The 144,179-nt window shown below is 37.8% G+C and overlaps 6 protein-coding genes across 7 annotated transcripts; 4 read left to right on the top strand and 2 right to left on the bottom strand.

The window, feature by feature from the left end:
* The first annotated feature begins 4,718 nt into the window (after positions 1-4,718).
* Positions 4,719-10,276, top strand: LOC136263853 (probable outer membrane protein pmp20). The gene is made up of 2 exons (XM_066058478.1): positions 4,719-10,196; positions 10,259-10,276. The coding sequence occupies exons 1-2, from the start codon at positions 4,719-4,721 to the stop codon at positions 10,274-10,276; spliced, it is 5,496 nt and encodes a 1,831-aa protein (XP_065914550.1).
* Positions 10,277-14,094: 3,818 nt separating this feature from the next.
* LOC136263274 (ubiquitin conjugation factor E4 B-like) lies at positions 14,095-24,717 on the top strand. 2 transcript variants are annotated; one of them, XM_066057784.1, is made up of 19 exons: positions 14,095-14,222; positions 14,290-14,424; positions 14,483-14,593; positions 14,716-14,846; positions 16,645-16,674; positions 18,005-18,154; positions 18,898-18,988; positions 19,131-19,230; positions 19,805-19,899; positions 20,343-20,441; positions 20,966-21,184; positions 21,301-21,513; positions 21,564-21,610; positions 22,428-22,518; positions 22,816-22,973; positions 23,907-24,018; positions 24,079-24,171; positions 24,225-24,309; positions 24,364-24,717. In XM_066057784.1, exons 1-19 carry the CDS (start codon positions 14,220-14,222, stop codon positions 24,519-24,521), a joined length of 2,121 nt encoding a protein of 706 aa, XP_065913856.1. In that variant the 5' UTR covers positions 14,095-14,219; the 3' UTR covers positions 24,522-24,717. The 2 variants fall into 2 exon arrangements, with proteins under 2 accessions (XP_065913856.1, XP_065913855.1); XM_066057783.1 differs by having other exon boundaries at positions 20,966-21,256.
* A 3,486-nt stretch (positions 24,718-28,203) lies between these two features.
* Positions 28,204-29,802, bottom strand: LOC136263852 (uncharacterized). Its single transcript, XM_066058477.1, has one exon. It carries the CDS (start codon positions 29,800-29,802, stop codon positions 28,204-28,206), a length of 1,599 nt encoding a protein of 532 aa, XP_065914549.1.
* LOC136263914 (uncharacterized) lies at positions 29,367-70,100 on the bottom strand. Its single transcript, XM_066058537.1, has 4 exons — positions 69,943-70,100; positions 67,890-68,833; positions 55,353-55,586; positions 29,367-29,778 (listed from the first exon to the last, which is right to left on the bottom strand). Exons 1-2 carry the CDS (start codon positions 70,088-70,090, stop codon positions 68,055-68,057), a joined length of 927 nt encoding a protein of 308 aa, XP_065914609.1. The 5' UTR covers positions 70,091-70,100; the 3' UTR covers positions 29,367-29,778; positions 55,353-55,586; positions 67,890-68,054.
* Positions 70,101-71,323: 1,223 nt separating this feature from the next.
* Positions 71,324-141,219, top strand: LOC136263913 (uncharacterized). Its single transcript, XM_066058536.1, has 13 exons — positions 71,324-71,406; positions 86,456-86,579; positions 86,625-86,700; positions 86,750-86,859; positions 88,829-88,888; positions 88,940-89,143; positions 100,815-100,865; positions 100,915-100,968; positions 103,576-103,624; positions 131,734-133,432; positions 139,204-139,550; positions 140,392-140,448; positions 140,698-141,219. Exons 2-13 carry the CDS (start codon positions 86,478-86,480, stop codon positions 140,979-140,981), a joined length of 3,093 nt encoding a protein of 1,030 aa, XP_065914608.1. The 5' UTR covers positions 71,324-71,406; positions 86,456-86,477; the 3' UTR covers positions 140,982-141,219.
* LOC136263849 (cytochrome c oxidase subunit 3-like) lies at positions 74,384-75,084 on the top strand (the record flags this gene model as incomplete). The annotated part of the gene is given in 3 exon segments (XM_066058474.1): positions 74,384-74,592; positions 74,594-74,993; positions 74,995-75,084. Coding segments are annotated over 3 exon segments (699 nt in total), but the record flags the coding sequence as incomplete, so codon positions are not given.
* Positions 141,220-144,179: the final 2,960 nt, after the last annotated feature.

Raw genomic sequence — 144,179 nt, 5'->3', positions numbered from 1 at the left:
TCCAATAGAGCAGTCATCGTAATATACTCTAATTAAGCATTCACTGTAAATTATAGTGCTGTGCAATTGCTCCGCTTGGTCTAAATCATTTAATTGTCTTTAAATTACTTTTCAAAACTGTTCCAATGAATCAACTACATGGCATTGCATTGAGCCGATTGATCATGTATATCATGGAATAGCCTCCACATGCCATTTCAAAGCATATATTTTTGAAACTTTTCTTGAGGGAGCATGCCCCCAGACTCCCTAGCTTGACATACTTAGCACATGAAGTTGAGTATTTCATGAAAGAGGGACTTACATATCACATCAGATCAATAAAAAGTATAGTGTGCATGACTATGACCTCTGTTGCAGTCCATGGATGGCTTGACCACTCAAAATATCTCCTCTAAAAGAATTTGTCTGGTAAAGAGTGGAACACTAATTAGGTAAAGATTGTAGTTTATTTGTATTTTTTCCTTGCCATGCCCACATTGGTTCCATTCGTGGTCCTATTTGTGGTCACATGTTACCCGAGGACTCACATGCTTATACTGTTGTTTGTTGTACATATTTTCATCATTCATGATAGTTTCTCTCTGGCCAGAGTAAGTCAATTTTTTTGGGGTTGAATACAATTAAACTAGTCTAATAATTGAAGCTTGGTATACTGTAGCATTAACTAAGCTGGAAGCTACTTATGAAAATGGCATGTAGAAAAATGCTCAGAGTCTTCTAAAACAGTTTCTTCCATCCAACCAGAGAATCAACCTGCAAATGCTGGTGTGTGTGTGTAGTCATACATGGATGCAGCTATGCCTGAAAAATAGGGCATGTGGGCACCTATATATAGCTACATTTTCAAAATTATCATGATTCTCAACTTTTTATGGCATTCAGTGTGGCCATGCAATTTTTAGTCTACATTAGCCATTAAAGTGCAATTCGCTTTTTAATAGAATGCAAATAATCCATTCTGGCACTGAGATATGATCTGTCATGTGATAGGATGCAGTTTGTGCCCATGCACATGTCCTGTTATCGCAGGTCTGGTCACATAATTACACCTTGTAAAGAGTATCCATGTAGAGTGAATGGAGCATACAACAATTCCTTGAAGCTGAAGCTGAAGCTGATCAAAGAGTACCTGATATAACACCATTACAAATTGCACAGCTGCTCATCAATTTCAAACTAATGGCAGATATCACTTCTTCATCATTGGCATACAAACAATTACAAGTAGTGCAAAGAAAAAAAGACAAAAGATTGTTTTTGGTACCTCACCTTTGTTGGTTCATCGCTTGCTCTACACAGTTAATTGTATATAAGTATCACACAGTATGGTAGTACTGTATATTAGGGATCATGGAGATTTGGGTTTTCCTTGTTCCATGCAATTTTCTACTGCCTGCCTGCCTGCCTGCCTGCCTGCCTGCCTGCCTACCTGCCTGCCTGCCTGCCTGCCTGCCTGCCTGCCTGCCTGCCTGCCTGCCTGCAGGCAAGCGTAACTTGATAACGGCTAAGGTTATGGGCTCAAATTTTTCACTGTTTAACGTAGCTTCGTCCCGAGACGTGTCTTTTGGTACGTACAATGCATGCATCATGGACTCACCTTTGTCCTCATTTGTGTCCCATTTCTTTTTGCTGACAGCCAATTCGCGGTAGTGCGATGCATGGCTTCCCTACAGTGCATTTGTAAACGCATAGATATTATATACTACGTATGGGTACGTAATATATACTACTGAGGATTTCATGTCCGTTTGAGAAATTCCGTACTGCGATCGCGTATTGCGTAAAGAATAATTTTAGGCAGTAATTGATAGCTAGTTGAGGGCGCGAGAATCGTCGTATTTTTGTGGTGACTGGATTGTAGAGGCACTTCTACTGTTTTTTGTCTGTAGCGCTATGTAACGGGCTGAGCATAGCTGAAAGCGAAGCGTAATGACCACTGCACTTTCAAAGTAGTTTTTGATAGCTGGGGCGCACGTTCAGATGAAAACATTAATTCTGGCGCCATCCTTTCTTTTGATGCAGTATGTGTGGGTTCACCAGTCACAAAAAAGTAAACAAACAAGTTCAAGGAAAAATTCTAGAAATTTTAAGTTTGATTAGGGATCATAAAAAAAGTAGGGAAACAAGGAAGGTCACCTACACCTGCAGATATACTAGTGAACATTTAATCCCTAATTCAGTCTTGGTCTTGGGTATAGAGATTAAATGTTTACTAGTATATCTGCAGGTGTAGGCGACCTCCCTTGTTTCCCTACATTTTTTTCTATGATCCCTAATCAAACATAAAATTTCTAATTTTTCCTTAAACTTGTATAATATGTATGTAGCTATATTGACCGGATTTTGTCACATTTTACGAGTAGAATATTTATAATTAAAATAAGGAATTACAAACTTCTGCTCACCTTTACAAGATTAGTAGTCAGTACCCTGAATTGCAAGAAATTCTGTGAAATATTTTAACAGGTGCATAAGTGCTTAAGTGTACGTGGTGACACATAAGTATAGAAATTTCTATGTATTTCATGTGTGACATTAAGACAGATTTTTGAAAATCTAGTCACAATTATACACTTTAAAATCATAACAGTTAAAAAGCTGAAAAGAAACCTGTCTGTTCATCTACACTCCTTTAGAGTCTCACCAACCAATGCATGTACTGAAGCAGGCTTTATGAAGCACTCATCATAGGTTGTGATAAACACATATGCCATACGTGCGTGCCTTTATAAGTGAGACAATTCGACCAAAATAATTACAACTTTTTATATCATGAACTCTTGGTTCTACTGATCATGATTGTGTTGATGATTGAAACATGATCATTATATACAAGCTGCAAGGATAAGATTCAATTAATTCCTGCTTTTTTGTCACTGTGCTTTGCAGCATTATTTTTTAATTCACTCTGTACTTTTCATTGAACCCTGTAGGCCAATAAAATTTAATTAACAGAGTCTCACATAGATGCTAATAAAAAATCCTAGACACAAAAAGCATAATAGACTGGCATGTATATATGCCAGTACATTAGGTGGATGTCTAGATAGAGTTTATAAATGATTATACGTATAGGAAGTGAAGACAACTGGATATATATATATATATGTGTGTGTGTGTAGCTGGGATGGACAGACCAAGAGACATTTACAAAAAATATATAAAGTTCTCAAGACTGTAGCCTTAACCTCTATAAAGATTACAACAGCCATAATTATTGGTTGTCTCTAAGTTAACTGCATGGAAAGCAGGAAAAATGGTGTGGTGACTGATGCAACATTAACTAACTGTTTACTACTAACAAACATACATCAACATCCTTGTTTAGTTCAGAGGATGTGAACACCCATAAATATTGTGTTAGCAGTATACATATGGTGTGTTGTAGTCCATATACACTTTACTCAATAGTCTACAGTGTATTATAGTCAACTCCCACAAAAGTCATGATCAGGACTATTAAAGAATGAGGTGAGCATTCATGTGTTTCTGTCCAATGGTTTGTATTGAAACAACCACTTATCCTCATGTTCCATACATTCCCACCCAAATTTGCCTATTCTAATTGTATGGGATATTTCAAAAGCCTCACAACTCAGCTACTCGTGTCAGAAATATTTTTGTTCTGTCGCATTCAGTTACTTCATAAATCTTTTTCGACAAGTGATACATTTAACTAGGAGTACATTGAATCCTGTAGACAATTCTTGAATAGAAGATTTGATGTGTTCCTGGTGTAACAAAATTATTAAGAAATTTATGGACTATTGTAATGTTAATAAATTTCCTCTTATATTTCCCTGCAGATTGCAATAGTATAGTAAGGGTTAATTTATCAACTTTCAATTAAGGAATCATCCTGTCTATCTTCAATCATGTTGAATATTAGTTTGGACTACCTGCTGAACTGCAATTAATAGGTTATAAACTTATCCACAGCTTATAAATGTGTTCAAATTATGTATCCAGTGTTGTTTTATATATGATTTGAACTCTAAATTTGCTGTGCCTAGAATTGTCTTCTCAGGATAAAATATACTACATTGCACAACAAAAAACTATCTGAGTTGCATGTATATACAACTTCTGCTTTTAGAACTCTGATTCCACCAATCAAACTTCATGATCCTTTATCAAGTTGAAGTGTTGAGCAATTATTGTGCTTGAGGTGGTGATGATACAATAAAACTAAAAAGTATGTCAATCACAACAGCAGTAACCACTTTAAAATTATGAATAGCAAATTAAGATTTTTATGCATTGCTATCACACTGGAACTATGTATTATAGAGGAAAGTAACCTTGGGCCTGCAAATCAGTGTGAAATGTTCTGTAGTTGGCCAACTACAAAAATGGGACATAAAAGTTTATGGTTCTGTACTGTGAAAGTTTACTACTGTTAACACTGAAGAACAGATGTAGAATCATTCCATTTGTTGTGATATGCAAACCTTGAATGGTGTGGCATATAAGTGTACTGGCTTGAAAAATCAAAATATAGCAAGCATTATGATATGAAGTCCTTACGTATAACATGGCTGTTAATACATACGTATGGCATCTGAAAGATGTATGGGTTCTGATAGTATAAATAGTTGTATCAATTCAAACATCAGTTGTCCTGAAAATTATCATTCACATCTGCTACTGTGGTATCCACTGTTGTTATGCTGACAGCCAGCATTGTAAGTGTTTTTCTACTGTCTGTGGTCTTCATGAAGGCTGAGGAAATAACCAATGAAATCTATTCTCAAAAAGTTGCTCTACCTGGTTCACAGACAGGATATGATCAGGTAGAATGTTGCTGTGTAATTAGAGATCGCTCTTTTCACTCATTTGATAGTGCAGTCCGTAGTCTTACTAATAATATGACGATCAAAATTATTGGATCAAATGTTGTGTTGAATTCAAAAATTACTGTAGAAAATCTTAAGAATATTGCAATAATTGGACGCAGAAATTCCACTATAAGCTGTGGTACTGGAGCAATAAACTTCATCTCCTGCAACAATGTTACTATTAAAAGCGTTGACTGGGAGAGGTGTGGGTCGGCTAGCAATGGATCATCATATCCAGGAATAAGATTTTATAAATCATCCAACCTTATCATTCAAAGTTGCTCCTTTAATTCCTCAACAGGACAAGCTGTAGTATTCTCAAAAGTGTCAGGAAATATACACATCAACAATTCTGTGTTTACACATAATAATCAACATAGAGGTCATGGTGCAGCAGTGCAGTATGCACCTGATGGTTCAACTTGTACCCAAACAAAGTTGGTGATTAACAGCTGTAATTTCTCTTACAATGGGGTTGCCAAGAGTGTTATCTTTATTGATGGTTCAGGAAATAGACAGCTACAAGTTTCATACTTGCAAAATTCATTATTTGTTAGCAATGAAGGAGTACCTATTTATCTTTCACAACATAAACTACATATTAAAGGTGATGTGGTTTTCAGGCAAAACACAGTGGTTGCTGGTGGAGGAATTTTTAGCAGCAGATCAATTGTTGAATTTAAAGACAGCTCTAATGTCACATTCTACAATAATTCAGCAAATACTAGCGGTGGAGCAATCTTTCTTAATAATTCTACATTATACTTTGGAGAAATTTCAGTTGTAAATTTTGTAAACAATATTGCTACTTCATATGGTGGTGCAGTGTTTTCCATAAGTAAGTCTGCAACATTATTTGATGGAAACACAGTGGTAATATTTCAAAGCAATGCAGTAAGCAGAAGTGGTGGAGCTCTGTGTTTTGAAAATTCCAACATGTTATTTGCTGTAAACTCAACAGTGACCTTTAACAATAACACTGCTACATTTGGAGGAGGAGCAGTTTTCTCTAGAAGATATTCAGAAATATTATTTGATGGAAACACAACTGTGTCTTTTATAGATAATGATGCTAGTGAAGGAGGAGCTGTTGAGTCTTATAATAACTGTAGGATCACATTTAAAGGAAACTCAAACGTGACATTTAGTCGTAACAGCGCTACTTATGGAGGGGCAGTATACTATGTAAGTTATTCAGAGATATTATTCGATGGAAACACAACAGTGGAATATAAAGGGAATCATGCTGATAAAAATGGAGGAGCGCTTAATTGTTTTGAAAATTGCAGCATAACATTTGATGGAAACTCAAAAGTGACATTTAGTGACAATGAAGCAAGATTTGGAGGAGCAGTGTGCTCCAGAAGTCAATCTGAAATATTATTTGATGGAAACAAATCAATGACATATAAAATTAATGAAGCCGGTGTAACTGGAGGTGCCATTTATTCACAGGAGAGATGTATCAACATCTTTAATGATAATGCAGCAGTAGCATTTGTTGACAATTTTACCTCTAATGGAGGAGCTGTATACTTAGAAACAAATTCTGGTATATCATTTGATGGCAACTCAGAAGTGACATTTAGTGACAATGAAGCTAAATATGGTGGAGCAGTGCACTCCAGAACACATTCTCACATATCATTTGATGGAAACACATCGGTGACATATAACGCAAACAAAGCCAGCATGAGTGGAGCAGCTGTTTATTCTCATAAGAGGTGTATCATTATGTTTGATGGTAATTCAACTGTAGAATTTATTGGTAACAGTGCTACTGTGAATGGAGGAGCTGTGTACTCAACAACATATTCTGATGTGTCGTTTGATGGAAACTCTAAAGTGACATTTAGCAACAATGAAGCAAGATTTGGAGGGGCAGTGTACTCTAGAAGTTACTCAGTGATATTATTTGATGCAAACACAACAGTTATATATAAAGGTAATCGTGCTGATAAAAATGGAGGAGCTCTTTATTCTTATGTGAACTGCAGCATCACATTTGATGAAAACTCAAAAGTGACATTTAGTGACAATGAAGCTCTATATGGGGGGGCAGTGTACTCCAGAAATCATTCAAAAATGTTAGTTGATGGAATAACAACAGTGAAATACAATGGTAATTATGCTGGTAAAAATGGGGGAGCTATTGGGTCTCATGTAAACTGCAGTATTACATTTGATGGACACTCGAATGTGACATTTAGTGACAATGGAGCTAAGCATGGTGGAGCAATGTACTTCAGAAGCTATTCTCAAGTATCATTTCATGGAAGCACTACAGTAATATATACAGGTAACGATGCCAGTAATAATGGAGGAGCACTTCGTTCTTATGGGAATTGCAACATCACATTTGATGGGAACTCAAAAGTGACATTTAGTGACAATGAAGCTAAATTTGGTGGAGCAGTGAACTCTGGGTATTATTCCCAAATATCATTTGACGGAAACACTTCAGTGACATATCAATTTAACAAAGCCAGCATAAGTGGAGCAGGCATTCATTCTCATTTGAGATGCAGCATCTTAGCTGTTCAAAACTCGGTAGTGACATTTATTGACAATAGAGCTAAAGATGGAGGAGCAGTGTTCTCTACAAGTTATTCCCAAATATCATTTGATGAAAACACAACAGTGAACTACAAAGGTAATAATGCCATTGATAATGGGGGAGCTATTAATTTTTTTGGGAACTGTAACATCACATTTGATGGAAATTCAAAAGTGAAATTTAGTGACAATCAAGCAGGAGTTGGAGGAGTTATGTACTCTGAGAGTTATTCTCACATATCATTTAATGGAAACACATCAGTGACATATGATGCCAACAAAGCCAGCATAAGTGGAGCAGCCATTTATTCTCATAAGAGGTGTATCATCGTGTTTGATAATAATTCAAAAGTGGAATTTATTGGTAACAGTGCTACTGTGAATGGAGGAGCTGTGTACTCAACAACATATTCTGATGTGTCGTTTGATGGAAACTCCACAGTGACATTTAGCAACAATGAAGCAAGATATGGAGGAGCAGTGTATTCTAGAAGTTATTCAGAAGTATTGTTTCATGGAAACACATCAGTGACATATAAAATTAACAAAGCCGGTGTTAGTGGAGGTGCTATATATTCACAGGAGAGATGTATCAACATCTTTAATGATAATGCAGCAGTAGCATTTGTTGACAATTATGCCACTAATGGAGGAGCTGTATACTTAGAAACAAATTCTGGTATATCATTTGATGGCAACTCAGAAGTGACATTTAGTGACAATGAAGCTAAATATGGTGGAGTGGTGTACTCCAAAAGACATTCTAACATATCATTTGATGGAAACACATCGGTGACATATGATGCTAACAAAGCCAACATAAGTGGAGCAGCCATTTATTCTGATGAGAGATGTATCATCATGTTTGATGATAATTCAACTGTGACATTTATTGATAACCACGCGACTGATGGTGGAGCAGTATACTCAACAACATATTCTAATGTGTCATTTGATGGTAACTCAAAAGTGACATTTAGTAACAATGAAGCTAGTTTACATGGAGGTGCTGCTTATATACATCAAACAAGTAATATGGTATTTGTTGAAAACTCATCAGTAACATATGTTAACAATGTTGCAGTTACAGGTGGTGCAATGTATTGCAAAGAGCATTCATGGATATTATTTGAAGGAAATGCCAAAGTAAATTTTAGAAGTAATACAGCGACAAATGGTGGAGCTGTTAATATCCAAAAGTCTAACATAAAATTTGCAAAGAGGTCATCCACAAGATTTAATCATAATTTGGCTGATAAGAATGGTGGAGCAATATACTTTGGTAATAACTTTACTATGACATTTGAAAGTGAATCTGATGTTATGTTTAATCAGAACAATGCTACTGTTTATGGTGGTGCCATTTATGGTGAACTTAAGCAAATTAATCAGAGCAGTATCTTATCTAATACCACAAGGGTCGAGTTTAGCAGCAATACTGCTCTTGTGGGTGATGATGTTTATATGCACATACAAGCATCATGTGATGAAATTTGTTTGAATAGCAGCATTGTGGGGTTAGACGTGACACACAATAATCCTCCCCGTCATCTAGTTCTGTATAACCCAGCTACCTGTATCAATACTACCAATACAATAAATAATTGTGACACTTACTTTGTGGATAATATAATGCTTGGCCAAAACATCAAAATCAATGCCTGTGTACTAAGCTTTCATGACCGACCTGCTGTTGGAGTGGACTTTGTGGTAAGTGGTGAAAATCATGATCATAATCTTGATGGGACAAAATATGTGTCAATAGCTTGTAATTTATTTGAAGGGATCAGTGTAACAGGCAAGGAGATTTCTGACACTACCAATTTCTCAATCATGATTGCATCATATACAAATAGTGATTTAGAAATTTCTGTCCAGCTTATAGCAGAATTATCACCATGTCACCTTGGTTACCACTATGATAATACTACTCAAAAGTGTGTATGCTATGATGGCAGTGACATTGTGTCTTGTTCTGGTAGCACATCAACCATCAAAAGAGGTCACTGGTTTGGTGTAGTTGATGGCAAATCAACAGTGACAGTTTGTCCTAACAATTATTGCAATTTTACTTGTTGTGAAACTACTAATGGATTTTATCAGCTCTCACCTGTGAGAATGAATCAGTGTAGTTCACACCGATCTGGTACTGCTTGTGGTAGTTGTGAGGAAGGATATACTCTCTCATTTGATTCTGTAGAATGTGTTAGCATTGGCAAGTGTACAAATGGACAGACAATACTGGTTATCATATTGTCAGTGATATACTGGATAGTTCTGGTTATAGCAGTGTTTATTATGACATACTATCATGTTGAGATTGGTTACTTGTATGTTATTACATACTATTACAGTATGCTGGAAATTTTACTGGATCAACATTTGTATGCATCACAAACACTGTATACTGCTGTTAGCATTATGTCTAGCATTGCTAAAGTGTCTCCACAATTTCTAGGAGAGTTCTGCTTGGTAAAATCTATGACTGGAATTGACCAAGAGTTCATTCATTATGTACATCCACTAGCTGTTATCATCATTGTAGGAATAATATGCCGGTCAGCAAGAATGTCTTACAAGTTGTCAGCATTTCTAAGTAGAGGAATTATTCGTGTAATATGTTTTCTTCTGCTATTATCGTACACTTCTGTGGCCACAACTTCATTACTGTTGTTGAGATCACTGACATTTAATAATGTGGATAAGGTTTACACATACCTGTCACCTGACATAGAGTATTTTCATGGTCGTCATCTACCATATGTTATTGTAGCAGCATTATTTACGCTAATGATTGTCGTTGGTCTACCACTTCTACTTCTACTTGAACCATTCCTTAATCACAAGATCAACTTCACTAGGTTCAAACCATTGCTTGACCAGTTTCAAGGATGTTACAGAGACAAGTACAGAAGTTTTGCTGCTTACTACATGATTTGTCGAATGGGGATAATTTTACTACTCACAATTAATTCATCCAATGACAACACTTCACAAGTTTTGTTACTCATAGCAAACATACTAGTAGCTTTGATACACATAATAGCCAAACCTTATGGAGGTAAAATTCTTAATATCTTTGATGGAGTTGTTTTACAAATAATGTTGTTCATTTCAGTAATATCAATGTACGACAGTTTTGGTTCAGGAGTGTTGTCGGCAATTATCATTCTTTTTGTGATCTTACCATTAATAGCATTTGTTACAATGGAACTGATCATATATAAAGAGATCATTAAGAAAATTGTCACATACTGCAAACCCAAACCTAATACAACCATTGAAGTACCTGTGAGGGATACTGGTATTACTATGTATATTGACGATAATGTAAGGAAGAATGCTACCGTAGTTGATATGTAAGTGTTGTTTTCCACTGTGCATTTGTATAAATTACAAATCAAATAAAGTGGTTGTGAAATTATATAACTACATTCATATCCCAGTGCGTGGGAGAGTCAAACCGCCGCGCTAGGTGATAACTAACTTACTATCATTGGGTGATAACTAACTTATCATCCAGTGCATGGGTTTTCAATTAGTGTGTGGGGGCAAGCTTCGAAACCAGCCATGTTACATGAGTAGGGAATCTGAGGCAGACCGGTAAGATTGATACTTTAGAGTGGCCGTGATGTATGTAAATTAATTAGAATACAGGCACTAAAATCAGCTTAATGGTGGCTTTTTGGCTATGATTCTCACTGGGATATAAACTAGTTAGCTATATCCCAGTACACTTGGGCAATATCTTAATATCACCCTCATACTGGGATATAACTATAATGTATGTGTATTTGTGTATCATGTATTCTTAAGTCTGGACTTTTGGGTTTGTGTTAATGACCTTCTTTAAGTTTTATATATATTTGCCAAATTCTGTTGTAACTATTTGTAAAAGTACATTTAATTTTGTGCCTTAAAAAGTTGCATAAAATGCTGTTTTCTAACAGCATTCGACTAAAATACACATACAAGTGTCTTTCATCCATTCATTTGATTCAACATAAATGACATAGTTTAAAAGTAAAGATGCATGTAATAATATTAATACGCTGCAAATATTAATGCTCTACCAACAACAACGTCAATAAAAATGAATTCAGATATCAAGATATAGTCTCCAAATATGTAACTATTAATACTGTACAATGTAAATCTTGCACATAGAAAATTTATGTGGTGTAGTTTTTGTAGGGGATGCAGTGATTATGCTGGAATAATAGATGTGTGCAGGATTCAACATTTAAGCTGGCATTTAATACTATATAAGAAAATATTCAATTTGCACAATTCCATTTAAAAATTGAAATACGTTTTCTATTAATAAAGCAGTCAGTAACTCTAATAGAACAGTCACGCTTATATGACTTTAGTAAAGAATGATAGGGTACGGTTGTGAGATGAAGTATTCTAACATAGCAACCAGTTAGAAAGAGAAGAAGACCATGAGATCAAATACAACAACAAACTAACATTATATTGACTACAAATGGTGCCATAATTTTGGGAACAATGGCATATCTCATAAGTGATTTTTAACACTGCTGAAAAGTGTTATAATAATAGCCTTATGCCTAGTTATTTATTTTGTCTTCCGCTGTAAATGTATTACTGAATAGCTATTAGTGCATCGAGTGAGTGGGCGGCTGGGGACGAGACTAGTAAAACGACAAGTTCAGCAAAAAATCAAAGCCATACACAACTGACATGCTTGTCTAGCCTTATTGACACATTGTTTGTAACTTGACTACTCCAAAAGTGTGAGATAGAAGCCAGTTAAATCCCACCTACACTCATAGGATATCTAGTTATCAACACCATGGCCTTGGCTTCGCCTAGGCCTCGGGTTGATAACTATGATATCCTACTCATGGTGGGATTTAACTGTAACATAACTTGCATTTTAGCTATGTACAGTATTTGATAGTGTTACTTTCAATGTACAAATGTTATCACATATTAAATAACTATAGCTAGCTATTCACATGTATTCTATGATAACTTATAATATCATATTGTATTGATCTACAGATTTAACCAAAACTCTAACAACGATAACAATGATAACGGTGGTGATGATTTTACTCACTATCGTGAGTCCTTTTTAGAAGTAATGAATGAAATTGAAGACTGATTTTCTAATCTGAATTGTACCTGTTTCTAATTTTGACTATTGAGTGTCACTCATACAATTTAGTGCATGAAATCACATCATGTATTATACTATACACTACACACAAGAATTCATTATACATATCACATCACTCTCCAGTAAATTATACGTTATCAGGGCACATGTTAACATGCTTAATTGATGTTTATAGGTGTTTTAATTGGTGTCATCTGTGGAAGCAGCCCACCCATCTGTAGCATCAATGGGTACCTGGTGCTTACTGGGGAAGAAAATTCCCAATTGTCCTAGCTTGTCTCACTTAGTGGTGTTGGGGTTGTTGTGGAACTTCAGGTTCCATGACCTCTCTTCGTGAGCCCTTTCCAGTCCTCCTGTGGGTTACTAGCACTACCCCTGAAGGATTTGCCTGCACCATACTCAAGTGCTTGAGTTGTGCACAGGGCTGGGCAGCGGTATCCATGTTTCACACAGCTGCCATAGCCTTTGCTTTTTTGTGCATGTGTGTGCAGACGTACGTATAGTACAGGTGTATGTGATAGCATTCATGTGCATGTATCGTATGTATAGACTGTATCTGTTTTAAACAAGTTCAGTGAAAAGTATTTAAGTACAAACAATGTTGTTTGTGTATGTACTTGTATGACTGAAGTCTTGTCCCTGGGTTGGTTGTTAGTAGGCGTGAATTCCTCAATGAATTTTTTTGCAGTGAATTTGGTTTGCTAAGAATAGTTACAGCTGGTTCAGAATTATGTAACCATACGCCATTATTCTCAGAATAACTATGTAACCTTATACATTCCTACATTCCATTGTTTTCCTGTATTTGATGACATTCACAAAGAAAATTAGAATTGTTTGGTGTGCTTATTGTATTAGGGCTTAATTACTAGAAATAGTCAAGTACTCAACTACTGTGTGCAAATGTCGTACTCATGTACCCACTGAGAATTTTTGGTGTTCGGGTAGTAAACGTTTGTGACTCAGGTGCTCAAAGGATCACATGAGCTGTGTTTTCAGAGTATGTACTGAACTGGCAGCCTATAACTTAGTTTGTTATGCTTTATTTGTTAGAAATGTTAGCGTGACTATTTTACACATGTCCGTAGCTAGGTATGCATATAATGTGTATGTAGTATCAGGAGTGGTACCTCACGACACTCCTAACAGTATTCATATCCACCTGGTTGTTAACAGGGAAAGTACTCGAGTACTGTTTAAATCTTCATGGTTGTTTCATTACATCTTTGTAAGTTAATGCCAAAAGAGATATGTTATTACAACTCAGCACATTAGACAGGGCCTTTCTTTCATATGAGTGTGTACATCATACTAACAAAAATACAGTAGCAACAGTTCCTACAGGGGTGTAAGTCATGCCCTTTAGTATTAATATAGATATCTTCATGGTATTTGTATGAATCTCAATAGTTAAAACTTGGTTTTGCCAACGAATCCAGGGGCTCTTACAAAACAAACTATAGAGATAACTTGAAGCTTATGTGAAGCACTATCTGGTTCTCCTTGTCGTTTGTTCATTTTGTATGGTGACTATATGAGACTCATGTGAAGGAAATGCAACACACCTCACACTTCTTAGTTATTATATTGTTGCATTGCGTAGTGACTTGAATAGATCAATTGACAACGATACGATAGGAGAAGACAGGAAGAGTGTACTGAAGTCATTTCGGATGGTAAGCCATACTAAATGATAGCACCATTATTTGATCATGAGAGTGTCCCATCTTCTTCTCTATGTAGTTGTACGTACTCACATGGGATTGCTGTCTAACGGATCCACACTTCGTCCGTACATGCTCAGAGTTCTACATCACTCTGGCTGTCTGGTTGATGATGCAACTACAAAAGGAAGACCAGCAATCATCATCAGCAAACGTATGGAGCCATTAAAATTTTGTTTTCTTGCTGTACACTGCCGTCTTGTTATTTGTAGCCTGAAGCTAAACACGTTATGGCTTGTATTCCAGAATACAGTATAAAGGATATGGTTGGATGGTTTAGGTTTGTTGCAGGGAATCATCCACGCCTACTTTCTGGCCTGGAGGTAAACGTTGTAACTTTCACAGTTGTCATGTAAATACTTGCTGCTTGCTTGGAATTGTTTGTATTTTAGTAATTGTGTAGAATTATAAATACATGTGATGTAAATACTTGTGTACTACATAGCTGACACCTTTTGTCGACTGCTGTGTGACACTGTTACAAAGACAAGACATCTTGACAGGACCAGTAGCTCAGAGCAAGGTTGTGTCAGTTCTTCTTTCCTTTACGGAGGGCAGCAATCAAGCCAGTAACAAGTGAGACACCACAACACATACATACTTAACACAAGTGTTGGTAGCATGTAAGATACATGGTGTAATGACCCTGAGGGGTTCCATGACATGTGATGCACATGTAGAATCATGTGCATGTCACATGTAGGATAGCAAGTACATACAGTCATGTCACTGGGGGGTTATGCATGTTAAGTAAACAAGAGTCCTTAAGGCTATGCAGTATTGCAAAACAACTCTCTTCTCCAGTAAAGAAGATGCCTTGGTCCTATTATTGAATATACATTACCCATTGCCATTGGTACATAGTGTGATTAAGACTAATGAGGAAAGACTCAACTGCCCTTGATGTCGTACCCCACTGCCCATGTGTTCAATCACACGAAGTCATCTAGTGACATTAGTCAAAATTTCTTGGGCTAGGAAGTGCACAATATACCTGAAATCAGCCAATACATGGAGCTGTTGTTTATATCTATCCTTTGCAGTTTTCTAATTAGGTTTTCGTACATAGTCTTGTGAATTGGCATTCATTAATCATGCCGGTAAGATTTTTAAAGCAACGCTTCTAATTCATTTGATTTTAAGTATGTAATAAGTAAGAGTATAAGAATTAAGCACACATATTTGTGCCATCAGAGGATAAATGGAAGTGTGCAGCAGCTCACAATGAAAATCCCAGAGTAGAAGGATGATAAGCACTTCACTTTGAGCATTATCTGTGTTGATATTGAAGGAGCTTATAAGCGCCAAAGGCACAAAACTTTGGTGCTTATTATAAGCTCCTGGTGCTATACACAATTTCACAAGGGCCGAGAATGTGGACCAATGTCATGAGACGTTTGTCACGTGATTGGGTACATGGGTGGTTGGGGATAAGATTAAGTTGCATTCACTATGAACATCATATGATAAATACATACGAACATACATGTGTGTGTTGACATCATGCATGTTCAAACATTTAGAAGGTAGGTAAGTTCATAACACATCGATAATTTGTGACACCCTCTATAACATCTTGGTTGCATGCTACACATTTGGAGTTACACACTTTCCATTTTCTACATACTGTAAATTTCTTGCTGAGGTGTTCTCTTCTATACTGTAGTGTATGTCACACACATGGTAGGATTATGGTGTGTATGATGTAACTGGCATGTGTACTGTACACTGTAATGTTACATTGTGTAGCATGCATGGAAGGTTTATCCCAAGTGTTACAATGCACTTAGCACACATGTTATGTACATATGCATGCTCAATATATGTGCTTGTGGTTTATTCTTTTCTTGTTACCTTGTACTGGAGGGCATGTCACATCTCATGTTGTGATGTCAGTGTAGTATAGGATGTGTTATGTAGTGTGCATGCAAAGTACGTATGTAGTCTGTAGCATTGTGTGTGTAGAAACTTAATACAGTAATTTAATGAGTTGCCACTTTTCCTAAATGGCTGAGGTGCATGTAACTCACTTAAGGAGCAGGCAGGATAAGTAATAGTCATGATAGATGTGTGCAAGTGACCACAGAACATAACATACGTGGTACTTGTGTGTGAAACTGAATACCATACTTCTTACTTGGGTGTATTTATGTCATACATATTGAATACTATGAGGAAAAAAGTTACAGCAAATCCTTACATAGCAGTCACCTTATTAATAAGACCACCTTGTTGTTTAGACCTCCCAGGAGTCACTATAGTTCCTATATAGAATATAGCAAATAGGAGTTAAGTTTCAAATATGTATATACGTATGTATACTTGGTAGTGTTGTGTTTTATTGAGATAATTCAATGACATATATTGTGTGTAGATCAATATTGTCTGGATCTGGCTGGGGAAGGTGAGCAAGTCAACACGTGATACATGCTGTAAACATGTTTGTTGCTTTGGTCATAATCCATTCACAATCACTTCTTGTGTGTTTGCAGTCAATTGATTCCAGCTTCAATGGTGGGCAAAATGGACTGATTGTGTCCTCGTAATAGCCATTTGCTTGTTAGTGTATTTTAAGGTGTTTATGATGTATGGAGGCTGAGACCAGAAACTTTATTCCTAATATGGGAGGTTTATAGTGTATCCAGTCCCAGTTAAATATTATGGCATTGTGTGTCACCATCTGTTTTTAGATTGATGTTAGGGTTGACTACATAGAATGGAACCCCTAGCACAAGTCTGTAGACCCATGCGTGTACAAGTGTCCTGATAAGTGTTGTGGTTTTTGAGAGGAATTAATGCACAGTGTTGACAGATAAATTTATGTGTATTTTTGGAACCACTTCAAAAAATTAACGGTACCAAAAACCTGTTTGCATATGGACAGCATTAAACAGGTAATAAATAACACATTTGGGAAGTTTAATGTTGGCTGGCTTAGACATGTAGAGCAGGTCCCTGAACTCAGGATGTCTTGATGGTCCCAACAAGGAATAGGGGAAATCCACAATGCTGCATTAAGATGATGCAAGAAGTGATTACATAACACAGTGTAATATAATGATGCATTGTCAGCAAATTGTAATGGCTTCATCACACTCAATAGTTGGAGACGAGTTTCTACTGGAGGTAGTCTATAGTGACACCTGTTGGAGCTGTAACCACAGTGACTGCAGTATTGCCTTATTTGAGCTGTTGGGCCGTTTGCCACTGCTAACGCACATTCCAAAGCAACCTCTCGACTTTCTGTCTGCAAGATATTATCACCTTCATGTAATCTGTTCTGTGTAAAGGCAACCTTTATGCTGCAGTAAAATTGCGGCATGAGTTGAAAAGTTCTACATTGTGTGTACCACTTCTTATAGCAATGGGTCCATGTAAATGACTCGTACGTATGTTAGTATTGTGAGCACTGTTTAGTTGACAATGTCACTACCATATAAAGAACACCCTCAAAATGTAGACACCAGTACACTTGAGCTTCTACAATCAGGATGTCTGTCTGACACGCTGATCACTAGGACCGTCACACTTGTTAGTGGCCCCATTTGTATTAGTGTACTTAAACCCTATATTATTAATAAGAGAACACTTAAGGACATTCCCAGAATAGACAGACAGGACTCCATTGTACAATTAATGAGATGGACACTGCTATAAGGATTCAGTGGCTAACTGATGATTGTTATTCTTGTGATTATTCTTGTGGTTATTCACTTGTTATTTTCCTTCTCCAGTGGTGTTCATGGTCACCTTGCCTCTCTGGTGCACACTAATCCGATGGTGCAAGAGCACTTGGGACCAGCTCTGATGTCAACATACATCGCCGTTGACCAGATTGAAGGGCTGGATGTTGACAAGGAAGATTTTGACAAGTATCAAGCTCGGTGAGTGGGGGGTAGAGGAGGAATGACAAGGATGAGAAGTATTGAATGTTGTGGCCCAAAAATATGACACAGTTGAGCTTTGGGTGTACATTGTACATACGTATGTCAGGTTTTTGTGAGGATGAATAGAAGACTTTCTCTTGCTTAATATTTAATAAACATTTGGTTTGTGACAAAATATTTTCATCCAAACACTGCACACATATTAATTATACATATACATACATACATAAACAACCAGATTTTGCTAATCATAAATTGACAAAAAGGTAACGCCAGAATGAAGTTGCTGCACTCTCAAGCAAATGATTTTCACACTAAACTCACCTTCAACATGTTTGGTTCTGCTCTTTGGAAACTATTTTTGGTGGATCTGTAAATCTCTAGATCTGTTTATAACTCTGTGAAGGCCAGGAGCCCCATGGCTACAGAACTATGTTGTAATACCATCGTTCGTTCATATTGCTTATAGTAATTCACTACTTTTTGTTGTTTGTACCCTACAAGTGTACTTCATTTTTAAAAACGTTTTACTATACTAACAACATACACAACACATTGATGTAAATAGGATTAATTTGTATTAGTGCTGTACCATAGTCTGAAATACACCCTGCTGTATCAAGATATGGCTACAGCTTACCATTATTGCATTGTCCCAGCACTGGTGGGTTGGGTGTCATACTGATGAGTGATGATGTGTGTAATTGTTAACATGTGTAGCTATGTGTCTTTTAAAACAGATATGGCATCACCCGACTAGTGGAACAATTATGGAGAAGAGCTGACTGTAGAGCATCCATCTTGAAACAGTGTAGATCAAAGAGATTCCAGGTGTGTGTGTGTGTGTGTGTGTGTGTGTGTGTGTATGTGTGTGTGTGTGTGTGTGTGTGTGTGTGTGTGTGTATTGTGCATAGTGCACAGCACATCATGTTGTGTCTCTGTGTTAAACATCCTTCATAGTTTTTGTTTCTAGTCTTTCTTAGGAGCAGTGTTTGACACGTTGCTATACCAACTCACAGACAGTTTACACAGGCTGGGAAATGTGAAGAAAATTGAAGTTGCCCAGGAAGACAGTAAGTCTGTCAACTAGCTGTAGTGCTTATCAAATAACCACAGACTGCTATATTAAAGAGTTTTACCTTTCATTGGTCAAGTGGCAGTATAAACTATACATCTAGTTGTACAATACCAAAATTGATCTCATTAAATAATAGACAACACTTCACACACAGAGCCAGTCAAGTATGCCTTGTTAATAGTATCAGACACTTTGGTAACAATTATATCTTTGTGCATTTTTTTTTGCTGTAATATAAAGGTTCAGCTGTATTCTATACTTGTTGGGATATTATGATAAGCTTTAATATGAAGGTGTTAGTGAAGGTCTTTGTGTCCATAATATGGAAGTGTTTGTGTTCCTTATATGGAGATTTTTTATCCTTAATTTGGAAATGTTTGTGTTCTTAATATGGAGGTGTTTTGTATGTGTCCCTAATATGGAGGTGTTTGTGTCCTTAATATGGAGGTGTTTACTCTATTTAAACAATCGACTACTCTATTAGAGGAATCATATTGGTGTCTAGTTAAAAACATGATGATCAGTCCTAAGCTAGTAAGCTTATTATCAATGTCATTTTTTTAATGCAGAGGAGCATTGGAATCAGCTTAGCCCAAGACAGCGGGCTGAAAAAGAGAGATTTGTTGCTGGAGAGAAGAGAGTTACCAAAGGTTTCATGAGCATGGTAAGCACGTACGGCTCTGCTTATACCATGCATGACGGGAAAACTTGATGGGGGTAACAGTTTGGGTTTCATCAGCTTCTAAAGTTTCTTTTATACACCTCAGCTCTCCTTTTGTCTTAGTAACTTAGTTATACAGGCAGCCTACCAACTATGCTGTGAAACCATTGTTAATGAATTTTGGGTTGGAAAGTGTAACCTAACATAACACAAGATGGAGTGGCTGTTACAGTACAAAACTGTTGGAAAGAGGACACATGTTTGTTTCTTTGATTTTTTTTGTCACTGAAATTCAGTTGAAAACGAACCAACTATAATCTACGTAAGTTAGTCTTCTCCAATCTTCTTCATCCTTGCCATTGTTATGATGTATCCAAATCTTAATGCTTTATGTAGCAGGAATATTACTTGTTCTATCACACTTATCCCGTCATTGTACTGTGTAGGGTACTACTCTACTGGACCTGCTCAATCAGATGGTAGAGTGTGGTGAAGTGGCTGCTTGTTTTTGTATTGTACCACTGTCTTCTAGAGTGGCTGCTGCTGTAAGTGTGTGTGTGTGTGTGTGTCTGTACATATGTAAGATCACCGTAAAATGATGAAATTTTTACTACTCTAATAGAACACTCATTACTGTAATAGAACAATAACTTTTATAGTTTAGTTCCACTGTAGTGTGTATACACACATTAAATGGGTACCTGGGAAAGGAATTGTCCATAGTAGTTGAGGTTGAGGTGACCACACCTTCACCCGTGAGACATGGTACAGCTTACTGTGGTGTACCTAGTCCTGGCCCTCCACAACTGACTCCATGGTAAGAGTGCACAGATTTCTCCACCTTTTCAACCATACTTTCTGTAACAACTTTAAACAGACTGTAGGACCAGGAGTCCTACAGACCTTCAGCACTTGTGCTGTAAAGTCTTAATAACTAAATAAAAACTAAGTAAAGATGGCTCAGTACTGGCAGTGTATGTGCAGCCAAACGCTTTGCTTTGTGTGTGATGTAGTGTGTATGTCTTACAACTTGTGTGCACTGTATTGTTACTCATCTTACCCCTTCCAGATATTTGGATTCCTCAACCTTCTGTGTGGCCCCAAAGCATCAGAATTAAAGGTGAAAGACATGGACAAGTACTCATTCCAACCTTATGCTCTACTTACTCAACTTGTCAACATTTTACTGATGATCTGCCGCCAAGAACCTCAACCACGAGCTCGTGACGGCTTTGTATCCAGTCTAGCATTACACCCTGATTATGATCGTGTAACCATGGATAAAGTGGTGAGCATTATTCAGAGAAAAGGATCGTTATCTGATGATGTAGTGACACAATTAACTTCCCTCATTGAAGAGGTTGGTGCCTTCATCCCATATAACTTTGACTTGTCTTTATGTAGGTTGAAACTATACAAGCTAAAGAAAGAGAGAATGATGAAGCTGCCTTAGAATCTGCTGAACCTCTGCAGGCATCATCAGGAGGTGGGGCTAAATTTGGAGGCTTGCCACCATGGCAACAGGAAGCAGAATCATGTGTAATAAGCAAAGACGACCTCAACAGCATATATGTGGAAGCTCTTAAAGAGAGCCAGTATGACTGTTCTGAGATATCTGTAAGTGTGATGTGTTCTGTGTTTGTGACTGGTACATGTGTGCTGTGTAGGAATCTCATGCATTGGAGTCACATGCTGTCCAGACACTGGACCCACGGTAAGACTGTTGTTGTTGTGGCCTGGATACATACAAGCAAATTACTTGTTGGCCAATTTATTCTCATTGTTGTTTGTAAAATGGTAATGAACTTCTGGAATTTGTAGTTCTAACTGTAAATTAATTGTTTAAAACTTTCATAGCAATACCACTTAATTTTGAACATTCAAAGCTTCCTTGTTGTAGTTGAAGCCTGTGTACGTACAGCAGTTGTCTTTTTGGTACTCTTCACTATAGTGTATGTAACTCTGCAGGCCCACAACCAGAGGAGGTTGGTTACATGTCATAACCCTATGACATACTACTACGTGTGATTACATGGCACCTGAAATTAGCATTGTTATCATGAAGTCCTCTGTCACTTTCACGAGAAGTATGCATAATGTAACATTTGTTTCAAGCCACACAAAGTGTTGGGAAGCTGAAAGGAGGGCTCTGGGAACCGTACAAGATGTTTGATGATGCATCACCAACCTCCTCTGGTCCACAACTAGCATTTTAATGGGGGCGCTCCCTTTGGAAGAATGTTAGACTTGTTCAGGTTTAATTCAGAGCAAAGCATGCATGCTAGGACTCAGGAAATACATTTCAGATCCAAAATACTATAATTTGGTGGTAAAAACTAACCATTGATATTAGTGTAATATTGACTGCTCTATTAGAGTATCTTTCTATCGAGAGTGGTACACTAGCTAACCAAGCATTTCTATTAAGGAGGGTGGTTTAGCCAAACCAACTTCACCTTTTTGTTGCTCTGTTGTGCTCCTTTGCTGTTCTCACACAATTTGTTGACTCTCTGTGTTTGGTGTTTATACAGATCAAGCAAGACAAAGGCATTGATGAAAGAGATGGAAAGTCTACCAGAAATATTACCACTTCATATTGACTCCTCTGTCTTCATACTACAGGTAGTGTGTAACTCTTGTATGAGTAAACTTGTGACTGGTGTTTGTGTAGGATACATGTTTGTCTCTTTCAACTACCTCACACTATAACATACATTGCTACATTGCTATACGTTTTGAGTAAATCCTATTATGCATATGGTTAGATTTCTTTGAACTGCTACATAACCTGTTGGTACATGTACCATATCCTTGGCCTAGGTATCTTAGTGTGAAGTTGTGTATTAAATGTGTTGTGACTAGTCTATTGTAGAACTACAGTAAGTGGTATACAGCTGTACTTGTCATCATTATTCTCAGGATGAGGATCGGATGGATTTGGTTAGAGCAATAGTGACTGGTCCAGCTGATACTCCATACAGTAAAGGATGTTTTGTGTTTGACATCTACTTCCCAGCAACTTACCCTGCTGTGCCTCCACTAGTGAAACTGATCACTACTGGAAATGGAACCATCAGGTAAAGTGATTGGGAAATGTTTGCTCCTGATATTTAGAGTTGCACTGATATTAATATCGGTATCGGTACTGATATCGGTATTGGTGAAAAGTTGACTTTTTAGCAGATATTACACATAAGTACTATAATTGTCCAAAGTATTCAGTATATGACTTGTAGCGCAATGGTTAAAACATTTGTTTCGAGTTGTACAGGTTTTCATGATGGCTAGAGTTCAAATCCTCAGTTTGTCACATTGTTTTTTCGTTTTTTTACATACCTTTTCACAATTCTTTGTTTTATTCTTTACACAGGGTTTAATGACCACCTTTTAAGCTTTTTTGCCACATTTTTTAACACTTATTGTAGTGTCCATACTGAAAACATTTTATGTTCAGATATCAGTATCGGAATCAGTAACTTTTGTAGCCAACATATTGGAAAATTTCCATATCGGTACAACTCTGCTGATATTGCCGTTTGACACATTTTAGTTTAAAATGACACATAGAAATTACCATTCACATTGGGGTTTGAATAACCAAGGGTTCACTGTACTTAATACAAAGATAATTTAGGCCATTTTGGTCCTTTTCGGTCTTTTTTATAGTGGAGCAGTTAAGCTGCAAATCAAGTAAATGTTGTACCAAGTTTGGTACATGTATCGAAAAAGTGAATTTAGCTGCTCCACTATTATATTTAATAAATAACAATACTGTGCCATAGCCTAGAAGTATTGAGGACTTAACACATTAAAAATGTCATACAACGGTATTACGTTGGAATGTCGGTTTCAATTTGTCTTAGTTATGTGTTTGTTGTTAGTAGCATTGAAAACTTAATGTCATATCTTGCTAGTTGTTAGTGTTCCATAAAATTATAAATGGGTTTTTTGAAATAAAATATTTCTACACCTTAGTAGAACATTCTATACTTCTTGTGTGCATTTCATAGGTTCAATCCTAACCTATATGCTGATGGTAAAGTGTGTCTGAGTTTGCTGGGCACCTGGCATGGAGGTGATGCCACTGAGAAATGGAACCCTCAAAATTCTACCCTCTTCCAGGTCAATATCATGTACTGTACACATAGGGGATGTTATGGATTATATTTTGATATTGTACAGGTGTTAGTATCAATACAAGGACTAATTCTAATTAAAGACCCAATGTTTAATGAGCCAAGTTATGAGAGAATCCAAGGGACTGAGGAAGGAAACGTAAGCTCCTTCTGGGTCTGTATATGCTGTTGACAGATTGTCTCTTACCAAAGGCTAAAAGTGCTGAATATAATTCCGATCTTCATGTCCATACTGTAAGGTACGCCATGTTGGAACAGCTTCGTAATCCTCCAGCAGGTGAGCATGATGTTTAAGATATAACACGTTTGAGTTGACAACATTTCTTCTAAGGTTGTGAGGATATTATTAAAGTTCACTTCACCATTCAGAGAGACGCTGTGTTGAAACAGTGTTCAGAGTGGCTTAGACAAGCTGTCTCAACAGATCAAGAACGTCGATTGAGGAAGGCTGTGGATGAACTGAGAGTACAACTGGACAAAATACAATGAAATGTCATTTTTGTATGAATTATAGGAGAAAGTTAAAGTGTCATCAGTGCTCAAAGTTTCAAAGTTAAAATTAACCCATTAGAGATGCAACAATAATAATTATATCAATCGTATGTTGAGGCCATGATACGTATCAATATGCAATTAGGCTATGTTGATATATTGTGTATTGATGTATCAAGGTGTACAGTCATAAGAAATGAAAATGTACTACATTTTAATGAGGTTAGTGTGAGCTCTAGTTTGAAGTTATGGCCTCTAATTGATGAGTAGGTGGAGGGTAGAAGCATCAACATCAAACATACCATGAAGTATTTGGTAGACTAGGATCATATCCCCTCATTTTATTCTGTAGTATATACAAAGATGGTATGGGAAAGAGTATGGCAGATTTCTCAAAAAAGGTATTAATCAAATAGCATGTTTTTGTACTTTTCTGATCACCAATGTACAAATTGAATTAACAGTAGGGGTGTGTATCACCAAGCAAAGCTAACTATCACCTGAAGATATCATGATATAAACAAGCATTTATTTTTTTGGTTAATGCATTGAAGCCGAGCAAGATCCAAATTGGTGGAAATACTGATACAACTTGGTGTCAAAGAGGGCAATTAAACTTTCAACTACTTGTGGGAGATTGTTTACATATATATTGCAAACAACAGAAGTCCTATATAGGACAGAGCCCTGGGGAATGCCACTATTCACATCACTCCAGTCAGAGGAATCAATATCTTTTGTTTTCTATTTGTAGTCAACCATAGAAGTAGATCACCCTGAATCCCATAAGCACAAAGTTTTAGCAAGAGCTTCTTGTGTGGCACTAAGTCAAAAGCGTTGTGGAAATCAAAGTACACAACACCCACGGAGAATTTTTTGGGCACACTTAACTTAAAACTCAGTAAAAAAATTCCGTGATCTCACTACTTTTCAAGTCATCAGAGTGCTACTGCTGCGCTAGCTGCCAATTTTTGACTATTTTAAATGCAAGACAATAATAATGATTTAGAGAAGAAGCTAAATCCAAACTCTAATAACCGTAACTTTGGACTACTAGAATCATGAGAATTGGTTGATTTGGTTCCACAGATAGTAGAGGGCCACCCTCTACTATCCGTGGAACCAATTCCCTTTAATTTTATATAACATTGAAAGTGTGCCCCAAAAAATTAGCACCCACAGGATCACTGGAGTCTAGAGACTTGGTTCAGTGTTCAACTACTGAGAGAAATTGATCTCTTAGGAAGGAATCCATACTGATTAGGATATAGTTACTGTAACAAGTCAAATATTATAATATTATTACAAGTAATGAAGTCACTAATCTCATTAGTAATCCACTGAGTAACACCTGGCCACTACGGAGTAATCAAGCCTACTGAATGAAGCTTATTCACCAACTTCTTGTTTTTAATCAGATTTGTACATTGTCCAACAATGTAATTATGTCATGTGATAAGGCGGTAGTTTCACATGTGACAGCTTAAGGCTGTGGATACAAAGTAATATAATATGTAATATTATTATAGTTACTTTATTTTATGGGTAATATGTAACTGTAACTTAATAGTTCTGTTGCAAGTAATATGTAACTAGTTACTTATAAAAAGTAACTGTCCCAACACTGCTTATATAACAGTTGGCCAACAACAGAAGTCAAAAGTTATTGGATGGCATGCATGCACAGTTGCCTACAAGGTTACAATCACAACAGGTACAGGTATCACATGATTTCTTTTCCAAGCATCAGATAGTGAAAGCTTCCTGGTTCATGTATTTATGTGGTTGTACAACAGGGACACAGGTTTTTATGATCTCATCAAATCAGGGGCGAATCCAGGGGGGGGGCTTTGGGGGTTGAAGCCCCCCCCTTCATATTTAGGTTTTACTTGATCAATATGCTGAGTATTATAATGAAATTTTGTCTTAGCATAATTATATGATCACTAGTAATACAAATACTCATAAAACCACCTTATAAACATCTTTCCAAGGTATTATCAGTGGATTTATGCTAAAGTTTATGCAACAAGGACCCGGATCAGCATTGGAGGTGTACAAGATCGAGATACTCTAATAGAGCAGTCAGCTAACTACTCTAATAGAACATTCACTGGAAACATGTAGTTGGTTCTGTTATGGAATTTTTCCAAATCTACCTGCACCTATACACACAATGAAGTGAATTGGTCTGTTTAAAGGGCTTCATTCATCTACTTGTGTAGTTAATATGTATGGCAATACTTAATTCAGGTACACAATTTCCATTGAAAATGCTCTCAGATTTAATCTTGTATTGCTCAAATTTCAAAATTTTACACTTTAAACATTATTATTCTAACATGCACCTATTCAGTGTTGTGCAATTGTGAGAGGGTGCATCATGTACTTGGTTGTCTGTACCTACCCAAACTTTCCATTAACAAAATGCTTCAGAGAGCCATACCTATAATCTAAAGGCAGTATATAAAATACCTACAGGCAGAAAATATTATGAATTTTATGTGGAAATGTTTCCAAATTGCAGTGTTTTAGCATCTATTTTTCAAAATTTTCCTGGGGGGGGCATGCCCCCAGACCCCCCTAGTTCCAGCATGCTTTGCATGCTGGGAAGTGTGCTTCGCACACCTCTACCCAAGAGATTAGTACCTTGAATTAGCCCCCCCCTTTTATAAATCCTAGATCCGCCCCTGCAAATGTTCTCAAAAAGAAAATCTCTACAGATGAGTTTTCCGTGACACATTCCCATCAGTGGTACTTAATAGAGCTCCCATTCAGTACACAGTAGACATTATACTTGTGGGCAATATCTGCATTTGTGTGAAGAACAAAATATGAACTTGAAAGAGGCAGCATAATTATCTTTGAAACGGCTGGCAGATTTGTCAACTGAAAGTTGGTCCACCTCAAAAACATTATGTTTTTGTTTCAGCAATTGAGCTCCTGAATGCAAAAAATTCATGGATATTCGTCAGTTTATATGCTTATTGTAAATTTTGCAACCTTCTAGTTAGCTATATACGTGAAGAGAAGATACAAGTATCTGTTAAACTACACTCTAAATATAATTTAACTGCTTCAAGCAATCACAATAACTGCATAGCTAGCTACATGTTTGAATAATTGTATTCTGCTACTTGTGCCAGGAAACACTTCACTTCATGTCACTCATATACAAGATAGCTTTAGCTCCTGGGTGAAGGTTTCATGCTTCTAACTCTATGCACACCATTATATGTATCCACTTAACTGAGGCAAGTACTGGCCTTTTGAGCTACAACAAGCACATTGTTACAACATTAAGTAAACATGTTATGTATTAGACTTGTAGTCACTCTAGACATAACTCACCTTTTAACCAATACTGACTTGTCTTTGGAAATATGAGCTATAATTTACTCAGTATGCCATTTTTCTGTACACATCATGCTGCATCAGCTATTTAGACAAGTAAATTTATTTTTCACACATTAAGTCAACAAACAAATTACAATAGTTCACACTGAAAACTTCTAGTAGAAATAATTGTCACCCCAGGGGTGAAATTTACACTTCTAACAGCATAAGTAGTCAACATTTGTCACCAAAATACCAGTAGTTTACACAAACATATTACAATTGTGAAGTGTGTGCATTTATAAATTAGCTATGCCAGATACCTCTGCAATACGGTAAGAAGCTAAACTACAGTGTGCAGCATGTCTTTACACAGTGGACAGACAATACGAGGACTCATCCTTTCTTCAGATATATAAACTAGCAAGTTGCAAAGTTTACAATAGGCATGTGAAACTGACAGGGCTCCACAAGCCATCATACATCTCTTGCAGTTAGCACGCTTAGCTCCATTAACAATTTCACAACAAGCACACACCCAATATTCATATTTCTGTCCTAATGGAGTAACACAATCTTTGATAGATCGTGGAGTAGTCGTTGGTCGTCTATTTGTTGGATTATCTATCTGAGCTGCAGCTCTGGCAGACTGAGAGTAGCCAAAAATATTTCCATAATTACTCGATGGTGGTTTTGCTTTCAAGTCCTCCACTTGAGCTCTTGTTTTATGCTTTTTATCTAGATGTTTTTTAATAGTACTCAAATCTTGCTTTTTATACTGAGACACTTCTATGTTAAGGCTTGCTGTGGCTTGCATTGACTTCCTTCTGAGATCTTCCAAGTCCAGTTTTCCATGCTTAGGAGCTGCTGGTGTGGTAGTGGTTGTTGACTGACTAACAGCAGTAGTAGTAGTAGTAGTAGTAGTTAACACTGGTTTGCAAACTGGTACATTACCATATAGTACAGGATCAGTAGTGTTAGTTGTACTAGTTGATGTATACTGATTGTCAAAAGCAGTGGAAACATGGTCACCAGGTGCACTAGCGTATGCTGTAGATACAGTTGTGCTAGATATCATGGCAGCCATTGTACTAACAGTAATGGTAGAGGATGTGGTAAAGGTAACAGTTGTACATGTCTCACCACTATCAGGCATGGAGTTCTGTTTAGTAAACATCCCTGAAGATGATTTTACAGATAGCTGATTATCAAAGGACTGAAAGTCTTCTCCTGTTCTGGTATTGCCAGTAGTTGGTCTGACGCTACTAGTGGGCAATGAATGTAGTGCACCACTACTACCTTGTAACGAGTTCCTGATGTGATCTTGCTGAGTAACATCTCGCGGAAAGTTGTCAAATGCTGGTTGATTTTGGCCAAATCTATACCTTTCATGGGATAATTCAACTGTTGGTAAAGGAGGATATTTTGTATAAGATGGAGCAACAGTAGTAACTGAAGATAGATAAGTCAGCATATATACACCAGCAGACATCTGAGGATCACCAATCGGACCATGACCAGCTAGTGGGTTATGTTTAATCTCAGGAGGATTACGGTAACCAAGGTGGGTACTTTCAGGGATCAAACCATCATCATCAAACTCTGATGAAGGATTGGTGTGATGTACTGATGTAAAATTAACACTAGGATCATCAATATCAGGTGGTGGTAGATCTTTTAAATCAACATAAAAATTGGATTTACAATCGGCATTTGGTATTATATTGGCTGATCCAGGAGGCGTGCTATAATCTCCACTTGCAGTAGTGATGTTACTGGAAGATGTACTACTGTTGGGATGAGCCATTGTTGCTTTAGTTAGCTTCCTTGATAGCTGGCTTGCTTGAAGATCTGTTGCATTATTAGGTAAATTCCGTGATGGTGCATCATTAACGGTAGATCCAGTTGCTGAAGAAATCTGTTTAGATGTAGAAATAAACATTAAAAATGATTTGTCAAGACCATGTAAAGCATATGATACTTAAGAGCAATGATGTTTCAAACCCCACCTTGTGGTAATTGTAAATGTGACACTAACAAACACTATAATGGTAGAACTGTTTAGTAGGGGATCGGCCCAATAATGAAAGGTGCCTACCAAAATGCCACCTCTAAAAACCACCCTAGAATATTCTTAGTGGCAAAAGTGCCTTAACTGAATAGTCTTAGTGTATCTAATAAGCTTTAGGCAAAATAGGGTTTTGGCAATTTAAAGGGTGTATATAAAAGATTTTGTTTAGTATAGATGCATCATAAAGCCACCACTTTTTAACAAAAATACTTAAATCAAGTGTGGCATGTGCCTTTGGGGTCATGATGAGCGTCTTTCTTTGAACATTGATCTCCAATTGCACTGATCATTTTTACTATGAAATGAAACCATATATATATATAGTCCAGGTGAAAACTTCAAAATGCGCTTTATTTTTAGGTAGGTAGCATCCCCAGGCTACTGTAATAATATACTATTTTAACGGTATTGAATAATGTTCCAAATGTATAACAGAGTTTCGCATGTTGCTCATCTGGACTGACTGCAGAAGTATAAAAACTGGTTACTACACAGTTCTGTTCCATAAAAATTCAACTCGATTATTGTTAAAAAATTATATTCATCCTTAGGCTTTCACTCAAACTATAAGCAATTTTCAAGATCAAGACACACGCGCCACACCGTGAGTATATTTACAGGAAGAAAGTAAACGCGATTTTCACACCTTTGTAGCTCCGTGATTCCTTATCCGATTGAAACCAAAGTTGCTACAGAGGTGCCGGCTAGGTAGGGGAGTCCACATTCCAAATTTGAAGAAAATCGCTCCGGCCATTTCCGAGATACGAGCGGCCAAAATTTGGGGTTTTTTTTCTTCGTTTTTTTTTTCTTCTTCTACTTCTTCTTTTCGCACACTTTGCAAAATCCGAAATAAAACACGAATGCGTGCTCCAATTAGCCTGAAATTTGGCACACTTAAAGGGCTCATTAAGGCAAATCTCAGTACCAAGTTTGGTAGGAATCTGATGAACATTCACGGAGTTATGACCAATTATTTGCGTAAAATAAGGTCGAAGGTCTGTCACGCCCACAGGGTAAACCGCTTGAAGGAATGAGCTGAAAATTGCTATGTAGACGGAGTAACTATCGTAGGAGTGCCTTTTTGTGGTTTGAAAGGAATCCAGTTAAAGGCCATCGAGATATAACACTGTAAAGATATCCAGTTAAAGGCCATCGAGATATAACACTGTAGGTATATGTACACTGTAAAGTTTATTATTATTATATTATTATTATTATAACACAAAACCCAACCTGTGTCACAATTATGCGATCGATTTTTATGAATAAAAAACTAAAAGTTTTCACGCCTACCAGGCAAACCGCTTAGAGTAGTGAGCTGAAAATTGGTGTGTGGCTGGAATAATTATCATAGAAAGTCCGTGCAGTAGTACAGAAGAATCGGATTACAAACCACTGAGTTATGATTCCAAAGCCAACTACGTGTAGCATATGTGAGATCGAGATACTCTAATAGAACAGTCACCCTAATAAAGCATTCAGCTACGTTTATAACTTACTCCATTATAGAATTATATTACATTACAAGTTATTCTGTAGGGAATTCAGCTACATACAGTTAATCTTATAGACAATTCAACTACAAGCAAGTCACCCTGTAGAGAATTCAGCTACAAATATGTTGCTGTAGAGATTCAGAACATTATAAGTCACACTGAAGAGAATTCAGCGATAAACAAGTCACCTTGTAGAGAGTTCAGCTACAACAAGTCACTCTGTAGAGAATTCAGCTACAAACAAATCACTGCGTAAAGGGTTCAGCTACAAAAAAAAGCTACCCAGTAGAGAGTTCATCTAGATCAGCTACAAACAAGTCACTTTAAGCAATGTTCAGCTACAAGTAACTCACTCTTTAGAGAGTTCAGCTACAAACAAGTCATTCTGTAGTACAAACAAGTCACCGTGTAGCTGGAGAGTTCAGCAACCAATCAAAAAACCACTCTGTAAAGAGTTCAGCTATACAAACATGTTATAATTCTATAGAGAAAGTTTTAACTCTATATTGAGATCAGCTAGAAACAATTAGTCATCCAGTAGAGAGATCAGCTACAAGACATCACCTTATAGAGAGTTTAGTTACAAAGGAACCACCATGTAGAGAGTTCAGCTGCAAACATATCACCCTGTAGACAGTGCAGCTATGAACTGATCACCCTGTAGAGAATTCAGCTAGAAAAAGTCATCCTGTAGAGAGATCAGCTAGAAGGATCACCTTGTAGAGAGTTCAACTACAAACAAATCACCCTGCAGATAGTTCAGCTACAAACAAGTCACCCTATAGAGAGATCAGCTAGAAGAAGTTACCTTGTACATACAAAGAAACCATCATATAAAGAGTTCAGCTGCAAACAAATCACCCTGTAGAAAGTTCAGCTACAGATCACCCTGTAGAGAGATCAGCTAGAAGAAATCACCTTGTAGAGAGTTCAGCTACAAAGAAACCACCATGTAGAGAGTTCAGCTGCAAACAAATCATCTGTAGAGGAAACAAGTTCACCCTGTAGAGAGATCAGCTAGAAACAAGTCACCCTGTAGAGAGAGCAGCTACAAAGAAACCATCCTGTAGAGAGTTCAATTACAAACAGATAACTCTACAGAGAGTTCAGCTAGAAACAAGTCACCGTGTAGAGAGATCAGCTAGAAACAAGTCATCCAGAGATCAGCTAGAAACAAGTCACCCTGTAGAGAGATCAGTTACAAAGAAACCATCCTGTAGAGAGTTCAATTGCAAACAGAAAACCCTATAGAGAGTTCAGCTAGAATCAAGTCACCGTGTAGAGAGATCAGCTAGAAACAAGTCATCCTGTAGAGAGATCAGCTAGAAACAAGTCAGAAGAATCGGATTACAAACCACTGAGTTATGATTCCAAAGCCAACTACGTGTAGCATATGCGAGATCGAGATACTCTAATAGAACAGTCACCCTAATAAAGCATTCAGCTACGTTTATAACTTACTCCATTATAGAATTATATTACATTGCAAGTTATTCTGTAGGGAGTTCAGCTACATACAGTTAATCTTATAGACAATTCAACTACAAGCAAGTCACCCTGTAGAGAATTCAGCTACAAATATGTTGCTGTAGAGATTCAGAACATTATAAGTCACACTGAAGAGAATTCAACTATAAACAAGTCACCTTGTAGAGAGTTCAGCTACAACAAGTCACTCTGTAGAGAATTCAGCTACAAACAAGTCACTGCGTAAAGGGTTCAGCTACAAAAAAGCTACCTAGTAGAGAGTTCATCTAGATCAGCTACAAACAAGTTACTTTATGCAATGTTCAGCTACAAGCAAGTCACTCTGTAGAGAGTTCAGCCACAAACAAGTCACTCTGTAGTACAAACAAGTCACCGTGGAGAGAGTTCAGCAACCAATCAAAAAACCACTCTGTAAAGAGTTCAGCTATACAAACAAGATATAACTCTATAGAGAGATCAGGTAGAAACTTAACAGATCACACTGTAGAGAGTTCAGCTAGAAACAAGTCATCCAGACTGACTGAGTAGAGAGATCAACTAGAAAACATCACCTTGTAGAGAGTTCAAATCACCCTGCAGATAGTTCAGCTACAAACAAATCACCCTATAGAGAGATCAGCTAGAAGAAGTCACCTTGTAAAGAGTTTAGCTACAAAGAAACTACCATGTAGAGAATTCAGCTATGAACAGATCATCCTCTCAAGAGTTCAGCTAGAAACAAGTCATCCTGTAGAGAGATCAACTAGAAGAAGTTACCTTGTAGAGAGTTCAGCTACAAAGAAACAACCATGTAGAAAGTTCAACTGCAAACAAATCAAACTGTACAGAGTTCAGCTACAAACAAATCACCCTGTAGAGAGATCAGCTAGAAGAAGTTACTTGTAGATTGTTCAGCTACAAACAATGCACCCTGTAGAGAGAGCAGCAAGAGGAAGTCATTTTGTAGAGTGTTCAGTTACAAAGAAACCACCATGGAGAGTTCTGTAATAAATATATGTATTATATATATAATTTGTACATTAAATGATAAAATCAGAAATATTTAAAGTACATCTGCTTCCTCTTTTCTTCTTCCTGTGGAAAAGAAAAAAAGACAGGTTAAAAAAGTCCCAAAGCCGGCCATATTGAGGTATACAAATACAAAAAGAAGTGAAATCTAATCCAAAACAGCCAGCTGTAAAAAAAGTGTGCGGCCCTCACAAAGGTTATGGTGAAAAAAGATGTGAAATCCAAGGTGGCGGCCAAGAAATGGCTGTGATGGTAGGTTAATGGTAAAAATTTTAATAACGGCAATTTAGGTGAATTTTTTGCCACAAGCGGCACAAAAATTCACCTGAATTGTCGTTATTAAATTTTTTACCATTAACCTACCATCACAGCCATTTCTTGGCCGCCACCTTGGATTTCACATCTTTTTTCACCATAACCTTTTTGAGGGCCGCACACTTTTTTTACAGCTGGCTGTTTTGGATTAGATAGTTTATACCAAGAGTTCTTTTGTATTATGAACTCTTGTTTATACTGTCATATAGCAGAACATGAAACTATTTAAACAGTGCATACACTTTATAACTGTACAACAAGGTTGGTATCCACCAAACACCAAAGTCAAGTTGCTTGGCAGATGGTACTAGCCACTTATACTAGCAATGGCTATGTAATTCGCAAGAACTGCTGTGATGGAAAACCGGCTCTGAAACAGAAGGTTTGTGTACTGAAACAAGCATAAAACATTGAAGAAATAACAAATAATCAGCACTGCCAACACAGTGACTCAACTAATTCATTTATTATGTTGGGAATCACAGTACGTTGTATTAGAGAATTGTATGGGAATAGGTTATTAGTCCTGGGTCAGACTACACTAGTGTTATTGTACTTTGTTTTATTTTACTGTTATACTTATAATAGTAACTGAAATGTGAGTGTTCCATTAATGGAATAGCTATACATAGCTATACTGCTAGGGGTAGCCTATGATTAGATACACACTCTGCATGTCACTAGTGTATATAGACCAGCATTGAAACCGAGTCAGGTCACCTGGGTCATCCGGTTCACATTTTGTCTAGGTCATCCGGGTCTTACCTGGTTTACAGATTATCCGGGTCTGACCTGGATTGGGTCACGTGAGAAACGAAATCATTAGTTCGACGACGTGGAAACTTATTGACACTAGTCGTGCAGCTCTTTCATGAGCCACGCCCACTTATTGCATTGCAAGCATATGTTCAGCCACGCCAATTTATTAGTAGTTACAGTTTGTAGCACGAAACTGTGTCCGTTGCTGTCCGCAAGCTTAGTTGGAGCTATGCTCACTAATCGATTGTTGTACGAGTTGTATATAGTCTAGTCTTGCAGCAGAATAAGTATTTTGTGAGCTACACCCACTTTAAATATATCGGGAAAGCATAATACTAGGTATACACGAAGCCACACCCAATTGCTGTCTGTAGCTCTGTAGCTACATGGAACCATTACGCACCTATACTATCTATGGTGGAATGAAACCTAGTCACTGACTGATTTTAAATTATAAACTTACCGGTTTAGTTTTCACATAACTACTCGTTTACTCAATACGTTAATCGAACGTTAAAAACGTAGTATCTCTCGCTCAAGACTAGCCAAAACATAGCTATTAGCGCATGCCTCGACTTCAAATAATCCGGGTCAATCCGAGTCACATCTGGGTCAGTGGGTCATCCGGGTCAGTAGTAGTGACCCAGTTTCAACGCTGATGTAGACTATTCAGTAGAGGTTTTAGTTCAGTAGTAGCTATTTCCCCCAAAAACACCTTTGCTATAAAAAAAGGTGCGTCCAAGAAACTACAAGTATCTGAACCTTATGTAAAACAGATAAGCTGTAGAAAAACACTCCAAGAAATTAATGGGTAACTGAAAGAGCTGATATCTAGAGCAGCCAAGAATCAATAATGTTACTACAACTGACTATGATTACCAAAGAATACCTTGGCTGTAAAACAGGTAAATGAAAGTAACTGGCAACTAAAACAGCTGATATTTGAAGCGGCCAGGACTAAAAGTTAAGTTGATTTTGGCGGCCAAATTACCAGCCAATTAGAGTTACAAAGAATTAATTTAGGATGTACCAAGGATGAATGTATAAAACACAGTTGAATGATTAGGATTCAATGTTGCAAGTTTATAATTGTAGTAAGTTGTATCAACTTAACTTTTAGTCTTGGCCGCTTCAGATATCAGCTGTTTTAGTTGCCAGTTACTTTTATTTACCTGTTCTACAGCCAAGGTATTCTTTGGTAATCATAGTCAGTTGTAGTAACATTATTGATTCTTGGCCGCTCTAGATATCAGCTCTTTCAGTTACCCATTAATTTCTTGGAGTGTTTTTCTACAGCTTATCTGTTTTACATGGGGTTACAGATACTTGTAGTTTCTTGGATGCGCCTTTTTTTACAGCAAAGGTGTTTTTGGGAGGGGATATCACTAATTTTTGTCAGTTATATAATTTACAGACCCAATGTTCAAGCTGTGTAAAGCACTTATTTGCAAAGCATGCTTTTCTAGGTGATCTTGGGGAATGCTACCATCTTGAACTAGCAACTCTGAGATTGCATCTGGGATCTGGGAGTGTTTTCAGACAGAGATGTAAATATTTAGCTATATTGTTCAATGACTGTTCTATTGCCTGACTGTTTTATTAGAGTATTTATTGCTTGACTGTTCTATTGGAGTATATCAATCATTCTGTACTTGTCAATGAATAAAACCTGCTATGACCACTGCCATAGTGCCCTGAGGACGACCTATCAACTTGGTTTGCCACTTGTAGAGCTAGATGCTTTGCTAAGGGTTATGAAAGAGATCACAAACATCATACTATTATTTTCATTTCACTACATACAAACACACACTTACATCATATACAAGCACAAGACGTACACAAAATGTACAAACACTATACACACATGTTCACAAACATACACCACATATTGGTTGTACTCAAGTTAACATCACATCTCTTGTGAAATGCTCTTGTAGGAGAGATGGTAGTGCCTTTACTAGGTGCTAAAAAGTTCTTGCAGAAAAGAAAATTGTGTTGTAGATACTGTTTAGTGCCGGTTAATTACACATGTCACTCCATTCACTCCATAGTTAAGCCATGAGGATATCCAAGTAAGTGCCTTTGGTGTTGCGACTGATGTTCCAGGTTAGTTGTATGTGTGTTTAATTTAAGGTTAAGTTCAGTGCCTGCTTGTTCTTTTACAGGTCTCACTTAACCTTGTGTCGTCATGCAGACATCTGAATATTGTGCAAGCTGTGTAGAACAACCCCAACTCATATACACAATCATTGGAAACCACAAAACACATACATTCAAGCAATCTGTTACAAAAGTTGAAAGCCATAACACAAGCTCATACCAGCAAACCACGAACCACATTCCAGCAATTGGTTACAAACTTTGTTGCACCATGGTATGTGCATATATAATGATCAATTAATGAAAGCCACAACACAAGCTCCATAGTGCATTAATGGAAATAAATAAGTTCCACCTGACTGACAATTATCACGTGACCTATTTAGGGGATATCCCTTGGAAAGACCCTGCACAGTAACACTTCAAGTGAAAAGTGAATGACACTTGATACGCGATTTATATTATTATTGAAGGCAGTCCATGCCTTGAGAGAGAAGTATAATATTATTAAACACTAAAATACATTAAAGTACGAGTACTGCATTGTAGAGCCATAACCAAGAACAAGTTCCACTTGACTGACAATGATCATGTAGCCTATTTAGGGGAAATCTCTTGGAAAGTCCCTGTAACACCTCAAGTAAATACACGTGATACGCGGTTTACATTAATTATTGATGGCAGTCCATGTCTTGAGAGGACTGAATACTGCTAAATATTTGTTATATTGTAACTGGATTTCAATGGAGCAGCGAAGCGTACTTAACTGATTTGAAACTAAGATACGTAGAGTCTACACCACTTGAAGAACGTTGAGTGGATATTAAAGAGTTGCCAGCAAGAATACTGATCTACTCAGCCCTTTGTGGAGGTTCAGTGACGAAAAGAGGAGTGGAGGTTAATTCAGTAACGAAACGAGGAGTGGAGGTTCAGTAACGAAAGGAGGAGTGAAAAAAATGAGGCTAGTATATAAAGTGCCACATCTATTCACACTGATTAACCGCTTCGCGGTATGCGATTGGCTTTTAGACTGTCAGACGTCTGCATTGACTAGTGCAAGTTCACTGAGACCAAGCTGAAAACTTCTGTGATGGTACCAAGTTGAGTAGCAGCAAGTACCAATATTTTCCCGCTTGAAATTATATCTCCTGGATGGATTGTCAACAAGGTGTACTCGTACAGACCAAACAGCTTTCAGTATTGTCACTGTAGTGCCAATTTAGAAGTCCTGGAACTAGGTGGAAGAAGTAAGATAATCTACATGATGCTTGTACAAAAAATACTCTTTTCATATTGCATACTGGTCTTTATGTACAATGAAACCTGTCTAATCAGGACACTGTGTAGTAAGGTCACTGCTGGGCCAACTTGTGAATCCTCAAACGTATTACCTCAAGGGTGTGATGAACTTTCAGGTCCTCAAATTTTGCATTACCTCAAGATGTGATGAATTTTCAGTTCCCCAAATTTGTCATTTACGTAAAAAGTGACAGATTTTTTAGCTGTATTGTATTTAATGCCTGCCTGTCGATTTTACAGGTACAGGGTACTTGATCATAGCATGCGGTTCTCTTACTAGCAGTGGTACATATATAACTTGGATAGAGCTGCTCTAAACTTGGCAACTAAGATCAAGGTTCGGGGGTAAGTAGACAAAGGAATTTTATAATGTCATGTGTGTTCTTTAGTTCTCAATTGTCAAGTGTACGTGGACTGTACACCAAGTGTGCGTGGACTGTAGTAACATCGTGGATCTTCAGGTCAGTCTATGTGTATACTAAGAAATTTTTGTATTACCTCAAGGGTGTGATGAATTCCCCAAATCTGTCATTTGCGTAAAAAGTGACAGATTTTTAGCTGTATTGTATTTAATGCCCTGTCAATTTTACAGGTACAGGGTACTTGGTCATAACATGTGGTTCTCTCACTAGCAGTGGTACATACGTAAAGATCAAGGTTCGGGGGAGTAAGTTTATAGACTCCGGTAAGTGTATTTGTACAAGCTAGCGTACGAGTGGGAAGGGCTACGTAGTCACGAGACGTACCAGCCAGGCTGTATCGTAACCGCTATGACCCATCATTAAGTAAACACACTTAGTGAGTCTTGGTATATTTTAAGAAAGTAAGAATATTAACTAGACATTTTACTGCCGGAATGGGGTAACTATATCATATGCGTAGCTATAGCCATGCAGGCCAACCTATAGCTCAGCCGGCTGGTATACTGGCTCAGAACTGGCTTTGGTAAGCCAGGAGAGTGACATGGTTGATGAAATATTGTTATTGCAACATTGAAGCAAGTACAGTTTTATAAAAGAATATGTTAGTTGACCGGCTGCATATCACAAAGTGCCAGCTGCAGAAGTTGATTATACTATACGTATATTTAGTATACTCTGATTTTCTGGTTATTTATGCAGCAGATACAGCTATCACACAATAATGATATGCAGGGGCGGGGTTTCTGAGGTTTCCAGAAACTGGTCAAGTGTATTCAGGTAATCAAAATTATATATTACAGTGATTTGCAATGGTACAAAAGTACAGATTGAAATACTCTAATAAAGCAGTTAACCACTCTAAAAGAACAGCTACATTTTGTATTTCTCTTAAGAACTTTAAGTAACTAGCTAGCTACTTTCTTTAGTCTGCACCTGATACTGTACCAGAAGCAAGTACAATTAAGCAGCCTACATTATATCTAACATAATTATATTTTTAAACTGTTAATATTGCTATCAGATTCAATTTCAAATTACACAATTTTCTGGAAAATCTTGCCCCCATACCCCCCTAGATTTAAATTTGCATATAGCAAAAGTTTGGAAACCAGTCACCAAAATCCCTGGGGCCATCCTTGATATAAGTAGCTATGTGCATACACCAGTGTATATAGGGGCTAAATGTGCCTTAGTTTCTTCACATGTATGCTTAAATAATACCGTATATTTCCCAATAGCAATCGGCTAAAGGTATCATAATGATGTAGTTCCATCAGTATGACTGACAGTAATTATGACCTTGAGTGCGATTTAAGTCTGAAAGCAACTGCTCCATTGTCACTGTACAGTTGTACACCTCACTACAATCTGAGGAAACTCCATGAATACCTTAAGTTACAGCCACTGGAGAAAAACTGGCATGATGTTTCTGTTGGCAATGAAGAGATCACATATTGCAGTATCATGCACAATACATTACCGTATATCAGTTTTACATTAAAAATGTTTGAGGGCACTTTATTTCCAAAGCAAAAAACTTGACGCAGCGAGTTGTCCTGCACTTTCCCCAACACAGGATGAGCTGAAAACACCTCATGATGTTTTGAACTTGATGCAACTTCTTAGTTACTGCAAGATATGCTCAGGAAAGCCTGATGAAAAGTATTTTGTGCTAATAATGAACGTGAAGGAGTTTTAAGGTAAGTACATGTATATATTTTATGTTGAATGTATGCATCATATATTTACTGCATAAATGATAATATTTTTGATTATATGCAGTGTGCAAAATAACGTCTGGATACTGGACAATTTCCAGACAATTACATCATTTGACAGGGCATAATTAACTTTGTCTGGAAAAAGTCCGACCATGGCAGAAAATAGAAGTGTTATAAGGAAGACGGTGGAAAAATGGATTTGTGAGAGAACGATAAAACGTTAAGACACCACCCTATGGCTGAAATTTGATGTTGTTGCTGGGGACCGTGAGCATGTGTCGAAGCTAAAGTGCAGTATCTGTGGTCAGTTCCAAGAGTACTTAATATCAATGCGGAACTATAACTCTGCCTTTGTGGAAGGAACAACTAATACCTGTGCTTCATCATTCAAGGAGCACGCCAGCACGGAAATGCATAAGTGCACAATGATTTTATATAAGAAGGAGCAGTCAACTAATGTTTGTGACTACGCTCCAATAGCAAGGGCCTTACTTCTACCATCAATGGATGAATTGACTAGAGCTAGATCGAAGTGAAAGTTTGAAATAGCTTACCTGATAGCAAAGGAAAAGATGCTATTTAAAAAGATGAAGACTCTTTGTGACCTAGAGGAAAGACACAGCGTTGATAGAGGAGAAAGCTATCACAATGGCCATTTTTGTGCAACGTTTGTTGAATTCAATGGTGCAGACCTGAGGCACCAGTTGAGAAAGGATATTAACAAGGCTAGATTTTTTAGCATCCAGGTAGACAGTAGCACAGACTGTGGGAATATTGGTGAAGAATTGTTTATGGTATTGTTCTTTGATGGATTGTCAGAAGGTTATTGTAAGAGACAAGTTTTTTGCTGTACGACAACTCTGTTGTGGCACAGGGCAAGGCCTCTGTGATTGTTTTAAACAAGCTATGGCTTATTTAGATATCCCACCTGCAGAATGGAAGCAGAAAATTATTGGCTTGGGGTATGATGGTACTTCTGCAAATATAGGGAGTGGTGGACTGAGGGCCACCTTGAAAGAGATATGCCATGAATTATAGTAAGCTGGTGTCTTGCACATAGATTAGAACTCTCCATCAAAGATGCGTTAAAGACCACATTCTTTGCAACAGTGGATGAGTTGCTGCTACAAATATATTATGTGTATGAAAAGTCTCCCAAGAAATGCGTTGAACTGAAATAGTGGAGGAGCTTAAACAATGTTTTGATGATTGTGAATTGCCACACAAAAGAGGAGCAAGGCTTTTACGAGCTTGTGGCACCAGATTTGTGGCTCACAAGGTGGCTGCTTTATCACGAGTCATTGACAGGTTTGGTGCTTACCTTAGCCATTTGAAGTCATTGTCAGAAGATCGCAGTGTCAAATCAGTCGATAGACAGAAGTTGAAAGGTTACATTCTACATTGGCGTGAATCCAAGGTCTTACTTGGTTGTGCCTTCCTTCATGATCTGCTAAAGCCAGTGGGGATTGTTTGCAAAATTCTTCAAGAGGATGAGCTCTGTGTTGTTAGAACAGTTGAGGCTTTTATAAAGACAAAGAGGTCACTGGATGAAATTAAACTGAAGTCTTTTGAAAATCTTCCTACAGTTAAGAAAGTGCTCACTTGAATTCAGTTAACAGATGTGGCAAGTATTGTGACTTATCAAGGTGTTAACTTGCATTACCACACTCAAGGCCTAGCATTCTTGAAGTCAAACTATCAAAGCTGGTTGGAAGCAGTCAACTCTTTTATTGTTAGTCAATTGAAGGTGTAAGAGGAGCAGTTGCTTATTTTAACTCAAGCAGTAATGCTTTTGGCTACCCATGGGTGGGAGCACACCAGCACTCCTTCATTTGGTCATGCCAGTGTGTGACTGACTTTCTATTCCTCTTGAGAAAGCTGGCATTGACATATCTTTGGTCCGAGAGGAATGGGATGACATGGAGGAATATGGCAAACAGTACTTCAATCTAGTACAAGATGACTAGGTGTGGTGGAAGGTTTTCAACTGTGTAGATGCCAAATGATGGAGCAATATTTTAGGAGTAGTGGAATTATTGTTCTGTCTACCTTTGTCCAATGGACACCTCGAAAGAGTGTTTTCACAGCTTAAGTTTATAAAGAATGACTGTCGTATTAACCTTACTGAGAACAGGCTCGATCAACTGCTTTGGATTGATTGTTGTGGTCCACCAACTGATTAGTGGGATCCTTCAAATGCCATTTCAGAATAATATAAGGACAGAACAAGGAGAGTTACTGCTTCTACCAGAGGAACAACATCAAGCAGGGCTGGGAGAGAATCAGATGAAAATGATGATGTAGATGAAGAGTTTTCTTTAGCTGCATGGAAATCTAGTGAAGAGTCCGGATCTGAATCAGATGATGATTGTGAAACAGAGGACCACGCGTTTACTGTTATAGCTTACCCGTAAATCATGTGTAATCAGCGTATCACTTAGACTAACTCACCAATAGTGTCACTACATCAATTTAAATTAACTTCCATTTTCTTCAGTTAAACGTAACATTGTTCACTGTAAGTTGTTTACATTGTTCATTGTTATACAATACAAAAATAGATACATACATTAAAAATGTACTGATACATTGAAATTTCCAAGCAAATTCCTTGATGTCTGCTCAATTCTCATATTGGCCTGTCACTTTGTCAGTACATGCCTGAAAAGTTATTTCGCACACTGATACGTAGGATGTGACACATCCTTTTGCCAAGCACTTCACTGAGCAGCCATTGTGAAGCATGCAGATTGTTCCAATAGACGATGACAACACAGCTAAGCCGCCTTACCAAAAGACCAGCTCATGATAAGACGAACCCACACAGTCATACTCCTTTCAACAAACTGAATAGAGACAACCTGATCAGTAAATTACACCAACTAAGTACCCTACACGAGAATACCCAACGAAAAATGAAACATCTCACTGACAAACTACAAAGTGAGGTGGAAAGGGCTGCTCAGGTTGTTGATTCAGACACACATTCAGATATTCTGGATATACTGCAAAACCATGTCTCCAATTCATATCCAAAAGATTCATTTCCATACCTCTTTTGGGAGCAACAGGTTAAGGCCTCATCTACCCATCCTAAAGGCATGAGATGGCACCCTATGATAATTAAGTGGGCTTTGTATTTGCACTCTAGATCCAGTGGTGCATATGAAATGCTCACAATAATGGATGAAATGTACATCCGACAATATTTAGTCTATGACAAACAGACTGGAGCTCTGATAGGTTTTGCCAATCTTGGTAACATTAATGAGCAATTTTCGGAGTTTGAATATAGCTTGCAAGTGGAAGACACCAGTAGCAATCAACTATCTCTAGCAAAGACCATGCTTGTGATTATGGTTGAAGGGCTTTTCACTCAACTAGAATATCCTTACGCTCAGTTCCCTTGCCAAAGTTTGAAAGGAGATCAGATGTATGAGGTCTTTTGGGAATCAGTTTTTCGCATTGAAAGATGTGGTTTGAAATTAATTGCTACAACATTCGATGGTGTAAGCCAAAACAGTCATTTTCTTAGGATTCATCAGGGATGTACTCCAGCAACAACCACCTCTTCACAACATTCACTTCCTTACAAAATTAATAATCCATATGCAGATGATGGCCGTGAGATATTCTTCTTTTTTGATCCATCACATCTTATAAAAACTACCAGGGAATCCAAGGCAAGAAGCCTTGTGCAATTGTAATGCATATATTTCATGATCATATAGAACAATGGTAAGACAATAGAATGGAAACATCTTGAAGACTTGTATAGAATAGATAGTGGTGCACAAAGAGAGAATAGGATTATCACTAGTACCAAATATCAAATACGAGCATGTCCATCTCAACTCGTTTTCACATATGCAAGTAGACCTTGCTGCACAGGTATATTATACATATATCAGCTCTATCTTACTACACTACTGTATTTAATACACAGGTACTTAGTAATATAGTTGCCAGCGCAATGAAAAAAAACTGGAGGTGAAGAAGTGGAGGAGACAGTTAAGTTTACAGATGTTTAATTGATTTTTTTGACTGCCTGAATGTTAATGACTATGAAAGTGGAAACATTCCCAAAATTCATTCAAGGACTCATACATATCATCCAAAGACTTCAGATTAAAGGTATAGAGGTTGCATGTGTGATTCTATATAATCTAATCCAAAACAACCAAACTGTGAAAAAAGAGTGTGGCCCCCAAAAAGGCTATGGTGAAAAAAGATGTGAAATTTAACGTGGCGGCCAAGAAATGGCTGTGATGGTAGGTTAATGGTGGTAAAAATTTTAATAATGACAATTCAGGTGAATTTGGTGCCGCTTGGTCTTGGCACAAAATTCACCTGAATTGTCGTTATTAAATTTTTTACCAATAACTTACCATCACAGCCATTTCTTGGCCGCCACCTTGGATTTCACATCTTTTTTCTCCATAACCTTGTTGGGGGCTGCACTCCTTTTTTTACAGCTTGGCTGGTTTGGATTAGATATCGCTTCTTTTCGTATAGCCCGCCAGCTTTGGGGCTTTTAAACTTATCCTTTTTTTCTTTACCACAGGAAGAAAAAGATTTAATCCTAATCATAATCAAGATTTAAAACAAATTTTTAATACTTTAACTATTTTTGATTTATCAGTAATTATACAAATTATATATATTATATACATAATTATGTTTATTACATGCCAAATATTTCCTACAGGATAACTTGTTTGCAGATGATCTCTCTGCTGGGTTGTAGCTGAACTCTCCTCAGGATTCTCTCTACAGGGTGACTTGTTTATAGCTGAACTCTCTATAGGGTTATCTGTTTGTAGTTGAACTCTCTACAGGATGATTTGTTTGTAGCTGAACTCTCTACAAGATAACTTTTTCTAGCTGATCTCTCTATACAGGGTGACTTGTTTCTAGCTGATCTCTGGATAACTTGTTTCTAGCTGAACTCTCTATAGGGTAACTTGTTTGTAGCTGAACTCTCTACAAGATGGTTTCTTTGTAGCTGATCTCTCTACAGGGTGACTTGTTTCTAGCTGATCTCTCTACAGGGTGACTTGTTTCTAGCTGAATTCTCTATAGGTGACTTGTTTGCAGCTGAACTCTCTATACAGTGGTGTCTTTGTAGCTGAACTCTCTACAGAGTGACTTACTTGTAGCTGAACATTGTATAAAGTAATTTGTTTGTAGCTGATCTCTATAGGGTAGCTAACTTGTTTATACAGATGAACTCTCTACTGGGTAGTTTCTTTGTAGCTGAACTCTCTACAGGGTGACTTGTTTATGGCTGAATTCTCTTCAGTGTGACTTGTAATGTTCTGAATCTCTACAGCGATATATTTGTAGCTGAACTGTCTACAGGGTGACTTGCTTGTAGCTGAATTGTTTATAAGATTACCTGTTTGTAGCTGAACTGCCTACAGAATAACTTGCAGTGCATCTAGTTCTATAATGGAGTATGTTAAAAATGCAGCCGAATGCTCTATTAGGGTGACTGTTCTATTAGAGTATCGCGAACTCGCAACACTACATGTAGTTGGCTTTCAAATCATAACTCAGTGGTTTGTAATCCAATTCTTCTGTACTACTACAAGGACTTTCTATGATAATTGTTCCAACTACACACCGATGTTCAGCTCATTGCTCTAAGCGGTTTGCCTGGTAGGCGTGAAAACTAATAGTTTTTTTTATTATTCATTAAAATCGATTGTGTAATTGTGACACAGGTTGAGTTTTGTGTCATATCTCGATGGCCTTTATCTGGATTCCTTTCAAACCACAAAAAGGCACTCTTACGATAGGTACTCCATCTACATAGAAAGTTTCAGCTCATTATCCTGTAGGCATGGCAGACCTTCGACCTTATTTTACGCGAATAATTGGTCGTAACTCCGTGAATGTCCATCAGATTCCTACCAAAATTGGTACTGATATCCACTATAATGAGCCCTTTAAGTGTGCCAAATTTCAGCCCGATTGGAGCATGCATTCGTGTTTTATGGTAGATTTTGCAAAGTATGCAAAAAGAAGTAGAAGAAACAAAGGGGAAAAAAACCAAAAAAACCCCCAACCTTTGGCTGCTTGTATCTCGGAAATGGCTGGAGTGATTTTCTTCAAATTTGAAATGTAGACTCCCCCCCTACCTAGCTGGCAAATCTGTAGCAAATTTGTTTGTAATCGGATAAGGGATCACGAAGCTACAAAGATGTGAAAATCGTGTTTTCTTTCTTCCTGTTAATATACTCATGGTGTGGCGCGCCGGCTTCTTGGGCCACATGACACACTACTGTGTGTTTTGATATTATGTGTATATCATAATATTTTAATAGTGGATCAAAGAAGAATTTCTTCCATACCTTGATGTATGGTCAACATCTGTGAAAGAAAGAGAAGGCCAATATAGTCAATCACAAAGAAACAGAATGATGATGAGCAGAGAAATCATTTTTGGAACACACATAACAGGTAAAGATAGAGTCTACTTGACAACAAATTTACTATCAACTACTATTTTCAGCGCACCCTTTTGTTGAGTTGGTGGTGTACCTATTTTCTTTGCCATGAGTAAAAGTATTTTTGAGTAGGAAAATTTGTCAAGTTGCACTTGAACAATTTTTTGGTTGCCAGCGTCAAAGGGGCAGAGTGCATGAAAATCCAAATGCCAGTGAAGTCATAAATAACACACAAGCCTTCAGAATTATCAATGGTCTGTGTCATGTTCCAAAAGGAAACTGTAGGGAAAACTTCCCAAGTTAACGGTTGATAATAGTGTGTTACCAAAAATCACCAAACAATAATGACAATGCAACTGACTCAAGTATAATCATGTTGTTACTATTATGCCACTTGTGAAAAATCTCATATTGATTGAATAGGTATTATGCATGTACAACAGCATTACATATTTGTAGCAGTTATATACAAATATTTTAGATATAGTGTCATCATATTCATGTGCTACTGCTCCATCAGGCATTCAACTTTAGCACTCTTGGGAAGAAGCTTTTTCCTAAGACCCTTCAACTTTTGAATCGTTGTTTTCTTTGATTGTTTATATGCTTCCATCCATGCTGCAGTAAATGAAAAATCATGAATTGTGATCCACTGCTTGACAGTTAATTGCAACAAGATTTGGGCTTCATTATCCTCCCATTCTTCAGAAATTGTCTGAAAGCAATCTTTTACATTTTCATCTGATAAGATTGCTTGCAACAAAACCATCTTAGAACCTGCTACTATTGTACTTGCATGAGACATTGAGAAGTGTTGTCGTGTTCTCATTTCTACTGCATAAATAAAATTATAAGTATTACAAGTTACATGGATAAGCCTTCCTCTGTCAATAGTTTTAATCCATTCTTCAGAATCATGAGATGTTTCTGACAGTGTTTTCTTCTGCATCAATATTGTCATCAATGCCACTCTTTTCATAAAGCTCAGTTAAGCACAACAACTGCTTTCTTAAAGGGTGTGAGCCTCTTTCAAGTTTTTTCTTCAGGTGCCTTATAGCATGGCCAGCTACATATCGTAATGCATTGCATTCAATATAGTCTAAGTCCAGGTTGTTAGTAGTATACATGGGTGGCTGTGTGGTAAATGTTTGCTAGAGTATTTCTTTAAAAAATAACTTTAGTAATGTATTGGTAGAAAATTGTTGTAGCTATTCTGTGTGCTACTTGCAGAATCAGTCTTTCTCATGCAGATCTAAACTTGTCCGTGGCGATTGCTGCATGAAACCTTTTCTACATAACTTCCCAGCGGTTTGGCTTCTGTTCTTGTCTTGTGGTACGCAGTTGCACAACAGAAGAGTGATTTGTTGACAAACTTTGTTGACACTTTGACAGTTGTCTGGAACTTTCAACCAGATTAGCATATCAGTTGCAATAGCTCTGGCTAATGAAGTGTTGAGCTTAAAGCCTTCATCCTGTACCAATGTTTCCAGTGCAAAAATCCAGAGTTGTACCATGACTACAAAAAGAAATGATAAGGCAAGTCACTGATGGCTATATACATACACAGGCTGCTTAGCCACCTATATTATGAACTAGGCATGACAATTACATTGTGACTTACGAGGTGTTGCTAAGTTGCCCTGTTGCAAAACCAGACTGGTGTTCTGGCTATCATTCAGGTAGGCTCGGCCCACTGGAATCATGGCATAGATGCTCGGGTAGACACTGGTCCCAAACGGTCCAACAAACACTTCATAACAACACTTCTGAGTTTAATTGAAAATTAATTCGCTTAAAAGTGAATTAATGCCTCACTTTTTATCATTATAGAAACAGCTGTGATGCTGTATCTAAGGTAAGGCCACTGCAAGTCATACCTTAGTTTCTGGTCACGGGCGGATGATCAGGACTTCAGGACTATAGATACATCAGTATACTGTGATGACACAGTGTATAATATTATTTGCTCAATTCATGTTGATTTTGTTTTTAGTCAAGCTTAACCAACAGCATAAGTAGTTATAGCTATGCTTCTGCAAAAATGCACTATAGAAAAATTGTTGATGCTGGTTTTAAACAACTGATGTACAGTAAACTGCCGCCGTCAAAAGCCCCAGGGTGGGGCAAGTGTAGATGTCAAATCCCCAGTAGGTGTATGGGGACCCTGGGAGTGGGGAGATGGGGCTTGACATTGATAGGTGCATAATATTCAGGACAGTATATGACTGCTCTATTAGAATCCCTGATTGCTTTAGTAGAGTATCCCAATCTTTTGCTGTAAAAAAATCAGTGTCTTGATAGGTCACGTGGACTTAAGCGCCTATATTATTAATAATAGTCCTCATAAACTGGGGTTATGGGTTTGCCATGCAGGCGGGTGACCAGAAACTAAGGTTTGATTTGGTGTGGCCTAAGTGAGGCTACTTCCAGTAACAATGATCCGGCACGAAAAACTGGATGATTCCAATCCCGGGTACTATTCTGTATATCTACGTCCTTACGAATCCCAGAAAAGTTGGGATAAACCTCAGGTGTACTGGGCTCACATGCACACATTCGGGAGAGAAGAGATGGCAACGAAGGCTGTTATGGTTGTCAACAAAGGCACAATGCTTACGGAATACAAGGTAAACGTTAGCTTCTACTATACCATTTCTACTAGTCTTACCTGTAGTATCTAAGTACAACTACTGTGAAGCATTAGCGAGAGACACCACGAGTTGCACCCATACTTGTATGGCTTCTTAGAACAACTTTAGTGCCGGAAATGTGCCAGACTGAATATATTAGGCACAGGCACTTATACTGAAAGCAATAAGGCCCTGTGCCTAAAAATATACAGTCTGTGCCACACGAGACTAGTACTAAGGGTAGTACGATAGTGTAGCTATCCACTGGTGGTGTTAGTTTGATTTTGCCTGATATGCGATTTGGATTGGTTTTGTAAAATCTGGTCACATATGAATTACATTTTGGAAGGATTCATTCACATTAACATGTTATTAGTGCAACTACAAGGATATGGCAGCCATTTAGAAGTCACATATTATCACATCAAAAACATGATTTCTTCTAGCTGTCAAGATGGCGGAAATACAAGCAACAAAGAGTTGGCAAAGGCAATTACTCCACTGTCCAATAGCATTAAGTCCATTCAAGACAACAGTCTGATGCTAAAGGACAAAGTCACACAGCTTGTCACTCTATCAAGCTTCAGGGCAGCTGGTGAGACATCTGCGTCCCAACTGCATCAATCTTTGTACACCTGACTCATATGAAGTCTTATTCTTAATCTTGAATTTTCTTGTTTTGTTACATAGCTTTGTGTTGAAGGCTTAGCATCGAGTTGCCCCAAAGGTTCCAGCAGGTCATCAACTTTTAACTCATCATCATTACCAGCACTAGTGTGTTACGGACTCATGTCACTGTGTCTACAACAGCTTTGTCACACTGCTTGTAATGATTAGCAGTCAGGCAGAGGTGATAGCTTCGATCCAGATATCCTTGTAACACGAATTACCACAATTTAGTTTTACACAGAAATGCCCTCCTAACTCTTGACCAAAGTCATTGTTTAATGACATCTGCAGATTTCAAAGACTTGGCTGGCACCTTTTCTGTTTGGAGACACTTCGGTACTCTGACCAAACAGCACCATGATTATAAAATAATTCATGAATTACGAAATAGGTTAAATCACAGTATTTACAATTATCTAGCTGAATTAATAGATTATTCACTTTTGATAATTGCAAGAGTAAATCAAGACACACGATAGTGTGTCGTGCGGCCAAGTACAGCTAGTGCGGGCATGTGACAGACAAGTGTGTATATTACAGGAACCAAGAAAATGCCATTTTCACGCATCCGTAGCTCGATAATGGCAGGACGGAAATTAAGCATTTTTGCTGTGGAAACTCCATTGGGGTAGGGCACCTCACATTCCAAATTTGAGATGAATCCACCCATCCATCACTGAGATACGCACCTTCAAAGTTCGTCTTATTTTCTTTGTATTTTCTTCTTAATATTTTTCTTATTCTTCTTTGTCTAGCACACTTTAGAAAACTTGTAATAACTTGCACGTGCTTTGGTTGATTTACTTAAAATTTGGGGGGCAGTAGGAACGTAATACTGCACATTTACAGACCAATTTTGGTACAGATCAGACAAAGAACAAGGGAGCTATGCGCGATGTTTCAAAAATACAAGTCACGTCTCCAGGGTGAACTGCTTGACAGAATTATTGGAGTTGTAACAAAAACTCCAACTAAGCGCACGATCGAGTTTTGCTAATAAAATAGTATTACTTGTCACACCTACCAGGCAAACTAGTTTATGGAATCAGCTGAAAATAGGTACAGACGTAGATTAATTGTCTTAGAACAAGCTTTCAGTGGTTTATAAGGAATCAGATAAAAATCACTGAGTTACACTACGAAAGTCAACTAGGTGTACCAAGTGCGCGATAGAGATAAATAGTGCAGTCATCCTAATAGAAGATTCAGCTTCATAATAATTTTTTCTATTAGAACATTCAGCTACAATCTAGTCACCATGTAGAACAGGTTTACACCACCACCTACATGACAAGTTATTTTCCAAGAACCATCCGGGAATGGAATTCACTGCCACCGCAACTAATTGAACTGAACACTTTAGCTACCTTGATTGAACAGCATTTATAATTTGTAATTGTTCAGCTTTGCTGTCTGCCCTTTTCCCCCAAATAAATAAATAAATAAATAATAGTTCAGCTAACAACAAGTTACCCAAAAGAGAGTTCAACTACAATCAAGTCACTCTGTAGAGAGTTCAACTACAAAAAAATCACCCTGTAGAGAGTTCAGTTACAAACAAGTCACCTGTAGAGAGTTTAACTACAAACAAGTTACCCTGAAGAGAGTTCAGCAATAAACAAGTCACCCTGTAGACTTCAGCTACAAATAAATCACCCTGTAGAGAGTTCAGTTACAAACAAATCACCCTGTAGATAGTTCAACTACAAACAAGTCACCCTGTAGAGAGTTCAACTACAAATAAATCACCCTGTAGAGAGTTCAACTACAAACAAGTTACCCTGTAGAGAGTTCAACTACAAATAAATCACCCTGTAGAGAGTTTAACTACAAACAAGTCACCCTATAGAGAGTTCAGTTACAAACAAGTCACCTGTAGAGAGTTTAACTACAAACAAGTTACCCTGAAGAGAGTTCAGCAATAAACAAGTCACCCTGTAGACTTCAGCCACAAATAAATCACCCTGTAGAGAGTTCAACTACAAACAAGTCACCCTGTAGAGAGTTCAACTACAAATAAATCACCCTGTAGAGAGTTCAACTACAAACAAGTCACCCTATAGAGAGTTCAGCTACAAACAAGCCACCCTGTAGAGAGTTCAACTACAAATAAATCACCCTGTAGAGAGTTCAACTACAAACAAGTCACCCTGTAGAGAGTTCAACTACAAATAAATCACCCTGTAGAGAGTTCAACTACAAACAAGTCACCCTGTAGAGAGTTCAACTACAAACAAGTCACCCTGTAGAGAGTTCAACTACAAACAAGTCACCCTGTAGAGAGTTCAACTACAAATAAATCACCCTGTAGAGAGTTCAGTTACAAACAAGTCACCTGTAGAGAGTTTAACTACAAACAAGTTACCCTGAAGAGAGTTCAGCAATAAACAAGTCACCCTGTAGACTTCAGCTACAAATAAATCACCCTGTAGAGAGTTCAGTTACAAACAAATCACCCTGTAGATAGTTCAACTACAAACAAGTCACCCTGTAGAGAGTTCAACTACAAATAAATCACCCTGTAGAGAGTTTAACTACAAACAAGTCACCCTATAGTGAGTTCAGTTACAAACAAGTCACCTGTAGAGAGTTCAACTACAAACAAGTTACCCTGAAGAGAGTTCAGCAATAAACAAGTCACCCTGTAGACTTCAGCTACAAATAAATCACCCTGTAGAGAGTTCAGTTACAAACAAATCACCCTGTAGAGAGTTCAACTACAAACAAGTCACCCTGTAGAGAGTTCAACTACAAACAAGTCACCCTGTAGAGAGTTCAACTACAAACAAGTCACCCTGTAGAGAGTTCAACTACAAACAAGTCACCCTGTAGAGAGTTCAACTACAAACAAGTCACCCTGTAGAGAGTTCAGCTACAAATAAATCACCCTGTAGAGAGTTCAACTACAAACAAGTCACCCTGTAGAGAGTTCAACTACAAACAAGTCACCCTGTAGAGAGTTCAACTACAAACAAGTCACCCTATAGAGAGTTCAGCTACAAACAAGCCACCCTGTAGAGAGTTCAACTACAAATAAATCACCCTGTAGAGAGTTCAACTACAAACAAGTCACCCTATAGAGAGTTCAGCTACAAACAAGCCACCCTGTAGAGAGTTCAACTACAAATAAATCACCCTGTAGAGAGTTCAACTACAAACAAGTCACCCTGTAGAGAGTTCAACTACAAATAAATCACCCTGTAGAGAGTTCAACTACAAACAAGTCACCCTATAGAGAGTTCAGTTACAAACAAGTCACCTGTAGAGAGTTTAACTACAAACAAGTTACCCTGAAGAGAGTTCAGCAATAAACAAGTCACCCTGTAGACTTCAGCTACAAATAAATCACCCTGTAGAGAGTTCAGTTACAAACAAATCACCCTGTAGAGAGTTCAACTACAAACAAGTCACCCTGTAGAGAGTTCAACTACAAATAAATCACCCTGTAGAGAGTTCAACTACAAACAAGTCACCCTATAGAGAGTTCAGCTACAAACAAGCCACCCTGTAGAGAGTTCAACTACAAATAAATCACCCTGTAGAGAGTTCAACTACAAACAAGTCACCCTGTAGAGAGTTCAACTACAAATAAATCACCCTGTAGAGAGTTCAACTACAAACAAGTCACCCTGTAGAGAGTTCAACTACAAATAAATCACCCTGTAGAGAGTTCAACTACAAACAAGTCACCCTGTAGAGAGTTCAACTACAAACAAGTCACCCTGTAGAGAGTTCAACTACAAATAAATCACCCTGTAGAGAGTTCAACTACAAACAAGTTACCCTGTAGAGAGTTCAACTACAAACAAGTCACCCTGTAGAGAGTTCAACTACAAACAAGTCACCCTTCAGCTACAAACAAGCCACCCTGTAGAGAGTTCAACTACAAATAAATCACCCTGTAGAGAGTTCAACTACAAACAAGTCACCTTGTAGAGAGTTCAACTACAAACAAGTCACCCTGTAGAGAGTTCAACTACAAATAAATCACCCTGTAGAGAGTTCAACTACAAACAAGTCACCCTGTAGAGAGTTCAACTACAAACAAGTCACCCTGTAGAGAGTTCAACTACAAACAAGTCACCCTATAGAGAGTTCAGCTACAAACAAGTCACCTGTAGAGAGTTTAACTACAAACAAGTTACCCTGAAGAGAGTTCAGCAATAAACAGGTCACCCTGTAGACTTCAGCTACAAATAAATCACCCTGTAGAGAGTTCAGTTACAAATAAATCACCCTGTAGACAGTTCAACTACAAATAAATCACCCTGTAGAGAGTTCAACTACAAACAAGTCACCCTATAGAGAGTTCAGCTACAAACAAGCCACCCTGTAGAGAGTTCAACTACAAACAAGTCACCCTATAGAGAGTTCAGCTACAAACAAGCCACCCTGTAGAGAGTTCAGCTACAAACAAGCCACCCTGTAGAGAGTTCAGCAACAAACAAGAAGTCACCCTGTAGAGTTCAGCAATAAACAAGTTACCTTGTGGAGATTTCTGCTACAAAGTTGTCTACCTGTGGGAGAGAGTACATGTGATGATTTTCATATAGTATTAATTTTTGTAAAAAAAAAAGCATCATTATAAAAAAAGTATCCATAGAATTCAGGTCTTGATGTCTTCTCCTTTCTGCAGAAAAAGTAAGAGAACTACAATACTGGCCACAGGCTAGCTTTGGAGTATACAAATACAAAAAGAAGTGATATCTACACAAAAACAGCCAAGCTGTGAAAAAAGGGTGCGGCCTCCAAAAATTCCAGGGTGAAAAAAAAGTGAAATCAAAGGTGGCAGCTAAGAAATGGCTGTTATGGTAGGTTAATAGCAAAATTTTAATAACAACAATTCAGGTGAATTTGGTGCTAAATCCTCGGAAAAGGCAACACAAATTCACCTGAATTGTCGTTATTAAAATTTTTGTCATTAACCTACCATCACAGCCATTTCTTGGCCGCCACCTTTGATTTCACATCTTTTTTCACCCTGGCTTATTTGGAGGCTGCACCCTTTTTCACAGCTTGGCTGTTTTTGTATAGTACTATTTACTCTAAAAAAACTCACCATGAAATCATCTTCATTGTGAAGGTTTTCCTCAGGAATTTCCAATCTATGTTTCTCTAGGAGACTCTTGTAGTGCTCTATAGTCTTATTACTTTCTGCAAATTTTTGATCAAGATCCATCAGTCTAGCTAATTCTTGTGCCAAATGCATATTGGTTCGCAACAGAGATTCTTTTTCTCCTTCCAGCTGATTAATGGTTTCTTCATAATCAATACATCTACTTTCATACTGTTCCTAAGGAAAAAATAATCACACCAGTAAAATATTTTTAACACTATTCTACAGATGCTACATAACACATATGCATGTAAGCTATGAATATCAAACAGTGCAGTAATACTGTTTAAGTAGGGATTGCCCCTAAATGAAACACGCCGTCTAAAATTGCCACCTTTAAAAATCATCCTAGAGACATTTTACACAAACAAAATCATGCACCTGTATGGAATAATATTAGTCTGTGTCACATCAAATACAGCATTATAAACAAGAACTACTCACAGGTGGCTGTGTTTAAAAACATGAATTTTTGTCATCCTGCTTGCCTTCCAGCCTGATTAGTCGCAAGGCTGGAGGCCAAACAAAGCAACACAAAGCCACCTTTTACGCACAATAACAAACTCACCAGTGGCATGTGCCTTTTGGGGTTCCAACAAGGTGTATGCCCTGTGCTTTCCTTTTATCTTTAATCAGGCTGGTCGTCGTCTGCTGACCATAATGATGTGCTAATTTTCGGCATTAATACTTTCCTTGGATAGCATGTTTAGATGCTACAAAATTATGTCAAATGCATACGCTATTGTAAAGGTACTAGACACCCGGTAGATACACCTGTACTTGATAAATTTGCCCATCCTCATTAATAATCTTGGTTGACTAATAACAATTAAATGTGGAGACCACATCTCTTAGCAATCTATTACTTGAACATGATGAACTCACCCCTTATAGGTTCAGCTGAATTTACAATGATAGCACAGAAAAAATATGGAATAGTGACCATGTTCCTTGTGGCCAACTCAAGATACTCTAATACAGCATTCACCTTAATAGAACAGTCACACGCATATTGAATTATTATAACAGTATGGTAGTACAGTCTAAGTAGGGATCGATATCGTCCCAAAAATTTCATGCACTGTCCAAAATCCTGCCTTTGAAAATCATCCTAGAGACTTTGTATGCAACGAAAATGACCTTTATGGAATAGTACTAGTCTATAGTATAATACTATAGTTACACACCAAGACCAAGGGAACTAAGCAATCTAGTAACCTGAGGCTGTAGCGTCCCGAGTGCAGCAAGGGTGCTACTAAGGGCCTCAGGGGTTATTAAATCACCTAGCTCCCGTTGGTCGCGGTGTCTAACTTATTTAGACTATGGTTTAAAGTACATAGCTTTATAGCCAGAGCATGAGTGTGGGATGAAAGAGAAATGCAGATCAGCGGAACAGTTTCTTCCTGAAGACCTTACAGTGCCCACAAAAATAATCACTCAAGCGATAACCAGAGTAACGGCTAGAGCTACAGTAGATACGCCACTTAGTCTACTATTTGTCCAGAATTATTTGCGGAACACGGAGAAGAAGAGTATTACAGTATTATCAAGTACTGCAGTGTGCCTTTCGTGTTATAATTATTTATCATGTACAAAATTGCTGAGGGCGGGTTACTAAGTGAACATGTGTAGGTGACTAAGTGAGCATGTCAGGTGACTAAGTAATTTAGTAAACCTGTAAATGAGCAGTACCATAAATAATATATAATACAGCATTTAATATAACAAAACACTTAACAGGTGTCCGGATATAGAATTTTTTAAAAATCACCAAAACTCAAATTTTAGTCCCACTGCCTCACTGCCTGCCTGCTTGACTGACTGGCTGCCAGACCACAGTCACAAGGGTAGAGGCCAAGCGAAGCAGCACACAGCCTCCATTTATGCCACTCACCTGCCTTTTTTGGGTTCTGATGTGTGTAGGCCCTCTGCGCCTTGTCTTTTCTTTTATCTTCAACCAGGCTGCTTGTCTTCTTCATCCAACGAAAACCATAACGAGATGTTAATTTTCCATATCAACACTTTCTTTCAGTGGCATATTTAGATGCCACAGAATTATTTCAGAGCTAGATTTCAGAAGAGCTTCAGTCCTGGTGCTACTATAAGAGGTACACTAGCTAGAGATATCTGCAACTTCGCAATTGGGATCCCTTTTGCGATAGGTTCGCAACTACACCCATCAAATAAAGATCTAGGTTGACCAATAGCAAGTGCACGGAGACCACAACTCTTAACAACCTAGCTATTTACAGTAAATAAGATTACCTCACCCCTTATTGGTCTAGCTAGCTGGCTGTACACCCTTGGCTGACTCAAGATCCTCAAATACAACAACCACTCTAATACAACAGTCATAGATGATATTCTAATTAGGGATCTATGCAATTAAAAGTAGTGAAACAAGAGATAAATGATGGTATTACAGCACAGCCTGATGGGAAAATCCCACTTTGGCATTAACCAATCATGCCAATGTTGGGATTTTCCCTCAAAGCTATGCTGTAATACCATCATTCATCTATTGTTTCACTACCATACGAGGGGAAATTTTCACGGCATGAAACTTTTATGGTTGCAAACTAAAACAGGATTTTCACGGTCTCAAGTTTTCATGCTTAATTGAAGAATTGTCTTGCAGCTATCCGAGTTGGTATAACATTTCACGATGACTATGCGAGATATAACTCATTACTTTAAGCCAGCCAAGCCAAGTGTTTTGCCAAGCAGTGTCTCGCAGTCAACAATTGATTGTGCTAACAAGGAGCTGAAAGCGATCTCAAGCGCCACTCACAGCCAAGTGGGAAAGAAACATGGTGAATATATGAAGCTTGATGATGAAGAGAGAGCTACTGTAGGGGAATATGCTGCAAAACATGGAATTGCAGCTGTCATTCAACATTTTGAAGCAAAGAAATGTTTCCCAAATTTAAAGGAAGCCAGCGTTCGTAGGTGGAAAAAAAGCCTACATACAGGCTGTACTAAACCAGTCAACTGACAGAAAGCAAGATGGCAAAGCAGTGGAAGTCATAGAGCTTCCTCAAAAAAAGTGTGGAAGACCACTTTTACTACAAGAAGAACTGGAGGAAGAGGTCAAATTGTTCATAAAAGCCTCCCGTGCAGAGGAGACAGTTGTGAAGACTGAACCCATCATGGGCACAGCTACAGGTGTTGTGATTAGCCATGATGCCAACTTGCTTGTTGAAAATGGAGGGTATATTAATATAACCAGGGAATGGGCACAACAATTACTTCAACGCCGGAATGGGTTTAGTGAAGCAGAAAGGGACAACAAAAGCTAAGGTATTCCCATCTGATTCAGAAAAACTGAAATGACAGTTTTTGTCCAAAATCCGCACAATAGTTGCAATGGAAAGCATTCCAAAGGAGCTAATAATCAACTGGGACCAACCAGGTATGAAATATGTACCAGTGGAGGGGGCTAAATGGGTATAAATTGCTGGGCTGGATGATAAACAGCAAATCACAGTTGTGCTATGGATGGAAAGCTGCTGCCTACACAAGTGATCTATGCTGACAAGACCCCTGCTTGCTTACCTAAGTCCAGCATCCACAGAATTGGCATTTGACTTACTCTGAAAATCACTGGTCAAATGAACACAACATGATGGGTTATTTACATAACATATTGATCCCATACGTTAATACAACTCGTGCTAATCTGAATCTGAGCAGCTCTCATCCATGCCTTGTCACATTTGACTCATTCAAAGGTCAAAATTAATTACAGATGCCTTTTTGGATACCCTGGATGAGAACAACATCCTAGTGGTAGAAGTTCTTCCAAACTGCACTGACCGGCTGCAACCATTAGATTTAGCAGTCAACAAGCCATTGAAAGACCAGATGAAGAAGCAGTTTCACTATTGGTACGCAGAGGAAGTTAAGAAGAAGCTGAAAGCCACTCCAGGGACTGGGAATAACAATAAAGTTGTAGACCTGAAGCTCACAAGGTTAAAGCAACTTGGGCTGCAATGGCTGGTGGATGCTTGTAGTTACGTTGAACGTAATGATTTTATTCAGAATGGCTTTTCTGAGGCTGGAATTACTTCAACTTTGTCCCCATATGTTTGACTTCAGTTAGCACAGTATACTGTACAATATTTTACTCATGTATATTAGTTATTATTATTATTACTAGGCCTGGGGCAAATACAACCAAGTACAATCACCAATGGGACAACCTACCAATAAGGCAGTGGATGACCAGTACAGTGTGTGTGTGTGTGCGTGTGTGTTGTCACATAAATGCAATTATTATCAGATGTTTAAGCACAACAGTCACGTGCACTCTAATATAATTATAGACATATATAACAGGCTCTCAGAATGCACACTGACCAACAAACGCTTAATTAAATCTAGGATATTAATTGTGTAGCTATCTGTACACAATTTGTGTCCTCCTCATATGATACCAGTTGTTTAAATGAGGATGGATCAGGGTGATGGATTAATACATGGTTGGAGTTGCCAATGGCAGACCACAGTGATATCTGGGACAAAAGAAGCCGAGTATTTCCACTATATGTCACACACAACCATTATCTGACTCATCCACTGAGTTACATTTTTAAGTATGAGATGGGCCGATATGTCAAAAAATGGTCACATGGTGTCTTGGATACACTGCAAGTTGAAATAAAATGTGTAGCAGATTGCTGTGAAAGGTGGCAGTGCCTTCAAAGGAATACTCGTGGATATGGCACATCAGTGGTGTGCGGACACTGAATGATAGCTACAGTAGTGATTGGCACTTCACAACTACAGGAGATATTATTTTATTTATTGTTACTGGGTAGTTAATTACAAACACAGTACAAACAAACAATGCAAACAGTATTACAACATGATACCTCTGTTAATAATCCGCCTGTGCTGGCAACTGGTGGCAGCTGGCATGGCGACTCGAGAGGCTTACAGCGGCACCTGGCACTTGTCTGAACATTTAGAAAACGAAGATCTGGGTGCAAACGATTAGTAGACAAGTTAGTAGTAGACCTGCGGATGGTACCTCATGGTCACTAATCTTCTACCGGCCTTTGGGGAATCATGGGTATGGTGCTGGATGTTATATAGAATTACATGTTCGTTCAGGTCATCAACACGAACAGGCATAATTATTATACGTTTGTGCCTTTGTTCACTGGCGAGTTGAACCCCAGTTCGTGCAAGTTCATAGGCCTTGTAGTTTTCCCAAACATTAATTAATTATTTATTATTTAATTATTCATTATTATTTATGATGTAATTTTAACCGCATTTTGTATTATTCTTAGTACTTGGTTGTATGATGATTGATTACTTTAACTGTAACGAGTAACTTTCATTGTTATAATATGTAGCTATGTACATTACAATTATCACTATCATGGAAATAATTCCAAAGTACAATCAGAAAAATACTGAAGAAGGTGTTCCCGCATTGCGGTTCACTGTAACTCTTCTTACGAGGGTCTTTTCCAAATGCAATACTTGTGGCATTAGTGAGCCACATTCCTTTCCTCCTTGCTGCTTCTGCACATCTTTAGGAACACAAATGTTGCTTGGCGAGCAATGAAATTGTTTTTTAAGCAAACATAATGTTTCTTCATCCCACTTGGTACAACCTGAGTCATACACCAACCTGGTGTACCAATAGTAGTAGCACATATCCAGTGATCTCCACCAATATGGAAGATCTGTGTTGCATTGCACGTGGACTCTTTATGAGGTTTGTCATGCAAGAATGTGAGACGCAGACCATTGAGGGTAGGGAATTTGGCTTTCAAAATTCTCCGTGCAATATTAACGTGCTTGTCAGTGAGTTTCTCACCACTGGTAAGTATCTTCTTGTCTAAATTTGTTAAAGATATATCTCTAACTTAACCCACACTTGGGTCTCGATGCTTCCTTGTGTCTCCTGACTTTCCACACAGACATCCTCATCGATGGGCTCCATCTTCAACTTCACTTCATCACAAAATGGTATGGGCTCTGATGTCACAGGACTGCACTGGACCGAAGAATCAGTAACTATAAGAAACAGAGTAAACTTATAGCTGGAAATTACATTAGGCTGAGTATTGCCTATAGACAACCTGTCTAGGGCCTTAGGGCAAAAGAATGCCTCAGACTTTAGATTGTGTATTAAAAGGCTATTCATACAGTTAATTGCATTCACATTTTCTTTTACACAGCCAGCTAGCTAACCATAAATACATGCTTTTCTCATTTAATGGTCCCTAAAATTAAGTTTTGCCCAAGGGCCAGCCCCTGCAACAATGACAATGGCTATGAACATAATCGACCTAGACTACGTATAATACCTTGCAGCTCACCCTGCAGCTTACTAACTCCATTGTGTTTATCACTAAATAATTTAAGCGCCACCCTTGTTACATCGTCCGATCCAGTAAATTTATACTTGCACGGCAATTCCAGCCCCCCTTACGTCAAATTATGAGAGTACCTTCTTTGGTCTGGTCACCGTGCTGATAATTGTCCCACCATTCCTCAGAAATTGCATACGCATGCAAGAAATAGTGTGCGGTACATGGCCAACAATTGCTCTCTCCTTCCACAGTGCTACCACAAAGGGGTCTCTCGCATTTCTAGATTCCCTCTCACACACCACAGTTTCTCCAACTGGGGCATTCCATATATCCTTATAGATATGGTAGCCATGAATACAGCTAATTAAGGTAAAAGCGCTGGTCATTGTCTGTGTCGTAGCACTAGTAAGTGTTGCAAAGAAATGTTACATGCTATGAAAATTTCATGGAGTTTATTGTCACAGTTGCACTGTTAACTGCGAAAACCATGAAAATTACGTACTGTGAAAATTACGTACCATGAAAATTTCCATGCGTACGGCACCTTTTATCGCATTGATCCCTACTTCATTTTTAAATTAATAATTTTTGGGGCGAGTCTGAGTGAGCCCCACACTGGAGGTAGCTGGTTCGACTGTGGACCATCACGTAACCTAAAGTTTACACAAAGAACATAGAAATCTATAAACTGCCATGTGCGCAAAAGTGCACGTTACATGCTCTCATGTATGTCGCATGCGGTACGTTCTTGTGCAATGGCTAGCAATGTGCCAAGAAGTGTTGAAACTGTGAGTGAAAGAGAGGTTGAGGCTCAGAAGAAGGGAGTGTGACAGACTAGAAGACAAGCAAAGTTTGTAAGCGCGTGCATAGTGGATTAACACACCTCAATTTACACAGCTTCTGCCAACCATAGTACATGTTTCATTTAATAGTTTAAAATGCTTCAAGTAACTTTTTAAAATCATTTTAATATGTGACTGGATCTGCGAAAACCTGACATAGTCACACATTTTCAAATTTTTGTTTATTAAATATTTATAATCTACTTAGCTGAATGTATGTTCTGGCAAAGCTTCAGCCTCATATCCCAACAACTTTTGGAGTTATAGTCCTACAAAGTGTATCAACAGAAAGATTGATTTGTACAGCAAGTATAAGGAAAATAAATTACAGGCGCTTACTAAAACAGTTGTAATGTATGAACAGAATGTCATAGGTAGCCAAAATTTGTACCATCACGCTGGCCGTGAATAGGGGAATTGATTACTGGGTAAAGTTTTCTTTGTATCGCCTTTCTTCACTACATACAAAGGCAAAATCTGTGAAGAAAGGTTAAACATGTGCAACCGTTTCGACATGACGTAAACAAACACCCATAACCTATGTATCCTTGGGTCTACTGCAACAAAACAAGATTTCGATCTCCTCTTGAGTAGGCGAATAAGATGATATCCAGGTTTTTATTGTTAGACCTTTTCTCACTAAGAACAAAATGTTTTAAAAAAATTTACGGATTTTTTTAACACTATGCAAGTATCTCACCTATTGTATTCAATGCTTTATACTGTAAATTAAGCTCACATGATTGTGTCGGGTTTTCGTAGATCAGGTTACATAATGATTTGATCAGAACTATTCTTAATTGTCATTGTATGTTCAGTTGATTGCATTAAATATTTAGCTATTTACTTTGAGATCAGGCTTGCCCCACAATGCTTTTAGCATCTGTCTAGTAAATCTAATCCAAAACAGCCAAGCTGTAAAAAGAGTGCGGCCCCCAAAAAGACTATGGTGAAAAAAGATGTGAAATCCAAGGTGGCGGCCAAGAAATGGCTGTGATGGTAGGTTAATGGTAAAAAATTTAATAACAACAATTCAGGTGAATTTGGTGCCACTTGGTCTTGGCACAAAATTTACCTGAATTGTCGTTATTAAAATCTTTACCATTAACCTACCATCACAGCCATTTCTTGGCCGCCACCTTGGATTTCACATCTTCTTTCACCATAGCCTTTTTGAGGGCCGCACTCTTTTTTTACAGCTTGGCTGTTTTGGATTAGATTTCACATCTTTTTTCTTTACCACAGGAAGAAGAAAAAATAAAGATTTTAAATACTTTAACTATTTCTAATTTTATCAGTAAATATACAAATTTTATATATATAAAATACATATATCAATTATTCCCTACGGATAACTTGCTTGCAGCTGTTCTCTCTGCTGGGTGACTTGAAATGTAACTGAAGTCTCTACAGGGTGATCTTTTCGTAGCTGAACTCTCTACAAGGTAACTTCTTCTAGCTGCTCTCTCTACAGGGTAATTTGTTTGCAGCTGAACTCTCTACATGATGGTTTCTTTGTAGCTGAACTCTCTACAAGGTAACTTTTTCTAGCTGATCTTTCTACAGGGCGATTTGTTTGTAGCTGAATTCTTTTCAAGGTGATTGGTTTGCAGCTGAACTCGCGGTTTCTTTGTAGCTGAACTCTCTACAAGGTGACTTCTTCTAGCTGAATTCCCTACAGGATCTTTTCGTAGCTGAACTCTCTACAGGGTGATTTGATTGCAGCTGAACTCTCTACATGATGGTTTCTTTGTAGCTGAACTCTCTACATGGTAGCTTCTTCTAGCTGATCTCTCTACAGGGTGATTTGCTTGTAGCTGAACTGTCTACAATATTAACTGGTTGCTACTGGAGTCCCTACAGCATAGTTTGCAATGTAATAGAAATCTATAATGGAGTAAGTCATAAACTAGCTGAATACCCTATTAGGGTGACTGTTCTATTAGAGTATCTTGATCTCTGATTTACTACACGGAGTTGGCTTTTGAATCATAACTCAGTGGTTTGTAATCCGATTCTTCTGTACTACTGCAAGGACTTTCTACGGTGTCTATTCCAGCTATATACCCATTTTCAGCTCACTGATTTAAGCAGTTTGCCTGGTAGATTTGAAAATTATTGGTAGTTTTATTCACGAATCTCGATCGTGTAATTGTTACACATTTGTTACACATTTTTGGTTTCGTGTCATATCTCCATGATCTTTATTTCGATTGCTTTCAAACCACCAAAAGACACTCCTACAATGGTTGATTTATCTGCAAAACGATTTTCAACTCATTCCATGAAGCGGTTTACCCTGTAGGCGTGACAACAAATCGATCTAGTTTTACGCGAATAATTGGTCATAAATCCTTAACCGTTCATCGGATTTGTACCAAATTTGATACTAGAATTCACCTTTGGACTGCCTTCTATGTGCCAAATTTCAAGGCAATCAGAGTATGCGTTTGCATTTTATAGCAATTTTTGCAAGTGTGCAGAAACACGAAGAAGAATAAGAAAGAAAAAAAACTGAAACTTTGGCTGCTCGTAACTCAGAAATGGTTTAAGCGATTTCCTTCAAATTTGGAATGTGGACTCCCCTAGCTGGCGGGCAACTCTGCAGCAAATTTGGTTCCAATCGGATAAGGTATCACCAAGATACAAAGGTGTGAAAATGACATTTTCTTTCTTCGTGTCAATATACCCACGGTGTGGCATGCCGGCTTCTTGGGCTGCACGACACACTACCGTGTGTCTTGATAATATCAAACAGTACAGGTAGTAAAAATCACCAAAACTTGAATTACTGTCTGCCTGCCAACACAGTCACAAGGCAGGAGGCCAAACGAAGCAGTGCACGGTCACCATTTTATGCTACAATCACAAACTCACCAGTGGGATGTGCCTTTTTGGGGTCCTGACAAGTGTGTTCCTTGTCTTTCCTTTTATCTTCAATCAGCCTGGTCTTTTCGTTCTTCTTCATGCATGAAAACCATATTGAGCAGGGTTCTGCCCAGAAATTCCTGAGTGGTGGCCTAAAGTTACCATGAACTGATATGCTGTGTGTTATATTAGGGTATATTGCACATGTATCAATGATATATGCAAGAATTGTACTGGTCGGTTTTTAGAGGTACTGGTCGCTTTGAACCACTGCCGACCAGTGTGGGCAGAACCCTGATTGAGGCATTGATTTCCCTATCAACACTTTCCTTGAGATACCACAAACTTTATTCAAGTGCTTATGCTCAGTAGATACCTGTAACTTCACAATAGGTTCAATACCACACCTATTAACACGATCTCGGTGATTAATCATAACGATTGAGCATTAAGACCATACCTCTCAACAATTTAACCAAATAAACTAGTATATGTATTTAAAATCAAGTAGGGATTCAAGTGATAAAAGGTGAAACGAGAGACGAATGATGGTATTACATCACAGCTTAGTGGGAAAATCCCTACTTTGGCATTGAACAAAATGTAGGGATTTTCCCACCAAGTTATGTTGTGCATCATTTACCTCTTGTTTCATTAGTTTTTATTGCTTGGATCCTGACTTCATTTTTACTAGTACTACTATCATACAGTACAAGACAGTACTGTATAGTAGGGACTAGAGATGCAACAATATATTGATACATTGCATATCATATCGTAGTAAGACAATATCGCTGTATTGATACAGAGTCAAACTGTATCCATATATTGCGTATCATGATGTATCGACATATCATGGCTTGTTGACATGGCTGACAATCAAAATTATTGTACATTGTGGTTAAACTGAATGGTATGTAATGCTTCTCAAAGAAAAAATAGCTCACTTATTTCCCTTAAAAAATGACATAGACCATTGTTTAGACTTCACTTTGTATCGTGCAATATATCGCTGTATCGTGATATACCAGAGGCAATATATCGATATGTCTACACACTGTATCGTTGCAACTCTAGTAGGGACCACAAAGGTTTGGGCGTGGCCCATGAAAAACATTACCTATACATCAGCCTTACTTTCCCTGATGACAATGAAGCAGTATTGGTTAGGCCAAAACAAACCTTCAGATCAACCCAAAATGCTTTCAACAAGCTGCTACGAAATTTTTTAAATAAAATTTTATGAAATTTAAAAAAAAAATTATTAAATGGAATTTTCTAGTGACTGACTGATTGATGTCATCAGATAAGCGTAACTTGACAACGGTTAAGGTTACAGGCTTGATTTTTTCACTGTTTACATCGCTTCAGCTGGACACATGCCTTTTGGCATACCACAGTATGCACAATGCATTCTTCGTGAACTTACCAGTGTCTCCCTTTATGTGCCATTCATCTTTGCAAAGTGTTGATTTGACAGTAGCGCGTGATGGTTGTAATGGAAATCGTCTGTATTTTTAATAGTGGCTACTTTGATTGCAGAGGTGCTTTTTGAACAGTTCTTAATTCGTAATTCTGTGTAATGAGTTGAATATAGTTGACAACGAAGCATAATGGATACTCCACTTTTCAGACAATAACTGATAGCTGGGGAGCACAGCGCCATTTCTTTTGATGCGGTATGTGTGGGTCCACCAGTCATAATAATTTTATTTACAGTTTAGGTGTTTGTTTATCTTTTACTAACATAATTATGGCCACGAACCAGTGCATATAGCATAAAAAGAAAGAATGGCACCACATACGCCAAAAAATTAATTTTGTGTCTGAACACGTGCCCCAACAATCAATTACTGAAAAGTTAAGTGGCACTTACCGAACACTTTCTTTTTCAGCTGTGTTCTGCCTGTTACACAATGTTACAAGTGGAGAACAGTACAACAAACATTTCTACTAGACCTACATATAGCATGAATTAAAGAAGCTGTATTTAATTACTATGAATCAATACCTTGCATTGTTAGCAAAAAGAGCTGTGACACAAAGGAGGACAAAGGGAAGTCCATGATGCATGCATCGTATGTACTGTAGTTGGCAAAAAGCATGTCTCTGGACAAAGCAATGTAGAACAGTGAAAAATTAAGCCTGTAACCTTCTCTATTGTTAAGTTATGTTTGGCTGGAGGCATCAGTCAGTCAGTCAGTCAGTCAGTCAGTCAGTCAGTCAGTCAGTCAGTCAGTCAGTCAGTCAGTCAGTCAGTCAGTCAGTCAGTCAGTCAGTCAGTCAGTCAGTCAGTCAGTCAGTCAGTCAGTCAGTCAGAGTCAGTCAGTCAGTCAGTCAGTCAGTCAGTCAGTCAGTCAGTCAGTCAGTCAGTCAGTCAGTCAGTATGATAGATAGCATTTTGTCTATCTGCAATATACATAATTATAATAGTATACCACTTCATCTGATGACTTTCTAGCTGTTTTCTTAAGTATTTGTATTTCTTTATCCATATCTTTTATTTGCTGGTAGTTTTCATGGATTGTTTTCTGGTTTGCTTGTAAAGTTGCTTCCATCTGAGCTAAAGAATTGGTCAACTTTATATTTTCCACTTTCCCTTGTCAGACAGCATCAAACAGCTCAATACTATTAGCTGTAGCAAATGGAACCTGTTTGTCTACAGTAGCTTTGAGATCTCCTAAACTCTTACACACTGCTGATATTTGAGGTCGTTGTTCTGGTTTATTGTGCAAGCACGACTCCACCAACTGTTTTAATGATGACTGAGTGCAAAAAAGGAGATAGTCCTCTCGTCTTTGTACTTCAGTGAGAGCAGTCATTGAATCCTCGGGTAACAAATCTTTTGGTTCTGGCCACTGATGAGACATGATATGCAAAGTAATGCAAGCTAATGAGAACACATCTACTGGTTTGCCATAACGTGGCTTACGTGAAACTGCCTCGGGAGGCATAAAATGGAGGGTACCAGGTGTCTGTGTTTGTGTCTTCAACTTGTTATGCTCTATTACTTTAGCCATTCCAAGATCAGAAATTTTTGCCACAAAATGTTTTGTAAGGAGAACGTTATTGGACGAGAGGTCTCTGTGGATAATATCCTGACCATGAAGGAACTCCAGGCCTTGAGAAATATCAACCAGGATAGACAATTTGAAATGAAGTGGTATTTTATCTGTTTTGTACTTTTCCACAAAATCTTTTATGCTACACTCCATCATTTCCATCACAAGCCATGGTAGTTTAGCCTCACGAGTAGGATAATGAATACCCAACACCTGTACCACATTAGGATGATGTATTCGACTAGCCTTAACACACTCGGAGAGAAACAGTTGTTTCATGGCTTCGAATTCTGCAGGGGTAACACCATCCACTAAGTTAGGCCACACCAAGTCAAACCTTAGTTTCTGGTCACCCGCCCGCATGGTAAACCTGGAACCCTAGTTTATGAGGACTATTATTAATATTACAGGTGCTTAAGTGCATGTGACCCAGCAAGACACTTATTTTTTACTGCAAAAGATCGAGATACTCTAATAGAGCAGTCAGGGATTCCAATAGAGCAGTCACACTACTCTTAACTCTAATATTAGGTATATATGCCACACTAATAAAATGTTTCTAACTATAGCTAGTTTTGTCCTTGATTATATAGCTGTTCAGATTATAACTGTTACTAATGCTTCTGTAACCAAAGTAATTTCAGTAGCATTAACTACTAGTCCATGCAGATGGGCCATAGCTTTAACTTTATAATTCAAATGTAGTCCTCTAATGATTAGTCTAGTAACTTCAAATTCCTTATCACTGAACACTACAGGGGTATGGAAAGCCGGCAACATTCGGTGAGCTTAAACTTAAACTTTTCCATAACTATAAAATTAGATTGGCAAGTAGAAACCCTTATAGTTTAAACATTCCCAGATGATCACTAAAAAACACTAGTCTGGAGCACTCAATGACTCAAAACTTTGACAGTTACTTTTCTCAAGGTTACTGAATAGAAGGCTGGAAACACATAGCTAGTGGGCTAAGACTTCACATTTGAATGAAGAATTTCTGATGTGAAAATAGAAGTTAAATTTCATTTTGGATCATGATCATTTGAACAACTTAGCTATAAGTCATAGTAATACTTTCATTTCACTTGGAAAGCATAAGTAGCTACATGAGCAAAACATTTCCTATAGTATATTCTAAATAAATAAATAAATATACTTAAATGCTATACATCAGTGTATAGCTAGCCATGATCCATCAACAACTTTCCTAGTGCATTTTTTGCCGAAGCACAACTACTTATGTTGTGGTTAAGTTTGACTAAAAACAAAATCAACATGAATTTGCTAAATTGAGCAAATAATAATACCACACAGTATATTGTCACAGTATAGAGTCTATAGTCCTGAAGTCCTGATCATCCGCCCGCCCGCATCCATTTGTAGGCTTGGGAGTGACCAGAAACTAAGGTATGACTTGGAGTGGCCTTAGCATGAACTTCCTTGGCAGCACACAACGTTCCGTGTATGTACACTTCAATCACCCGTCCATATGATCCTCTACCAATCACTTTGCTAGTACTGATGACATTTTGTAACTGTAGCAGCTGCGACGGATCCGCTCTCTTTATTGACGCCATATTAACGAGTCCACTGCGCATGCGTAGACACTCGTGCCAATGCACAAGGGTACTAGATGCATAGCTTAGAGCGAGGCGTGGAAGCCGTGGATGAAATCAGTAATAATTGACAACCGCTGCTACCAAATGCTCAGGGACATCTTTTGCCATAGTTTTAGTTTATAATTGATTATTGTTGTGGCTGCAGAAGTGCTGGAAATGACTAGAAAGCGTGACACAATTCTTTGATGCTGCAGAAAATTTTGACGCTCGTCACCCAGATGGTGAGAAGTCTCAGATCTTTTTCAAACTAACAGCATAGACAGACTATGCACCCAACCGTATTGAAACACTATGAGAAAGAGTTGGCTTCTCTTGCCCTGGGTGGTAGGGCAGTTTGAATCGAAACTTTGTATCTCTTTGTCTCTTTTTTTCAAAGAAAGCAACCCTGTGCCGGGCACCCAGCAAATCATTTACTTATTTTTGTGCGTATTTTTCAACTACAACAACTCTGGATACGATTTGGCTAAGTAGCAAGTTTCATCCGGTCCTTTGTGTGGAGCACGAAATTTTAAAAATAAATTTTGCATCTTGCGAGATACTGAAAACAATATTTCTGTGAAGGCAACAATCGTGCCTCCGGTTTCATGGTGGATCAAGCAATGGGATACTACAATGAACATCCCACAATGGTAGGGTGATTGATTTGTAGAAGTTGATTTTTCGGATTGCGGACCCTAGCTTTGTAGCTAGCTAATATTGTTTTCCTTGTCATGCCCACAATGGATCAGTGATATGTGGTCGCTGTCTGACGATTCACATGCTTGTTTCCCCGTTTTTCGGCTTCGGTTTTTTTTTATAGCTAGCTAGCTACCTACTTTCATCATAGATATCTAATCATGATGATTTTCTGTCACAGCACAGAGATAAATAATAATCACTGTGACGATTGACACGACATCCTTGGGGCGCAAATAAACAATTGCGTCTAGCTATACATTCCTGCATGGTCACAGCGGCCCTACAGACTTTTTTGCCTCCCCCCACACAAACAGTATGGCACACAAGACTATGTACAGTAGCTAGCTATGATTTTCGACAAAATACTGCGCTAGCTGCTGTCGCCTGCTGTCAACACTGAATTCAGCCAGAATTTCAATGCAACCAAAAATGGCGGCCGGTCGGTTACCATAGTTATTAAAATCGTGGTTTTGGAAAGAAGCGCGTTCCCGGCCACTCACATGCTTGATCACGTGATCTTGGCGTGATAAAGCGCGTGGGAGGCTGGGGACGAGACTAGCGCGATACCGGGTAACGAACTATCAGTTTTTGCAGTGGTAAGGTGTTTTATTATATTAACTGTAGTGTGCGCATAGTACATATATATATATTTAATTCTCTTGTCAGAACCTCTGTCCAAACTGCTACACTTTTTAAAACGCTGTGCCTATACTATACTGAGAGGTGATCACGGCATAGATCGAGGCATACGTAGATTAGCTATAGACCAGTACCGTGACTGGACATCACTGCTTAAGTTACGGCACAGTCACCCAGTAATTCAAGTATCAAACACACTACTTGTATATTTTGTCTTAGCTATATTCGAGTCCGTGTAATGGCGTTGGTGGACCGGAGTACTGACTTCAGAAAACCTCACACCGGAATTGTCTACACCTGTTACGTCTGGCGTGGCTAGACCACTTTTTTTCTCTGGTAGGGCCGGACTGGAAAAAAGAGTCTGGTCCGATTTGAATCCCTAGACACTTAACCTAGCTTGGTTCCGCACTACCCTTAGAAGTTGGTATCTAACTATAACCAGGCTTTTGTAGCCCTTCACCAACTGAAAGGCAAGTCCGCGAAACTACGAGGAGCGAGGCGACGTGGAGTGCTCATTTAGAATGTATATGCTACATTGAGTCCGCGAATGGAGCTTCCAATCACGTCTGTTATTAGAATAGTACCTATGTTTTGCCTGACAAGAATGGCTCGCTATGTAAAGAGATACATCTTCTATCTGAGAAGCCAATGAGGAAGTTTCAAAAGCACTCCGAATGACAGGAAAGTGTAAGCCATATTAATGGTACCTGACGATAAGAAGGCAATAATCAAGAAATATGTAGATGAGCATGGTATCGTATCAGTAGTGGTTCATTTTGCACCAGTCTATCCTAAGAATGCTTTGAAAGAAAGTACCAGTACGTAGATGGAAAACATATTATCTTGAAGAATGGAGAAGAAAAAAAAGAATGACCAGGATTTACGTGTAAAAATGCTGCCTTCCACTAAAATGGGAAGGCCTAGGTGCAGATTTAGACAAGTCAAATCTTTTTTGCGGGTTACATGTAAAGGAGGAGGTGTGGTCATGGGACGTCGCTATATAGCAGGAGCTCTTGGGATTATTCACAGGAAACAGCAATCTGCTGGGGGGGACACATAACATTGACAAACCCATAGCTGCCTTTCCTTTAAAGGAAATGAAATCACTTGGGGTAAAATGGATGGAAAAAGCAGTGGATCACATAATTGCCAACCCCAACATCCTTACTAATGGACTCTGAGCAGCAGGAATTGTGGTGAAGCAGTGATTATAGCTAGCATTTAACTCAAGCATTGCACATATAGCTGGGTATAGTTGTAAATGCTTGATTTATGCTTTATACTTGCATCACTAGTACTGTTAACAGTTTAACAAAACATTTTGTTACATTATGTACAATAATTATTATTATCCAAGGGGAAAGGGCACAAGATCAACAATCACACAGATGGCTTCTCAATTGAACTAGCTATGCATTAGTGTGCAATGAATATAATGTTCAAGGCACAAGTTTTTCCTTGATGAAACAACTATATAAACAGATGGTATCTCAGTTGCTCTTGACAATATTGGACTTCTGCAGGATCCCAGTGGTACACAAGAGATGTAAGAAAAGCAACAGTAAAAACTCCACAATCTGTTGACCCTTTCTTTTTTTGCACTTTAGTCATGTTCCATTGAATTTTGCATTCAGCATTTTGATCACCAAAATAATTTTTTAATGATACCCATAGTTTCCTCATCTACAAATGTGAACAGAGAACCAAGAAAAGCTCTACCGCCCCTACAAGATAGATCAAAAAAGCTGAACTAACTATCAAAATTTGAACAAACCCTGTCCAACTTTCTACCATCCCCCCTCATAACATCCCTACTTCCCATATCCCGGTTATTAATATAAATAACATAATCTTTCTCTGAATCGGAAAATAAAGCCCATACATAAATGAATATACAACTATCAGCCCTACCCCCCAATGGAGAGGTGATAGAGGTGGAGTCTTATATGGTGAATACTGGGGATTTAAATCTGGGAGAGCACAGATTGTTAGAAGTAGATAATAAATTAATTGTTCCTATGGGGACTTTTCTTAGAGTTTTGGTAACTGGAGCTGATGTATTACATTCTTTTGCAGTACTGGCCCTTGCTGTTAAAATGGATGCAGTACCTGGTCGATTAAATCAAGTTTATCTTATGATAAATAGGCCGGGTGTTTTTTATGATCAATGTTCTGAAATTTGTGGGGCTAATCATTCTTTTATGCGTATTGTTGTTGAATCGGTTTTCTTATTGGATTATTGTACTTAAATCCAAAATTCCAGCCAAGAATAGAATGGAATTTCGGATTATGAATGGCAAAAGGATAATCAAAGATTATCCATTTGCCATTCTGAATACAAAATGGATAATCTTTGATTGTCCATTTTGTATTCAATGATCGGCAAATTAATCTACTAAATCAATTTATTGATTTAGTATCTTAATTTGCCATTCATTGATTAAACGTTTAAAAAATGCCACAGTTAGATTTTTATAGTTATATTTACCAATTTCGTTGAGGAATTGGGTTTTTTTTTAATTTGGGTTTTATTAATTATGTGTTTCCTAAATTTTTATATAGAAGAGTTGTGTGGTGTTTTAAAAAGAGAGGTGGTTTTTGTAAGGGGGATGGCATGAGAAGAAGAAGAAGTGATAGATTTTTATTATGAATGTTAAGTTCTTATTTTGAGCAGTTTGAAATAGTGTATTTAATGGGTGTGTCTATTTCAGGAATAATGGCAATGGTATATGGTGTGAGTTTGTTGTGATTTTTATTTGAAAATAGATTATTAGGAGGGCGAGTAGATCAAATTTATATGTTGTTATTCAGATTAATAAATGGGGTGGTTATGGAGAATCTTGGAAAGATGGGAGGGCAATATTTCCCTTTGTTTTTGATTTATATTAATTTTGAATGTCCCGGGCTATTCTCTTATAGAGGTGATGGTTTTTTTTTACAGTATTGGGAGCGGTAATATATTTTCATTATAATCGAATAGAGGGATTAGTAGTGGGACTAGTATTTATAATGATTGTTTGGTGGCGGGATGTAATAAGAGAGTCAACATATCAAGGGAAACATATCTTGGTGGTAAAGTGGGGGATAAAGTGTGGGATGGTTTTATTTATTCTTTCGGAAGTTTGTTTATTTATTTATTTTTTTGGGCATTTTCCCTAGTAGTTTAAGTGCTGCAATAGAAGTTGGAGGTGTTTGACCACCTACGGGGATTGATCCTTTGAATTTTAAGGCCATTCCTTTATTGAATACGGCAATTTTATTAAGTTCTGGGGCTACGGTGACTTAGGTGCATTATAGTATTACAAAGGGAGATCGAATGTTAGCACTAAAGGCTTTAGAATACACTGTCAGATTGGGTTTGTTATTCACTGGGTTGCAAGGAATTGAGTATTATGTGGTGCCATTTACTATATCGGATTCTGTATATGGCTCAACTTTCTTTCTAACAACTGGGGCTCATGGGATGCATGTTCTAGTGGGAAGTTCTTTTTTGCTTGTTTGTTTCTTTCGAGTCTTGTATTATCAATTTAATAAAGAAGAGCCTGTTGGGGTTTGAATTGGCCGCATGATATTGACATTTTGTTGATGTTGTCTGGTTATTCTTATTTATCTTCATGTATTGGTGGGGCTCTTAATTGCTGAATGGCAAAATGTATACTTATATCCAAGATATAAGTATACATTTTGCCATTCATTGAATCATAAAATAGATCAAAAATTTAATAGCCATTTATTAAATCAGTTGCCGAGTATGTAGAGGGGAGAGGGGAGAATTAGGTTAATGTAGACTATAGGCCTTCAAAGCCTCTGGTATGAGTTTGAGTCTCATATTCTCCGTTAGCCAAATCTCCAATTAATTGTAATCTAGTATGAGTTCGAGTCTCATATTCTCCGTTAGCCAAATCTCCAATTAGTTAATTGGAGATTTGGCTAACAGAGAATATGAGACTCGAACTCATACCAGAGGCTTTGAAGGCCTATATAAAGAATCATAGGTGTTCACCACTCCCTTTTTGCATCCATGTTTGACACCAAAATACCTGGAACTGCTGTATACAACTTGTATGGAATCAGCGTTGTAAGCGGGCCGGGTCATCCGGATTATCCGGGTCATTTGGGTCACATTTTGTCCAGGTCAAGTGGGTCTTATCCACTTCACTGAATATTTGGGTCTGACCCGGATGAGATCACGTGTGACTATAAGTTAACAAGCTCGATTGTATTGATGGAAATGCAGTTGTAAACACTCAAGAAACTTACGTGGGCCCACACCCACCAGTCAGGAATATGCTTTGCTGTCTGTGCAGGGTATGTAGAGCCACACCCCCACTTATTAGAACTGTACCAGCTGTGCTCTGTGGGTATGCATGCATTACCAGATCCGTGTTGCTACTTGAAATGTAGGTGACTAACTTCTGGAAATTCTGTAGCTGCATGTAAACTTACGTGGAGCCACCCCACTTGATAATACGTACATGGAGCCACACCCACTTGATAATACGTAGCTACTCACTTCTTGCAGACAATTTTTTATAGTGTAAAAATTGTAGGGCTGACTAGTGGAACTTGTGAACTTTAATCTAGCTCTAGGGGCATGCCTCTTTTTTTAAACCGGGTCAGATCCGGGTCCCATCTGGATTACTATTCGGGTCAGTGGGTCAAACTGGTCAACAGTAGTGACCCACTTACAATGCTGTATGGAATTATCGGTAGGCTTTGTCTTGAATAAAGTTGAACAGAGACCACCAATGGTTGCAACTTGTTTTTTTATTAGGTATTGTGCATACTGGATATGTTTTGTCTTTTACTTCCAAGCCGGTCTCAACAATATCTCCTTGTCAGCAATCTTCAAATTATGCCTATCGCCTTTAACCCACACATCATCCTCTACTCCATCAGTGCTGCAACTAGCTGTGGCAGAAAAGTCCACTACTGATAGTGTTTTATTCTGGCTGGAAGGTGTGCACTCAATGGCTTAAAGTTTTACAACAGGACAGCCTTTGACTCTTCACTGGCAGAGGCATTACACCTTTTGGATTGGAATAAACCAGCTTATTCTGAAACATTGGATTTGTGGAGGTAAAGCATCTAGCTGTTTTGAACCTCCCAGGAGACTGATTACCAGAGTGATCAAGTGCACCGTAACCGGAAATTATAGGCATTGTAGCTGCATGGATATACGTAGAACAAGGTGCACTCTTTGCTTCATTGGAGATGAAAGTTGGATGAGACTCATGAGATACACTTATACTATTGCTCATGTTCCAGGCAAGGATCTCACAATAGCAGACACACTGTCACTAGCTCTGGCTTCCTCACCAAACATTGTAGATGGACAGTTTGTGTCTGATACTAATGTTTATGTTTACAGGGTCTTCCAGCAACACAGAAGTGCCTAGAGTAGATTAAACAGGCTCAGCAACAAGATGCTATCTGTTCACAGCTGATGAAGTTCTGCCAGGATGGTTGACCAGCTAAACATTTGGTTCCAGGCCCCATCAAGCCCTATGTGCAAGTTGCTGGTAAATCAACAGGTCAACAGAATCTCCTTTTCAGAGGAAGTAGAATCATCATCCCAGTTTCCTTGCAACTAGAAATTCTTAAGCAATTACACACTGTCCACCAAGGGATACAGAAGTGTCATCAGAGAGCTCAACAGTCAGTGTGGTTAAGTCGTAAACTGGCAGACATAGTGAACAATTGTACCGAATGTTGCAAAGAGAGACGCCAGCCTCCAGAAGCACTGATGCCTTAAACACTCCCATTCTTACTGTCACAGAAAGTCACAACTAATTTATTTCATTGGAAAGGTTCAGTTTACTTATTGATTGTCGATTACTATATATTCAAGATAGATTAAGACAGCCAAACTCTCCAACACGTCATCATCCACAGTCATCCTACATACCAAATCCATTTTTGCCAGACATGGTATTTCTCAAGAAGTTGTGTCAGACAACCACATTGTTCTTCCATAGAATTCAAACGGTTTGCAGATAAGTATGGGTTCCAGCACACAACAAGCAGTCCAAAATTTCCCCAATCAAATGGTGAGGCAGAAAGGGCTGTGCAAACAGTAAAGAACTTATTGAAGAAAGCTAATGACCAGTATATGGCTATACTGACATACTGTACTACCCCACTGGCAAATGGCTAAAGCCCAGCAGAACTGTTGATGAATCATCATTAACGTGCAGATTTACTGGCTACCAATGCTCATTTAATACCTTAATTTAATACCAGACTATTCACCCATTAAAACAAAGGAGGAGGAACAAAGAAAGAAGCAGAAGACTGTATATGACAAATGCCATGCTGTTTGAGTGCCAGGGGACCAAGTATCACAATAGTTCCGGAACAGTTGTTGAGCCAATAGCTCCCAGATATTACACTGTTTCTGTTCCAAGTGGCATCATTAGAAGAAACTGTGTACACTTACATCACCTACCTGACAATTCCAGTGACAGTGACTTTCATACTAACTGCCGAGTAACTAGAGTGGTCGTGTTTCTAAGTCACCAACTAAATGGTTCTCAGATGATCACACTTAAGAAGGGGAGATGTGGTGGTGAATATTAGATAGAGACTGGAACATTAAATAGTTAGCTCACGTGATTATACTTGATTTGTGCACGCTTTTATATTGTTCATTTATTAATCATTTATAACTACACAGTCAGTCAGACAGACTGGTAGGCAGGCTGGCAGATGAAAAGTTGAATTTCAGTGAGTTTTAAAAATATTATATATCTGGCTATCTGTATGTGTTTTCTTGCTTTTAATGCTGTAGCTATTTGATATTAGATGGACTAGTATTGTTCCATAAATGTAATTTATGCATGTCTCTAAAATGATTTTTAGAGACGGATTTTTAGGTGGCATGAGTCACTTTTGAGGAACCACTACTTAGTTGTGCTACTGTACTATTTGATACTGTGTTCATATCATGCATTGGGTGTATAAGACACTACACATTCTCAATACACTTCAGTACATCTAGAAACTGAACGTTTTATTGTTGACAAACCATTTCATTTTTGTAAGTGGAGTCATGCCTGTCCCATGTAAGCACTATAGCTACATAGCTACCTGTGTTCCAGGGGTTTGCTGAGTGTGCTTTGCACACCTGTTGAGTGACTTCCACTTATGTCTCCTACAAAATTAATCCTACCCCTGTTGCATAAACCTGATTCCCCTCTAGATCCACCATTGTTCTGTAAACATGAAATAGAATACGGTAGTACTATTTAAGTAGGGATTGCCCCTAAATGATGTGCATTGCCTAAAATTCCACTTTTAAAAATTCATTCTTACATGATGGAAATCACTTTTACAGAATACTATTAGTCCTACATAAATCACTTTTACGGAATACTATTAGTCCATCCAACATCATGAAAACACAGGCGGCCTGTGTCAAAACCATATCCTGGTGTTAATTTTCTGTATTAACACTTTAGTATATTTAGATGCCAAAAATTATTTAAAGTACTTATACTACTGGACATGCAGTAGATACCTGTAACTTCATGATAGGTTTGAGACTACGCCTATTAATGATCTTGGTTGATTGTTAAAAATTAAGCATGGAAACCATGCCTCTTAACAATCTATTTACTTGAACACAATAACTACATAATGGCACAATGAAAATTAGTGGCCATCATTCATCTCTTTTTTCACTACTTCTATTGTTCGGATCCCTATTTCATTTTTAAAAATATACTAGTTGATTCATTTTTTATTGTATAGCATACAGCTATACACATGTGACTGTTCTATTCGGGTAACTGCTGTATCAGAATATCTCAAGTCAGCCTTTATTAACCTATACCAAGACTAAGGCATGCTACTGTATTACAGTAAGCTCAGTGGGAAGTCTCTACTTTGGCATAATTGTTATAACATGGATATTAAAAATACTCTGTCCGTGATAGGAAACGACCATATTTTATACTACACTCTGCGTCTTATCGCAAAAATAAGGATTTTACATTAGTAACCAAGCTGCTGTGGCTTCAACAGAAGGTGTGTCTTCTACAAATGTTTGGTCAAACATTGGGGGTAAGTAAACCACTGTAACCAGTACTGCTGTAAACATTGTCATTTCTCTAGCGAAATGATTATATTCACTAGGCTTGCATGCTGGTTATTAAGTTGAGCCCCTAGCTCGATTTGCGTTTGTCCGAGCCTTCATCTGTTTGCCAGTAAAGCTTAAGCTTAGATATTAGCTATATAGCTAGCGCTTAATGTACCTACATGGTTATATATCTGGCGTTCTTGTTATTTTATATTAATATTAAAACCCTGATTACAATTGGTTTCATGCTGTATTTTTTGTCATGCGGCTGTATCATATCATACCATGGATAGTACATACTAATATGTAACTATGATCATAATTATGGCCACACAGATGTATTTATCATGGTAGTGGAGTCAATCCTGACAGCAAATAAGTTTCAGCTACCATCAGCAGCTGCTACTACCGCCAAGGAAATAGCTGTTGCTGTTATCCAGTGGAGCAAGGAAGAGGCACACACGGAACAACTTACAACTTTTGTAAAATATCTTGAGGCACAGCTTAGAGGTTTTTTGATGTCAAGAGTTCTTCAGGCCTGCTGAAGAAGGAAGGGATTGTACTATCAGAAATGAACATCCAAGGACTTTAACAACTGTTGGCGCCGATTTTTAGAGAGCTCTACAGAAGTGGAAAAAGCACATCCAGCGTTCTATCAATATGTTACTCAAGAGCTGTTTACGAAAATTATTGAGGAAGCTTTCCCAGTTACTCCATCTAGCTCAGCTTGTACTGCATCAGTAAGTTCAAAGAGATACAATGGCAGAAGTTTAAACTATGTAGAGCAGATTGCAGTCCGTTATGTAGCTGGGTATACATGTACAAAGCTACACGATACATTTCAATCTTCTACTAATCCCAAAAAGAATACTGTGATACTCTGTTTATCAGAAATGGCAGGTGATTATTCAGACGTCAATTTGGGATCAGAGGACTGAACCAACACATTTGACAGAGGGGTTCACATTTTTTGCTATAATGGAAGAGATAATACAAAATAAATAGATGAAAGCAAATGTAGAAGAATAAGGGGAAGGAGCTAAGTAAAGTTTAATTAATACCATCTTGCACATCTTATTTCAATGAAGTTTTTGTAGTAGTGGACTGGACGGTGAAAAGTCTTTGCTAGCCAAGATTGTGGAACTCTTTGTAAGATTTGCATGTTCCAGTAGTTGTTTAGAGCTGTTCAAACAAGCTCACTAAAAACTCTGCAAAAGAAACAAGCACTTAGAAAAACTATATCTGGAAGTGATTAAGAGCATACACAGTTAAAATTTAATATCATTATTCCATGTCATGTAATATAATAATTTATAATTATGTAATTGCTGAAATACTGCAATTATATTATTTAAGGTTGTGTAACAGTTTGTATCACCTCTTTGGTAATGGTTCATTTTCTTGATCTAAAACACATTTTATTTTGGTTAGTTGTGAGTCATGGCTACTTCCTTGGCAATTACCTTTATGGTCCCATGGGTACCATTGATGAAATGAATTGCTTGTGTGTTCTTCACAAATTGGTGGCCATTAGGGTTGTCATTGGTACCACCCCTTTGCCATTGTTAGCTAAAGAATGTTTCCACTGCTCCTGGCACAGGCGGTTACTCAAAAAAAAATTTCTACACCTGGTATTTTAAAGATGTACTCAAGTATCTCTACAAAAGACTACACTGCAAAGATGATGGTATAAATTTTATGTAGCTAACTATTATTACACAAACCTGTGATTCTGATGCCACATCTGGTCACTGAACTTAGCATCATCATCTCTTTCTCACTCTTGGAAAACCCAACTCTGTCAGCTACACTTTTCTCCCACTTGTCTAACCATGGTATGAACTCCTCTAATAGCCACTATAAGGATGAAAACACAGGTGTTAGACAGAAGAATATTACATGCCTTCAAATCCATGCTGAATTTCAGGAAATACAGTAGTTGAAGAATGCTGCCACTAAATATGTGACACAATGTTAGACGGCATGTGACATATATCAAAGATGCCTATGATCTGTGTGCAGATGCATGTGAAAATACCTTCACTCTAATATCATCAGCTTTCTCATATGGCTTTTTGAAGGCACCTTCCAGTGGGAATTTGTTGGAGTTAGATACAAACACTGCTGTCTCTTTCACTTTTCCCCCTCCTGGGCCTTAGCAACATGATTGCTGAGAACCTTTACGAGATATGAGCAACAGGTTATATTAAATAATCAGCTAACCTAGGCTGCCAAATCAACTCACATTCTTGAATGACTTGTTAGCCTTATTGTTCAAGCTTGAGCTTCTCTAGTAGAGCAAAACCAGGGCTATAGTATCTTGTGACTGATTCTTCCAGTATAGGTCAACCAAGTGAGACCACAGAATCTCCTTTCCATCAAACTGCATTTGCAGGCAAGTTGCATATGTTACAGCACAATGGCATATATCAGCACTTACTTACCCAAAACCTTCTCTTTGAGGTAGACCAGCAATTTCTAACTGTCTTAATCAGGTGAGATGGATCAGATATAAACTACAAGAAGCGTCCATCGGTTGCATATGGGTTTACTGTTTTATAGATGTATGTCTTTCAGGTAGGGTCATGTAAGTAAAACAATTGTCTGGTTGCTGCCAATTCATCACAGGTTAAACACAGCACCTTCAAGCCACACAGCTCCAGATGACTGATTACCTCCCATAGTGGCTTGTACATCTGGTCTCCTTTAATGCTGTGCATGGAAATTGTGCATGGAAATTGTGCAAAGGGAAATTTAGCTTGGTGAACAAGCCCCTAACAAGTAACACAGGCATTGAGTTGGCTAAAGGAAGAGGATGACCATCATCTGTATCGCTGGTATTCTCAAAAGCGCTCAAGTGAGAATTCACCTCTCCCAGGTTAGTAAAACCAATGATGGCCCCTACAAATGTAGCTACAAATCAAGTATTCAGTAATCATAATTTCTCACCAGTGTGCTTGTCATACACCAAATCTTCTTTGATGTGCATTTCATCCATGGGAATGGCAGCATGTCTCTCCCACTCTTTACAGGTTGTTGGATTGGCAGCTTGCATCGATTGTGCATCCACAGTTGCTGATACCTCCAGGTTGTGGAGTAAGATGTTCCCAATGTAACAGCTACAGACAAACTTTGAATCGCATGGCCGAGCAATCCAAGAAGGAAATGGTGATAAGTGCTATCCAGAGAGCCATACTAACTATTGCAAACTGACATCATCAGAAAAAATGAAAGAAGGCAACAGCTACACCAGAAAAACAGACTGTATAAACAACAAATAGAACGACTAAAGCTGAGATTGGAAAAAGCAATAGAGGATAGAGGTCGTGTGGTCGATGATCAATTGCATGAAGATCTTTTAACCATCATGAAAGAGAAGTCATCACATATTAGCCAGACCTATCCCCATGACAGCTTTCAAAGAATGTTTTGGGATGCACAGCTGAGGGCAGCTAATTTGAAGAACTCCAAGAACATGAAGTGGGATTCCCTGATAATCTGGTGGTGCTTGAATCTTCATCTATCTAGTTCTGCATATGAGATGTTAAGAGAATCAGGTGTAATTACTTTACCATCCCAGAGAACCCTCAGGGATTATATATATGGAGCACCAGCAGAGAACCTTTCTACATTACAGCATTGCTTGGGAGTGGATCCAATATTGCCACAAGGTATGATTACTTAGCTACCAAGTCTACATTGTTAGCTTACCCAGGAGTGTATTATTATATATATAGAATGGTTTGATGTGACAGTTGATATAGACAATGGCCCACTACTGATATCAATGATAGTTGCCAGTGATGATGCAGAACATCCCACAATATCCAGGAGTCTGGTGGTACAGCAAGACTTTTCCTGGGCTGTACACATTGATGGGAAAAAGCTTACCTGTAACACACCCCTGCTATCCACCATGCTGCTTCCGTTGCAAATATCCGGGATTTAACAGCTTACCTTAACTCTTGTACTGTGTGTTGTGGCAATGAAGATGACAAGTATGCTGTTTTAGTTGAGCCTAGGAAAGAGTTGTTTATGAATGCAGCAAGTATGTAATTATGCATATGTTTGATTGGTTTTATACATAATATATTTCATGCATAACAGGTAGGGACCCGCCCGATTATGCTGGCATAATAATGAGCATAATAGGTGCCTGAAAGCATTGAGCATAATGCTAGCATAATAGGCAGAACACTTGTGCATTACCATAAATTCTTGCTTATCAAAATACATATCACAGAAAAAGATCGATATACTCTAATAGAACAGTCTCAGACAGCTGACTGTTCTATTAGAGTATATCGATCTTTTCTGTGACATGCATTTTAACAAGCAAGGATTTAGAGCCTGTACTTCAACAACTTACTGTTTTCCCATAAGGTGCAATTTACTAGAAAAACATGGGAAATGAGGTATAAATATTGAGCATAATTTGAGCATAATAGGTAAATATTGAGCATTAATTTAAGCATAATAGGCAAAATTTTGAGCAGTGCAGCATAGCATAATAGGTAAAATAATGAGCATAATCGGCGGGTCCCTAATAACAGGTACTGAATGTGTAGCGTACCATGACAAGGCACACAATACGATACACTGTACATCTGTTGAGAATCCAGTCATCGCTTTGGTGCAATATGTACACTTCTTTTGGTATTGACATCTGTAGCACAGAAACAGTTTCCAGTGCAATACTTACAGGAAATGACTGTGACAAAGTAACAGTGTAGCGAGATCTTTGAGTTCTTAATTTTCGAAACAAATTTTTAGGCTGGACAGATAGTTGAAGCCTATGAGGCATTCTGCAACACAAGCACCATGCACACAGTAGCTGGCATCATGCAACAAAAAATATCACTACTCTTATTCTATGGGCCATGTACTTAGCTTCTACTCATGATAGCGCTCCATAAACGTGGTTTATAAAAGTTTAATGATTGAAGTTTTATTATGTCAAGGGCCATACAAAAAGGAGCTGACATTTGAGTGTCCAAGGGAGACAAAGTGTAGCATTACGTAAAGCACACAGAATGTGCAAAACCTGCAATTTGTCTAAATTGAAAATAGTTACGACAGTGAATGTGGATATTAGAAAACCAAATGCTTTAAGGAACACCTGTTCACCTACAAAATATCGGAAATTTGCTTCACTTCTCAGACAAAAATAACGACTACACTTCACTGTATGGACGGCTTTCAAAACAGTGGTTTAATAAAGCAATTTGAATGCTATAAGCAAACGAAACTGACACAAAACCAAAGACAGCTTCACTTCTGCTAGCATTCACAGGTTATAGCACTAATTAGCACCTTGCGTTGGTGAAAAGAACGGCAACAACACTTGACAAATTATGTGGTTTGAATAAAACCGCCGATGAAACCAAGAAACTGCAATGGACATGGAGTGTTCCAATTTATTTTTTGCTAAAAGAGAACCAAAATCTTTTATATCATCATGTGAAAAACAAATACAGCAAATTTATATAACAGAAAACAGCTTGGCTGTAGCCTGGATTAAGTCAATTGGTATTGAGTAATTCAATAGAAATCATAATCTTTTTCCTATCCCGGTACACTGTAATATCTATGGTTATAACATTGCCAATGTAGGGATTTTCTACAGAGCTATGTTGTAATACCATCATTCATCTCTTAATGGGTAAGTAGAATGCGAGGAAAACGGGAATGGAAAGCGGGAATGGGAACGACCCATGGAAAAGCCTGATAAAGGTCATTATGCATTATACAGTTTGGATAGGTTGGATTTCATAGCACAATGTGTCTTTGCACCATTGTTTGGTTCCTTTCGCTAAAACAATTGAAACACTCTAATAGAGCAGTCAGTTGCATTAAAAATATTTTAATAGAGCAGTCAAGAATGTTCTGTTAACTATCCCACCAGGGACTTACATTGATGACGTGTGACTGATAGACTATAGATTAGGTATATAGACTAGCTAAGTCATCAATATTGAAAGTTAGCTATACTCCTTTGAAACCATAAACATTTTTAAAATATTCAACTATTAAACATTAAATTAATACTGATTAAACTGAGACTCATGAAGTACTCTAGTTAACTGACAGTGCCTAATATAGGCTTCAAAAACTGCAACTACTGCTTTCAGATAAGAAGTCATATGACGGGAATATGTTAGCCGGTATGCTTGTTAAGCTGAAGTGGCTCCATGCAAGAAAAAGTCCTCATGAATGCTCATATTGTCCTTAGCCTCCTCATTGGGCATGGAGCTATGCACCATGTACCCATGTATAATGTGACTTTTTCTGAGGTTTCAGGTACGGTTTCCCAAATCTATTTGCAGGCACTGTACGCAGGTCACTTAATTAGAAATTAACCTATAATGTTTTAAATTTTATGGTTTCAAGGGAGTAGCTAACTTTCAATGCTGATGACTTAGCTAGTATATATACCTAATGTATGACAGCTAAAAACCCATCAATTCACAGGCCATCAATATAAGTCCCTGGTGGGATAGTTAACACAACATTCTTGACTGCTCTATTAGAGTATTTTAATGTACGTGACTGCTCTATATTAGAGTGTTTTGATTGTTTTAGTGAAAGAATCCAAACAATGCTGCAAAGACACACAACACTGTAAAATCCAACCTATCCAACCTGTATAATGCATAATGACCTTTATCAGGCTTTTCCATGGGTCGTTCCCATTCCCGCTTTGTGTTCCTGTCCCGTTCCCATTTTCCTTGAATTCTACTTACCCTCTCCTAATTGTTTCACTATTTTATGTCGCTTGGATCCCTTAAAATTAATGTATACTAGTAGAGATAACAAGTTGTGATATAAAATTGCTTAGTTCCAACTTTGCGTTAATGAACATGATGCATCAAGGGCTAACTGATGTGCATGTTGTATTCATGCTATTGCATCGTTTCTCATTATAGATAATTGGAGCAAGCACTTACAATGCAAACAGTTAAATGTGTAGTTGTCGGAGATTGCGTAGGAAAATCATCATTACTGGTAAGGTATACTACTGATAAATTCCCACAGGAACATTTACCAAGGGTAAGCATTGTTAGACTAGGAGAGTATAATGCAGAACTGTTGTAGGAGTTTAACCCTTATGCAGTTACTGTTATAATCGGTGGAGAGCCTTATAATCTTGGATTATTTGAAGTGGATTCTGGTATGATAATTGTTGCCATATGCATTAATTTCATATAATTTTCACTCAGGACTAAAAGATTATGATCGAATAAGACCCCTCAGTTATCCTCAAACCGATGTCTTCTTGGTGTGTTTCTCAGTTGTGTCACCTGCTTCTTTTGAGAATGTTAAAGAAATGGTAAAGCTTGGACTACTATATAGGGCTGAAACTAATACTCAAGTACTCATTAAGGATTTTGGTACTCGGATAGTAAAACTGGTACTTGAGTGCAGTGAAACCTGTTAATCAGGATACTTAGTAATGATCACAGGTACCCTATTACATGTAAACTGACCTGGAAAATCAGGACACCGTGATAATCAGGACACTATTGATTGGTCCCAAGGTGTCCTTAATACACAGGTTTCACTGTACTCATTAAGATCACATGATCCAACTTACAGGATACATTTGTCATCACAAAGTGATGCTGTCTAGTTTAATTTGTGCAGTGTCAAGCGCTTTGCTTGTCAGAAACATTTACATAGATTCTATTTAATACAGCGCGTTTATTATTGCTGTGACTTTCAAAGGCTGTAAACTATTTATGGGCTTATAAAACATGTTATTTAGGTGTAGCTAAAAGTAGATATTTTTTCATGAGTACTGGATTATTGACGTTACAGAGTACTTGATTACTAAGTGAGAATTCATAATCGTTTCAGTTCTGATTATATCAAGTAGAAGGAAAAAATTTAAGCTGGATTAGGGATCAGCAAAAAAAGTAAGGAAACAAGAGAATAGCTAAAATGTAGTAAAACAAGAGAGGTTGCCTATACTTGAAGATATATTAGTGGATATTTAATCCCTATACTTCAGTCTATAACCATCACTGAATTAGGGATTAAATGTCCACTTGTATGTCTGCAGGTATAGGCAACCTCTCTTGTTTTAGCTATTCCCTTGTTTCACTACTTTTTATTGATCTTTAATCTTCATACTACTTGTTTGTTTACTTTATTTTAATATACTGGTGAAGAAGCGTATACCACATCAAAAGGAAGAATGCATCTGACATACCAATGTAGTGTGTGAACGCATGTCCAGCTATCAATTATTAATGAATTCTTTATTTTCAGCCATGTTCAGCCTGCCACACATCGTGGTGATGAAGAACAGTACAAGAAACATCAATCCAGCTACTATGGATAATATGAACTAGGGTTGGTAGGTGTTTAGGTATTATTAGTTAATAAAGGTATTTTTCTGATACCCAAGTGTTTTTCTAAAAACTGAATTTACTGTAGTAATTACTTTTGGTGGTTTATAAAGTCAAGCTCCATATATACAACTATGTTTATGTTGTAGACAAGCACAAACCTATGTGTGTTGAAGTATTCACAATGGTTCTTACTTTTTATGGATATTTCAAAACTTACTTTGTGGTATAGTTGTCATTTTGTATGTTCCTTTAAATAAAAAGATAACTTTTACTACACCTAGTATTGTCAGAAATACGTGTGAAGTCCATGATGCTTGCACTGTAGGTACTGTAGTATGCCAAAAGCACCAGTCAGATGGAAGCATTATCTAGAAAAATTAAGCCTGTAGCCATAGCAGTTATTGTGTTACAGTTGTCTAATGGTATCAGTCAGTCAGTCAGTCAGTCAGTCAGTCAGTCAGTCAGTCAGTCAGTCAGTCAGTCAGTCAGTCAGTCAGTCAGTCAGTCAGTCAGTCAGTCAGCAATTTGTTGGAAACGTTTTGGGTAGTACTGTAGGCACTTCTGGGTTTGGCTATGCCTAACCAATACTGTCAAGGCACCATGAGGGTATTGTGAGGCTGGTTTTGGGGTGATGTTGTTGGCCAAAAAGTCCCAAACTTTGTGATTACTAATATGTAACCCGGTCTGCGAAAAGGAGTCTTATAGCTTTTTCAATTGTATGTACTTGGCTAATTGTAAAATGTGGTATCACCCTGAAATTTGGTCCCCTTATACCCCTAGCATAGCACTATGGCTTGGAGTAATATGAAGGTGATAAGTGGAAATCATGTGGAGTTATGATTAGTCAAACTTGACAATTAGGAAAGGCTATAAGACTCCTTTTCGCAGACTGGATCACATATACAGTACTATTGTACTGAATGATATTAGTGTTTTATTCCACAGTGGGTACCAGAAATTACTCACCATTGTCCAAAAACACCATTTTTATTAGTCGGTACACAGGTTAGTATTATATATAAAACTCTTTAGGTTAATAAATAAACTTGTATACAGATTGACTTAAGAGATGACATAGAAACAGTAGAGGAGCTTTCAAGGGTAAAGATGAAGCCTATTACTGTTCAGATGGCAAAGATACTGGCAAGGGAGATAGGAGCTGAGAAGTATGTTGAATGCTCAGCTCTAACTATGAAAGGAGTAAAGAATGTTTTTGATGAGGCCATACTAGTTGCTTTGGAACCACCAGAACCAGAAGTGGTATGTAGTATAGTGTTATATTGTACATAAGAGTGTTATATGACCTATGGTGTATATATATCCACACAAAAACAGCCAAGCTGTGAAAAAATGGTGCGGCCTTAAAAAGCCTGGGTGAAAAAGTTGTGAAATCAAAGGTGGCGACCAAGAAATGGCTGCAATGATGTTAATGCTAACAATGCACACAGCCATTATTTAAAATTTATATCATTAACATCATTGCAGCCATTTCTTGGCCGCCACCTTTGATTTCACAACTTTTTTCACCCAGGCTTTTTAAGGCCGTACCATTTTTTCACAGCTTGGCTGTTTTGTGTGGATTTCACTCCTTTTTGTACTTTATAAGGACTCAAAACCGGCCTATGGCTGACTGTGAGGTTTGTTTTTACTCACATTTCTTCTTTTCTATGTAGATACAATGATGATTATTGAAGACAGACTTATAAATGTATTTAATTGCATGATTTAATTCAATATTTGATAATATTGTTGTAATACTCTAATAGAGTGCACATTTTTTTAAGGATGTCTAATAGAACATACATAGAATGTTCTAGAACAATCTAGTACTTCTATTAGTAGATCTATGAAATTACTAACATTTGATTATAAGCAGATTTCAACTAGAAATTTCATTTATAAAGCAGAAATTAAGTGAGGTGATCAGCCAGCCAAGGTAGCAGTGGTTCAGTGGTTAAGGATGCAGGTGTTAGGTATGGAGGTCCCTGGTTCAAACTCTGGTAAATTTTTTTCGACATTATTTGCACACCTTTTTACCCATATGCTCTATTAGAGTATCTCGATCCCACTTGCTTAGTTTTTGCTTTATAATTTTATCGCTGTAACTCTATTGCAATTCAAACTATTAAAAGGCACTGCTATGATGATCAGCCTATCTACACACCAAGTTTCAAGTTATTATTATACTTGGTTTACCCTGTAGCCATGACAGAAGTTTGATCTTTTTGACGTGAATAAACGCTCGTAACTCCTTGAATATTACTCAGATTCACAACAAACTTGGTACGTGAATCCACTGTTACATGCTCTTCATTTGTGCCAACATACACCACGGGCACGAGTGCTTTGCCTGATATATGTGCACAAGCACGAGGGCCACAGGCCCGAGTGCGAGTGCATATATACAGGCAAAGCATGAGTGGGCACGAGTGCTTTGCCTGATATATATGTGCAAGTGTGTATATACAAGCAAAGCACGAGTGCCCGTGGTATGACTAATACGTTCTACTTTAGCATGTAGATTCACCTAATTGGCAAAATCTTTAGTTGCTATACCCTTCTCTTATATAGGGAACCAAATAAGCTGTGATTGTGGGATTGAATTTTTCCAAACAAACTGTGATTGTGGGATTCAATTTTAATACATCAAACAGTAGTTTGGTTTTATTATTGCTAATATAGCAATTTTAAGAGACTAGTGTTAATTATGTTACTTTAATTGCTACATTTACAAAAGTAAAAAAATAAAATAAAAAAGCTACTGTCCTTCTGGCAAAGTTTCAGCCTCATGTGCCAATAACTTTTGGAGCTACAGCCCTACAAAGTAGCAACAACAGAAAAATCGATTTGTACAGCAAGTATAGGGAAAATAAATTACAGGCTTTTATTAAAATGGTTGTAACTTACGAACAAATTGATGTACTGGGCTGCAATTTTTGCCATCATGTTTGCAATGGATAGGGGAATCATCTACTGGGTAAATTTGTCCTTCTGTCACCTTTCTTCACTGCATACAATGGAGAAATTTGTGAAAAAAAATCAATAGTGTACAATTGCTTCAATGTGACGTAAACAAACGCTCGTAACTTGCGTATCCTTGGGTCTACTGCAACAAAACAAAGCTTTTCCAACTCCTCTTGAGTAGGTGAGTAAGATGATTTATTGTTAGTCCCTTCCTTCACTAAGAAAGAGGCATTCAAAAAAAATTACAGAGCAAATTTTTTCAATAATATACAAATATTTCACCCATTGTTTTCAATGCTTTTTACTGGAAATTTAGACTTGCACTATTGTGTCGAGTTTTCGCAGATCCAGTCACACATATATATAGAAGGGGGGCCACGGGGGCTGTAGCCCTTGTCAAAAAGTTGTCATTGAACAATTGTGCTGATTGTATTACACCAAATGGCTATCTATACAAATGCTTAGCCACCTGCAATTCCAGTAACTTAACTGGATTCTATTACCATACGTGTACAAATTTTCAAGGGATGTAATTTTTGTGGATTTCGCAGTTGCTTGGCTTTCTGCAAAATTTTCATCCCTGAAAATTAACGATTGTTAAGGTTAGCTCTATGCTTTTTGATAGTGAAAATTGGGTGATCCTTGAAAATGTAAGTCCAGAAATCCTGAAATTTGTTGATCCACGAAAATTATGTACCTCGAAAATTTGTGTGTATACAGTACATGGATCAAGATCGTTATACCCTAATAGAGCAGTCATCATTTACATAACAATATACTAATGGTGACTACTAAAATCACTCTCAGATTCAATTTTGAGAGTCTAAATCTCAAAAAATTGAGGGTGGTATGTCTCGGGGCAGACCCCTTTATAGGTCCACTGGATGCTAAGCCTCAAGATCGTGATAACCTAATACAGCAGTCACCCTAATACAATAGTCAAACTAATTTTCTGATAAACTGCTAAAATTACTCCCAAATTCAATTTTAGAGGGTTTCCTGTGGGGGAGGTGGAGGCATTCCCCCAGACCCTCCGTTGATTTATACATCTTATGGTTTAAGCCAAATGTACAAGAAATAAATAAAGTGCCTAGACGCAGGTGTAGATTGGCATGCTTTGCACACTGAGACATGTCATCCATTATGCAATGACAGAAACTAATAAGTATATATATGTGGTAGTTGTAATATGGGCACGAGTGATTTGCCTGAAATATACGCACAAGCTCAAGGGTGCAGCCTGAGTGCGAGTGTGTATATTTCAGGCAAGTCACAAGTGCCCATGTTACAACTAATATATTCCACTTGGGTTAATCACCTGCAAGTGTACATGGAAACTGCAGGAATGCTTTGTGAGTGTATTTATATGGGACCATGTGAATTTTGATTGTGGATAACATCGTAAGAGCAACGACAAGGCACTGCTGAGAGGCTGAATTTAAGTGTATCATCATGAGCATGCAGATCGCTTCGATTGTGGGTACACAATTAAACACAGGAAGCCCTAATACGAGCTGAACAACTCATAGTGAAGCTTAAGTGCACTATAAAGTACTTACTATACTAGCCATGAATAAACTATAGCAGTGAATATGTTTGCAGCGCTATAATGGCCTAGCCAATTAAGTGTCACGCCCAGTCACTATGCGTGTGTGACATCGCGCCAGGTGTCAAAACAGCAATATAAAGACGATTTAAGTGCACTAAAGTGCTTAACTTAAACTTTACTAGCCATGAATAAACTGAAGTAGTGAATCAAGACACACGGTAGTGTGTCGTGCGGCCCAAGAAGCCGGCGCGCCACACCGTGAGTATATTGACAGGAAGAACGAAAACGTCATTTTCACACCTTTGTATCTCGGTGATCCCTTATCTGATTGGAACCAAATTTGCTACACAGTTGCCCGCCAGCCAAGGGAGTCTACATTCCAAATTTGAAGGAAATCGCTCCAGCCATTTCCAAGATACGAGCTGCCAAAGTTTCGTTTTTTTTTCTTCGTTTTTTTTTTTTTTTCTTCTTCTTCTTCTTCGTCTTTTCGCACACTTGCAAAAATTGCTATAACAAGCAAACGCGTACTCCGATCGCCTTCAAATTTGGCACACAGAAAGGGAGTCCAAAGGCGAATCCTAGCATCAAATTTGGTACAAATCCGATGAATGGTTCAGGAGTTATGACCGATTATTCGCGTAAAACAAGATCGATTTGTTGTCACGCCTACAGGGTAAACCGCTTCATGGAATGAGTTGAAAATTGCTATGTAGATGGAGTAACCATCGTAGGAGTGCCTTTTGGTGGTTTGAAAGGAATCGAGATAAAGACCACGGAGATATGACACAAACCCCAACCTGTGTCACAATTACGCGATCGATTTTTATGAATAAAAAAGTATTACTTTTCACGCCTACTAGGCAAACCGCTTAGAGCAATGAGCTGAAAATCGGTGTATAGCTGGAATAATCTTCATAGAAAGTCCTTGCAGTAGTACAGAAGAATCGGAATACAAACCACTGAGTTATGATTCGAAAGCCAACTCCGTGTAGCAAATGCGAGATCGAGATACTCTAATAGAACAGTCACCCTAATAGAGCATTCGGCTAATTTATTTACTCCATTATAGAATTTTATTACATCACAAGTTATTCTGTAGGGAGTTCAGCTGCAAACAGTTAATCTTATAGACAGTTCAGCAAGAAGACAGTCACCATGTGGAGAGTTAAGCAAATATACCACTATAGAGATTCAGAACATTACAAGTCACACTGAAGAAAGTTCAGCTATAAACAAGTCATGCACTGTGTAGAGAATTCAGCTACAATTAAGTCACTCTCTAGAGAATTCAGTTACACAGAATTCAGCTACACACAAGTCACTGTGGAGAGAGTTCAGCTACAAACAAATTACCCTTTAGAGTGATCAGCTACAAACAAAACACTTTGCAGGGTGTTCAACTGCAACAAATCAATTACCTTTAGAGCGATCAGCAATGAACAAATCAACACAAATCTACCTGTAGAGAGATCAGCTAGAAACAAATCACCCTGAAGAGAGTTCAGCTACAAAAAATCACCCTGTAGAGACATCAGCTAGAAACTAGACACAATGTAAGGAGTTCAGCTACAAGCAATCACCCTGTAGAGAGTTCAGCTAAAACAAATCAGCCTGCTGAGAGATCAGCTACAAACAAATCACCTTATAGAGAATTCAGCTACAAACAGATTACCTGTAGAGAGATCGGCTACAAACAAATCAACCTGCAGAGAGATCAGCTATATACACACAAATCAACTTGTAGAGAGATCAGCTACAAACAAATCACCCTGTAGAGAGATCAGCTAGAAACTACACACAATGTAAGGAGTTCAGCTACAAACAAATCACCCTGTAGAGAGATCAGCTACAAACTAGACACAAAGTAAGGAGTTCAGCTACAAGCAAATTACCCTGTAGAGAGTTCATCTACAAACAAATCAACCTGTAGAGCAATCAGCTAGAAACAAATCACCCTGAAGAGAGGTCAGCTACAAAAAATCACCCTGTAGAGAGATCAGCTAGAAACAAATCACCCTGAAGAGAGGTCAGCTACAAAAAATCACCCTGTAGAGAGATCAGCTAGAAACAAATCACCCTGAAGAGAGGTCAGTTACAAAAAATCACCCTGTAGAGAGATCAGCTAGAAACAAATCACCCTGAAGAGAGGTCAGCTACAAAAAAATCACCCTGTAGAGAGATCGGCTACAAACAAATCAACCTGCAGAGAGATCAGCTACACACAAATCAACTTGTGGAGAGTTCAGCTACAAACAAATTACCCTGTAGAGAGATCGGCTACAAACAAATCAGCCTGTAGAGAGTTCAGCTAAAACAAATCAACCTGCAGAGAGATCAACTACAAACAAATCACCTTATAGAGAGTTCAGCTACAAACAAATTACCCTATAGAGAGATCGGCTACAATCAAATCAACCTGCAGAGAGATCAGCTACACACAAATCAACTTGTAGAGAGATCAATTACAAACAAATCACCCTGTATCAAGATCAGCTAGAAACTACACACAATGTAAGAAGTTCAGCTACAAATAAATCACCTTATAGAGAGTTCAGCTACAAACAAATCACTCTGTAGAGAGATCAGCTAGAAACTGGACACAATGTAAGGAGTTCAGCTACAAGCAAATCACCCTTTAGTGAGTTCAGCTACAAACAAATCAACCTGCAGTGAGATCACCTACAAAAAAGCACCTTGTACAGAGTTCAGCTACAAATAAATTACCCTGTAGAGAGATCGGCTACAAACAAATCAACCAGTAGAAAGATCAGCTACACACAAATCAACTTGTAGAGAGATCAGCTACAAACAAATTACCCTGTAGAGAGATCGGCTGCAAATTAATCAACCTGCAGAGAGATCAGCTACACACAAATCAACTTGTAGAGAGATCAGCTACAAACAAATCACCCTGTAGAGAGATCAGCTAGAAACTAGATACAATGCAAGGAGTTCAGCTTCAAGCAAAATCACCCTTTAGTGAGTTCAGCTACAAACAAATCAACCTGCAGTGAGATCACCCACAAAAACGCACTTGTACAGAGTTCAGTTACAAACAAATCACCCTGTAGAGAGATCAGGTAGAAGAATTCACCTTGTAGAGAGTTCATTTACAAAGAAACCATCATATAGAGAGTTCAGCTACAAAGAAATTACCCCATAGAGAGTTCAGCTAGAAGAAGTCACCTTGTAAAGAGTTTAGCTACAAAGAAACCATCATGTACAGAGTTCAGCTACAAAGAAACCACCTGTACAGAATTCAACTACAAACAAATCACCCTGTATAGAGATCAGCTAGAAGAAGTTACCTTGTAGATAGTTCAGCTACAACAATTCACCCTGTAGAAAGATCAGCTAGAAGAAGTCACCTGGTAGAGTGTTCAGTTACAAAGAAACCATCATGTAGAGAGTTCAGCTGCAAACAAATCACTCTGTAGAGAGTTCAGCAACAAAGAAACCGCCATGTAGAGAGTTCAGCCTCATACAAACCACCTTGTAGAGAATTCAACTACAACAAATCACCCTGTAGAGAAGAAGTTACCTTGTAGAGAGTTCAGCTACAAAGAAACCACCATGTAGAGAGTTTAGCTGCAAACAATTCACCTGTAGAGAGTTCAGCTAGAAACAAATCACCCCGTAGAGAGATCAACTGGACGAAGTCACCTTGTAGAGAGTTCAGCTACAAAGAAACCATCATGTAGAGAGTTCAGCTGCAAACAAATCACCCTGCAGAGAGTTCAGCTACAAAAAAATCACCCTGTAGAGAGTTCAGCTAGACGAAGTCACCTTATAGAGAGTTCAGCTACAAAGAAACCATCATGTAGAGAGTTCGGCTATAAAGACACCACCATGTAGAGAGTTTAGCTGCAAACAAATCACCTGTTACAGAGAATTCAGCTACAAAAAAACCATCCTGTATATAGTTCAGCTACATTTCAAGTCACCCAGTAGAGAGATCAGCTGCAAAAAAATCCTGTGGGGAATAATGAGCATGTAATAAATATATGTATATAATTTGTATAATTACTAATAAAATCAAAAATAATTGAAGTACTAAAATTCTTCTTTAAGTTCTTTTCTTCTTCCTGTGGTAAAGAAAAAAACACATGGGTTAAAAAAGCCCCAAAGCCAGCCATAGGCCGGCTTTGCAGTATACAAATACAAAAAGAAGTGATATCTAATCAAAAACAGCCAAGCTGTAAAAAAAAGGTGCGGCCCCCATAAAGGCCATGGTGAAAAAAGATGTGAAATCCAAAGTGGCGGCCAAGAAATGGCTGTGATGGTAGGTTAATGGTTACATTTTAATAACGGCAATTCAGGTGAATTTTGTGCCGCTTGGTCTTGGCACCAAATTCACCTGAATTGTTGTTATTAAAATGTAACCATTAACCTACCATCACAGCCATTTCTTGGCCGCCACCTTGGATTTCACATCTTTTTTCACCATGGCCTTTATGGGGGCCGCACCTTTTTTTTACAGCTTGGCTGTTTTTGATTAGATACTATTAACACTAATGGCCAAATCAATTAAGTGCTACGCCCAGTGTCTGGACATCACCACGTGACTATTGAATGCAACATAATCAATATAAACTAACCTGTGACCTTCTTCATTCAGTAAAACAATGAACTATCTTCTTCCCCAAGTCCATGATCTATGCTTTGGTTCACTTTACAAAACTAAAACCCACTATCGATCCTGTGAAGTGTTGCAATATTAAACCAGAGGAAATCACACAGTTTCATCAAAGAAATCGAATGATTTTTGAGAATGCTTAGAATACATTAATGAGAATAGGAGGTAGTATATACAAGTTATATCACTCCTAGGAGGGATATAACTTGTATATACTACCTCCATTTCTCATTAATGCATTCCTGAGCACTAATAGCAATCCACTTATACACCTTCTCTTCCCTTTGAAGTGAGGTGTGAAAGTGGCATATGTAGTAGTTGTAACATAGGCTCGAGTGATTTGTCTGAAATATACACACGAGCATGAGGGCGGAGCCTGAGTGCGAGTGTGTATATTTCAGGCAAGTCACAAGTGACCATGTTACAACTAATATATTCCACTTGGGTGACTCACCTGCAAATGTGCATGGAAACTGCAGGGATGCTTTGCGAGTGTATTTATATGGGACCATGTGAATTTCGATTGTGGATAACATTGTAAGAGCAACGACAAGGCACTGCTGAGAGGCCTAACGTAAGTATATCGTCACGAGCATGCAGATCGCTTCGATTGTGGGTACGCATTTAAATACAAGAAGTCCAAATACGAGCTGAACAGCTCATAATGATGCTTAAGTGCACTATAAAGTACTTACTATGCTAGCAGTCTACATGCTAAAGTAGAACAGATTAGTTATACCACGGGCACTCGTGCTTTGCTTGTATATACGCACTTGCACTCGGGCCTGCGGCCCTTGTGCTTGTGCGTATATATCAGGCAAAGCACTCGTGCCCGTGGTATAACTATTACATATATATATATACCACTTTCACACCTCACTTCAAAGGGAGGAGAAGGTGTATAAGTGATATAATAGCACTGCTATCAGTGCTCAGGAATGTATTAACGAGAATAGGAGGTAGTATATACAAGTTATATCCTAGTTATTGTCTAAAAAGTGAAGTATTCATTATGCTTCATTGTCAGCTATGTTCAATCGGTTACACAGCTTTTCGGATCAAGAACTGTTCAAAAAGCACCTCTGCAATCCATGCATATACCAAAAGAAAGAAATGGTGCCGCGTGCCCAGTTATATTAATTATCATCTGAAAAATGAAGTATCCATTACGCTTCATTGTCTGCTATGTTCAACCCGTTACACAGCAGTACAAATCAAGAACTGTTCGAAAAGCACCTCTGCAATCAAAATAGCCACTAGGAAAAAATACGGACGATTTCCGTTATGAAGGGAAGCCATTTGAACATAGCTGAAAGAGAAGCGTAATGGCCACTGCACTTTCAAAGCAGTAATCGTTAGTTGGGATGCGTGTTCAGACGAAAACATTAATTCTGGTGCCATCCTTACTTTTGATGCAGTATGTGTGGGTTCACCAGTTATAATAATGTTACAAAAAAGTAAACAACAAATGTAAGGTTAGCTGAATTAGGGATTAAATGTTCACTAGTATATCTGCAGGTGTAGGTGACCTCCCTTGTTTCCCTGCTTTTTTTTTTCTATGATCCCTAATCAAACTTAAAATTCTTAATTTTTCCCTACATTTGTCTAGTTACTCTTGTCTGAAGGCATCAGGCAGGCAGTTAGTCAGTCAGAAAATTCCATTGAATAAAATTTTTAAAAACATTTGTAGCTATCTATTTATTGGAAGTATTTAGGGTCGTACTGAAGGTACTTTTAGACTTGTACCTAACCAATACTGCCAAGGTACCAGGATGGTATTGTGAAGCTGGTTTTAGGGTGATATTTTTGGCCAGAAAACCCAAACCTCCATGACCCCTAATATACAGTACTATCTTACTGTATGATAATAGAGTTTGCAAAATGTATAAGAAATCTATATTAACAAAGTATTTTTCATTGTGGTTTTGGGCTATTAGATTTCCTATTACTGTCGGAAATGTCCAGATATTTCTTGAAATTTACATGTTGGCCTATAATGGAGTCTATATTGTACCATATATATATATAGTATTTCCAAATATGAAAGGAAAGCTAACACAGGTTACACAGAGACCTTATCCTGGTCTGTAAGCGTTACAGTAGTCAGGTATGACAGCAGTTGAAGCAACAATCTTGGATTAAAATTAGTGAAAATTTGCTTAGGTACTAGTGAATGAATTATTTAGATTTTAACACTTTTCCTAGGAAGTACCTCTCTGTTTTTTGCTAGTTTAGTACCTTCACAGTTACTTACAGTAACAAATTACATGAGAACCTGATCTTACACAACTTCTAATGCATTATATGGCAGTGGAAAACCATGCTTGCATGATAACAATTAAAATTAAAACAATGTGGTTTAAACATAGAATATAATCCATTATAGTTGATAAGTCCAGCCCTGCACAGCTTACCTGTAAATATCATGCTATTTATATACCAACACATCACATTAATTTTAATCTGACAACATGTCATGTGTTCTCATAACTATAATGTATGTGTAACACTTCCACTTTTAAATTTGACATTTACTTGAGATTTCCTTAGTCAAGGACACATGGCATGCCGTTAGCTTTTCTGTACTATTCAGAAAGTTTACATTTGCTTAGTCCAGAACACATGGAAATGGTGTACATATGTACATGTAATATGTCTATAACTATACGTATATTTTGAGTAGTATAGGAAAGTGGCATGCCATGTGTCCTTGACTAAGGAAATCGCATATTAAATTTCTGAACAGTATAGGAAATCTCACCGCATGCCATATGTCCTTGGCTAAAGAATCTGATGTAAATGTCTGAATACCATGCAGGAAATCTAACAACATGTCAAATGTTTGGCAGAGGAAATGCCCAGACGCATAAAATTTCTAGGAAACATCACAACATGTGACATTTACGGTATGCTGATTTACTCCAGGGTTTGATATGGTAAATTTAACACTGACATTTCCTGTATGTTTCCATGCAGATATTCGGTCTGGAAATGTCACTTTTTCCTGTGTTAGAAGCTACTCACCTAGTTGTCCTCTTTGTGTTATTCCATTGTCTGCTCAATGGCTGACATGTGGTGGGTAGAAATACATATTCATGCATTGCCCAAACAATTATTGTACTGATCATTCATCATTTAGTAACTACCAACTACTTGAAACTTAGCAACTACACTGAGCCTAGTCTAACTTGTTCACCCAAACCTATAATCAAACACTCCATGTCACTCAATACAACAAGTCAAAGCATCTTGTATCATTGAACTGGTTGGGGATCAAAACCATGAGCAAACTGCATTTCCATAATATTCCCCAGGCAATATGTGAGTTAAATCCCAGGCGGTACCATTGAACGCCCATGCTATATAGTGCAGGGGAGAATCCACACTTTTTAAAAGGGGGTTCCACCCTGGATCACAACTTCAGCCTAGCTGTAAGTCGAAGACCAAAAAAAAAACATCTTTAGCTGCCTCTCACCAACTACATCTCCTTATTTTATTTATAACTACATAGCTTACTATACTGCTCCCCTAAAAATACTGTGACTGCTCTGTTAGAGTATCTTGAGTAAGAGGCTCTTCCACGAAAGCGGGGTTCCATGGATTTGAACCTCCCTAGATCTGCCCTTGTAGTGGTGTATGTCTTGTTAACATGTGCAATTTGTGATATGTACATTGGCCTTTCCCTTGATCTGTGGTGTGAAAGTGGTACATATTGAGTTGTAGAAATTAATTATTAAAGTGAGCAGGATTGATAATAATATTGTGATGTCTTGCTTTCATAGACCAGGACAGGAGTAATACAGTATTTTAAAAAACTGCGAGAAGAATCGAAGGTACGAATAAATACATGATTCATTTTTGTTCATTTATTCATTAAAATAGGCAAAAAGATTGGAAAAAGAAGCTTTTAAACAAAAACACAAAGAAGAATTACAGGTATGAATAACTAATACGTGATTATTCCCTCACTAAAACTAGAGGTTATAGTTTGAAATATGTGTATGTGTTTAGTAACAATAGCATCATTGCAGCCAATTGCTTTTGATTTTCACATTAGAAAGGCTACACATGCTTTTTCTTCTCAGGTCAACTGGATTTGAATAGTATGCATGTGTTGGAACTGTTAGCTGTCATGCAATCTAGTATACGTATTAACTACTACATTCCTTAAGCCTTACACTGAATAGTCTATTTTATGTACTTGTATACATCTGTGAGTACCGTTCAGTTGTTGTTCATATTCATTTTGACATAATTTCAATGATTGTATGTACGTATGTCATTCAGACATGGGTCAAGCAGTTAGGTCCAATGCTTAAAGCGCATTCTCAAGCACCTTAAGCACAAGCACAGATGTTTCAATTACAAATAAAGTACCTGATTTAATTACCTAATTACTTGAAATATTAGGTAACAATTTACATCAAAATCATTGTAAAGTTAGTGTCTTAATTAATTATTAATTGTCATTTTAAGTATCCATTTCGTTAATGTCTTCAGTAAAGTTGAAAAAGTGCTTGTTTAATGTCCACTTTTATAAATGCAAAGAGCAATGTATCAAAATGATTTGCCTGATAGCACTTTTAATTTTGGCTGTTAAATAGGGCTGTACCGATACCACATTTTACATCCGATACCGATATCTGATATTTATTGTCTATTTCTGATACAAGTTTTCTAATGAACTGATATTAAAGTCGAACCAATATGCATTACAGCATAATAGAGTATGTAGCATGATCACTGTGGCTGTGTTAAATTTCTACAATGGACCTATCCGCAATGACGTCAAAGCACAAAATGGCGGTCGATAGTGTGGACACTTGTACAGAGGGTATTGGGAGAGATGACATTTCGCTATGTTAAAGTTTACATACTGCAGCAAGGGGCAAGGTGAGGCATGCATACTTAATTACAAGACAAATGAGCATGGTTTTGCATTGATACCAAAACTTAAATCTTGTTTCATCTGGTGGGACTGTTTCACATTGCCACCTCACACTGACTAGCCTCTTACCTTTACTATCTAATAGTTCCATGTCATGAAATCCGCAAACTAAGCTCATTTGAGTGATTACGTACATATGAAGTTCCCACACTATACACTGCCATTTTGTCAATTATGACATCATTGCGGATTAGGTCCATTCATATGCTTTTCAACAATTAATCCCTTTATTTGTTGGTACTTATGACTGTTCACAAAAGGTTTTTATCCAAACTTGTCTGTTTTTACCAGTGCAGTGCAAATTATGGAACAAAAATATCAACCATTAAAAAAGTGGTGCAAAAAACCCTCAGAAATAGAGAAAAAAAACTTAACAAACTTGGGACTTGAACCCGCATGCACCAACTCATTCATGTTATAAGAACTGAACCATTTGACAACTAAATCACTTTGGTCAGTAAGGTGATTTTCATGGGACATGACTAAAACACGGAACGGACTGGGAAAACGGACTCACAAACGGACTGGAAAGAACTTCCCTGAAAACGTTTTTCTGCCATAGAAACTCACTAAATCGCTGCTACAAAGAATATAACACGTAACATCAGCCTTAAACAAACCTCTAAATGTGTGCTCGAGCCGCCATTAAACCCTGGGATAATTTACAAAGCGACAGTCTGCCAGTGTGAGCGCCTGTGACAGCGAAGTTGTCAGTTAGTGCTGTTGTAAACAAGTTTAAACAAACAAAATAACACAGACTGTATTTGTAGTAGCCCGGCAGTACTTGCCAGCTGATTAAATACAACATGGTTCTGTCACGAAGCCTACCTGTCTACCTGTCACCTGTAAAACTGAAGATCAGCCGTCAAACTAATTGCAGCAATTAACCAGACTATGAATTCCAAGTAACATAGTGTCTTAACAGGCTTAAAGCTTGTGTCTTGTCTTGTTTACACATGCGAAAGGGAAAGTGTGCTTTTAATTAAACACAAAATGAATTTAATTTCAGACTATCTTTAAATGCAGGGCTAAATATTGGCTTGAGCACACTTTGACATCGTGTTCAGACCAGTTCAGAGGTTTGTTTTAGGTCGTTGTTGCGTGTTACATTCTTTCTAGCAGCTATACAGTGAATTTCTATGGCCAAAAGATGTTTTCAGGCAAGTTCTTTCCAGTCCGTTTGCTAGTCCATTTTCCCAGTCTGTTCCGTGTTTTAGTCATGTCCATTTTCATGGTATTTATACTATTAGTGCATATAACTTGAGTGAAATATCTGTATTGTAGACTTACAATTAACCAATCATGCAGCATTATGTCTGTGCTGGTAATTAAGTACTTTATGGAAATACTTTCAAAGCACAAAGGCTGCCAGCTCTTAAATGCTACAATGAATTTAACATCTAATCATAGGGCTGTACCGATACCGATATTATATTGGTAGCGATATTATGAGTATTGGTATTGGTCAATTGCAAGTCTACAATACAGATATTTCACTCAGTAACAAATACTTGTAAGCACTTGTAAACACTTCAAAACAAGTGCTTATAAGCTCAAGTGCTTAAGTACTTGACTCATGATTGATGTCAATACAGGAGAACCAGAAAAAGGAAGAAGAACAAAGAGAACGCCAGAGATTACTCAGTATGTTCAACAAGCTAATTGTTCATAGGCTATACGTAACTGTATGTTATAAAAACTAAAACTAGTATATCATACAGTACGATAGTACTGTATATTAGGGACATCGAAGGTGTGGGGGCGATCCATGATATAATATAACCCAAAAACCTGCCGCGATTTTTCCTCAAAACGATGTGACAGTATTGATTGGGTAAAACCAATCCCAAAAGTGTCTTCAGATCGACCCGAAACGTTTCTGTCAAGTTGCTACACAATTTTTAAAAAAATTTAGTCAATGGAATTTTCTACTGCCTGCCTGCCTGACGCCTTCAGTCAAGCGTAGCGGAAAACTGGCTACAGCTACAGCCCTAATTCTTTCGCAGAAACGTTTCTAGATCGCTTAAGAAAAAACCTTTGGTATATTGATAAACATACAATGCTTGCGCTATTGTCTTACCTTTTATCCTTCTTTACCATGGCCATCAGTCAAGGTTCTACCGCTGAGTGTTAATAGACTACAGTACGGCTTCCATACCAGTGTATATTGCATCAAGCTATTCGAATACTCGTGGTCGCCGGTTGTACCTAAAACACACGCGTACGTCAGGCTCGCTGTTGATATCGATCAGAGAGAGCAACTCACGGCGAACTAGATCTCATTCCTTAACTTTAAACCTTGTGTGTTCTACGATCAATGCATTTAGGCACTCATTCTTTGTGGCTGTGCCATTTCTATGCAACTTCTTACCTCCAACAATTTTGTCACAGCCAACTGCAGGCAGTTTTAAGCATAAGCTTAAACATTTTCTGTTTTGTAAATAGCTATATCATTTCTTATTTGTAATTTGTTTTGATTGTGTATATGTATGTATGTTCTGTGTATGTATGTATGCTCTGTATGTGTATATGTATGTATGTTCTGTGTTGGGGACCACCTAGTACAGGCTAACTAGCCTTTTGTGGAACTCTTCTTTGGAAAAATTGATAATAAATAAATAAATAAATAACTATATAGCGAATGTGTAAGTCAATAAATATAGTTAATTAGTAACAATGTCAAATCGAGTTGGGTCATCCAGGTTCTGCTTTACAGATTATTTGGGTCTGACCCTACGTGCTAAATTAAATGTGTACCACACGTCATAGCGTAGCTCTTGCTTCTTTCGTGAGCCACGCCCACTTACGTAAATTACGGTCTGTAGACATATGGTAGCCACGTCCATTCATCAGTGTGTAGGTATGCACAAATCCATGCCTACTTACGTAAATTACTGTCTGTAGACATATGGTAGCCACGCCCATGTAGATATGCACGAATCCACGTCCATTATTGTCTGCTGGCTTATGTAGAGCCACGCCCACTGATCAGTTGTTATTGTATGAGTCATAATCTAGTATAATTGTGCTGTGAGTAACTCAGCAGATATTTAGTGGTCATGAGCTTGCAAAAAAACTTCACAAACAAGTATAAGAAAAAATTGGGAATTTTAAATTAGATTAGGGACAATGTATAATGCTGCAATAAAAAGTACTGAAACAAGCTGGATCAGAGTAGTACGTAATGTCCAAATACTGTAAAACAATAAGAAGTGAATATCCCTACTGTGCTACACTCAATGCACAGTAGGGATATTCACTTCTTATTGTTTTACAGTATTTGGACATTACGTACTACTCTGATCCAGCTTGTTTCAGTACTTTTTATTGCAGCATTATACATTGTCCCTAATCTAATTTAAAATTCCCAATTTTTTATTATACTTGTATATATATATATATGTTACCATCTCAGCGAAAACCTGTCTAGTCACACAACTTCCAAATTTCTTTTTATTTTCTCAGCATTATTTGCATAGTCCAAGGAATGGTTCACCAAAATTTCAGTCGATTATTGTGAGTTGTTTTGGAATTACAGTGCTAGAAAGTAGGAAAAGCAAGGAAATCGATTTGTACAATGACTATTCTAAAAATAAACTACAGTCGCTTACATTAGCAGCAATAACTTCTGTTTGGATTAGTCTACAAAGTTGGGATTTGGTTTACAGCGTTCAGCATGGATTGGCAGATCAGCCAAGGTATAGTTTTAGTCCTGTAATCACTTGTGCATAGGTGTATGAAGGCAGTTTTATTGAAGAAATGGCAACGATTTTGTTTACGTCTACCGCATTGTAAACAGATGCACACAACACGCAAATCATTGGGGTTACAGAAATGAAACAAAACTTTTCAAACTCCCCATGTGTAGGCGAATAAGATGGTATATAGGTTTAATCGATTTAACACTTCCTTTCCTGAGTAATGGCTTGATTAAAACTTGCATAAAATTTTCTTTGTAAGGCCACATAAACATAATTATTAGTTTCTCATCCCTGCCTGCATGGCCATTTTTCTTACCTCATCAAGGTTTTATTGCACTACTGGTGACTGAGTGCAGCTATCCGGCACCTTCTTAGTTGGTTCCTTGCTAGAGCAGTCTAAGATAACTGCATTCTGAGTCATTTTAGCTACCTAATTCAGCTAACTAGTAGTAAAAAACAAAAATCCACCCTCCTGCATTGCTATTTTGAGTACAGGAGCATGAGAAACTAATAATTAAGTTTATGTGGCCTAATACGTGTAATTTCACCAATTTTTAAACCAGGCACGCACCTGGTTTACTGAAATTGTTTTCGTAAAAGTGTATGTGTGTACCTATTTACCTATCTACCTATCTCCCTATGTTTGTCCGTACGCACCCACATGAGCAAAATCGTTAAATAATGGTAAAAGCAGCTTTTACGTAAGAAGTAAAAGCAGCTTTTACGTAAGAAGTAAAAGCGAAATGAAGTCTGTATTAAACTTCTGCACAGATGAACATTGCTCTGAGGTGGTTTCTTTTCAGCGGACTGAAATATGGATGTGGCGACTTTCCTCAGACTGCCTTCCCCTTGAGGTTTTCAGGCATTTAGCAACTGAAAAACAATGGTGCAGGCCTCGTACACTACCAGGAATAGCCTATCGCTTTGAGCTGAAAGGGGGGCGTATAACTTACGCACGCAAACAAAAATGAAGAGCAGCTTTGAGGCTTTGTCGAGAGAATTTGTTGGAAAAAACATGTTAGTCACACTATAAAACAGTTTAGAGGATGCTTCTGTGTGTAATATGTTGGTAAAAGCGGTTTGTTTACCAAACGTTTCCTTAGCAGTACATAGCAACGTAATTGAACAAATTACGAAAATTTCATGAATTACAAAATACGAGAGTTAGCTAATAATATTATTGCACAACCCAAAACTCTCTATTGTAAAATAGTAATACATAGTTGTTTAATTCATACTGTCTATAGTTATTCCAGATGAGTTAGCTAGCTGCATGGCACCTGGTTTTTAGAAGTAGCATGACATCAACTTGTTTAAAATTTTGTTTTTCTTAATACGCATGCTTGTGCAAACTAGACTGGTTTTCACACACACACGCACGCACGCACGCACGCACGCACGCACACACACACACACACACACTCACATATATATATCAGCGTTGAAACTGGGTCACTACTGCTGACCCGTATGACCCACTGACCCAGATAGCAATCCGGGTCAGACTCGGATTCGACCCGGACTAATTAAAGCTGAGGCGTGCGCTAAGAGCTATATTTTGGGTAGTCTCAAGTAAACGGGACTATGTTTTGAACGTTTGATTAATGTGTTGAGTAAATGAATAGTTCTGTGATAACTAAGCCATGCAGTAAGTTTATAATTTAAAGTCAGTCAGTGGGTTTGGTTCCATGTAGCTACTGTTAGTTAACAGACAGCAATTGGGTGTGGCTTTGTGCATACCTAGTATTACACTTTCTCGACATTAAAGTGGATGTGGCTCACAAAAGTACTTATCCAGCTGCAAGACTAGACTATATACAACTAGTACAACAATTGATTAGTGGGCGTGGCTTCATGTAAGTTTGCAGACAGCAACGGACACAGTTTCCTGCTACAGACTGCACCTACTACTAAATAGGCATGGCTGAGCATATATTTGTAACGTGATAAGTGGGCATGGCTCATGAAAGAGCCATGCGACTAGTGTTAATAAGTTTCCACGTTGTCAAACTAACAATTTTGTTTCTCATGTGATCCAATCAGGGTCAGACCCGGATGACCTGGACAAAATGTGACCTGGATGACCCGGATGACCCAACTCGATTTCAACGCTGATCAAGACACACGATAGTGTGTCGTGCGGCCCAAGAAGCCGGCGCGCCACACCGTGAGTATATTAACAGGAAGAAAGAAAACGAAATTTTCACACCTATGTAGCTCTGTGATTCCTAATCCGATTGGAACCAAATGTGCTACAGAAGTGCCGGCCAGTTAGGGGAGTCTACATACCAAATTTGAAGAACATTGCTCCAGCCATTTCTGAGATATGAGCGAACAAAATGTCATTTTAATTTCTTCGTTTTTTCTTCTTCTACTTCTTCATTTCGCACACTTCGCAAAATCCGCCATAAAACACGAATTCGTGCTCCAATCGTGCTGAAATTTGGCACACTTGAAGGGCTCATTAAGGCGGATCTCAGTACCAACTTTGGTAGGAATCCGATGAACATTCACGGAGTTATGATCGATTATTCACGTAAAATAAAGTCGAAGGTCTGTCACGCCCACAAGGTAAACCCCTTGAAGGAATGAGCTAAAAATTTCTATGTAGATGGAGTAACCATCGTAGGAGTGCTGTTTGTGGTTTGAAAAGAATCGAGATAAAGACCATGGAGGTATGACACAAAACCCAACCTGTGTCACAATTATGCAATCAATTTTTACGAATAAAAAAACTGTTAGTTTTCACTCCTACCAGACAAATCGCTAAGAGCAATGAGCTGAAAATCGGTGTGTAGCTGGAATAATCATCATAGTAAGTTCTTGCAGTAGTACAGATGAATCTGATTACAAATCACCGAGTTATGATTCGAACCCCAACTACGTGTAGCAAATGCGAGATCGAGATACTCTAATAGAACAGTCACCCTAATAGAGCATTCGGCTACGTTTATAACTTACTCCATTAAAGAATTATATTACATTGCAAGTTATTCTGTAGGAAGTTCAGCTACAAACAGTTAATCTTATAGACAATTCAGCTAGAAACAACTCACCCTGTAGAGAGATCAGCTAGAAGAAGTCACCTTGTAGAGAGTTCAGCTACAAAGAACTACCTTGTAGAGAGTTCAGCTGCAAACAATTCACCCTGTAAAGAGATCAGCTAGAAAAAAGAATTTTCCTTGTAGAGAGTTCAGCTACAAATGTAGAGAGTTCAGCTGAAAACAAATCACCCTGTAGAGAGTTCAGCTACAAAAAGATCACCCTATAGAGAGTTCAACTAGAAGAAGTCACCTTGTAGAGAGTTCAGCTACAAAGAAACCACCATGTAGAGAGTTCAGCTGCAAACATATCACCCTGTAGAGAGTTCAGCTACGAACAGATAACCCTGTAGAGAGTTCAGTTAGAAACAAGTCACCCTGTACAGAGATCAGCTAGAAGAAGTTACCTTGTAGAGAGTTCAGCTACAAAGAAACCATCATGTAGAGAGTTCAGCTGCAAATATATCACCCTTTAGAGAGTTCAGCTAGAAACAAGTCATCCTGTAGAGAGATCAGCTAGAAGGATCACCTTGTAGAGAGTTCAGCTACAAAGAATCACTCTGCAGATAGTTCAGCTACAAACAAGTCATCCTGTAGAGAGATCAGCTAGAAGAAGTTACCTTGTAGAGAATTCAGCTACAAAGAAACCATCATGTATATAGTTCAGCTGCAAACAAATCACCCTGTAGAGAGTTCAGCTAGAAACAAGTCATCCTGTAGAGAGATCAGCTAGAAGGATTACCTTGTAGAGAGTTCAGATACAAACAATTCACGCTGTAGAGAGATCAGCCAGAAGAAGATACAAAGATCACCCTGTAGAGAGTTCAGCTAGAAGAAGTCACCTTTTAGAGAGCTAAGCTACAAAGAAGCCACCATGTAGAGAGTTCAGCTGCAAACAAATCACCCTGTAGAGAATTCGTGAGCTACAAACAAATCGCCCTGTAGAGAGACCAGCTAGAAACAAGTCACCCTGTAGAGAGATCAGCTAGAAGAAGTTACCTTGTAGACAGTTCAGCTGCAAACAAATCACCCTGTAGAGAGTTCAACTACAAACAGATAACCCTGCAGAGAGTTCAGCTAGAGTCAAGTCACCCTGTAGAGAGAATCCTGTAAAGAGTTCATCTACGCACAAGCAAATCACCCTGTAGGGAGTTCAGCTACATTTCAAGTCACCAAGTAGAGAGATCAGCTGCAAATTATCCTGTGGGAATTAATTGACATGTAATAAATATATGCATTATATATATTATAATTTGTACATTTACTGATAAAATCTGCTTCATCTTTTTCTTTTTCCTGTGATAAAGAAAAAAATATAGGTTAAAAAGCCCCAAAGCTGGCCATAGGCCGGCTTTGGGGTATACAAATACAAAAAGAAGTGAAATCTAATCAAAAACAGCCAAGCTGTAAAAAAAGGAGTGCGGCCCTTGAAAAGGCTATGGTGAAAAAAGATGTGAAATTCAAGGTGGCGGCCAAGAAATGGCTGTGATGGTAGGTTAATAGTAAAAATTTTAATAACGACAATTCAGGTGAATTTTGTGCCAAGACCAAGCGGCACCAAAATTCACCTGAATTGTCGTTATTAAAATTTTTACCATTAAGCTACCATCACAGCCATTTCTTGGCCGCCACCTTGGATTTCACATCTTTTTTCACCATAGCCTTTTCAAGGGCCACACTCCTTTTTTACAGCGTGGCTGTTTTTGATTAGATTAGAATTTTTAGGTATCTAAGCAATAAAAAGTATTGAAACAGGAGATGAATGATGGTATATGTATTGTTGGTGGGAGAATCCCGATTTAGGTATTGAACAAAATGTTGTTACCATTATAGGAAATTTCTCACAGAGTTATTCTGTAATACCATGTTCATCTCTTGTTTCACTACTTTTTGTCACTTGAATTCCCTTAATATTTAATATACTAGTGTTCATATAGGCTTACTAGTATTTGTTTTAAAAAATTGTAATTTAAAAATAAACTAGAGATCTATGCAATTAAAGTAGTGTAACAAGAGATGAAATGATGGTATTACAGCATAGCTCAGTGGGAAGTCCCTATTTGTTCGCTTTGCCATTGAACAAAATAATTGTTGTAGTTAATGTGCCAAAGTAGGAACTCTCCCACTGAGCCATGCAATAATACCATCATTCATCCCTTATTTCGCTACTTTTATTGCATACAAAATATCTACTTCATTTCTAAATTAACAATTTTTAAAAATACTGGTTTGTTTAGTTATTTTGTTGTGAGCACAGATAGTTACAATGTACGTAAGTTGCGACTGTTCTATTGTATAATGAGTGGCTGTTGTATTAGAGTATATCTTGAGTCAGCCAATAGGTGTGCAGCTAGCTATACCAATAAGGCATCTTGTGTACTGTAGTAAATAGGTAGATTGTTAAGAGGTGTGGTCTCTGTACTCTATCGCTATTAGTCCACCTAGATCTTTATTGGATGGGCACAGTCATGAACCTAACTCCAACAGGTTTCCAATCATGAAGTTGCAGATATCTAGCTAGTACGTATATCTCTTGTAGTAATACCAGGACTAAAGCGCTTCTGAAATCCAGCTCTGAAATAATTCTGTTGTGTCTAAATATGCTGCTGAAAGAAAGTGTTGATACAGAAAATTATTAACACCACCTTGATATGGTTTTGTTGGATGAAGAAGAAGACAAGCAACTTGATTGAAGATAAAAGAAAAGACAAGGCGCAGAGGGCCTACACTTGTCAGAACCCTAAAAGGCACATCCCATTGGTGCATTTGTTATTGTGGCGTAAAATGGTGGCTGTGCACTGCTTTGTGGCCTCTAGACTTGCGATTGTGGTCAGTCAGGCAGTGAGACTAAAGTTTGAGTTTTAGTGATTTAAAAAAAAAAAAATTCTATATCCAGCTACCTGTAAGTGTTTTGTTATATATTGTATATTATATGGACTAGTACTATTGCATAAAGGTAATTCTCATCACGTAAAATGTCTCTAGGATGATTTTTAAAGGTAAAAGTTTGGGTAGCACACAAAATTTTAAGGGCAATTTCTACTTAAATGGTACTACCATACCATTTGATAGGTTTTAAAATTGTTTTAAGGAATTCTAATATGTGTTTGTGCTAAGGGTACCGCTGCTTAAAATCGTGCATAAAATAGAATTTGAAATGATTATGATTTTAATGATTTTTATAAAATTTCACTGGTTTCAGAGACACTGATATTGAATTGAATACATGGGAACTTTGACTTCAAAGCAATTATCCGTAAATCTGTAGAGTTTGCAAAAAATTACTGGCTATGTACACATTACTAAGTGTAGGTTAGAGACCTAGCATGAGGATCTTTGTGGATTTTAAAAACCGAGTGAAGCGAGGTTTTTAAAGTACACGAAGATCCAAGGGCGTGGTCTCTAACTGACTTAGATAACGGGGCCGGTTTATATGGGAACTTAGGTGGAGTCATTGTGGGATTAGATAATCTGTCGTTTCGAAATCGTCATTGTATATGGCCAATGAAATTTGACTTCAAAGTGTGAACATGTGTGGTTGATTTATGAGAAATGAAGAGGATTGAGCTTATTCCTTACCGTCCCAAACGCTCACCTCCTGGATGGAAATGTCCCATAAAGTTCAAATTAGGATAAGGATTGCCATGGGAGTCCAGCGATAGCAAAGATGACGAATTGTTTCTTCTGGCATCGCAACAATACAAAGAACAAGCTCGCAGAACCTTGATGGAGGAAGAAGCTAATAAATGTGACAACGATGAATTGTTTCTTATGGCATCACAACATTACAAAGAACAGGCAAGTAAAAACCAGATGGAAAAGAAGGCTAAAGAAAGTGTTAATGACTATCCAGCTATGACTACTACACTACAAAAAAAGAATTGATTTCCTTACCTTTAAGAGACTGTGGAAAGGTATGGAAATGTCAGATTTCCACAATATTATCTTACCTTTCCTTTCATCAGGAATGATCATATTTCCACAACTTTCCTGAAAAGATTCAGCCGTCTTTTTGATCTTTCCTTACCACTTAAAGGCTAGGAAAGGTTGTTTTTCCCAACAGTAAATGTGAGGAAATGTCACATTTTTACCCTCGTCCCACCCCTATATTCTGTATTAATTGGTTTAAATACTTCCAATTTTAAATCAACAAAAGGTCATCCATCCATACACAAAAATGCAACATAGTCAAATTACAAAAAATGTCTGTCTTGGGTGTTCATCAATACATTCTTTATGACAAACTTTATCAATGGCAGGCTCCTTGCCTGGACATTTTCTGTGTACTGTAAACGGAAAAAAATAGATGTAATGCCAAAACATTGTACAGCACGATTAAATACCTGTTAGTATTGTATCTTTTTCCAAACAACGTTCCACCTCATAAAGTCGTATCCTTCTATTAGTCATACCTAACAAAAACTATATTACTCTATTATAGAATTATCTTTCAAGAAACTCACCAGAAATAATCGATCTAGATGCCAAAACAGCTTGTCCTGGCAGTGATCAATACCTGAACAATCATGCTGAATGGTCCAATGCAGAGAATGCTATTGAAAAGAAGATACGTATGTGAACTACTGCTGGTAATAGAAAAACACATCACAATACCAGTACAAAATATTTTACAGCTGTACGAAGTGATGAATTAGGAGTCCTTGTATTTTGATAGTATGTTGTTATAGCAATACCTTGCTACCATAATCAACCTAGTAAATGCGACCATCTTCATGAAAACCTACCTAGTTTGTATAATTTCTAAAGTTCTTTTGGTTTTTTCGGGATTAAAAATTTTAATAAAACAAACTGAGTATGAATACATAAGCATATAGAACTGCATACAGTAGTACTATACAAAAGCAGTCTAAATTACCTGCCTCTTTAACACTGGACCACAGTAGCGCTACGTTTTTGTGTAGGCTAATGGCAACAGGGATACACTTATCTGATGTGTAGTAAACAATGATGTGCATGCAAAGGCTCAGATTTAAGCCACCTTGCGAATGTTTTGTTGGATTATAATATAGATAGCTGCTATTTTCATGTCATTGTATCCACAAGAAATCAAGCCAAATGTCACAGCATGGTGAATACTATGCAAAACTATACATCAGCATCAGGAATGTCAAACAATTACGCTGTCCTAAACTTCTAATAATGCCAAGGTCAAGCAGAACAAATACACTATATTTCTATAAAATACTCTGGTTGGTTGTAAGGACCTCATACAAGCTCTACCTTCTGTGTTCACCCTCCTAACCAGTAAAGTTGATAATACACTTGAGCCATGGGTACGTGTCATTACATGTATTATTACATGGGTATGTGTTATAACAGATTTTTGATCAAGAATTGGATTACAGGATACAGATACACAAAGTACCATATCAGTTACACTTAGAGGAGACACACATTCCATACTAACATCCAATACAGGTTTTTGGATCAAGAATTGGATTAGAGGATACAGAGACACAAAGTGCCATACCACTTACACTTAGAGGAGACATACTTCTTTACATACAATCCACACTAACAACCAATAATCACATTAACCATAACCACTAACCTGAAACTTTACAAGTTCTCATGTGGTTAGCTCATTCTTTGTCTTAAATTGTATCTCATCCCTAAAAGAAATGCAAAGGAGTACGTGCCATCTCATACACACAACTTATCTCAAACATAACCCTCAGTCATTCGCTTAGTTCATAAGTCTCGCGATCCGTGTTGCTTGAGGTGTTGCTACAGTAAAATCAACTACAACAAACACAGGCAAATTACTGATTGCCTCTATTGTACTTGGTGTCAAAAGGCAGCACGGCGGTACTGAAAGTCAGGAAACAGAGGTGACAGTGTTAGGCGCAATCTGTAAATTTGCGCAGTTTATAAATTGCGCTGCGCATTTTGTGAATTCATAAAATGCGCAACAATTTATAAATTGTTGTGCAATTTGTGAACTACCGTAAGAGCTGCGCATTTTGTGAACTCCCTGGATTCTGGTCCATTCAGTGTACCGCCGTTACGTTATTGGCCGATTCAAGTGCATAGCTATCATGGCTGCTCTTAGGGAGGTATAATAAGCCCCTTAATAGCTATGTTTACTCAAGGTTTTACTACAAGGAACATGCATGGGTCAAGATCGCCGTGACGCACTAACTTCCGTTTTCTATTTTGGGTATCTCTCCCTTGTGTATTATTATTATACTGGGCAGGCTGATTGTGCCCAGGGGACTCTGCAGCTGACCTGGATAAGGTGCACACTGTCTTTCTCTCTGCTGCCCTCTGCGTACTACTTGTGGTAGCAGGTTCATCTGCTGATATCTCTCCATGTGGGTTAGCTTTCATGGGCACAGGGACTACCGAGTCCAGCCTGTCGCTATACTTTTTCTAGCAGTTGTCCAGCACATACCAACACAGCGCATATGCTGCACCAGTAATGAAACGTGTATCAGCACATAAGGTTTGGTGCATTGTAACTCGTGTCCAACATCATGTCCAGTCCAAATGGTACATGTACTTAATAGTTTCACTCTCACATTATCCCATGCGTGCAGATGTAACACAACATGCGGTTACATAATGCCACCTCTGTGTGATACAGTTATTAGTGCAAACATGTAGTGTTTGCATGGAATCAGGTATGTTGTGTGACACATATCATTATACTCCAATACATTAGTTACAAAGGTGCAGCTCCATTTGATGAACAGCAAGCCCCAGAAAAGTTATATTCATTTTCATCTTGCCTGGCTGTAACCACATGTCTTCCTAAAGGCCGTTCATGGTACCCCCATGAGCAACTATTGCACCTGACCTATGCATGGAGTCCACACGTGAATACACAATTCGTTTACATAACTAGACCTCACCAATCAATTCTATCATCATCCAAACTAATCATTCCACAAGAATGACAATAGTCATCCAATGATTCTAAATAAACAAACATTATCTGTTAATGCGCATGACACATCATAACTCATTGGCACAACGGACAATGAAAAGAAATTCACCAATTCACCCATAGAACAACAAGCTAATTGTCATCTATATAATTTATTGACATTCTCATACGCAGTGAATGCAGAATCAGTGTCGGTTCTATAAGGTACAGATAAAGTGGATATTGTTACAACTATTAGCTATTATGCTAGCTAGTACCACAGTCATAACTAGTCATGACCACTTCATTATAGTATCATGATACAGTTTTGTATCGAACAATTTTTTGATGGTGATACGTGATACACAAAATGTACTATATCACAGAACACTAGTTGCTATGCCTATGGGGATCATGAAGGTTTGATCTTTCTTGCCAAAAGTATCAGCTAAAATCTAGCCTGACTTGCATGTCCTTCACAATTAACAGCTTGGCATTATTACAGAATTGGGAACCAGACTACTTCAGTACAGAATATTGCTATAATATAATTAACTACTCATCTCCACAACCACGTCCAGACTAGTGGCTATTAATTTTTTGTGATGCTTGAGAATATGATAGCATACATAATTCACTATACTTCCATACCTCTGCGAGTGTTTTCTTGTTGCCCACATGTCCATTTTCAGTTGAATGCACATGCTCTAATAAGTCATCAACTGTTGTAACTAAACAATGGTGGCCAAAAACAGTTTTGTCATTCTCATTCTGTAGCTAATTACAGACTTTGTGAAGGGCAGGCACAAACATGATGGATTCTTACCCTAATTTTGGCAAGCAAACATAGAATATCTTCCAACTTCAGGTCTGGGTAGTTTAACAAAACAAACTTCTTTGTCATATAACCCACTGCAGAATTTGAAAAGGTTGGGAAATCCGGCCGGCTTCTGTTCCAGCCATTCAAAACGTCTGTTAACTTTTGCGCCTTCTCCTCTGTTACTGTTTTGCTTTTGGATTTGTGATTGGGATCAAGATATTTTCCTCTACAGAACTTTTCAGTATCTCTCTGTCGTGACCTCTTTCGACACTGTATCTCCAACTAGAAACTCTGAGAGAAACTCACACCTCACATGCACTGCACGAGGAAATCTCGTGATCTAACACTTAGAGCGACAATAGGTCAACAACTGATACAACCGTATTGTCGCCCTTGCCATGTCAGCCAAGCCGGATAACTGCACAATTTATAAATTGTTGCGCATTTTATGGATTCACAAACTGCGCAGCGTAATTTATAAACTGCGCAAATTCATAGATTGCGCCTAACAACAGCGGCGCCACAATAGTCTGGAAGGCCACGGCAGGATTTCGGGTCCGGGCGTTCGGGTCGCCAAGCTGCAATCTTTCTCCTCCATTCGTGCGCCGCCATTACGCTACTTCAGCGTTAAACCTGAGCGTTTATTGCTCTAGCTGTAGACGTAGACCGCTGTCACCGTCATCCACTTCTTTGCCAAGTTACAACTTCTGTAAACTATAATAAACGAACATTTCCAAGAAATATTAGCGCAATAATACGCTATTGCAAGTGCGGATATTATAAAGCTACTCTGCCACGTACTCTGCGATAGCGATAATGACTTCAACTAGACTACCTGGTGATAATAGCCAAATAGGTAGACTAGATCTAAGTCACAGTGGCCATGCAGAGCGTCCTGTTCCAGTAATCGCTGGCATGGCAGCTTGACGTCTAGCAGTCCACTGTAGTCTAGTTCGCGAGTTGTAGCCATAGTTAGCCTCATTCAGTGGTGCACACATACACCAGTATTAAATTCTTAGCTAAATAACTTCGATTCCATTGCATACATTTAAAAACTTAACAACTTTAATTATTTTTGCTGTGCAATGTAAATATATGGAAAGTTAGAGGGCTTTGAAAGATCATCTTTCCATGAGTTTCCTGAAACAAGGAAATATACGTAAATCCGATCCGTTTTTGTAGTGCTAATAGCCGGTTTGGAAGTCCCAAATCTACTGCCCAAGTTGAAGAAAACAAGAAAGTCTGGCATCCCAGCGAAGATGTGAGGGCAAAATGTTTGGGCAACATCATTGTGGCGTGATTGGTCTGTGCATCGAAAGAGCTTGCCACTAGTTGAGGATGAAGAAGAGCAACACGTCCTTGAAGAAGATTTCACAACAATGACAGTACCTGCCATGAATTTTTGGCTCTCTAAATTCGTCTTGGAGGTAAGAAGAAAGGATGAAAAACCTTATGCTCCAGATACAATTTATCAAATTTGTTGCGGATTACTCAGGTTGCTTAAAGAAGCCAACCAAGCAAAAGTTAATATTTTAAGTAATCCTGAGTTTATACAATTCCGGGGAACATTAGATGCTTATATGAAAGAGTTAAGGGGCACTGGGAAATATCAACCCAGAAAAGCAGATGTTATCAGCCAAAGCCATGAAAACTTGTTTTGGGAGAAGAACCTTCTGGGAGATTCAAATCCTTAGCAACTTATCAACACGATTGTGTTTTACTGTGGCCTTTTGTTTTCATTAAGAAGTGGAGCAGAACACAAACAACTTAGATTTAGGCCTTCTCAAATTGAATTGTTTCAGCCTCCCAATGAAAGGGTGTACTTAAAGTACACCGAAGATGTGTCTAAGACTAACTAGGGAGGCCTTGTATCTAGAAAGAAAGAGCCAAAAGTAGTGGTGCATTATCAAAATGTTGATACTCCTGAAAGGTGCTTAATAAGGTTGTATAAATTTTACATATATGTGTGCCCTAAGAATCGACCTGATGATGCATTTTATTTGAAGCCACTTGTTTGTAGGGCTGAGGTAATTATGCTCATAATTCTTTGCATTATTCTATTCAGAATTTCCTGGAAAAAGCTTGCATTATGCTCAAAATTATTCCAATAAATTGAAATAGAAATGTAGAATTGACTGATTATTTAAAATTCTATGGAAACAAGATATTTGATTGTTCTATAAAGTAGTATGCAAAAAATAGGATTGATTGCTTTGTTAGAGTAAATATAGGTGAATGTGCTATTGGAGTATCTCGATCTGGTGACTGTTCTATTAGAGTATCTCAATCTGGTGACTGTTCTATTAGAGTATTTAAATCGTTCATTCATGAAATCTTTAATAATTCTTTCAAAATGCTAGCATAATGCTAGAATAATGATTTCTGACATTATGCTGAAAACTGTTCTGGCATAATTACTGCACCCCTACTTGTTTGTCCAAAAGGAGACTGTTGGTTTAGGACCGTTCCTATTGGACACAACATGTTGCAGAAGATGGTCCCAAATTTATTCAAATCTGCTGGTATTGATGGTTATTACACTAACCACTCTTTAAAGGCTACCACTGCAACTTGTTTGAGGCAGGGGTTGATGAACAGCTTATTAAGCAAAGAACTGGACATTCCAGCACAACTGTTAGGTCTTATAAACGGATTGGCGAAAAGCTGCGGACACTCACCTCAGATGTTCTTAATAATACTGTTTATGGTACTAATAATGTGCTAGATAATGTTGATCGAAAGGATATGATTCAGAAAACGAAAAATGATGGTGGCTCCAAGGGAGAAGAAAACAAAATGCCAAACATGACCTTCGCTGGAGCTTCGAATTTTACAATTAACATTAATTATAAGTGATAATGTAAATTAATATGTGTACACATTAGAAACTTCTCTTGTACAGTTTTATCCTATTCACTGCAGTTGTAACTTCATCCTTTTTCACTGAACTTGTAACTTCATCCTTTTTCACTGCACTTGTTTTTTTTTCTGCACTTGTAACTTTCCTTTGCCGAACACTGTAACCTGCTCATTTTGACATAGCATAAAACCCACAATCACTTCCCTTTAAACATAATTCAAACCCACAATCAAATTTCTTTTGGCATGCTTATAAAAGGAATGGAATGGTTGTAATGCTGTTAGCTTGGGTGACTAGTCACTCACTGTGGTCCATTAGCCTGCATGTGCTTGTAAGAGCATAGCAAATCAATGATCAAAAGTGAGATTTGCAATGCTTGAGGTCCTCCTGTGAGCAGGTCCCTAACCATTTTAAAGACCTGCTAGCAGGTCTCTTAGTGGATTTTAAAGACCTCATTATCTTCCAAAGATCAAAGGGAATTATGCATACCGTTATCTAATACAAATATTAGACTTTTTATTAGGGTATTGATCATAGTAAAGCAATGAAACAAGGAAAGTTATCTACACCTGCAACTATACTGCAGGACATTTATTCATACTTCAGTCATAAACAAACTATAGCCATTACAGAAGTAGGAATAAAGTGTCCACTAGTATAACTGCAGGTGTAGATGGCTTCCTTTTTATTTCTATGATCCCTACTCAAATAGAAATTTCTAATTGTACTTTATACTTGTTTGTTTAATTTTTTTGTATTAACACAATTCCTTACTGGTGAACCAATGCATACCACATCAAACAAAAGAATGGCAGAGGCCAGCCATGTCAAATGTGCACCCCAGCTATATATTACTGGGAAACAATGTAGCCATTCTGCTTCATTTTCAGCCATTATACAGCACTACAAATGAAAAACAGTACAAGAAGCACTTCTGTAATCAATCCAGTCAATACTTTAATTGCCTGTAACCACATACCCCTACTAAGAAATAAAGTGGTCATTCCACTTGGTTTTCAGCAATGCTTTACCTGTTATACAGTGTTGAAAATGAATAGCAGCACAAGAAGCACCTCTGCGATCACTCTAATCCCTACAGAAATTACAGGTAACTCTCATGGAAGCCATTATACATTCACTGTGAATCTACATCTACATGGTAGCGGAGAAAGAAATAGAACACAAAGGTAAGTCCATGATGTATGCACTATAGCTGCTGCAATTAGCTAAAAGGCTCTGCAGGCCAGTGGACGCAGGTCAGACCAAGTAATAACTAGAGACTAGAGTCAGGGTTACCAATAAACAGTGGCGTAGCCAAGGGTGGGCCTGGGTGGGTACTAGAGCTGTGACACTAAACTGGTTAACCGATTAATCAACAGGTTATTTTTATAAATTCATCTATTGGTTATTTTTTTCTCATAACCGGATAACCGATCCCTAATATTTTCACTCAGAAATGCATGATTTGGGTATTTTATTCATTCTTCAACATTGATATCACACTTGTGGTAGGATTCAGCTTTACGTATAATGGCTTGTCACCTCTTACTTTGACCACCACAAGTAGCGTGAGCAACCAATTATCATCAGTCACCTATTATCATCATAAAATAAAACTGGTCGCGTTTACGGTAAATATCTCAGAATTCGGATATTATTCCTTGATGTAGAGAGGTAAACTAGGTTATTTTCCATCCTTTTTATTGATATCTGGTGCTCTTTTGTTTTTATAGGTGATATACTGTCTGATGCTACCACTAGATGTTACGAAACGACCTCAGGAATGGCAACAGTTTAATCAAACGAAAAAGAAGACCATGTGGCAGGCCTCGAAGTCATTCCGCACTAGCAGTGATAGTCACAAATCCTCCTAAGAAGTGAAAGCTATGGACAGAACACCAAATGATCTCTGCTATTGAAGCCATGAAGGGTGGTATGAAAGTTTACAGTGCAGCTCGTGAGTATGATGTACCTAGAATGACACTACAAGATCAAATTTCAGGAAGGGTAGTACATGGTAGAAATCCCGGACCTTAGCCATACCTGAATAAAACTGAGGAAAGTGAACCTTCAAAGTTTTTAGTGGAAACAGCGAGAGTTGGATATGGTAGGAGCTGGAAGCAAGTTTCACAGCTAGTAGAGAAAACCGCCAAAGCTAAAGGCCTGATACCACCAGACAAGAGAGTATCACATGGCTGGTACAATCAATTTATGGAAAGACACCCAACACTTGCACTTCATAAAAGAGATCCAATAGCTAATGTCCGAATGGAGTGCATAGACAAGGACATAATGGCTGAATATTTCAACCTTCTTAAAACTACACTAACTTAGAATGGCCTGTTAGACAAAGCACATCAGATATACAATGTTGATGAGACAGGGATGCCTCTTGACCATCGTCCTCCAAAAGTTGTTACAAGTGTTGGGCAGAAAAGGTACGTAGCAGAACGTCGGTTAACAAGTCACAAGTCATAGGTATTGTCTGTGTGAGTGCTGCAGGTCAAGCTATTCCCCCATTTGTGATTTTTTATGCTAAGATGTTAAACCATGACTGGACTGTAGGGGAAGTACCTGGTACCAGGTATGGACTAAGTGACACAGGGTGGGTGGATACATATTTACTTAAAAAGTGGCTTAAGGAACATCTACTAGAGCATGCAGTTGCCAGCTGACCACTTCTATTGATATTAGATGGGCATGGCTCCCATTACCAGCCAGAATTGATAGAGTACGCAAGAGACAATGGAGTTATATTGTTTTGTTTGCCACCCCATACTACGCATGAGAGTCAGCCATTAGACACCTGTGTTTTTAAGCCATTAAAGCAGAATTGGCAAGAGGCTTGTACTCGTTAGGGACCCGCCAATTATGCTGGAATAATTATGAGCATAATAGGTGCCTGAAAGCATTGAGCATAATGCTAGCATAATGGGAAGAATATTTCAGCCATACTACAAATCCTTGATGGTGAAATTACATATCACAGAAAAAGATCGATATACTCTAATAGAACAGTCAATAACTCTAATAGAACAACCAGGCAGCTGACTGTTCTATCAGAGTATATTGATCTTCTCTATCACATGCAGTTTTGAAGAGCAAAGATGTGCTTCAGCCACTTATTATGTGCCCATAACTACAAATTTATTAGCAAAACATGGGAAATGAGGCATAAAGCTTGAGCATAATTTGAACATATTAGGTAAAAATTTTGAGCAGTGTAGCATAGCATAATAAGTAAAATTTTAAGCATAATAGGCGGGTCCCTAGTACTCGTTATATGCAAAAGAACCCAGGCAAAGTTGCTACCAAGTACTCATTCTCTGCACTTCTAAATGAAGCATGGGGGAAGACAATGGTGCCAACAGTTATCAGTTCAGAGTTCAGAAGAAGTGGCATCTATCCCTTTAACCCAGAAACTCTTGACTATGGAGAAGTCACAAATCCAGCCAGCAGTAATCAAACTGACAGTCAACATGTGCGCCATACTGTTACATTTTACTCCAGAGCAAGAGATTCTTTTTGCACGAAGATTTGCAGAGAATTATGACATGGTTGATCCTGTTTATTCTCAGTGGCTTGAAATTAATCATCCACGGGTGCATGTTGAGCACCAGAACTCAATTGAAGAAGACTGCCAGTTAGAAAAATTTATTCAACAAGTGGTAAATAACCAAGGAGATTTGGTGCAGGTTGAAATAACCAACGATGAAAGCACCGGTGCAGTGGAACCTACAAATCACAGTGAACTGTCACATGAAGCTGGCACTAGTAACAACTGTGGAACACAGCTTCAGAGCATTCAGATGAACCATCATCATCAACTGCTGTGGTATCAGGCAAGGATTCAACTACTGCTGAGGATGGCAGGACCAACTCAACCACAGGTACCTCACCCAATACAGTTGCTGTGCCTCCCCCAGAGCATGAGAGAGAATTAAGGTATATACCTGATACAATATGTTCCTTTGAAAGCTAAGAAAACCTTTGCTGCTGGCAAGTGTGCGCCTGGTGCTAGGGTGCTAACTAGTGATGAGTGTGCACAGATTTTAGCTGAACGAGAGGAGAAGAAAAAGAAAGAACAGGAAGAAAAGGCTAAGAGAAAGGCTGAAAGAGAGAGAATAAAACAAGAAAAAGAAGTAGCTGCAAAAGAGAAGGCTGAAAAAAGGAAAGAAGCAAGCAGGCAAAGAGCAGAAAAGACAGCATTACTGTACCCCAGTAGCTGAAAAGTGGTCCAGCACCATGTCACCATAGGCTCCAGCCCTGCTTAGTACTACAGCCATAGATTCTATTTTGTGTGGCTTGAATTTGTAAAAGATCGAGATACTCTAATAGAGCAGTCATCGTAATATACTCTAATAGAGCATTCAATACAGATTATAGCCACTGTTCTCATTACACTGCTTGATCATTTATATTTATGTTAATTGTCTTTACATTACTTTTCAAAAGTTCCAATGAGTCAACTGCACTGATGACAATGCATTGAGCTAATTGATCATGCATATCATGCATTAGCAATTACAGTTAAAAAATAGCCTCAACATGCCATTTCAAAGTATGTATTTTCAAAATTTTTCTTGAGAGACTCCCTAGCTTGACATGCTTAGCACATGCAGTTGAGCATCACATGAAAGAGATAATTATCTCTGACTTAAACATCACATCAGATCAATAAAAAGTAGTGTGCATGACTATGACCTCCGTTGCAATCCATGGATGGCCTGACCACTCAAAATATCTCTGGAGTAAGTTATGTTGCATGCAATTAAACCAGTCTAATAATTGAAGCATGGTATACTGTATAGCATTAACTATGCTGGAGCATTACTTATGACATGTAGAAAAATGCTCAGAGTCTTCTGAAACAGTTTCCTCCATCCAACCAGATAGTCAACCTGCAAATGCTGTACCGCCCATAGTTACTTGAAAGTATTTGTGAATCAGTTGAGTCAGAAACAGACCCTCTTAATTTGGTCGACAGTGTATAAACTTTGCCTTGGTAAATATTTTTTCCTGGCTACGCCACTGGCATAGTATATTATTAGCTAGCTAGACACATTTAAAACAGTTGTTAAATCACATGTATGTAGAGTCCACTAGGGATGGGCTTGCATTTTGTACTAGTTAGTTACCTGGGATGAAATATGTGGGTGGGCCATCCCTGAAGGCCTGACTATGCCATTGATAATAAATGATGTGTGCAAGCACTTGCTTGCTAAGCATGCTTTTCTAGGGGATCTGGGGAAATGCCCCCATCCAAGAAAAAAATTGAAATAGCATCACTGGGATTGCATCTGAAAGTGTTGTCAGACTGAAATTTAATGATGACTGTTCTATTAGGGTATTTTATTGCCTGACTGTTCTGTTAGAGTATGTCGATCTGTAATTTTTGATCAACAAAACCTGCTACAGCCACTGCCGTAATGGCCATAGTGTTTCCACCAGCCCTGCTCTGAAGACATTTATGGGCTTGTTTTTACCTAACCAATACCAATACTGCCAAGCTTTCATTTATCTCTACTATACAGTACTATGGTGCTGCATTATAATAATATTACTTTTGTTAACCATTGATGATTGCAGGGATAGGACAGATACTTCTGTGATACTAGTGCTATATTGCACTAGTGTAAAGTTACAACACTTGGTATTTTAATTTATGTATTTCACTACTCCCCACAAAGAAACATCTACCAGGAATGTGTCAATTTCACACTATTTTTGGCATAGTAGGAAGACAAAATAAAGGGTCAAAATGCTGGTATACTGGGACAAAACTCTAGTAAAATGCTTTTGTGTAGAGAGATCAAGCTACTCTAACAGAGCAGTCGTATATTCTTATAACATAGGATCACAAACACGTAGACCAGCTATGTTTGGCAAATAGTCTGTCTAAGCAAAAATACAATACCTTTAGCAATTTTTGAGCATACTAAGCTGAAAATACGTAAAAGAATTTCTGGAAATGAAACATATTTATCCTTACTAATGGCCACTCTGGTTATCAAACAGTACAATAGTTAAGTATGGATTGCCCCTAAAGTGGTGGGCACCGCCCAAAATTCTGCCTTTACAAAAGACATCTTACACAACAAAAATGACATTTACAGAATAAAAGTAGTCCATGTAACATAAGTAAACACCTACAGGTGGCCAAATATAGAAATTGTTTTTACAAAAATCATCTAACTCAAAATTTTGTCTACCTGCCAGCCTTTCAGCTGACACCTCAGCCTGACCACAGTTGCAAGGCTAGAGGCTAAACAACACATTGTATGACCACCATTTCTCACCACAATAACAAACTCACCAGTGGAATGTGCCTTTTTTAGGGTTCTGATGAGTGCTTGCACTATGTGCCTAGCCTTTCCTTTTATCTTCAATCATGTTTGTCATCTACTTCGTATACTACTAGGTGGCCTGTGACCTGGACAATGAAACCACAACCGATTGATTAACCGATTATTTGGCAGATAATTTATTTTTGATGCAAAACCATTGAATTACAAACGCACTGTAAAAAGCCTTGTTTACACCACACAGACTAAAAACAGTAACATTTGCTGTACAGTTGTAACAATTTAATCAAGAAATGCACTTGATGCATTTACACTTTCGTAATGTTCTCTTGTAATCTTGGTGTAGTGGATAAAGGTTTTCTTGTAGGAAAATTAACTGCTCCACATATTCTGGTGTTAAGCAAGCACTTTTTTCAGAAATGACATTTCCACTAATGCTAAATAGGCTTTCTGATGGTACTGATGTTGCCACAATGCAGAGAGTTTTCCTAGTCAATTTACAAAGATTGATTTATGGTCTCTCCACCAGTGTAGAGGTTTGCTATTTAGATCAATTTGTGGCTCAATCCTATAATTAGCAACTTCAGCACAAGCCTGTTCATCTATTGACATAGTTGTACTCCTGTCAGAGCCATTGCTACCAATTTTTTTACCTAGCACTTTTTTCAATGGATGTACTTTTTCTTTTTCTTAGATTGGGCCTCCACAGCAAGTGAAGAATCTTCTACATCTGATATTTCAACAACTTCACAGTCACCTGCAGAATTAGCATTAGCAGCGGTTACAGTGACATTTATCTTCATGAGTTCACAAACTTTATTTTCTACATGTTTAATAACACCATCCATCTTAAATGTGTGAGGGGTTTAAATCGTGGGTCTAAGAATGAAGCAGTATTCATAAGAAGAACTAAAGATGGCTCCAAGTATCTTTGATTTAAATCTTCATCAACAGTTGCCTTTACTGATTTTATATTGCTCTAGAATCACCATCCTTTTATTCAGTCTTTTCTCTTAAATTGGCTAAAATTGGTCCAAAGTATGGATATTGCTGACCACTAAGTGTTTCTGTGGAATCTTTAAATGGTTCAAGAAAACGATACAAATCCTCTAGTATATGCCACTCAGTTGGAGAGGGTTCCAAATAGTGTAGCTCTCTTCTTGCATGAAAAATAGCCACAAGAGTTTCCTGTTGTTCAATAACTCTACCAATCATTGCATACGTAGAATTCCATCTCATGCACATATCCTAATTAAAACAACAATTTTAAATCTATACATATTTGCAATAATTTGTTGCAAACAATAATACAAATTAACAATACGTAATTTATTTAACCTGTATTAACTCATGTTGAGGAAGGCCTATCTGTTTCTACTTGCTCTTTAAAGCCTCAGAATCACTTGTGGAAATGCGTAACTATTTTCTTTGCCTGAGCTAAAGCTGTGTGCACCTCTTGAACATCCAAGCCATCCTGTACAGCTAGGTTTAAACTGTGTCCAGCACAAGGAATTGCTGGCCATCGCTCGCCATTATTAAAAACTGTCGAGAAACCATAGAAACTTTGAGAACAAAGCCAGAAAATGGAACTGAGTAACTCACATGTGTAATCATGTGATCTGTGAATTAATCGCCGATTGTGTCAGTGACAACGATAATCAATCGGCCATCATAACAATCGGTTGATAATCGATTAAATTGACATCAATTCGCAGGCCTGTATACTACAAAACTGTAATTTTCTGTATTATCACTTTATTTATACAAATTTATTTATAGGACTACGCCGCTGCTTTAAGAGGTACTATAGTAGACTGTACATATCTGCATCATTGAGAAACTAGCTGGACCAATAATAATTGAGTGAGTGGCATGCCCCTTTACGATCCAGCTGGACTGAAGGAGGGACATGCCCCTTGAATGATCTAGCTGTACTTATAGCAATTGATCATAAAAACACACTTCTTAATGGTGAAAAGATTAAGCCCTTTGAACATTGCATACAATCCAGTTGGGTGAGGCCCACTCTAGTAAAGCAGCTACCCTAAATTCTCTAATACAACAGCAATGTTCGATATTCTAATAGAACAGTCACATGTGTAGTGTATATCACAGTTTAGCTATTGCAAAATAACTAATGTATTAACAAATTGTTAATTTAAATATGAACTGTGGATCCAAGTGATAAGAAGTAGTGAACAAGAGATAATTATGAATGATAGTACTACAGCATAGCTCTGTGGGAAAATCCATACTTTGGCATTGAATTTCTATGACATGCCAATGTATAGGAATTTTCCAACAGAGCTAAGGTATAGTACCATCATTCATATATCTTGTTTCACTACTTTTTATTGCTTGGATGCCTACTTCATAATTAAATTAATAATAATACACTAGTATATATGCAGTGTAAAGAAATATTAGAAAATTTGTGTAGGGATCATAGAAATAAACGACTGCATGAAGTGTCTACTAGTACAGCTGCAGGTATGGCTGACCTTCATTTATATAATCCCTACTATTATCAAGTGTATATAATGGGGAGGGAGAGTGTTGCACTGCACTATACACTGTGAAAATTGAGCCCGTAAAGTCCTATTGCATAATTCAAATGACTCGGTGATTTGTGTTTATTGGTGACTAATTATAAGCACAATGGGCACACTTTGCTATACGTGACTACTGAGTGAAAGAACAATGTACTCAAGAAAAGTATGGCACATCGCCCAGAGGAACTCTCTGTAGAAAGAGAAAGACACAAGCAACTAACATGTGTAGAAAGTAGTGCTGAAACGAATAGCAATTTTTACTATTTGAATAGTTGTAAACAAAACGACCGAATATTCGATTATTCTTTAAGCTTATACTTCTGTTAAATAAGTACTGAAACTTTTTGTTAGGGAGCAAGGCAAAGCCTAAGAGCTTTTCTAAAATAGAATTTTTCAGCACAGGTACATCACTTCATTCGCAATCTTAAGTTTCAAGGCTGGCTTTTCCTTCTGAATACAGTGTACAAAGTGCTAACGGTTATTCGAATAGTGTGTTAACGAATCGAATAGTGTCATGCCGACCGAATATTCAAATAACTGAATAATCATTTCAGCACTAGTAGACTAGTAGATTTCATCATGGTCGAAATATCATTGTTCGAGATTTCATCATCTTGGTTGAGATTTCATCGTGGCCACCATTCCCTGCCTCAACAGTTCTACTAGTGAATATGACACATCTAGATGGAATTTTAGCCATTGAGATTCTATGTGGACACCTGTCAAATTATTTAAGGTGTTAAATCTGAGCAATCAACAACGGTCAGGTTTATGAGAAGAAACGAAGGTATGCGGGTTACTTTACGGGCTCATTATTCACAGTCTATAGCGCAGTTTGTCACCCTCCCTCCCCACTATATTATACTCTTGGTATTATGTTTCTCACACTTGTTTTTCAAATTTTTTTTGTAGTAACATGATTCATTACTGCATGGTGAACCACTACATACTGCATCATAGGAAAGAATTTCACCAGACACATTTAATTTAGCTATAAATTTTAATTATGCAACTGAACACATGCCTCATCTATCAATTATCAAAAAGTGATGTGGCCAATCTGCTTCATTTTCAGCTTTGTTACACCCGTTATACAGAGTCATGCACAAACAAAGAACAGTATGAGAAGCACTTCTGTTAATCCAGTCACACTGTGCAAATTAAAGCACTGTGTATAGTGTAGCAGTGTTGGGCCAAATTGGAATTTCCTACATCGCTACAATACCAAGTAGGGAGTTTCTCTCATAGCTACCATCACCACTTTTTTCACTGCTTTTTATTTCTGAAACCCTACTTCATTTTAAATCAATAATTTTACTGTACTATATTGTTAACTTTTAGCTATGAAATACATGTGACTGCTGTAATAGAGTGTCTGTATCTCATCACTCAGCTATACAGTAGATCAAACTAGGGGGCATGGTACAATGCCTTGTTTTGTGCAAATCTAGATCATTGAGGGTGTAAATTTCATGACATAAGATGTTTCTATGATAGTTTTTAGACACGGCATTTTAGCGGTGCCTGTCACTCTTTGGGAGGAACCATAATATACAGTAACAGTATTACCACATTGTTTGATGGCATGTTCATAATCTAACTCTCCAGTATCTAAACACTAATATTAACTCAAACATCAAATTCATATATTATCTGTGACTGGATCCACAAAAACAAACATATTTAAATAGCATATTCTCAAATTCTTTATTATGAATTCCTTATTATCTACATGCCAATCTGGTGAAGTTTCAACTTCATAAGCTGATAACTTAGTACTATAAGGTAGTAAGAACAGAAGAGTCAGTTTGTACAGCAATCATTGGGAAAATAAATTACAGGAATTTTTTAAAACAAATGTAATGTATGAATGCAATGATACGGTGCTGTGCAGATTTAAAACTTGTATCATTGTACTGGCACGATTAATTGAATTTACCATGAACAGGTAAATCCATTGGTGGATAAACTTGTCCTTGTATCCTTTTTTCACCACAGACAAAATCAAAATCAGTAAACAGATATTGACAGAATACAATCGTTCCACTTTGCCATCAAAAATGCTCTTGTCCTTCAGTATACCACAGTGAAATAAAGATTTCAAACTCCTCTTACCTAGGCAAATAAAATGATGCACATTTTTTGCCATTAGAGCCTGTTTTCACTAAGAATGAATAAACATTCAAAAATTCTGGTTTTTAAATTATGCACATTGCATTTTACCTGTTTGGTAGAGTAGCATACTCGCAAAATATGGAGTGAATTGTGCACTTTGTGATAGAAATGTGAAAATTTCCACATGGTTAGTACACCGAAATGTGAGAGGTGGAGCCATCTCAAGTTTGACCTTTGATGTTCTTTACAGCTTATTTTATGTCCAAAATAGTGACCTTTGTTTATGTTATGCGACCAGATTGCAAAAAGGGGTGTACGTAGCTTAGGGGTGAATTGGAAGGCCATATGTAGTTTAGTGTTATAGAAACATATAAACTTAAAATTTTCATCAGCTATAGAGCTATGTTGGTGCCTACCACTAAAATAATCTCAAGTCAACAGCACATTCTGAGCTGAAGTTATGAATAATCAAATTTGGTATAATTGGATGTGTGTGGAAGACCCCTTTTCACAAATCCATTGACACATCACCCATGCAACACTCAATTTGTTCAAAATGAGTGTCACAGTAAAAATCTTTATCCAAGAATCAAGTTGATACTTGCTACTAGTTCATAGCACTTATTTCATTCCAATCAATACATAGGCTACGAAATCACATGAATTTAACTGCCCTGCACATATATTATTAGATTGCATTATTTTTAGCTAATTGTTTAGGAATTGAAGGCAACATATTGATAAGAAATCCAGGGGTGGGGCGTAGGTAGGGGCATATCCAGAGAGGGGTTCAAAGGGTTTCATGGAACTCCCCCTTTTGAAACTTATTAGAGATACTCTAATAGAGCAGTCAAGATCAAGATACTCTAATAGAGCAGTCACAGTATTCTTAAGAGGAGCAGTGTAGCAAGCTAGTCAGTTATAAGTAAGTTGGTGCGGGCATAAATTATATATTCCCTACTTAAATAATCTATGGTGAGGGGTAGCTATTGTTAGCAGCTCTAGGTGATGACTTTTTTTTTTTGGTCTTCAACCTACAGCTAGGCTGAAGTTGCAATTCCAGAGTGGAACCCCCCTTTTCAAAAGTCTGGATCCGCCCCTGATAGAGGTACAAACCCTCCTCTCTTGAGGAAGGTAAATTGTTGATTTGCACAATTTTTCTGCTATATTGCTCTACTAGCTATTTGTAATAAAAGTTTTATACTGTAAACTTAGGCTTGTGCTAATTATGTACAGTTTTTGCAGATCTGTCATGTTTCATATAACTAAAAGCCCTCACATTGTGAACCTGAAAGCATTTCATTGGGAATTAAATGAAAAGCATGCAATAAAGAACATTTTCTAATGATGCAACTACATTATGTGGAAATTTACAGATTTGTATATATAATGTACTTGAATCCTTTTTGTATCAGCCACATATATGTACATACATGCATGCAAGTACATAGTGTGTTACTTCCTATTTAGATCTTGAAAAAATGGCATATGCTCTTGCTTTACAAAAAGGAAAAGCCAAGGCTTTGGGAATTAGACTTCTACTGTTTGGTCCAGAATTCGTTGGAAAAACGTGCTTGGCCGCAACACTTGTTGGCAAACCTTTCCAAGAGGAGAGAGCTACAGAAGGAGCAGACCTACACATTTGCAACACAATTAGCTGGAAAGAAATTTCAGATCAAGAAATGTCACAATGTCTCCAGAATAAATATTTAAGTGACTTGAAATCATCAGCCACTTGTAAAGAAATAGTGAAACATGTCGAAATATCTCTTCCTTCACCTGTTTCCAAGCCCACATTAATGCCTAAGTTTGTAATGAAAGTTTTCAAATTGGCTACACCTACCAAAGACAGTGAAACAAGTAACATTCCTACTCAGAGTGAAGTAAATAGTGCTGCTCTAATTGATGATTCTGAAATAACCAAAGCTAAACATACACCAACTTTTGATGGTAATGAAGGAATAATAGTAACCCTCCTTGACTTTGCTGGCCAAGTGGTTTATCACAGTACCCACTCTGTGTTTATCAGAAAGGAGAATGTAATCATGGTAGTGTTCAATGCTTCACGACAGCTGTCAACCAATGTGAAGGTTCGATCAAGCACACTTCGAAACAATCCAATGACCAACTCTGAGAGTGTCCATTTTTGGATGAAAACAATCCACTCCATCTGTCATGAACCAGGTGATGAAAATGATATGGCCACATTGCTTCCAGCTATTTTGCTTGTTGCCACACATATTGATCTGCTTGGAGATTTGGCAGAAGTAGTAAAAGAGCAAATAGTTCAGCAGCTTTTTGAGGAACTGAAAGGCAAACCATATGCAGAACACCTTGCAGGTCATCATAATGGTCTCTTGAATGCTCTACGAAAATACTGCATCTTCATCAGCAACAAAAAGAGAGATGCCAGCACAATCAGTCAAATACAGTGTGCTGTGGTTGATTTGGCAACCCCAATTCTTTCAAAGGAGCATCCTGTGGTTTTTCTAAAAATTGAAAGAAGGCTGTTGTCCATTGACAAAGGAGTAATTACCACAGATGAGTTTCATGCAATCAGTAAGGAGTGTGGCTTTCCTGCAGAAATTGAAAGTGAAGAATTCCTTGGAATACTGGAAAATTTCCATCATCGTGGAATTATTTTGTATTTTTCCACTATTAAAAGTTTGAAGAGACTTATTGTCATCTCACCGCATTGGCTTACAAAACTTTTTTCTTATTTGCTGTTTGCTCATCCTTACCAGGTCAAAGGTGGAAACCGTGACAAGGATTTTGAGATGTTAATCAAAAAAGGCATTCTGCTTGGAAGCTTTTTGTCTTACATGCTGGATCTCTTTAATAAATCTGAAAAGGCAGTTGATTTTAGCATTGCTCAGGTGGAAGCTGTAGACCTGATGAAAAAGTTTGGCTTTGCAGCTCAAATCAGTAGCAATACCTATTTTCTTGAAGAAAAGTATGACTTTACTCGGGAAGATGAACTGTATATAGTTCCATCAATGTTGCCAGAGGGTGAAGGTACTACTGACAAGCCAATACCAAATGAAGAAGATTTAGATGCCCGGATAGTTTATTTCTATTTCCCTGATGAGTTTGTTGCACCAGTAATCTACAACCATATGGTGTCCATGTGCATTAACAGAAATGAAGACAAGAAGGAAGATTTGATGTGGTAAGGTTTTAGTTTGTATTTTAATCTATTACCATATACATTGTTAAAAAATTGAGGCACAATTTTTTGCACTTTTGCAACATGTTATATTATATCTAATCCAAAACAGCCAAGCTGTAAAAAAGAGTGCGGCCCTCAAAAAGGCAATGGTGAAAAAATATGTGAAATCCAAGGTGGCGGCCAAGAAATGGCTGTGATGGTAGGTTAATGGTAAAAATTTTAATAACAACAATTCAGGTAAATTTTGTGCTGTTTGGTCTTGGCACCAAATTCACCTGAATTGTCGTTATTAAAATTTTTACCATTACCCTACCATCACGGCCATTTCTTGGCCGCCACCTTGGATTTCACATCTTTTTTCACCATAGCCTTTTTGAGGGCCGCACTCTTTTTTACAGCTTGGCTGTTTTGGATTAGATTTCACTTCTTTTTGTATTTGTATAACCTATCTTTTTTTCTTTACCACAGGAAGAAGAAAAGATGAAGCAGACGTTAAATGCTTTAAATATTTCTGATTTTATCAGTAAATGTACAAATTATATATATAATGCATGTATTTATTACACAACTTTCTACATGGCAGTTTCTTTGTAACTGAACACTCTTCAAGGTAACTTTTTCTAGCTGATCTCTGTACAGGGTGAATTGTTTGTAGCTGAACTATCTACAAGGTAACTTCTTCTAGCTGATCTCCCTACAGGGTGATTTGTTTATAGCTGAACTATCTACAAGGTAACTTCTTCTAGCTGATCTCTCTACAGGGTGATTTGTTTGAGGCTGAACTCTCTACATGGTGGTTTCTTTGTAGCTGAACTCTCTACAAGGTGATTTCTTCTAGCTGAACTCTCCAGACAGTGATTTGTTTGCAGCTGAACTCTCTACATGACGGTTTCTTTGTAGTTGAACTCTCTACAAGTTGAATTCTTCTAGCTGAACTCTCTACAGGGTGATCTTCTTGTAGCTGAACTCTCTACATGATGGTTTCTTTGTAGCTGAACTCTCTACAAGGTAAATTCTTCTAGCTGAACTCTCTACAGGATAATTTGTTTGCAGCTGAACTCTCTGCATGATGGTGTGTTTGTAGCTGAACTGTCTAGCTGATCTCTCTACAGGGTAACTTGTTTGTAACTGAACTATCTGCAGGGTGATTTGTTTCCTCTCTACAAGGTGATCCTTCTAGCTGATCCCTCTACAGAGCGATTTGCTTGTAGCTGAATTCTCTACAGGGTGATTTGTTTGAGGCTGAACTCTCTACATGGCGGTTTCTTTGTAGCTGAACTCTCTACAAGGTGACTTCTTCTAGCTGAACTCTCTACAGAGTGATTTGTTTGCAGCTGAACTCTCTACATGGTGGTTTCTTTGTAGCTGATCTCTCTACAAGGTGACTTCTTCTAGCTGAACTCTCTACAGGGTGATTTGTTTGCAGCTGAACTCTCTACATGATGGTTTCTTTGTAGCTGAACTCCCTGCAAGGTGACTGCTTGTAGCAAAATATTAACTGGTTGCTGCTGAACTCCCTACAGCATAACTTGCAATGTAATAGAAATTTATAATGGAGTAAATCATGAACTAGGTGAATGCTCTATTAGGGTGACTGTTCTATTAGAGTATCTCGATCTCGCATTTGCTACACGGAGTTGGCTTTGGATTCATAACTCAGTGGTTTGTAATCCAATTGTTCTGTACTACTGCAAGGACTTTCTACGATGACTATTCCAGCTACATACCAATTTTCAGCTCACTGCTCTAAGTGGTTTGCCTGGTAGGCTTGAAAATTATTGGTATTTTTATCATAGATACTATACTAATAACACGGGATTGGAAGCTCCGTTTCGCGCGCCGGCACTCCTCGTTGTACCGGAAGTAATTAATTTGACGGTTGCGTCATGTCATTAGTTATGTTGCTATCTTCGTTGCTATGCTCTATTATCACAGGACGGGATTTGGCTCTTGTTTCATGAGCTGTAAGTTCGCCTGTATAAAACAAAGAACTGTAATTGTTACACTAAGCCACACTCGAATCACTTAGCTTTGCCATAATTCCAGCAATTGTCTGGAGGACGCTTAGAAATACCCGAAACAGGTACACAAACTATGTGACTTCTCGTTTGGTTAACACTAAAAATCTTCTGGAAAAAGCGTTGAACTGTACCAATGTGCGGCACAAGCCATTTGGAATTGTCTGTACTTTAAAACAATTCCATTAGTTTTCACTGTATGTCTTCAAAGGCTTGGCAAAGAGTACAAATTACGATTTTCGTAGTGTTCCCAATTTACGTTGTGCTACAAGACAATTTGAACTTAACTGCACAGAAATACTAGCTCATATATCACCCTATACACTTACCTTGGTTCTTCACTGCCCTTAGCTAAGTTGGTATCGAAATAACCAGACTTTTGTAGCCTTCACCAACTGAAATGCAAGTCCGTGAAACTATGAGGAGTGCTTATTTGGAATGTACACGCTGTATTGAGTCCACGAACGAAGCTTCCAATCCCGTGTTATTAGTATAGTATCTATGTTTTTATTCACGAATCTCGATTGCGCAATTGTTACACACCTTCGGTTTCATGTCATATCTCCATGATCTTAATTTCGATTGCTTTCAAACCACCAAAAGGCACTCCTACAATGGTTGGTCTATCCACAAACCAATTTTCAACTCATTCCACGAAGCGGTTTACCCTGTAGGTGTGACAATAAATCGATCTTGTTTTACGCGAATAATCGATCATAACTCCTGAACCATTCACCGAATTTGCACCAAATTTGATACTTGGATTCTTTGTTGGATTCCCTTAATGTGTGCCAAATGTCAAGGCGATCGGAATACGCGTTTGTGTTTATAGCAATTTTTCAATGTGTGCGAAAAGACGAAGAATAAGAATAAGAAAAAAAATGAAGAAATAAAAATGAACGTTTGGGCACTCATATCTCGGAAATGGTTAAGGCGAGTTTCTTCAAGTTTGGTATGTGGGGTGGCCTACCTGGCGGGCACCTCTGCAGCAAAACTGGTTCCAACCGGATGAAGGATCACGGAGCTACAAAGGTGCGAAAATCGTGTTTTCTTTCTTCCTGTCAATATACTCACGGTGTGGCGCGCCTGCTTCTTGGGCCGCATGACACACTACCGTGTGTCTTGATATACTGACTTCACCGTGTGTCACCAAATATACAGTTTTGTTAAAATTTTAACATGTGTATAGTCTTAAAATTTTGTTCCACGAATTATCTAATTGGTCACTTTAGCATAGTGTATTGCACGTTATACAATATGAAAGACGTTTTTCTTAAGCGATCAAGCATCATAAGTCACATTTCATTGAATACCAATTACTCCTTAAGAGAATTTTGTATTGCTTTTCTAACTGACATACAGACTGATACATTAATGGCTTGATGTCTTCACTATTTTAGGACCGAAATGTGCTTTTTTGCCAACTGTAGCAATTACAATGCATGAATCATGGACTTACCTTTATCCTCATTTGTGTACTATTTAGGTGTTGATTCATGGGTAATGCATCAATGGCTTTTATTGCTGAAATATTGTCCATAATTTTTGTGCGATGCTTCCTACATTTAAAGTGTGCATATTGATTGCATAGCTTGTTCTTTTGCTGTTGTTTGTGAGCAACACTGTGCAATAGCTTAAACCAAAGAGTAATTGCATAGCCATAAAAGTAGAAACAAGGGAGGTTGCCTACACCTGGAGATACACCATATACTAGACTAGTGGACATTTAATCACTAATTCAGCCTTGGGTATAGACTGAATCAGGGATTAAATGTCTGCTAGTACATCTGCAGGCGTAGGTGACCTCACTATTTTTTATGGCTATGATTCCTAGACAGAAAATCCTATTTTTTGCTGTACTTGTTTGTTTACATTTTTAATAACACAATTATGACTAGAAGACCCATGCATACAGCATCAAAAGGAGGAATGATGCCAGACTTGCCATTAATTAATTTTGCATCTGAACATGCACCCAATTATTACTGAGCAGTGATATGCCAATATGCTTTGTTTTAAGCTATGTTCAGCCTGTTACACAGCATTCTAATGAGGAACATTACATGAAGGAACTCTGCAATAAATTCAGTCACAACAAAAAACTCAGTTTTTGTTATGTAGGGAAGCCATCATGTTGTGCTATCACAAATTTACATATTTTGTAGTCAGCAAAGATAAATGGGACACAAAAGAGGACACAGGCAACTCCATGAAGTATGCATTGGACATACTGCCATATGCTAAAAGGTACCAGTCGGGCTAAAGTGGCATCTATCAGTGAAAAATTGGGCCCATAACCTTAGTGGTTGTTGCATTATATTTGTGTGACAGAATCAGGCAGGCAGGCAGTTAGTCAGTCAGTTGAAAATTCTGCTAAATAATTATTTTAAATTCCATAGCATTTTATTGGAAGCAATTTAGTTGCTTTGTAGACACTTCTTGGGCTTGCTTATCCCGCACCAATACTGCCAAGGTGTCGTGAGGCTGGTTTTGGGGTGTTGTTTTAAACCAGATGTGCCCACAGCTGGTGTGTGGGCACGTGCCTGGTTTACTGAAATTGATTTGGCCAAAACCGCCTGTCTGTGTAGGTATGTCTGTCCAACACCCACGTGAGCAAACAGGCTTTGAGCTACAGTAAATAAACCTTCAATGTATAAAGGCTGTTTACGACTGTATGAGGCTTTGTGCAGAGAATTTGCATATGAAAACACGATAGACAAACTATAAAAACAGTTAAGGAGATACTTCATTGTGTAATTTTTGGTTTGAAGTGGTTTGCTCAAGTTATGCTTCCTTAACAATGCTTAGCAATGTAAATGATGAATTATGGAATATTTGGTGAGTTATGAAATATGTTTAATTTTATGTACTGCATGTACTATTACAAAATAAGGTGAGAAAAAAAACTATAGCATTTTGTGAGTTTAATTTAGATAATAATGAGTTGATTAATTAATTCAAGGGATAGTATTTACTAGGTGCCTGGTTTTTAGAACATCAACTTGTTTTGGCCAGAAAAGTCCAGGCCTTTGTGATCCCTAATATACAGTGTGATGTGTTTGCCATTCAACTATTTGCCAGTCTCTGGTCATTAATAGTTAGCTTACATAAATACAACTTCAAGGGGAATGCATGCTGTAGCTACTAATATACTTTCATTCATGACATGATGTTGAAAATTCTGCTGAATACTTGAGGTGGATTAATAAAATTTCACCTTACTGATTGTCTTCACTTTGGTAGGTAGCATCAGATGCAATGACAGGTCCCATACATGTATTACAAGCACCTTAATTGTGCAGTATACCAGAATGCTTGACCTATGATAAGATACGTGGTATGTAGTGTGTTGTAGCCAGCACTCCACACCTGTGTGTTATTAACAGAAAGAAAGCACAGTGATGATTTTCACGCATATGTAGTTTCGTGCTCTCTTTTGTAATTTAAACATTTTAAAACCCATATAGTGATACTGACTGATACCAACTCTGTATTTACTCTGTATTGCTCCGTCTTTCCGTCTTGGGACCATTATTCCAATTCTGTCAAAATTTGCACAGTAATAGACTACTGCTATGACTAGTGATCTACTTTTACCTACAAAAATTGTTCCAAGATGGAGTAAGACTGAGTAAATATGGAGTTAGTATCAGTAAGTATCAGTATACGTGAGTATTTCTGTGATATATCAGCTAAAAATTCTAACTACTTCATGCATATTTTACAACTACTGTGTATGTACTTGTATTTCAGGTTGAGGAAGGACAAAGTTAAGATGGTCCTTGGCAATGGCCAGTACTACACTGTTAGCCTTGCAGAAGAGAAATTCAGCATACAATTAAGCATCATTTTGCTTCCTAACACAGAACACTCTGCTGAGCTTCGAAAAGATTTGCTACAATATTTTATGTCCAAGCTTGATCTTGTGGTGGAAGATTTTATGTCAGCTGCAAAGAAGCCAATTGCATATATACCATGTTGTTTCTGCAATCAACTACATCTCAGGTTGTCATTGCTACTACAAGGGAAACAGCAACACTGTCCTATCAAGAATAAACCTTTGCTGCTTAAGTATTATCGCACTCTTGTCAGTGATGAAGGTAAATATTTGTTTATGTATTCACTGCATGTGTTTTTATTTCTTGCTATTTTAACTAAACTAAATATTCAGTTGTCATTAACAAATTATGTCTACTGTCTGTGCACAACTTAAAATGGAAAATAAATAAACAGCTTTCCTTATATTCCTTGCTTGTGGATCTTCCTTGCCTTTTGCGTGTACAGGCTTCCACTGACCAAAGGTCATGTTGGTATACTATTCAGATTTTGAACTGAAAATGGTTGGCCTGAGCCACTCAAACTTTAATTATTGAAGTATGACCTATACTAACTACCTGTGTTTCCTTTGAACGACAAGGAGCTTGTTGTTTGACTTTGTGTACTTATTATTTTGTTCATCGATAACCCACTCTACAACCAAGACTGAATAGTATTTGTATAGGAGAGAGCATCTTACTACATACAATGCACACACCAAATGCATGCACTGTGTAAAGTAACATCCCAACTGGTAAAGACTTGACCTTATCAACATGCAGTTCTCTGTCAACAGTATAGAAGTGTTAATGGTGGACTATGCACAGTGTGATAGCACAGGACAATCACTCTCCCCCATGAACTATGAACTCTTGAACATTATGAACTCTTGTCGATAATAAGCTCTTGCATTAATTTTAATATTTAGCATTTGTAAATGCATGAATTTATTTGGCTTACACTATCTATTATAGTAGACATGAAGCTGAAATGTTTGGAAATAAATTATGTTTAAAATTATACAGTGGAATGGTTCAATATTATGTGTGTTAATCATTCTCCAACAATAATGATCTTTTGAATGCATACAGTGTGTAAGTTTGTATCATACTATGTTCTGTTTAGATGATTCGTTTGCAGTTATGAAAAGTGATCCTGTTGTATCAGCCAAGTCTAACAAAAGTTAGTTGTACTTTAATTTCTGTGTATTCAGTGTCTTGCATGTGCTATAAATTGTTACTGCATATTATAGTAAAAATATTGCCAATGATTGGCATTATCAAGAATGCTGTTCAAGCATAGTAAATACAAAGAGCATAAACTGTTGTGAATTTCTGTACCCTAGCTGTAGCTAGTATCATTTATGCAATCATAGCATAGTGACAGTATGCCAATGTCTTTGTATATATAAGCAATGCTTGTATTCTTTAGAGCAGCTTTCATATCCTGAATTACTGAAGTGGGTCAAGAAGGTACCACAATGGTTCATGGTGGCAACTTTCCTGTTGCCTGAACAAACTGTGCATATAGATATGAAAGAGATTGAAGAAGATGGACAAGGAAGTGCAGAAAAATGTCAAATTGCTTTGTCTAAGATGTTTTTTAACAAGTGTAAGGACACAGATATTACATGGAAGAGAGTTCACTCAGCATTTGTTAATGCTGGGGAGACTAACATTGCTGAAGAAATAAGGCTAACTTACATGGTGAATTAACTTAACTTTTGTTTGCCAATTTTTGTGGCATGAAATGCATATGTTACTACACTTTGATTTTATATCTATACTGAGTAGATTATGTAGATACAACAATTTTGTACTATAGGCTTTGAATACTTGTGATTGCTTTACATTTTGACTTTTATTGTTTGTAAAAATTAGTAACCTATTTTATAGCACTTTTATCCTACACAAATTTGTATACAATTATTGTGAGAGAATTGTTTAAGCAAATGTTACTAGCATTAAAGTTATTGATAATTTTAGTCAGTATTATTTTATTACTGTAACAAAGAATACGTATGTATACAGGGGTGGATCCAGACTTTGGAAAGGGGGGTGCACTTTGCTGAAAAGTTGAAGAGTAAAAAAAAGTCACAGCAATAATAGCTGCCCTAGCCTAGAAAGTATATAAGATCCTTATTCAGATCCTTATTTTAGCTGCATAGTTAAGCTACACTGCCTCATGAACACTGTGACTGCTTTATTAGAGTGATTGACTGCTCTATTAGAGTATCTCGATCTCGTATAAATGTAACTTTTTATTTTGAAAGGGATGAAGGAAGGGAGGGAGCATGTGCCTGTTGTTCTCCCCTGGATCTGCCACTGGTATAATGTGTTGCTTCACCTTTACATGATGTTATGGGTTTCATGCATCAGCATGATCTAGAGGTGCACCGATATGAGATTTTACAACATATCAATAAACAATATAATTAGCTTCAAATTGCCGATACTGATTTTCTTTAGTGTTTGGTTGCATCTGTTTTCAGTATGGACAATACAATCAATTTTAATGTTAAAATATGTAAAAAAGCAGTTGCCAAAAGAATTTTATAAAAATTTAAAAAAAAGACCAGTGAAGAAGATGCTATGAAAGGTCTGAGCAAAGAAAAACCAGCCTGACTTGGGAATCAAACCTTGGTCACTAAAATAGTTTACATCTTTAGTCTAATGCTTTACCCACAGTACTGCAACATCAAGTACACAGAAATCTGATACTTATCTGAAATATCTGCTTAAATTGTCAACTGTTAACTGATACCAATACCACCATATTAGTGCTGATTTTTACCAGTATTTATATTGGTGCACCTTTAGCATGATCAAGTATATTATGGTAACTTGAATTGCAAGCAGTGAGTTTCACAAAAACTGGTATGTTTTTCTTATCTTGATCTTTTTATTATGAACGCTTTACAGTGTCCAGCACTGAAGGTCTGACAACAACATATGCTGCAGCCTTAGGATTACCTAACTTAATGTCAAGGACTTAGACTTAATGACTTACATCTTTGTTTATTATGGTGGCTTAATTCACAGCCCTAAAAACATGATACTCTCAGGATGAGTATCCTAACAGACTGTTTACTGTCTTTTACCTATTATTAAATAAATAGTATCAATTAATTTCACTATAATGGGGAAGTACAGATCCTGTTCCAAGCTGTGTGAGTACGTGCGTGTGTGTGTGTGTGTGGCAGTATACATGCATGGATGCATGCAGCTATTCTGAAAAATAGGGCATGTGGGCAGCTACTTTTTCAAAATTATCATGATTCTCAACTTTTATATCATTCAGTGTGGCCATGCAATTTTTTGGCTTTTTAATAAAATGCCAATATTCCATTCCGGCACTGAGGTATGATCTGTCATGTGATAGGATGCAGTTGGCACATGTCTTGTTATCACAGGCCTGGTCAAATTATTACACCTTGTAAAGAGTAGAGTGACTCCATACCAATGTTGGTTGATCGCCTGCTCTACACAGTTAATTGTATTATATAGCTAAATATATAATATGTATGTATATCAAGACACACGGTAGTGTGTCGTGCGGCCAAGAAAGCCGGCGACCACACCGTGAGTATATTTACAGGAAGAAAGAAAACAGCTTTTTCAGAAAGCCGGCGACCACACCGTGAGTATATTTACAGGAAGAAAGAAAACAGCTTTTTCACGCATGCATAGCCCCACGGCCTCTTCTCCAAAACACACTATTTTTGCATTATAGCTGTCCCCCAGGTAGGGTATGCCACACAGCAAATTAGATTAAATTCGCAACAGCCATTTGCGAGATATGGGCGTCCAAAATTTCGTTTTAATTTCTTCGTTTTTTTCTTCTTATGCCGTGCGGGGGGCTACAGGGGCTTCGATTTCTTTTCGCACACTTTGCAAAAATTGCTATAAAATGCAAACGTGTAACTCGATTGCCTCGATCTTTGGCACAAATTAAGAACGTGTAACGGTGGATTCACGTACCAAGTTTGTTGTAAGTCTGAGTAGTATTCAAGGAGTTATGGACGTTTATTCACGTAAAAACAGATCAAACTTCTGTCACGGCTACAGGGTAAACCAAGCATAGAAATAACTTGAAAATTGGTGTGTAGATAGGCTGATCATCGTAGCAGTGCCTTTTGATAGTTTGAATAGCAATAGAGTTACAGCGACAAAGTTATAAAGCAAAAACTAAGCAAGTGTAAAATCGCGGGATCGAGATACTCTAATAGAGCAGTTACCACGGGGTAAAAAAGGTGTGCAAAAAAATGTCGAAAAAAACAACTTACCAGAGTTCGAACCAGGGACCTCCATACCTAACACCTCCATCCTTAACCACTGAACCACTGCTACCTTAACTGATCACCTCACTTAATTTCTGCTTTATAAATGAAATTTCTAGTTGAAATCTGCTTATAGTCAAACGTTTGTAATTTCATAGATCTACCAATAGAAGTTCTAGACTGTTCTAGAACATTCTATGTATGTTCTATTAGAAGTCCTCAAAAAAAATGTGCACTCTATTAGAGTATTACAATAATATTATCAAATATTGAATTAAATCATGCAATGAAATACATTTATAAATCTGTCTTCAATAATCATCATTGTATCTACATAGAAAAGAAGAAATGTGAGTAAAGACAAACCTCAAAGTCAGCCATAGGCTGGTTTTGGGGCCTTGCAAAGTACAAAAAGGAGTGAAATCTACACAAAAACAGCCAAGCTGTGAAAAAATGGTGCGGCCTTAAAAAGCCTGGGTGAAAAAAGTTGTGAAATCAAAGGTGGCGGCCAAGAAATGGCTGCAATGATGTTAATGCTAAAAATTTTAATAATGGCTGTGTGCATTGTTAAAATTTATTAGCATTAACATCATTGCAGCCATTTCTTGGCCGCCACCTTTGATTTCACAACTTT

The sequence above is a fragment of the Dysidea avara genome, chromosome 8, assembly GCF_963678975.1.
Source record: "Dysidea avara chromosome 8, odDysAvar1.4, whole genome shotgun sequence".
Lineage (NCBI taxonomy): Eukaryota > Metazoa > Porifera > Demospongiae > Dictyoceratida > Dysideidae > Dysidea > Dysidea avara.
This window is presented reverse-complemented; position numbering and strand designations above follow the sequence as displayed.

Bases quoted from the DNA above. Each gene is read 5' to 3' on its own strand.
- LOC136263274 (XM_066057783.1), top strand. The intron at 14,425-14,482 runs GTATGGAGCCAT...TGTTATTTGTAG, and splicing joins AGCAATCATCATCAGCAAAC to CCTGAAGCTAAACACGTTAT. The intron at 20,442-20,965 runs GTAAGTGTGTGT...TACCCCTTCCAG, and splicing joins CTTCTAGAGTGGCTGCTGCT to ATATTTGGATTCCTCAACCT.
- LOC136263852 (XM_066058477.1), bottom strand. From the start codon at position 29,802: ATGTTTATTTCTACATCTAAACAGATTTCTTCAGCAACTGGATCTACC.
- LOC136263913 (XM_066058536.1), top strand. From the start codon at position 86,478: ATGCAAACAGTTAAATGTGTAGTTGTCGGAGATTGCGTAGGAAAATCA. The intron at 86,580-86,624 runs GTAAGCATTGTT...GAACTGTTGTAG, and splicing joins CACAGGAACATTTACCAAGG to GAGTTTAACCCTTATGCAGT. The intron at 86,860-88,828 runs GTAAAGCTTGGA...TTTATTCCACAG, and splicing joins TTGAGAATGTTAAAGAAATG to TGGGTACCAGAAATTACTCA.
- LOC136263853 (XM_066058478.1), top strand. From the start codon at position 4,719: ATGAAGGCTGAGGAAATAACCAATGAAATCTATTCTCAAAAAGTTGCT.
- LOC136263914 (XM_066058537.1), bottom strand. From the start codon at position 70,090: ATGGCGTCAATAAAGAGAGCGGATCCGTCGCAGCTGCTACAGTTACAA. The intron at 68,834-69,942 runs CTAAGGCCACTC...ACTTGGTGTGGC, and splicing joins TGCTGCCAAGGAAGTTCATG to CTAACTTAGTGGATGGTGTT.